We start from the raw sequence: 121,237 nt of genomic DNA on the forward strand, positions 1-121,237 counted from the left end.
GACTCGATTCTCTAAAATCTTTCAATTTTTTATATTCTCCTGATGTCTAAAATCGCAAATATCAAATATCATTAAGACCTTTTTACTCTTTGCAACTGCAAATTGAGGTTTTATTGTGATAAAATTATACCGCCTATCGGCTAGGTCCAATTCTCACTTAAATCTAGAATCATAGGTTTTTTATGCAAAACTCACAAACTCGCACAAATTTATTTGCGAATTTTTAGTGAAGCTAAAACCACCAAAATCGCAAATATTTTATGCTTTTGCATATCTTTCATTAAATCACATAAATTTATGTGTGAAACTCTACTTACCATTAAATTTGTAAATATCTTACTTTTTAGCATATACTTTTAGAAATCACATAAGTTTATCTGTAAAACTTCACTTACCACTAAATTCTCAAATATCTTACTTATTCACATATACTGCATGCTCTCATATAAAGTAATTTGTAATTTGCCTTATATCGTAAATATTGTACTTAAATATTTATATAATTATAACAAGTATGCAATATTTCTTACTTTTTATGAAATATTTTCTTGAATTATATATAAACCTGTTGTGGTCCCTAACCTGATTATTTTCGCATAATCTATAGTTTTTTTAGCCTTTTATCCCCAACAAGTGGTCCCGACCTAACCTGCTTCCTTTCTGGCAACTATTTTCGTCAATTATTTATGGCAACTATTCATAGGAGGCACGTCATTAGTGTTGAACCATCGACGACATATTTTTTCGATAAGCACAATGTTCCCTTTTGTTTAACGGCTAAATCAAACATCACTCTTTTTTTTAACAGTTGAATTAAATAATGTTTCCTTTGTTTTGTTTTGTTTTGTTTGAAATAAAATATTTTTTTAATATTTTCAGTAAGCACAATTTTCCCTTTTTCTAATTACTTTTTGAAATGCAAATAACTTGTTTTTTTTTTTTACAATGCTTGTTCAATATTTTATGTCTTGCTATTGTAAGAAAATTTGAATATGTTTATTAATACAATATGACCAACAAGAATAAGACAACGAAGGGGTCCATACCCTCATCATCTTCTATTATTGTAGTACAACAACAAAATCCAACGAAGAACTATGAACTGGGTCATCCTAATAATTTGGAAGCATGACTTAGTGTGCAAAAGTAGGTAGAGAGGGAGCCACAACCAAAGCCAAAAATATGGGTGTCCGGCGTTTTTCACAAAAAAAACATCATCGATAATCACATACAACTGCGCTCAAATAGTGAGTTGGAAGGAAAACCTGAATTGTCGTATAGTGAACAACTACAAATGTCAAAGTAACTCATATCTAAGGTAGAATGTGTAGAACAAGTTGAGCAGTTTGTAAGCACAATCTTGTCTCCCATCTTGAAAACATCTAAGGAGGGGTAGGGTGACCCATTGGTTGGCACTGAGGTTGTTGTTAACCTCAATGTACATATAAATGAAGTTGGAGATGCAACCACCTATAATGGCAGTGGTGAGAGGGTGGAAGAGGTACTTGATCAAGGGGCTGAGGTTAATGTTGACCCTCCTCAGGAAGTAGATGTAAGTGAGAGTCATGTGGCTGGATCGGATGCGAATACCATTCATGCTGCTCTTCATGCGGTGGAGAAAGTGCAAGCTTCGATAAAGAGGTCACAGTGGGGAAGAAGGTCCAGTGCTTATGGACATGTATTGCTACTATCCACGAATGCAATTGAAATTGAAATTTCTACTATACATATATACATTTAATAAATGATTTACTTAATATTGTTACTATTAATTGAAACTGACTTTGATTAATTTGTCATGTATATGTGAAACATATAGAAATTCATTAAAATTGTCTGATTTCATTGATTAAATTGATATATACACATATATATATATATTATTACTATTCATGAATGCAATTGAAATTATAATTGAAATTGCTACTATACATGTATACATTCAATCATTGATTATTTTAATGTTGCTACTATTCATTAAAATTGACTTTGATTAGTTAGTCATGTATGCATAAAACATGTAAAAATTTATTGAAATTTACTTATTTCATTGATTAAATCAGGATATATATATTGCTACTATCCATGAATGCAATTGAAATTGAAATTGAAATTGCCACTATAGATATATACATTTAATCATTGATTAATTTAATGTTGCTACTATTCATTTAAATTGACTTTGATTAGTTTGTCATGTATGTGTGAAACATGTAGAAATTCATTAAAATTGACTTATTTCATTAATTAAATTAGGATATATATTGCTACTATCTATGAATGCAATTGAAATTGAAATTGAAATTAAAATTGCTACTATACATATATACATTCAATCAATGATTAGTTTAATGTTGCTATTATTGATTGAAATTGACTTTGATTAGTTTGTCATGTATTTGTGAAACATGTAAAAATTCATTGAAATTGACTAATTTTATTGATTAAATTAGGATATATATATTGCTCCTATCCAAAATGAGTCGAAATTGAATTTGAAATTGCTATTATACATATATACATTCAATCATTGATTAATTTAATGTCGCCACTATTCATTGGAATTGACTGATTTTAGTGAAATTAATTTGGATTGCAGGATTCTCAACCAAATGATTGAGAAGAGCCAACATCCTTCATGCACCGATTCTACTAAAACCAAGCATACCAATGATTTTTAACACTAGCAGAGGAAGTGAAGGAGTTGTTGGATCAAATGTATTTTCATAAAATCTTAGAGATCACACCATAGAACATCAGTCACCCCCTCTTAGAGGCCGTTGCAGAGTTTTGAAATTCGGCAACCAATACATTCCAGTTAGGAGGTCTTGAGATGATCATCACCTTAGAGGATATAACACAAATCACCAGATTGAAGTGCCATGGGGAGCCAATTAGTGAACAACAACAAGAAGATTTTAAGTAGTTGTATGATATTTATTTGAAAGCAAATGATAATGAGTTCGAAGGCGATAAGATCGAGTTTTTATAGCTTAAGAGCTACTATGACCCCAATAAGGCAACGAAGATGAAGGAGAAACTACTGTGTGTTGGAGGGAAGGGTGTAGTAGGGTGGACAAGATAGTGAGAGCATTCTTCTTATATTTCTTTAGCTCATGCTTATTCATTGGCATTGATGGAAAGTCAGTTTATGCATCATACATTGAACTGTTGGAAGACCTGGATCACATCGATCGATATACACGGGGAGCAGCTGTACTTGCACACCTGTATGCAAGTTTGAGTAGCACAAGGAGAGAATAAAAAAACCTTGCCGGGATGTTGGTGTTGTTGGAGGTATTTATTCCTTTATTTTACCTAAACTTTTGATTTATAGTTATTCATATACTTAATATTATATTTTGATACATATTGTGTATTAATCTTTATTAATCATTATTATGCAGGTTTGGATATGAGAGCACATGTCCATTGAAAGGCCTCAGATGCGTGGCATTACCCATGAATTTTCATATGCCACAATGTGGAGTCGGTCATGTAATGAAGATGGCCGTGATCAAAGATTGGTGGGTCCTCGTATGTCACGTGTCGAATGTGTTGCATTGCTTCATATGCTGACTTGGGCAAACATAAGTATCATTATTGATATTTTGTATAATTTTTTAATAAAAACATTCATGTAGTTCTAACTATAAAGGAAATGTAGATAAATTGGTGCCCCATATAAAGTCACATTGGAGGAGGAGGAGAATGTTGATATAGTTGTGGGGGGCCAAGGACATCACGATGAAGGACATTTGATTGCACAACATGAATATAGTTGAGTGCCAAATGGCCAGCCGAGTCGTTTCACAGTTTGGGTTTGTTCAACAACTAACCAATCACCCTTGCAGAGTTAGCAAATTTTTATTGCATGCCACGAAGGATCGAACAAAGAATAACCCCACAGTATTCCTCTCCAAACTTTAAGACCAACACGAGGGCGGCAAAGACATCGACTTATCGTCCATGGCATGTGCCACCAATGACGATTTTATAGCCGCCCTGTAGGCTCCATGTTCTTAAATGACAAAGAGGGTCTTTTAGGGAAAGGAGAGAGTTGGAGAGAAGCATAAAAAAAGACTGTAAGTGGATCGAAGGAAGAATTGACTCTTGCACTTGAAGAAATCTGCTTGCGGAAAAATATGATATGTACTCAAGATGATATAATAGGTACTCATGTTGGCCTTATAGAGAACACAAATACGGTCATCAAGGAGCTACGATCGCAGCAATTATATCATCCTCAACTATAAAAATTTATTTGATTGTTTTTTATTTTATTTTTTATGTATTCGAATATCAACATTGTAACTCATTGATTTGTATATAATGTTATTTGAATGTTTTCTATGAATGAATTTTTATATAGAGTTATTCGAATGACATTAATTTGTATATAATGTCGTTAATTGAATGTTTTTTTATATAATAATTTGAATGTTTAAATTGAAAGCACTATTGAATGTTTAAATTATTTGAATGTTTAATATGTTGAATGATTTGTATATAATGTCATTGTTTTTATATTTATATATTTTTAAATTATTTGAATATTTAAATTATTTGAATGTCTATTTGCTTACATTCACTGTTATTTGAGTTGTTATATGTGAAACTCTACTTGAAAAATTGAAACCATTAAAATCTCAAATACTTTATAAATTTGCTTAAATATATGTCTATTTAAACTGAAACCACTACAATTGCATATAGCATACTTTTTTTAATATAATTCACAATTTTTCATAAATATATTTTTGAAAATCATACTGATTCACAAAAATTTGACTGTTTCGCAAAAAGCCTATTGTTTTGCAAAACAGCTAAAACAACTAAAATCACAAATAATCAATTCATTTGTGAAACATAAGGATTTATGCAAAATCATGAATTTTATGTGAAAATACAATTTCAATGGTTTTAGTTTAAGTAGAGATTTGCAAATATATTTATGCAAAATATTGATGTATATGCAAAATTGTAGGATATTTGCTATTTTGGAGGGTTTTAATTTCATTGAAAATTGACAAATAAATTTATACAAGTTTGTGAGTTCCGTATAAAAAAATCCTGTGATTCTTGATTTAAGTGGGAGTTGGACCTATCCGACAAGCGGTATAATTTCATCACAATAAGATTTTAATTCGTAGTTGTAAAGGGTAAAAGGGTCCTAATGATGTTGCATATTTGTGATTTTGGACATCGGGAGAATATCAAAAATTATAGGGTTTTTAAAGAATCAAGTCAAATTAGCCATACAATACGATCATTTTCCGAATACAGAATTCCAAACAATAGGGGTTCAACGATTCCCCAGCTCACCCCTCTGCTCTTATTTCGGGCTTCTAAAGAGAGCCTAAATGGAGTTTGGCTAAAACTATAGATCAAAACATGTTTTTTGCTTGACTTGATCTAGATCAAACAAGTGCATACCCACTAAGAACGTAAAATGATTATAGTGTGCAAAAAAATATGACCCATTTCTCGAAATGCCTTACAATTTCTGCTATTCTCTCTAAGTCTAAAATCACAAATACCCAGCTTCACCATGACCTTTTTAACCCTCACATGTGCTGAACTGGCAAAGTTTGTGCGATATATCACTTCGCTCCTTGGGTAACGCAAACTTTTACTTAAAAGGAGATGCATATTTTTTCTTGCGGACATCATGAAGGTCACATAAAATTTATGTACAAACTTCATGTTAATCTCGAACTTCAGAACATCAAACATATATCATGAAGTTTGCACATAATTTTATGCGAACCTCTTTTTACTCTCAAACTTCGTAATATCACACGTATGTCACGAAGTTCACTTAAAATTATGTGCAAACTTTGTGAATATAAAAACTGAAACACCGCAACCCATAATCTATTGGTATAATTTTTTAGGGTTATTTATGGTTTTCAACCAATAGTCCCCAACCTGCTTCCCAATCGCCGCTTTTTTGACAACTATTTCGGCGAGACTTCATCCTCAAGTATTCCATAATCTTCGACGATAATTTTTTCTGGTAAGCACATATTTAACAACTAAACCAAATAATTTTTTTAAATATAAATTTTTTGAAACACGATTTAACAGTTTGTTTTGATGATTTATATGCTTCTATTCTATGTTATAGATGTTATATGTATATATTTATTTGTATTTGGTTGTTGTTGTAGATCTTTTTTTTGTGTTTTTCTATGTTTACCATTTAGGGTTTACTATGTTTATGGTTATATATATATATATATTATGCATATAGATGTCTTTTTTCTCACATGCTAGTTTTTTAAGATAAATGATATAGATTGTGTGGTTGTTATAAGCACCTAACGATAGCCTCTTAAAGAATTAACATATACTACTGTAGCATTGATCACTATACTTGGAGATCTATAGTGGTCTCCAAAAACAATAGTCATAAAGAATTTATAGCTTTGATGTATCCTCAAATCAAATATGCGAAAGAATCAATTAGCCTCTGGTACATGGGATATGCCAAATTAGATGACCAACATTTATAGATAAAGGTCTTGGATGATTATGACATAGAATCCATGTCATTTAGTGTCGATGTTTACTTAGTTGATCACAAAATTAAAGAAAAAGTTGTTGCTTTGGAAGTTGAATAAGAAGCAATTGATGAATGAAATTATGGAGATACTTTGAAGAATGTGCATATATCTCAGACACTATATATCAAGCTTAGTCTTTTGAAAACCATGCATCTTTGAAGTGCAAGCAATGAAGAATGAACAATTGATGTTGTGTACAATAAAATGATCACTACATGAGATGGAAAACCATGTCGACAAACCAGTGACAACGATAAAGCTAGGTACATATTTTAATTTATGCTTGAGATATATGTTAGTTATTGTATTTTTTCATATATGGTTAATCTTTAACGTTGAAAATACACGAATATTGAATGCATGGATGGGTTGAAAGCAATAAATACAATGAATCTTGACTTAGTTTGTGCAATCAAAGAGTCAATTAATGGTAGTAGTGAGGATGATATCGATGATGATGACTATACCATGTCAATGAGAGAGGATGAAGACAGTAATGGCATGAGACAAATAATGACGAGTGAAAGCGATTCGTGAATGATATTTGAGAAGTTGAAGCCTTTGTATGTTGTAGAAGTTATATGAACATTTGTTGAGCATAAGAATTATTTTATGCTTTTACACTAATAAGATGTTGTTGAATAGGTTCTCATTCAATAAATTCTCATACATTGAAGATGAATTAAAAATCATTGAAATAAAGACATCTCATCTATATGAGCAATTACGTAACAAACCACTTAATGATTGTGAACAATTTCAGTGTCTAACAACAAGCTCAAACGATCGAGAAATTGCTATTGGCAAAAAGTTTAATGATCTTAGATATAATTGCGTGTTTTTTAAAAATCATGTGATAAGAAATAACCATAAAATAAAATTCTTGAAGAGATGCAATAATAGAATCATTGTCATATGCATGAGACCAAACCCATAGACTACAGTTATTTGCCTGCTAAAATAGTAGATGGAATATTTAAGGATGAAGTCCCATCAAAATAGTAGATGAAATAGTTGCCAAAAAAGTGGTCATCAGGAAGCAGGTTGGGGACCGTAAATAACCCTAAAAAATTTATGCTCATGAAGTTCGCACATAGTCTGGGTTGCAGTGTTTCAGTTTTTCTACTCACGAAGTTCACATATAATTTTATGCAAACTTCGTGACATATGATATGATCTTAGCCAACACTTGGTTTAGGAAGGGGGAGTCTCACCTAGTAATATTTAAAAGTGGGGTTAATACGAGTCAGATAGATTTTTTCCTACTTAGAAAGAGAGATAGGGGTTGTTGCATCGATTGTAAGGTTATACTGGAAGAAAGTGTAGCTACACAACATAGAGTCTTAATTTTAGATCTTAGATTTAGAAAATACCGCAAAAGGGATAGACATAGGATAGATCCTATAATTAAGTGGGGAGCACTGAAAGGAGCTTAACAAGGAATGTTTGTAGAGCAGGTAGTTAAGGAAGCTGATTGGTGTCTCGAGGAGGATTCAGAATCAATGTGAAATAAGATAGCAGGTTGCATGAGAAAGGTGGCTAAGGAGGTATTGGGTGAGTCTAAAGGCGGTGCACCGCTAGGTAAGGATACATCATGGTGGAACGAGGATGTCAAATTAGCTATTAAGGTTAAAAGAGAGTGTTATAGAAATCTAAGTAAGAGTCGTGATAATGAGAATTTGGAGAAGTATATGATAGCAAAGAAGGAAGCTAAAAAAATAGTTCGAAACGCGAGGGATAAGGTATATAAGGAGGTTTATGACAAGTTGGATACCAAAGAAGGCGAGAAGGATATTTATAGGCTTGCAAAGATGAGAGATGGGAGATCGAGGGATCTGGGTATGGTTAGATGTATCAAAGATGAAACACAAAGGGTTTTAGTCAAAGATGAGGAGATTAAGGAGAGATGAAAAGATTATTTTGATAAGCTATGTAATGGAAGTCATGCTCAGGATCTTGGAGACTTCTCCATTCCTTTTCATGAGATGAATCGTGGCTTCATGCGCAAGATTCAAAAGAAAGAAATTGCAGAGGCTTTGAAAAAAATGAAATCAAGAAAGGCAGTTGGCCCATATGGTATACCTATCGAGGCTTGAAAATGCTTGGGTGAGAAAGGTTTAGAATGGTTGACAAATCTTTTTAACAAGATTTGGCGGACAAATAAGATGCCTAATGAGTGGAGGAAGAGTACTTTGGTGCCTCTATATAAGAATAAGGGTGATATACAAGATTGCACAAACTATCGTGGTATAAAACTCATGAGTCATACTATGAGACTTTGTGAGAGGGTGATTGAGTATAGGTTGAGGAAGGTTGTCATGATATCGAAGAATCAATTTGGTTTTATGCCTAAAAGATCAACTATGAAAGCTATACATCTTCTTAGACAAGTTATTGAGACATTTAGAGAGAGGAACAAAGATTTGCATATGGTTTTTATTGATTCGGAGAAGGCATACGATAAAGTACCTAAGGATGTTCTCTGGTGGACAATGATGAAGAAAGGTGTTTCTCTCAAGTACATTAGTATAATTAAAGATATGTATGAAGGAGTAGTAACCAATGTCCGCACTTGTGGAGAGGTGACAACCAATTTTTCTATAACGGTTGGGTTACATCAAGGATCTGCATTAAACCCTTTCCTATTTTCTATAGTGATGGATGAGCTTACGAGATCAATTCAAGAAAATATGTCATTGTGTATGTTGTTTGCTGATGATATTGTTTTGATTGATGAGTCTAGAGCTGAGGTTAATGCGAAGTTATAATTATGGAGACAGACATTGGAAGGAAGAGGTTTTAAGTTGAGTAAGAGTAAGACAGAATATATGAAATGTCGGTTTAGTAAGTAACGAAGTAGTGATGAGAGTGTAGTGAAGCTTGGTGAGCAAGAAATACCGGTGGATGACTGTTTCAAATATTTGGGATCTATCATTCAAAAGGATGGAGAAATTGATGGAGATGTAAATCATAGGATAAAGGTTGAGTGGATGAAATGGAAAAGTGCAACTAGAGTGTTGTGCGATCCTAGAATGCCATTGCGATTGCAGAAAAATTTTATAGGACGACAATTAGGTCCGCTTTACTATATGGTACGGAAAGTTGGGCTGCCAAGAGACATCATATTCAAAAAATGAGTGTACCTGATATGCGTATGCTTAGATGGATGTGTGGAAATACAATAAAAGATAAGATTCGAAATGAGGAGATACGTAAGAAGGTAGGCGTTGCATTCATTGAAAATAAGATGAGAGAGAATCGTTTACGGTGGTTTGGACATATTCGGCGAAGGCCTAATGATGCTCAAGTTAGAAGGATGAAGAAATGGGAAAATATATTAGTTAAAAGAGGTCGGGGTAGGCCTAAGAAGACTTGGATGAAAATGATAGGAAAGGATATAAATGCTTTGAACCTCACCGATGACATGACTTTGGATAGAAATTATTGGAGGCGAAGGATTCATGTGGAAGACCCAGAATGATTTTCTTATTTGGTTTATATCGCCGAGCCCAATTATTTTGGGATGAAGGCGTAGTTGTTGTTCGTGACATATGTGTGATGTTCCAAAGTTTGAGAGTAAAACAAGGTTCACATAAAATTATATGTCAACTTCGTGACATACGTAAGATGTTTTGAAGTTCGAGATTAACACAAAGTTTGCACATAAATTTTATATGACCTTCGTCCGCAAGAAAAAATATGTGGATCTCCTTTTAAGAGGGAGTTTGCATTACCCAAGGAGTGGAGCGATATATCGCGCGAACTTCGCAAGTTTCGCACATGCGAGGGTAAGAAAGGTCATAGTGAAGTTGGGTATTTACAATTTTAAACATGGAGAAAATAGCAGAAATTGCAGAACATTTTTAGAAATGGGTCATATTTTATGTACCATACAATCATTTTTTGCACTAAGAATGTGTTTGAATGGTGGATTGCTAGAAATCTTCTTTGATCATTTAGTTTCACTCATATAATTCTAACCCAATCTCTATATCGAGATCATGGTCTTTGATCCAATTTTGATACCTCGTGTTGTTTTCGAAGGGGATTTCTTCTATTGTTGGTGGATAATCGTTAGGGACACCATACGATCCAAGGGAGTCTGGATTTGAATACAGATTACAGGGTGATTCATGATCATACAATCCATTATTGTTGATTGGTGCAAACAAAGGTATGATATTAACCATTCCGTGGATAGGAGGACACATGATTGACTATGTATCTTAAAATAACTGAGAATCAAGTCCTGTTCTTGGACCAGGGCCACAATTGGCCTTCTTGCATGAGATTGGTTTCCTGGATTTCTGATTCTATTCGTTGCCTACATTTTCTATTTGAGTTCCTAATTTTGATTTTTAGAATTGGTGGTGAACTTTATGAAATCTCCCAATAAATAGGAATTTGAAATTTTTTATGTTTCAGGCATAAACCTGATTGTATGGTGGTTGTGGTTTAATTCGATATGTGATGCCAATTGTTTGGTTATTTTTCAGTCATATTGAAAATTTAGGGAGCTTGAGAATCTGAGGAAACACTTGATAAATATAGGTGATATTTTGAAAATATCATTAAAAAATGTTACTTTAGCTGCTACTTTAAATTGCAAACATATTATGATATTTTATCACGATATTTGTGTTTATAGTAGCTATATATCGAGCAAAAACTCTCCTGATTTAAAAACACGTCATGTTTATTTTGGTCACATATAAGAAAATAAAGCTCAAGAAAGTATAAGCATAGTAGAAGCCGAAAAAGTAGTCACAAGGACAACCATGTTATTGAAATTTTAAGGCATAAAGAAGAAAAAATGATCACAAGTGACAATAACAATCACTACTACTTTTTCATGTTCCACTAACCTTGAGAAAGTACGGTGATTATGATTCACAATTGTAACAATTATAGGAACAAAAAATCACACGGCATTGCAAACATGTTGGGGGATAATAAAAAATACAACCAAGTTTTTTACAAAAAAAATATCATTTAAATACCAGACTTTTGCCTGTAATTTAAAAAATGAGTTTCACTTTTTAGAAATTTTACATATGGGTCATAAGTCATATAGGGATCTCATGTCAACATCTATCCTCTTAAAAAATATGATTCCTTTTGGTTATATGTATTGTCCTTTGAAATTAAAAAATGCTCATTGATCCACGTAAAAATAAAAAAGTCAACTGTTCAAAATCTTAGTGACCAAGGCCATTATTATAAATTGACATATGAACAATAAATGCAGTCCCTTGTTTGGCAATTTCCAGAAATACAATCGCAGACATTTAAAATTTGAAAAACACTAGGCCCAAATGTAAAATTAGGGGCAAAAGATTAGCTCACTAAATGATTTTTTTTTTTCTGTTTATATTGTTAAAAACACACCTAAATGTATGTTTGTTACAGAAAACACATTACCATCAATTTAACTTGAGAAGCAAAACCTGGTTTCTCTTTTTGATTAACTATGAAAATGTTTAGGTATGTTTTTAATAATCTTGAAAACTTATCTATGTACCTAATTATCGCCTAAAATTTAATTGTGTTTTTGACAAAAAAAAATCTTTGCCTTTTGCATATGTTTTTATATGTTTTGTTAATAAAAATTTATTTTATTTATTCATGCAATATTTATGCAAATGCCCCACAATAAGTTGGGGGTCGGTTTGGACACCTGTGTGAAGTTGAAGGCTCAGATCGAATCCCAGCTCATGGGGGCTGCTATTGCTTTATTACGGTTGGGGCTCGCAAAGCTAGAGTAGTGGGTGGTCATGTCCTCGACTCAAAAATTTGACATTGACACAGGATGGACATATCAAGGTGAAAAGATCAGGTGCAAAATGATTGCACAAATATTTGTGATTGAGGGCAATCTGATGCTTAATGCACAAATATTTGTGCAATCATATTGCACTCGATCCGGATTCCATATCAAGTGACCCGGTTCACGGTTAGGGTTTCCTTGGTCGTAAAAAAATGCAACTGTAATCGAATTTGAACGGATACGGGATACAAATCCGATACATTGAGATCCGTACATTCAAGGGTCCATCTCCAAGGTTAACATCCCCATGGAGATCATTTCTAGCAAGTAGGCGGGTCAAAACGGTAAATTCAGCGTCGAGAAGTGACTGCCCTTTTTTAGTGCTTGAGTGTCCTCCGGTCACTATTCGAACCCGTGACCTCTCTCTCGCTCGTCGTCTTCCCCAGTGGAGAGAGCGAGCGTGCCGCAGAAATCAAACCTCTCGAGACTCGCACGTGCCGGCCCCAAGCGGGGGAGACGACGCCTTTTATCTCTCTCTCTCTCTCTCTCTCTCTCTCTCTCGGTGGAGAATCGTCCCTACCTTTTTCCATTTTCCGGAAGAAGTCAAGAAAAATTCTCTTATTCTCTCTCTCTTTCTCTCTCGATCTTCGGTGAGGGCAGAAAATCCGGGATTTCCATCGAAGGAAAATCCCCCTTTTCCGCTGTTTTAGGGTGAGAACTCAAAACCCCTCTTTCCGCGGGTTTCCGTGGATTTCTGGAGTTAGGGCTTCGGTTTCTCCCCTCTTTTCTGTTTGTTTGACTTCATGTGTGATTCTCTCTCTCTCTCTCTCTCTCTCGGTTTGTTTGGACTTTGGAATAGCCATGCGCTGAATAAGCGGGGTGGTTGTAATCTAACTTTCTCATTTTCCCTTTTTTCTTGTTTGTTTCAAACGCAGGAAACGAGATCCGGAGTTTGGCTTTCTCGTTTCCAGGGCTTTCGGTGGATTTCTGGAATTAGGGTTTCGGTTTCCCCTCTTATTTTGTTTGATTTTATGCACGATCTGTTTTTTATTTTTGTTTTTTGATGACTGAGTTTCTGGAATCGTGCTTCCCCCCTTTCTTCCACTTTTGTTATTTCTTTCAAAGGGGGGGAAAAAGGCGTTTTGAGAACACAGTATCCAGTTTCCGTTTCTCTTTTACTAAGGAAGCATTTCCTGGAGGAAGGAATCGAGAGAAAAGCCGGTGCGATCTAAAGTCCGGCTTCGTTCCGTATGAGTTTTGTTGTATGGCTTCTCAAGGAAGCCTCTTGTTGTAAAAATGAGGTCGTTCTCATTCTCTAACACCTGCATTTTGTCTACCAATGAAATTTATCTCATTGTGTTTCACAAAGCTAAGAGGTTCTTAATCTTTGCGCTGTTTTGTTTCTTTGCTTGTATCTCTTCTATGGGAAGTTGCTTGTCATTTCTTAAACCGCTTGTCACTTCTGAAACCTAACTGGTATGCTTAGAAGCCGTTACACAAGTATTTCGGGTATTTCTAGTGCATCTCTTTGTTTTGGGTTATGATGTAGGTAAATAGGTTCTCAGTTGGTGTTTTATGAGTTTATGATGCTTGAGTGCAATTACGGCTAGAGCAAGCTGTGTTATGCTAGTGCATGTTCATCTATTTTTGATAGGATCCGTTCATATATAATTTGTTCACTACCTTGTTCAATACATGCTTGGCCCAGAATCCTTCTTACATCGCCTCATGTGTAATATCCGGTTCTTTTCCCCTTCTTTGTAAAGTTATTTTTTTCACGTTTTCCACTTTGTCTTCTTTTGGGGGATCGCCTTGTTTCCTGCACTGGCAAATCACTGTGTTCTATTATCTTGGCGGTGTTCCGTGACTTATCTATTTGTTTTCTTCTTTGATGCGCTTGTTGATTATATGTTTAGATGTATATTTTTATTTTTAATTTTCCATTGGCAATTGACTTTGTTTTTCCTGGCTGTAAAATCCATTCTCAGTGCTTGAGTTTCTCTAGTACTTGAAATTTAGAGTTGGTGAAGGAAACTTTACACTCTTTTGATATATTTGTATTCTTTATTGGTTATGACATAAATCCTTTTAACATGTGGACGTTTCCTTCTTGCAAAATTATGACATGGACTAACAAGTCTCGATTTGTGATAGATTATCTTGCTAAGCAGATTTGTGTTGGCATTATAAATTTATAATTGTCTTTAAAGAATAAGAACAGGCTTTTTACATTAGCACTTCCGTCTATTCTCCATATTTTTTTTCTTAATGTTCATGTTATGTCAAGATTTGTAACTTTGAATTTTGTTTCAAAATATCATCAGTCTATGTTTTGAGTACTAAATCCATTTCTTTGTTGATTTGAACTCCTGATTTCTAGTTTCTAATTTTCTATTTATTTACTTTTGATATTTTAAATGGAAGACGATTAAAACTATTTGATCATAGGAAACCAACCGAATCAACCCCTTTTTTGACACCTAATATAAGAAATGTATTTATCCATATCCTAACCTTGTAATGATCTATGAAATCAAGGAGGGATTGGTTATCATTGATTTTTTGATATACTTAACTTTAAATTGCTTACATGATCTTTTGGTTCTTTGATAGGTGCGAATTGCAAAATTCTTTAACAAGGAATTATGGCAAGCAAAGGAAAAATACAAGTGGCTTCAAGCTGTAGTACTAGCGGGAATGCGCATGAGCTTCACAACCAAGAAGGCCCACTTTGGAGGCATGTGAGGAAGTTGGATCTGCCAACAAGTGGAAAAAGAGGTGGGGGAAATAGGCCATGGGTGTGTAATTTTTGTGGGACTCAATATATTGGGACCTATTACAGAGTCAAAGGCCATTTGCTCAAGACTGAAGGGACTGGGATTTCAGCCTGCAAGAAAGTTGATCCAGATATGTTGAAGGTTCTACAGAAACTACAAGATGATTATGAAAACAAAAAGAAAAGTGCTACATCAAGTATCATTTTCTCCTTTTCTAATGATGATTCAAACAAGAAAAGGAAAGGAGATGTAGTTGCGCAGGGGGTGGTTAAAACTACTTCACGGGAAGAGATTGATAGGAAAATCGGGAGACTTTTCTTCTCAGCATCATTGCCATTTAATTTGGCACGAAATCCATATTGGAAAGATTTGATAACTTCTTTGGCAAATAGTAACTTGCAAAGTTATGTCCCTCCAAGTTCCGAGAAACTTCGAACAACAATTCTTAAGGAAGAAAGAAACTATGTTGACAAGTTATTAGAATATAAAAAGTTTTCTTGGGAGGAAAATGGAGTATCCATTGTTTGTGATGGATGGTTAGACAACCAACGACACTCTTTGATGAATTTCTTTGCAGTATCGATTAAAGGGCCAATTTTTTTAAAAGTGGTTGATGCCTCTGGGGAGTACAGAAATGCTACATACATTAGGAACTTATTTTCTGAGATTGTAAAAGAAGTTGGGCCTAAGAAGGTAGTGCAGTTGGTCACTGATGATGACATGGTTTACAAAACAGCTGGCTTATCATTGGAAGAAGAGTTTCCTCATATATACTGGACACCATGTGCAGCATACACATTAAGGTGGGTAGTGAAAACCATATGCAATCCACCAAATAAAGAGCAAAATGCAAAAGCTAATGAGTTGTGTGCTTGGATCGATGATCTAGAAAGGGATGCACAATTGGTAATAAATTTTGTGCTCAATCATCACCATGCACTTTCACTTTACAACAAGTATTCCAATTTAAAAATGTTAAAGATAGGTGAGACTAGACTAACATCATTGATAGTGATGATCACACACATTAAGCTGGTTCGAGATTCTCTCATTCGAATGGTCTCGGACATTGATTGGAGTTTTTACCGTTCAGAAGATGTAGAAAAAGCCCAAATGATAAAAAAATGTGTTCTTGATGATATGTGGTGGGATAAAATTGACTACTTTTTAGAGTTCACAGGACCAATATGGGAGATGCTAAGGATGGTTGACATGGATGAGCCAGTGTTGCATAGAGTCTACGAGATGTGGGATAATATGATCGAAAAGATTCAAGAGATAATTTATGAGCATGAGAAAAAGAATCCTTTAGCTGATTCCTCAGATTTCTTTGATTATGTACAATCCATCTTGGTTGATGCATGGAAGAAGAGTAACACTCCATTGCACTGCGTTGCTCATTCCTTGAATCCCATGTACTATGGAAAAAAATGGTTATCTAATAGAGCTGGTCGTGTTCCTCCACATCAAAACTCAGATTTATCAAAGCATAGATCAGAATATTTAAGCAGAGTTTATTCAGATCCTGAGCAATTTCATCAAGTTCAGGAAGAATTTGCACAGTTTGTTACTGGAGTTGGGCTTTGTGGTGGTTTAGAAGCGATAAAGGCTAGAGATGATGTTGAACCCATGACATGGTGGGTATTACATGGTTCAAGTATGCCCCTACTTCAGCGTCTTGCATTGAAACTTTTAGCACAGCCTGTCACGTTATCATCTCGTGAGAGAAATTGGAGTAAGCATTCACAAATCCAAACCATTAGGAAAAACAAACTCTCGACTAGCCGTGCAGAAGATCTAGTGTATGTTCGTCACAACCTTCGTTTAATTTCAAAAGGAGATGAGAAATGCAGGTAATAAACCATTACTTTTGAGTAATTTGATTGTATTAGTTTTCTATTTAATTAAAAAATGAATTTAAATATTGATAGGCTCTTTCTTTTTGCTAATTATTGTCTTATTGCAGAGAAGGATCATCAAAGTTTTGGGATGTGGATATAGAGGATTTTGATTTAGAGGGAGAGCATGAGATGAATGTCTTGAACATGAATGCAGATGAGTCAATAGTTCCACCATTGTTTCTGCTGGATTACAATGGAGAAAATGGTGGTAAAACCGAAGAGATTGAAGAGGCAACCTTTTGATGTGGTATTCAAGTCAACGAGAACATGTTCTTTTTGTATCATTTTTTGAGGTGGGTGCTAAATTTTATTTTTCAATTGTTTTTTCCTTTTGATAATGAATTATATAATCCATCTTTTTTTAATTTTTTTTTATTGTTCTTATAAGATAATTGACGTTGAATCTATGTACATTCCTTCGTGGTTGGATACAAGTTCCTATCCTGCTACTAGTTGCTATTGTTATAGTTTTATCATTCGATGCATTGAGCAATTCTCATTGTTATTCAGTTGATCATGTTATTATTACTCATCACTTGTCTTTTTGAATTTGCTGGTCATGTTTCTGTTCGTGATTACATTTATCTCCTAAGGTTGGCCTTTTTAGACATCTTAATTTGTTATTACCACAACTGTGTTCTTGCTGAACTCTTCATCTCATAATGTATATTGGTGCTTTAGGATTCATTTTTTATTTACACACTCATGCATGCATGCACATGCCTTTATAACATGCTAACTGTTGCCGTAGTGGAAACTCTTGTCTTTCACCATTGATGCCATGGGATATCTCCCATTTACTTAAACAACAATCTTTTGTGTGTTAAATATGGTGTGATTGTGCTTGTCAAGCCAAGCAAGAGCCTGATCAAGCCAAATGAACAAGCTTGAATGAGCTCGGCCAGGTTTGATTGTTGAGAGACTGTAACTAATTGAGCTTAAACAGCTTAGGCTGTGGTTCGGGTTGGCTCAGCTTGTGGCAGTCCTAGTCTTCAGCATATTTTGAAATACACAAATCTTTTTTTTGCATGTACTATATAGAAGTTGATAATGACTGTGGACTGCTTTCATTATTTTAACATGGCAGGTGAATCACTACATCTGTTATATATGCAGTGGGTCAGTGCTTATGTGGAGAGCTTTGCCAGTAAATATGACAATTCTGGTGTTAAAATATCCAGTCTGTAGAATTCGTCCATCAATACAGTTGCTCCATCTCTGAAGAGCGCCTCTCCATGTTCGGTAGATTCCCATCCAAAGTTTTCTATTGGAGTGCCAACTGCTTGGATTCAAAAGTCATGGGAAAGGAACATAGTGAAATTTGTTGTAAATGCTTCCAGTGTTGGAAGTGGCCATGTATCTAGAACTGAGAGAAGATTGTGTTCGTGTTTACTTATTCCACCTTCCATGGGTAGAAAGCCTCATGCCATTTTCAAGGTTGTGGGAGACTCCTTCCTTGGGTGATTCCTGAACTACATATTGGTAAGCCTCCACCATATTTTTTCCATGGTTAACCAAAACAGCACAGGCAACCCATCTCTGTGTTTGGCATGATTTTGCATTATGTAAAGATTAAATTGATCTATCAGCAAGGAAAGGCTTTCTTTTAGTTGCTTCACCCTATAATGGGACATATGGTCATGAGCAGGCTGCCATGGATATGTTGTATTCCACCAGTTTACCTTATGCTAATCTATTGCCCTCTGATGTGCTTGAGGTTTTGCTTTATTTGTTGGCTACAAGTACATTGCCTTACTCTTTCATATTTGCATGTGGGTATCCACGTTTGCATGTGTCCTGCATGAGTGTGAATGTGTGCACATGATATGCATGCATGCATATTCGTGTTTTGGGGATGTGAATGTGTGTAACTTCCTGCCCAAAATGATTTTACCTTTCAAGGAGTCTACTGTGTCTACTTTCCTTCTTCACATCTTTGTCACATAGGTGTGGGTGCGGATGCAGCACTTTAAAAAAGCTTGGGTGCAGGGGTGCGGAGAGTGTATATATATATATATATATATATATATATATATATATTTATTTATTTATTTATTTATATATTTAACAGTTTTAAGTTAACACACTACGGGTATTTGTGTGCATTTATGTATATATATATAATATAGATAAAAATGGACTTGATTAGGGTTAACTGAATATACTTTTGGATAGAAATAGACCTGTGTGGTTGACTTCACCTAACACAAAGGAAGTTGTGTCCAAGTGTCACACCCACCTGGGTGCGGATGCGACACGGGTCCAGTGCCCTGTTAGAAGAGTCTGTGTGACATAGCTTCACATTGAATTACTCCTTTTGCATCATGTTTAAATTTCAAAATATCTTGTTCCTTTTACACTACTTATCAATCTGTTATCTTTATGGTAATATGATGAGAATCAATATTTATAGTCAGCAAGTGATATATATATATATATATATATATATATATATATATATATATATATATATATATAAAATGAAGCATAATGTTGGTTTGTCGCCTAAAAATTAGGCTATTTTTTCCTGGATTTGTTACTTACAGTTACAGACTGGAAATTTATGATAATTTTTCTTTCAGCTCTTAATATTTTTATTAAACTTGCAAAGTTAGCCTTAAGAATCATTGTGTTGTGTTCCTGGCCTGCCTGGCTCTGTAGTCTGATTTTGTACTTGACTGAGCCTAGGCCTTGGTCTAACTAGGCTTGGATTCTAAGATCTCACCTAAACCCAGACTGTGCTGGACGAGAAAGCAAACCAAAACTGCATGTAGTTGGATTCTGGAATTGCCTGTATAAAACATAAGAAAAGCTGGAGGTTTAACTAGATTGTTAGTTGCTAGTTAGCTGGCTTGATATCCACTTCTGGTAATAATTAATATCCCTCTCCTAATTGACCCTCCATTATGTTTATCCAAAAGAGTCACTTGATTTATAGATCACCGTTTCATATTTTTGCTTATTTGTTAAATATGATTTTCCTTTCCTGTTTTTGTTGCTTGATTTTGATTTGGGTCAACGGAACACTCCTTCGGTTGCTTTCAGGAAGTTGTATATCTGATTGTGTCAGAGGTTTGGCTCCCTCACATTGTCTTTAGTATTTCAGAAATCTTTATTGTCCATGGACATATGTAATGGCTTTGCTGAGAAAGTAGCTATATTTAAAATAACATATGAAAGCAGATTACTGATTGTAAAGTTTTGCATAGAAAAAATTGAGGCTATGATCTCTCTTTTGTTTGGTTAATGCTGTAATAACTTGTCACAATCCAGCATCAAATGCCATCCATATCTTGAGCAGGTGATGATTGCAAATTTGGTGATTTCATCTAGGAGAATGTTATGGTTAGCGACTATCCCTATATGCATGAATCAGAAGCCGGACTTTCTTGTCATTCAATTATGCTTCTGAGAAAATGCCATTTCAGCGCATGAGGTGAACTTTGAGGTGCACAATTTATGGGTTTGTGTTGTAAATCCAACTGAACAGAGGCCTGTGTAGACTGGAGTATTTGACCTATTCTCTATGAATGTTTATTTGGTCAGATCCGGCTATTCTAACTAACAAAGTCTGGTATATGTATGAAATTTCGCCTTTTTGCATTCAGGCTTCGGATGTGACAAGGTTGAGGGGCTAATTGGATTGTAATTTGGCTCATATTGTTGGATATTAATATTCATTAGCTGACGCTTACATCCCTATTGATTTGGCAGTCACATTAACAAACAACAATTTTTTCTTGAGTAATTTCTCTTTTTCTGAAATAATCACGTTATTAAATGCATGTGCTTATTTTCTTTCTTTCATAAATGTGTTATTTGAAGATAGCAGGTCATGTGCTGGTGAACTTTTCCATGTCAATGGAGATTCGTGCATGTTAGGTACTGTGTTCTATATGTATCTATCAAAGGGAAAAGATCAAGTCATAGGCTTGCATGAGCTTCTTGTCACATATCTGTACAGTCTATTCATGGTATATTCTGTTAAGCCTGTCAGTTTATTGGTTCTTAACCTCACAACGTCCCAATCTGGACCTATCTAGTTTCAGAGGACTAAATCCTAGTGTCGTTGTTACAGGTCTAGACCAGTAATTTTTTTTCACAAGAGACAGAACCTTCTATACTGAGTACAGTAAATGGCAGATTTTGGTTTCCTGCATGAGAAAATCGTATTGAGAACCCATGAGTTGTTATTTGTTTGGTCCTGACTGAGCTGAGTCAACCGTGACTTGATTGGGTTTTGACTTGCATTCTAAAATAGTAGAAACAAACTATATAGATAGAAATAACCATATGCAATGACAAATTTCTATGACATCTAGATAATAAGTGTATATGGAAGTGATGTAACTGGTGTTTATGAATAAAAAAAATATGTAATGGTAAATAGATCGGTCATGTATATAATTTTCATAAGAAAAGTTGTCATGTTCATCAGTTGCTAAACTAGTATATCAAGGATCACAATCAATATTTATAATTTTCAAAAGAAAAATAAAGGATCACAATCAATGTTTATAATTTTCAAAAGAAAAACTTTTGTCATGTTCATGAGTTACTAAACTAGTATATCAATCATCACAGCCAACTAGTTAGTACTATATATAAACTCCGGAATCAATTGTCATCAAATGAGAACCTAGTTGTGAATAAGTTAATTAAGATTAACCATGTGAATTCAAAATAGCAAACGTTGACAAGCTAGAATTCTGTGTCATGAAAATAAACATGAGAATGGGTTCATGTACAAATAAAACAGACACAGCATTTCTATCATAATCGATACGTTATGCTGCCTGTGTATAGTTAAAACTTGAAAAAACTGAAATTGTGTGGTTACTGGCTTAACAAACTTTGGTTAATTTAGAAGGGGGTGACTCGGTTTACTCAAATGGGTCTCTAGGTCAACTTTTTATGTTTTTAAACTATGTAGAAAATTGATAAGGATATGTTGAGACCTGTCCAGCGTATGCCTGACTTGAATCTGACAGGCTAGATATATTATACGCCAGTCAACCTTGCATGTCTGGATGAGCTTTAGATACTAGGTTTCAGATTTCTGAGCTGTTAGTAGGCCTAGTTCCACCTAGTCATCATCTGTTACTGGAAAGAGATAGTCTAATGCATATAGCGAGCATATGGTTATTTGAATATTATTAGTTTTGGCCTTTTAGGCATAACACACTTTCATAAATTGAGTCACAAGGATGACCACCCACTTTTTTCTTCTCTGTTTTATTGAGATTAAGAATCCTTTTTCGGAACTAAATTGTGAAACATTCAATGAATGAAGTCCTCAAAGCTTGAGGACGTCTATGTAAATTAGCATTAACAGCTAACAAATAAACTAACAATTAATATAAAATTAGAGTCAGACTTATACCTTGAAAAGTTTTTTGCTAAGCTTATGGTGTTTGGGAATATTCTAAATTTATTTTGAAGCAGGAAAATATTAATTTACTATAAATAACTTCAGAAGGGAAGGGTTTGTTTCAAAACCTTATCAAATATGGACATCAGAGGATTTGTTCAAATTAAACACTATGCGATTGATCTACCATGCCCAATTTTTTGAAGTTCTTAAGCATTTATTTTTCAAATAAATTGGCACTTTTAAGTTTGCCCCTCTTTGTACATTTACGTTCATTGGTCATTCAATTAGCACCTATTGTAGAAGCACCCTTATCTGCGACATTGCAATGGCAAGAGCTACTTCATGTCTCTTTGGAAGCTGTGCTGAATTTCTTTCATGTAGTTTTTCTGGGTGTCACGATTGTTGATGATGACTATCATTATTCTGTGGATATTTATTTTCTGCTAAGATCCTGAATGAATATCTGGGTGGAAGGAGGGCAAAACTTGTGTCTTTTGGATGTTTTCTGAATTGGCTCTTTTGATCGTACTGTAACATGTGTGATCAAGCTGTACTGAACCATACAAGACTGGAAAAAAAATGGTGGTTTTCACCTTTTATGACAACAAATATGAAGCAATGATATGTTGGTTAATGCATGCGTTATTTTGAGGATTACAGACTTTGAACATCAATGCCATTGATTACTTTTCTTCTTTCAGAGTTCAAGCTAGTTGCACCATCTCCATCCTTTTTTTTTTGTTTTCCCTTATGTCTGTGTTTTTGCGACACCTTATGCAATGAATTCCTCCTGTAGAGAATTCATGAAGGCTCTATTTCAGTAAACTTTGTTGGTATTTCATCTAATTTGTGGTTTGGAGTTGTGTAAATGTCTTATGTTTTATTGGTAAACTAACCCTATATGTCTGAATGATATGCAGCTTAAGTTCAACTCTGATTCTGTTGATGAACTGACCTTATTAACAAATCTTGACGCTCATGTGAACATCTTAAGGGGAAGGTTGGAGAATATAATATTGAGTGGAACCATGACACCATGTGCCCAGGTGATTAAGTTTGTGCATTTTATTGTTTTAAGTTTAAAGCATAGTCACATATATCGGCGATATTTTAAAAAATATCGTGATATTATTGCTGCATTTTCAGCAAACAATGTTATAGGTAAAATCAAGGTTGTAAGTATCGGATCGTTACCTGTATCGGTTGGGCCCAAAGTAACAACGCATCGGATCGTAAACATATCATAATTTTTTAATACAAAAATTCCAAAAAAAACTAATTTTTTTTAGCATACTTTATAAAAAATCATATCACATTAAACAATGATGAATTGCACAAAATACAACCATAAATTCACATATGAAGGCAACTACATAATTTAAATTAATAACAAACCATGCAACTGGTAATTGACAATGTAAATAAAAGATAATTACATAATTTAAATTTTAAGCACAATTAAAGCCTTATATTTAACCAATAAGAGTTCATGATCACTAAAAACATTACATTTAACCAGCATCTTACATGCTTAATCTCTAAAGTTCTAAACTATAAAGATCCTAAAATAAAACTATCTTGTAGAGCCTGTTTGTCAAACATAAGGATAATATTTCCTCAGTTTTGCATCCAGCTGTCGCTCGCTGACAATGTTGTGAAAAACGTTGAGGCGTAGCGAGGCGCTCCACCAAAAACCGAGGCGAGGTGTAAGCCTCGAGGCGTAAAGCGTAAGCCTCAATTTTTTTTGAAAACTTTTTAAAAACAATAAAAAATATCTAAAAATACAAATAAATAAAGGAATGCTTTATTGATGAAATAACAACCAATAAGAAATAGAAAATCTCAAATAAGTACTAAAAAATATAAGATTAACATATAAAAGTAACTAAAAACTGATTACATAACTAAAAAATATATGAGATTAGCCTACAAAAGTTAAAATATATAGGATTAACCTATAAAAGTTAAAATATATTTGATTAACATATAAAAGTAACTAAAAAATTGATTACATAACTGGAAAATATACGAGATTAACTAACAAAAAGTAAAATATATGAGATTATTCTAAAAAATATGAGATTAACATATAAAACCTAACATCAAACCATGACAGTATATCATACACCTAACATCAAACCATGACAGTATCTGCTTATTATTTGTCGATTTTCTCTTTTGTTATTTGTGTTTGTTTTTTTATCTATCGAGTAATCGATCAAATTATCTCTTCGCTCTGATAGATCTGAGTTTTTCCATTAGATGATAGCCAAACCGAGGACTACAAGCCGGTATATTGGCACTGTGATTCGATCCATCGTGCGCAAGCGATCCTAATGATCAATTGTGCTCATTCGTTGTTATTTCCACTTCGATGACGATTTGGTTGTGCTTAGTTTTATATCTTTTTCCTGTTTGATTCTTCCACGGATGTTCTTGTTTAACTGATCCATCGGGTTTTCTTCTTCCTCTTGTTCTTCCCTTCAGATGAGCTCCTCTTCTGCACCCCTGGCACCCTCCAGTACCTGAGCGGAGTCATCCTCTTCGAGGAGACCCTCTATCAGAAGACCGCCTCCGGGAAGCCCTTCGTCGAGGTGCTTAAGCAGGGCGGTGTCCTTCCGGGCATCAAGGTCGACAAGGGCACCGTCGAGCTCGCTGGCACCAACGGCGAGACCACCACCCAGGGGCTCGATGGCCTTGGCAAGCGGTGCGCAGAATACTACAACGTCGGCGCTCGCTTTGCCAAGTGGAGGGTTGTCCTGAAGATCAGACCCAACGAGCCCTCTAAGCTCTCCATCCACGAGAATGCCAACGGGCTCGCCCACTACGCCATCATCTGCCAGGAGAACCGGCTAAAAGCCTAGAGGGAGACATACCTGTTTCGGCTCCACCACGAGAGAGGCGTGCCTGTTTCGGCTCCACCACGAGAGAAACATAGAGAGTGATGCAACTGTGAGAGCCGAGAGGGAGAGATTGTTGTGAGAAAAAAAACACAGAAAGAGAGGGGTTCGAAAAAACTAAAATCAACACATAAAGGGTCGGGGGCAGTACGTTTATGCCCTATTTTTTGGTCAAATGAAGGTTTTGACTCTCATTTGACCAAATGTTTTGAGGCGTGTATGCCTCAGTCTGAGGTGCGCCTTGCCTCGAGGCATGTTCCTCAAGGCCTATGAGGCGCACGCCTCGAGGGTTTTGCGCTTTACACATGCGCTTCAAGGCAAAAAACCTCTCGCCTTGAGGTGAGGCACGCTTTTTGCGGCTTGAGGTGCGTTTTTAATAACACTGCTCGTTGATCTTTTTATTTTGGGTCATGTTTTGACAAGTGAGTCATCATCATCATCTTGGGTCATGTTTTGGTAAGTGGGTCATCATCATCATCTTCAGAATCTGGAACAATGGTTGGAAGTCCTTTGTATTTTTGTAAAATTCTTCTTCTTCTTCTTTGAATTACTTCTATTTTAGCAATAACATCAGTACGAAAAGTTATGGAGAATCAACTTGCAATATGTTGCTTAAATCTATGTAACCCACTTCTAATAATAGCACCACAAAACAAACAACTCAACTTCAATGGTAACCCTAGTAGTGGTACATCATCAATGCTTCTGTAGGATTGCCATGCAGGGTCATCTCTAACATGACATGAATGTGAAGACGATATAGAAGGATCTAAAATAAAATAAAACCAATTAAAAAACTCAATAAGATGCAAAAAAATAAGATGCACAAAACACACATTTTCCCAAAAACACTAAATAAAAATCCAAGAATAGAGATTTTGTACCTTAACCCATTTCCTTGAATGAAAAAATGGTAGAAATGCACTCTTACCTTAGTTGTCAAAGGTGGTGCCTAGGCGCCACCTAGGCAACCTAGGTGCAGGCTCATCGCCTGGGCGACCAGGTCTGGGCAGTGGGGCCTTATATTCTGCCAAGGCACCAATTTTTCTTTAAAGCCTAGGCTTTTTTTATTTTAATTTTTTTAATGCATATCATTTGTTTTCTTTTTTGAGGAAGAGAAAAATAAGAAAGAGAAAACATATTATTTGTCTATTACTTGTATTATGTCTATTGTTGAGAAGAATAAAAGAATAAGAAGAATACAAAGATTTTATTTATTCAATTGTTAATTTATTCTTAATTTGTTTGAGCAGGTTAAGGTTACGTAATATAATTGTTTTACAGTGTTCAATGACATATTATTTGTTTATTGCTTATTATTGATTGATTTTATGTTGTATATATGTGTTTCTTATTATGTTTTTTATGTTTTAAAACTTTTTTTTGGGTACCGCCTTGGCCACCTAAGCCTTTTCGGGGGGGGGGGGGGTCACCGCCTAGGCTTTGCCTAGGCTCCACCTAGCACCTATGACAGGTAACACTCTTATTTGATAAAATCGCAAAAGCCCTCTCTCTTGCGCACGAATCGGCCCCCAAATCGATCTTATGAAACTTAAGGTGCGTGGGTTCCCTTCTAACGGACTTTAAATATATGGAGAACTCGGCCCTCAAGAGGCCTTTTAAACCCAAAATGAAAAAACTTTTGGCCTTTTTTAAGTGCGTAAAAAAATACAACTTTCGGCCTTTTTTAAGTGAGTCGACATTGTATCATATGATACATAATACAATATGACACATGAGTGTACTGTACGATACACCCGATACGAATACGATACACATTCGTATCGCAAAACACAAAAGTAAAGATACGTATCATACCGTACGGTACGATACATACAACCATTTGTAAAATATCACAATATTTTGAAAATACTGCCAATTTGATAATATCGCAATAGTGTCATGAGAATATTGTGATATTCTCGTGATACTATCATGGTATTATCAAATTTTAATACCATTTTTATTTATTTATTACATCTTAAATGTGTATTTCTTTATTTTTCATTTTTACTTAATTTTTATTATATAAACATGATATTTTCTTACTTTTTTTATGGAATAGCGCTTGGGGTTCCCCTGAATGTTTATTGAAATGAAAAGAAGCAATTACATACGATCACCCATTTCTGTTAGCCAATCCAGTGACTTATCCTTCCAAAATAAATAATCACATGAACTAAGCATAAAAAGAATACGACCCATGGACAATAAAGGCCCACGACACAACACCTGATCAACCACAAATCCATAGACAAAACACTTGCTATGGAACCAACGCCACCACCTCTAGACATGGTTTTGCACAGAGTTACCAGAAGCTTCTTAGTTAAGTGAGAAGCTTGCTTCCCAAAAGCTTGCTTCCCAAAAGCTTGCTTTGGAAGCACGATACTCCTCGCTTCCAAAACTTGATGAGAATCTCAATTCTCCTATGGTTTCCACACGCTTCATCTATTCTTATTATATGTTCTCTCACTCTACTTTCTATTTTTTATGTGCTTTATCTCACGTTCTCACTCTCTTCCAAGTGCTTTCTCTAAATTGGCAGTCATCATTTTTAGGTTTGGTTAAAAAATTAATTTTTACACTAAAAATCATGAAATAACAATGATCACTTTTATTTTAGTTTTTATTAGCATTCCATTTTGATTCCCATTCAATTCTTATATTGATTTTTTTATTCTTCGCTTCCCGCTTCCCGTATCGTTTCCTGCTTCCTAGTGTTGCAACCTTGGTTCTGCACAATCGAGCTCTATTAGAGATTACCGTCACATGCTGCCCTCTTTCTATATCTGAAAAACGTGGCTGCAATCCGCTTCAATCGGGGAACTGGATTTGGGCCTTCAAAAGCCACCAATAACATGAAACTTATCTTTAGTTTACACAACGTAAGCCACCAAATCGAAGATCCTGAATGAGGAAGAGCCAAATCTGATGATGTCTTGGTTATCATCTCCCATCCAATAGTGGTCGGCTATGATTCCACTAGCGGCAAAGAGCTGCACCGGATTAGCCCAATCAGAAGGCCAGTCCAACTCTAAAAACAAAAATGTGCACACATCCCAAACTCCCCCAAGATTTATCACCAAACTTATAATATCGCTAGAAGTAAAAGGGCACAAAAAATGCTAATTTTGGTGAAGTTTGTACAAGAAAAATAATATGTAAGCAAAAGAGCACAAAAGCCCAGAACATAACATAGTTTCTGCTAATTTTGGTGAAGTTTGGACAAAAAAATGTTTAAGCAAAAGAACAAAGATAAGTATAATAGAACAAAATTCTAGCTGGATGGACAGCAAAGACAAATTCTATGCTTGAGCATTAGGAGGTTTTACATGTTCCGCAAACTTGTCAAATAAAAAAGTAAAAAAAATCTTTAACAAGAGGATAATAGAACAAAATCAAGAATATATATAGAGTTCAAGGGGTTGGAAAACCTTCAGCAAGAAAAGCCTTCCCGAGATATAGCCTATACCAATATTTGTGACTATGGTTTAAAGTAACAAATATCACTTTTTATCCTTGGTTCATGATCACCTCCAACCAATAATGCATCTAATCAGAGGATGTAAATGATTTTCAGCAATTTCTAAAATGAGGCAAACAAGGTTTGTGGTTACTTGGAAGAAAAGGAAGTTGCTAATGCATATGTTCTGGTCAAGCTATTGCATATAACAGAGGTTTTGTTGGATTTCACTATATGAGCTATCTGAGCTGTTGTTGGATAATTCTTGTTTCTTCCATGCTTTCTTATTGGGCTATTACAACCAGTAAAATTTGGGAGATTAGTAAAACATCCTTTTGTAGGCTTCACACACGCTTCATGGATCTTTACAATTGATAAAATTAGCCTTATGACAATGTATCTCTTTCTTTGGAACCTTCTTTTATTTTTTTGAGAAGTTTATTCTAGTTATAGAAGTGCTGCAATTTTGACAAAAATTCTTGATTGCAAAATAAAATGAATGAAAATAAACACGAAAAAATGTTTATATATGGACATTGATCTTGGAGTTCATAAATTCAAGTTTGGGCATCTTCCTTTATTGTTATCTTCATCTGATGGTTCACTGGTGGTCACAATTTTAACTTGAATTGCATTGTGTTTGGAATATTTTGGAGTTCAACTGGATTATGTTCATGTCAAATCTATTATTTCAAGGGTTTGGACGAGCATGCAAGCTTAACTGTGATTTGTTTTAAAAGCCTCAGAATAACTTGTGGTTGGTTTAAGTCTTTAAGATCATTGTTCAATTTAATATAAGGTGGCTTCGAAAAGGCAGTTAGGAAAAGTAGAAAGTTGAAGAGTAAAAGAAAACAAAACTTAAAGATGAAATATGATTTGCCTCGAGCTGAGATAGTTAAAGGAGTAATAGCTGTGTTCTCCTACCTCTTTATGGTCTGAAAGCATCTTATACACTTCTTCTAAATCGATAACGAATGTTTTAGTATTTCATTTGAAGCAGCGGGTTGCCATGCCTCCTTTTCCTTAAGATTTTGAAACGGCTTTAAGTAACTTGAAAACCATTTTGATAGTTTACTTGCATTTTATGCCATTCATCCATATTGGTGTTGGATTTGATTTACAGCTATTTATGTGGCAGGTCTTAATTATTACTTCTTGCATAGCCTTCCACCATTTGAGGCTGACTTTCTCCCTATGTAACATGGACTCTTCTAGCAGGGCACCACACTCACTTCGCACCCGCACCCGCACCCGCACCCGCACCCGCACCCGCACCCGCACCCGCACCCGCACCCGCACGGGTGTGACACTTGGATACGACTTCCTTTGTGTCAGGTGAAGTCAACCACACTGAGGTCCATTTCTGTCCAGAAATAAGAACTTGTTAACCCTAACCAAGTTCAGTTTTATCTATATTATATATATAAATACATAAATGCACACACACACACACGTATCCACACCTCCGTTTATTTTTTATTGATGAGGAATATCAATTGTAGATTGTTAATTTGATTTATTGCATGAATTTATGCATGATGAATTAATGATATAATAATTGTTTTTATTTTATTAGTGTTAACTTAAAACTATATATATATACCCTACCCTACCCGCACCCTCCCACCCAAGTTTTTTTTATAGTGCCACATCCGCACCTGCACCTATGTGACATAACTTTCTCCTATGATGATTCAATGAGTTGATGTCATTCCAAATTACTATGACCTATAGAAAATTTATCTTTGCATTATTGGTAATCTTTGCTAGACAATTAGAAATTTTATTTAGAAGGCCACAGTAAATTTGAATCAAATGGTCCTGCATTAGATTGTGCAGGTGACCTGATCGGTTCAAGCCATCTCACCTGGTGTCAGTGTTGGTCACACAGTTAGCTTAGCAGTGTCTGTACTCTTGAGAATCCAGGGACTTGCTTGATCAGTGCCTGTTCTACTTGATATTTGGTTACCTCTTTGCATTGGTAAAGTCAAAACTGTTTTGCATGTAACCATCTTTCAGATGTTATCTTTTCTATCTCTGATTGCTTTGTGGTTTTAAGAAATGATTTTTAGTGCAATAGCTCTACAGCTGATGTTATCTGTGAACACGAGAGCTACCTCTATTCAATGTCACATAGGTGTGGGTGTGGATGCGGGTACTGGTGCGGATGTGGCGATGCGGCACTTTAAAAAAACTTGGGTGTGGGGAGGATATATATATATATATATATATATATATATATATATATATATATATATATATATATATATTAACAGTTTGAAGTTAACACTACGTGTATTTGTGTGCATTTATGTATTTATATATAATATAGATAAAAATGGACTTAGGGTTAATTGAATCTACTTTTGGATAGAAATCAACCTCAGTGTGGTTGACTTCACCTAACACAAAGGAAGTTGTGTCCAAGTGTTGCACGGGTACGGGTGAGACGCCGGTGCGGTGCCCTGTTAGAAGAGTCCGTGTGACAGCCTCTATTTTATTGTTTCAGATATTCTTGGGAAATGCTACAGATCTTCAAGAAATTTTGTTGTCCTTTTTTCCCCCCACTTCTAATGTCGACATTGAAAGAAGCTCATCTTAGATCATGTATGGTCTCCTAGTGCAAATAGGTTGTTTGGCCTGTTTGACTTCCAGTGGATTCTTGTCCAATACTTGTATCATTTGATGATGTTGCCATGTGAAACACTAGAAACATGTGAAGTATGTGGGCTAACTTAATAAATAATTTTTCATTGCTCAATCATTTAGGTTATTATTGAATCAATTGAAGAATACTCATTCAAATCAATATTAGAAGTTTCAATAATTGCTACTAGCTTACCTTAGTGATCCATTGGGAAATGACAATCCCCATCTTGCAAACTATGGCGTAGATCCTATGCCACAATGGATGTAGTCCTCCAAAGAAAAGGCACACTTTTTTCACCTGTGGATCAAATTGGATTGTTGCAAGAACGAGTAGCTCGTGCCTTGTAAGTGGCTATTTGTTACTGAGCCATCTTATTAGGAACTCTGAAGCTTTTGTTCTCAACCCATGACCAATATGAGCTTGAAGCGTCCTTCGTAACTCCGGTAACTTCTTTGCAGTGATTCCAACACATCATTTCATAGGGAATCTCAAAGTGATGGGGGGCTGGGATTTCCGCCGGATCTATTCTTATATTTAGATTGTGTATTAATATTTGTTGTTCCATCATTTCACCAATTTTTACTAAAACAAGCTAATGAGTTTCCTTTTTGCCATTGGACTTTCCAATCACATTCATGGTATCAAGAACATTTGAAGTCCGTCTTCAGCAACATTTTTAGGGTAAGAACCCGTACCACTCCAACTAGTCATAAATCACTTGTATTTGTACTTGGAATCTCCAAGTAAAATTAATATGTTCAGTGATCCGGTAGATGAGTTACTCCTGCCCTTATCTGTGATTTACCAATGGGAATCAATTTCATTGAAGTAATTAGTGCAATTTTCTTTCTGATATTATCATCCTTAGGATGTCAAATAAGTTGGTGAGCTGAATGCCTCAGCCTCAGCACATACACGCACAGGGATGGCTAGAATTGTATCAGTGTTTTCATGGACTGAACGGCATTTTCAGTATGAGGACTTTACCTTTCAAGGTTCATCGTTATATATTTATTTTAATGTTCATAACACATGTTCTACTATTAACAACCGAAGTGACATTGATGGGTGTGCTTATCAAGACTTCGTGTTATAGGATTCTTCTATGAACTGTTCATTGCTAAACATAAGATGCTCTAAAAACCTTGAATCAGTTTCCTTCTATTTTGTTAATGTACCTTCTACTGACTTTGTGATAGGTCCAACATATGGTAGGGAACGATGTCTGAGTCCAGCATGCTGTTTGTAATTGTAATGCAACTCACTGGTGGCGCGCATATGAATGCATCATCTGTGTTTGCAAAATTAAGGCTTCAAATGAGTAATGAGTCAAGTGTGATGGGTGAGTTGGTAAAAATTGCACCGTTCTTAATCCAAAAGTCCAGGCTTCAGATCCTAACTGGGGGCATCCTCTTGTTTTTCCCGTTAGGAGCAAGGAGTTTAATGTTGGATTCATTGGTTTGGCACTAAATCTGCTGGCTCACTGCTAGGTTCATTTTGGAATCACTACAACTTGGAAAAATATGGGTTCAGGAACAGTTGTGTTGGAGATTTGAAACGTGTGTAGGGGCACCACCAAAACTCAATGCTTACAACCGTGAAGCTGGTTCGAGCTGCTGTGTCAAGGTACTGTCAAACCCGTTGGAATGGAGATAACTAGGATACCTCTTTCTGTTGCAGTCATATTTTAAAGAGGGCCTACATGTGGTGTTGGAAAATTCTATAGTGTCACGCTTCGTAGTTGACTCCTGTCACCAGGCTGCTGGAGCCAGAATCCCATTGACATGGTGCTATCGGCCTCCAACACAAACCTTGCTCTGCCGGCCCAGGAAGCCCCTAATCAGTTGCTCCTTCAAGGATCTCTGGATGCTAGCCTGGGTCATCTACTGGACTTCTGATGGTTGACTCCCTCCCTCCCCTGCACCTCTAGTGCTGGAAAATGGTGTAACTTTGTATGCTTCGGTGCCAAAGGCAACTTGTACACATCTTTGTAACGTTCTATTGAACACAAGTTGGTTGTAACATTTGATCGTCGTTTGTTTTTTAAATTGCTAGTTTCATGTGCTCCTTTCCTTGTAGTAGTAGTTGCATTTAGTGGTTGGTTTTCTTTTATGATTGCCTAAGTTACATTTGCTATTGTGCGTGCTATTGTTGTTGATTGTTGCCCAATGCGTGAACTTGCACTATTTTGTGTTGGTTCATCATGAACGATGCCAGTTGGAGGTTTTCCAACACGAACATTGCGCTCTGTGTTGATTTCTGTTTGATCTTACCCCCTGTTTGGATCACTTTATAAATTGCTCCTTGCCATTTATACTTATTTTAAATATTATGTTTTGGTGTTTGAATCTTTTACTTTTAATTCTTTAATTATTTTTTATAAATTTCACCTTTTTTTTTCCAAAAATAAGGTGCGACCTATTTTTTTTCTTACAGTTATTTTCTTCCGTTCCAACCCTGTCATCTACCACAACTTCTCTACCGTTACTACCACCACTGTTATTACCATCACCACCATCACCACTATTATCATCACCACCGCCATTACCATAATCACTGTTGCCACCACCATCCACCACCGACACTATCATCATCATTACCCACTAATCTTCTTTTCTTTTATAATTTAAACAGTTGGTGAACCAAAAGTTCACTTAATTAAAAGCAAGATCCACATTTTTTTATATAAAATGTGCTTAAATTTATATATGTAAATAATAAATAAAAATAGATCAAAACAGGGGCATTGGTGTTTTCTCATTGATATAACAAGGTAAGTATGGTTCTAGAAAATGTATGATGACCAGCTATGATTGACAGTCGAAATCCTTAGCATTCGGGCAAGTAGCCAGAAACTGGAAACCGATGCATGGCAAGGACCAATTAGTTGGAAAAAGAAGCATTTCAGAAATGAAAGCAATATTAGATCTTATAGGTGCTTGGACACATTCTATGTCCTCCATATATCAGATCAGATGCAATCACATTGCACACTTTGAGTGTACGGCTGCACCTGGCTGCCTTCCATCTGCTGTTGAGCACACAACTGACAGGCTGTCAGTGAAGATGGAGGGTGACCAGGTGCAGCGGCACATTCAAAGTGTTCAATGTGATTGCACCTTATCCACCCTCTCATATCTCACGTCCAACCAAATGTAGGTTTATCTTTTAGTTTCTAAAGTTGGGTACCCAACACATTTAGCCAATTAACCAAACATCCTACACGTACTCTAAGCCTTCTGATGAGAGAGAGAGAGAGAGAGAGAGAGAGAGAGAGAGAGATGCGGGTATGTGGGTGTGGAGAACTTATTTTTCGGAAATAGTAAGAACCGCTCATTGTGAGATCTCTTTGGTCTGTTTGACAGTTGGAACTAATTGAAATACCCTTTAGGCATCTACCAAAACAAACCAACAAACAAAGAGCTTAGCCAAGCAAATAATATGCTCTTTGCAAATGGCTAATCGTGTGTTTGGACGAGTTTAAAACTCTCTCCCTCTGTCTCTGCCATTTCCTCATTTCTCACGCTAGAAAACCAGCAAAAACAACTAAAATCAAAGCCACCACCCCTCTTCTATCCCATTCATCGTTGCACGTTTGTGTACGCATTGGAGTAGCCGTGATCTCCCTTCTTTTCTTTGTAGAAAGCACCATAAGAAACAGATCCTCTCTTTCAGATTCTGCGTACCATAAGTTGGCTGCCTTGTGAACCAATTTCTCTGGTATGCCTCTGTTTTGCAGTGCAATTTTCTTATATTTTACAGCCCTTGTTCTATGAGTATTGTGTGATATATACTTGAACATAAATCAAAATTTGATCCCTGGCATGCACAACAGGCCGATCTCGGTTTCGTTCGCGATCAGTTATTCATTAGGAGGGAGCAAGACGTATCCATGGCTGCAAGAACAAAGGATGTTGCACCAGGAAGAAAAGTTGGTGCAGCTTCTCCCAACCGCTCTAGTCCTGCAGGCACGGCCAAGAACAATCTGAAGCCGTCACCCTCTAGAATTGGAGGCTCCCCAGATAAAGGTGCAACTACAGGGAAAGCCCATCCTCATTACCTAAGACCCACCGTCAGTTCCTGCCGTGATCTCAGCAACAATGACAAAAGGCATGGCACCTCTGAGCCACTGGCGCCCGCAAAAGTAACCCGGCCTTTGCCTAGTGCAAAATTAGCATCAACTTCACCATCTCCATCTCCAGTGCCATCATCTTCTTCGCATAGAAGACGCTATTCTTCATCAACGAGCCCGAAGGATCGATCCGGAAAGTCCTCATCTCCCTCCACTATATCCACGACTTTCGGTAGATCTGCGTCCAGCAAAACTTTGAGGCCACAAGAGAGGCATTCCACCACCGTCACCACCGCTGCGAAGCCATTGAATGCCAAGAAAAATAAGAGCGGCGGATCTTCTGATCACAGCAAATCAGTGATGGCAAACAAAGATTCTGTTTCTGCAAGTGATCAAGAGGATGCAATTGAAGAGAAAACCATGATAGTCCAGGAATTCCAAGGGTCACAGGGTACGGAGCTGAAGAGTACTCTGCCTTCAGAGGCGCTTGAAGTTTCATCCAATCAAGATACAAGGACTACTGCTGCGAATATGCCCATTGATCCGGAGATGTCAAAATTCTCCCAGAAGCAACAAGAAGAGCCAGAAAGTTGCTTCATTGAGCACGCGCCATCTGACGCATCCTTAGAATCAGAATGCAAGAAAATTGAAGAATCAGAAGACTATGATAAGAATGAAGACGCAATTGACATCAAAGTAAATGTTGATGCTGATACATACTCCGCTAATGATGCTTGCGATGTTGATCTTATCCAGAAAGAAGAGGAGGATGAGAAGGTGCATGAGTGTTCTAATAATGAGCATCCAAATGGTTTTGATAGCGAGCAGGAACAAGAAGAAGACAATGAAGGCGGAGTAGAAGCAAAACCAAGAATCCGAATCGAGGACACGCCTAGAGTGAGGGGAGGAGAAGGGCAAGGAGATACTCCTACGAAGCTTAGGTTCCGCAGAGGGACTATTCACTCTCCCAAGGCCGAAGATGACACGAACAAGCCAGTGAAGTTGAGATTCAGGCAAGCAAGAGTTATTGACAAAGACGACGGGGAGGCCAACATGGGGAGGATGAGTTTTAGGCAAAGAGAGGAAGAACAGGGTAGTCCAAAGGCAGAAGCTGAGGGTGTGGCCTTGGGGCACCAGGGAGTTCAAGAAAAGAAGGATGATGTGGTGTTCAATCAGGTGATCGAGGAGACAGCCTGCAAGCTGGTGAAGGCCAGAAAGAGCAAGGTGCTGGCACTTGTTGGTGCATTCGAGACTGTCATCTCTATACATGAGACTAATGCTCAAAGCAGCCCAAGCCATGCTCATCATCCTGCTCCTGCTCCAACTTTTGCTTCTACTCCCACTTCCACTTCTGTTCCTGCTTTAAACGCAACTCTGGCACCTGCTCCTGTCCTCGATCCTGTTCCTACATCGCCTCCGACTCCACCTCTAGATCCCACTTCTGCTCCAGAGGTAGAAGAAGAAACTATTCATTAATAACATACAGTAGTGAGGGTATTAGTGATAGGCATGAGTGATGGTTTCCACCAGTATGATTCTTACTACTGAGAATGAAGCATGCTGTGGAAAGGAAAAACCATCCTTGCAATTTCACATGCAGTTTAATATTTACTAGTACAGCACATGTTGCCCTTGTTAAGGTTATTTAATTTGTAAACCTATGGGCTGCCTCAATGTTGGACTGTTGTTCAGTGTCTGTATGCTTACATTGTAATAAAACGTGAATGTTTGTGCAAGCAAGTCAGCTTACCGACCCGGTTCCACTCATTCTCTGTCATTCCCTATCTTCATACCCCTCTGGGATCTCATTGATGTAAGTTGTTTTCATCAGATCTTAGCTCATAGCTGGATTCAGCATGATTAATTTAATAGGATCCACCTTTGGATCATGTTTTCTTTTTCGATGAAAAAACATGAATTTTTTTTTTGAAAGTCAGGGCTGGGGTTAGACAGACCCACCAGTTATTATTAAGGTACGACTGGGGTTTTGAACCTGCAAAGTCCCACCACAAGGAGACGTGCACTGACAGCTCCTACCAACCACGCGGAGCCCGGGTTGGTACAAATAAACAATACGAATTTTCAGATCACAAAAATTTTGCGCCTTTTCAACTGTTGATTTTTTAATGGTCCCTGCTAGGGATGGCAAATGACTGGGGAGGGGGACAAGGTCGCCACCCCCGCCCCATCTCAAAATCCGAACCTCCATCCCCACATGGGGATGAATTTTAACCTCCACCCCGCATCCATCCCCGGTCCAAACGGGGTGAGGCGGGGCGGGGCCCCTTAGAAGGATTGGGGATGGAGCGGGGCGGGGCGGGGCGGGGGAAAGCGTAAGTCCATCCCCACACGGGGATGGATTTTAACCTTTATACCCGCCTCCATCCCTGTTTCATGCCCTTCATCCCCAGTCCAAACAGGGTGAGACGGGGCGGGGCTCCGCTTTCTCCGGGTCCACAGCTTTCACTAAATGGGGATGCAGATAACATTTATGGAGTCTGGATCCAAAGGACTTTTCATGAATGAGATCCCAAAGAAGGGTATATGATAGAAATAACCTTGGGGACAACTAGAAATTGAATTATCAGCCCGCGATACTGTCACCTCCTTATAGATGTAAAATCTTGGGGTATCCTCCTGCCTACTGCTTACAAATTCTCATTGATTAGTCCTTCAAGAGAGATGCACCTAAGGGTGTCAACGGGTCGGGTTTGGTTTGGATCTAGGTGAAACCAGACTTAGACCAAATTTTTTGGGTATGGTATCGGGTCTGGACCCAGGTCTAATCGGGTCTACTATAAAAAAACCATACCCAAATCCAATAAGAACTATATGAACCAGATCTCGACCATACCTAGTAAAATAATATTTTTTTAATCTTTTTTACATTGAAAAATTGTGGGTCTTAATCGGAACTCGGGTCGGGCCTGAGTCTGGTATAAAGATTCACAAACTATACCCGGGTCCTTGTATTATTCGGACCTTTAGGTCCAGACCCACACTACAAGAAACTTGTGGATTAGCGACGACCTAAATCCGTCGCTAAATAGCTTAGCGACATATAGCTTCCATCGCAAATTTTTCAACACTAAGTAGCGACAAAACTTATTCATCGCTACTTTCGTCGCTAATTTGTGATGGATTAGCTATAGAAATGATCTGTCATGAGTCTGTCACTATTTTAAATTAGCGATGGATAATATCCGTCTTGAGTCCTTCACTATTTTAAATTAGCGACAGATAATATCCGTCACTAATCCGTCGCTAAATAAAAAAAAATTTGCTCTCTGTTGGGCGATATTCAGACAACAATAGGCTGGACTTGGACCGATTCATCGACGGCGGCGGAGGAGGAAGACGACCCACCATCGGATCCCAACAAGCCGTACTCCCTCGACCCCAAGATCTCCGATTGGGACCCGCAGAGGTTGAAATGGATCGCCCGTCACCCGCATTTCCCCAATTTCGTCTCCCCCGGCAAGCCCCAGGTCCTCCTCGTCATCGGCTCATTGCCGAAGCCATGCGAAAACCCGATGGGCGACCATTACCTTCTGAAATCGATCAATAACAAAATTGATTACTTCCGCCTCCACGACATCAAGATCTTCTACAACATGGCCCTCCTCGACGCCGAGATGGCTGGCTTTTGGGCGAAGCTCCCACTGATTCAGAAGCTCCTCCTCTCGCACCTGGAGGTCAAATTCCTTTGGTGGATGGACAGTGACACCATGTTTACTGACATGGTCTTCGAGCTCTCCTGGGATCGCTACAAGGACTCCAATTTGGTGATGCACGGGTGGGACAAGATGATCTACGATCAGAAGAACTGGATCAGATTCAACACCGGTAGCTTTCTCTTGCGGAATTGCCCGTGGTTGCTTGACCTCCTCGACGCCTGGACTCCGATGGGGCCGAAGGGGAAGATGAGGACGGAGGCAGGGAAATTGCTCACAAGAACGCTCGTTTGGGAACAGTTTAAATCTCACATCAGTTTAAATTTTGAACGGGGGAGAGAGGAAAAAATTCGCGCCTTAGGTGGGACGATTTAAATCGAAAAGTAGCGACAAAGTTAACGAGAGAATTTTTTCGGTGCTGATTCGTCGCTAATGAGCGACAAAATTTCCTCGCTAAATTTGTCGCTAATTAGTATTTTTTTTAGTGTTAGCGACAAATTTGGTGACGACCTACTTTCATCGTAATTCCGTCGCAAATTTACATGACCAGTTAGCAACGGAATATTTTCGTCGCTAACATCGTCGCTACGTAACGAAAGAAAAATCTCCATCGCTAAATACCGCGAGTATTCTGACAAACAAGACATCGCTAAGCCGTCGCTAATTAGCGACGAAAGTTTTTTTGTCGTTATTTTCGTAAATATTACGGATTTTAGTGACAAATTTGTTTCTCTCGTTAATCCGCCACAAAGTTGCGATAGAAAAAAATTATCTCAAACTTCCATCGCTAATGACCATTTTTCTTATAGTGTCGGTTCTTAATCGTGTCTTTTTATTTGTCACCGTAACCGGATCCCATAGGGACGCGACCCATTGACACCCACCATTGATACGAAACTCTTGACGTTCTTCAGCTTGAATGCCTTAACCAGGTGTACGAGCTTGATGAGATGACAATGATGATGAAGAACATAACATTCTTCGCCTCACTTTTTGTCTAGAGGCCGTGAGTGCATGTTTTAGCATATTCAATTCCATAAAATGAGAAGCCAGATAGGTTGGATGTGACCTGAAAGACAGTGGTATCACTAGGGATGTTTTACTATAAAAAAACCATACCCAAATCCAATAAGAACTATATGAACCAGATCTGGACCATACCTAATAAAATAATATTTTTTTAATCTTTTTTACATTGAAAAATTGTGGGTCTTAATCGGAACTCGGGTCGGGCTTGAGTCTGGTATAAAGATTCACAAACTATACTCGGGTCCTTGTATTATTCAGACCTTCAGGTCCAGACCCACACTACAAGAATCCTGTTGATTAGCGACAACCTAAATTCGTCGCTAAATAGCTTAGCGACAGATAGCTTCCATCACGAATTTTTCGATGCTAAGTAGCGACAAAACTTATTCATCGCTAATTTGCGATGGATTAGCGATAGAAATGATCCATCATGAGTCTGTTACTTTTTTAAATTAGCGATGGATAATATCCATCTCGAGTCCTTCACTATTTTAAATTAGCGACGGATAATATCCGTCACTAATCTGTCGCTAAATGTTTTTTAAAAAAAAATTGCTCTCTGTCGGGCGATATTCCGACAACAATAGGCTGGACTTGGACCGATTCATCGGCGACGGCTGAGGAGGAAGACGACCCACCATCGGATCCCAACAAGCCGTACTCCCTCGACCTCAAGATCTCTGATTGGGACTCGCAGAGGTCGAAATGGATCGCCCGCCACCCGCATTTCCCCAATTTAGTCTCCCCCGACAAGCCCCAGGACCTCCTCGTCATCGGCTCATCGCTGAAGCCATGCGAAAACCCGATGGGCGACCATTACCTTTTGAAATCGATCAAGAACAAAATCGATTACTTCCGCCTCCACGACATCGAGATCTTCTACAACATGGCCCTCCTCGATGTCGAGATGGCTGGCTTTTGGGCGAAGCTCCTGCTGATTCAGAAGCTCCTCCTCTCGCACCTGGAGGTCAAATTCCTCTAGTGGATGGACAGTGACACCATGTTTACTGACATGGTCTTCGAGCTCTCCTGGGATCACTACAAGGACTCCAATTTGGTGATGCACAAGTGGGAGGAGATGATCTACGATCAGAAGAACTGGATCAGATTGAACAGCGGTAGCTTTCTCTTGTGGAATTGCCAGTGGTCGCTTGACCTCCTCGACGCCTGGGCTCCGATGGGGCCAAAGGGGAAGATCAGGACGGAGGCAGGGAAATTGCTCACAAGAACGCTCGTTTGGGAACGGTTTAAATCTCACATTAGTTTAAATTTCGAAAGGGGGAGAGAGGAAAAATTTCCCACCTTAGGTGGGACGATTTAAATCGAAAAGTAGAGATGAAATTAACGAGAGAATTTTTTCGGTGCTAATTCGTCGCTAATGAGCGAGAAAAAAATTCCCTCACTAATTCTGTCGCTAATTAGTATTTTTATTAGTGTTAGCGACAGATTTGGTGACAACCTACTTTCGTCGTAATTCCGTCACAAATTTACATGACCAGTTAGCGACGGAATATTTTGTCGCTAATATCGTCGCTACTTAACGACAAAAATATCTCCATCGCTAAATACCGCGAGTATTCCGACAAAAATAAGCCATCGCTAAGCCGTCGCTAATTAGCGACGAAAGTTTTTTTGTCGTTATTTTCGTAAATATTACGGATTTTAGCAACAAATTTGTTTCTCTCGTTAATCCGCCGCAAAGTTGCGATAGAAAAAATTTATCTCAAACTTCCGTCGCTAATGACCATTTTTCTTATAGTGTCGGTTCTTAATCGTGTCTTCTTATTTGTCACCGTAACCGGATCCCATAGGGACGCGACCCGTTGACACCCACCACTGATAGGAAACTCTTGACGTTCTTCAGCTTGAATGCCTTAACCTGATTCTCTTAGCCAGGTGTATGAGCTTGATGAGATGACAATGATGATGAAGAACATAACATTCTTCGCCTCACTTTTTGTCTAGAGGTCGTGAGTGCATGTTTCAGCATATTCAATTCCATAAAATGAGAAGCCAGATAGGTTGGATGTGACCTGAAAGACAGTGGTATCACTAGGGATGTTTTACTATAAAAAAACCATACCCAAATCCAATAAGAACTATATGAACCAGATCTGGACCATACCTAGTAAAATAATATTTTTTTAATCTTTTTTACATTGAAAAATTATGGGTCTTAATCGGAACTCGGGTCGGGCCTGAGTCTGGTATAAAGATTCACAAACTATACCCGGGTCCTTGTATTATTCGGACCTTTAGGTCCAGACCCACACTACAAGAAACCTGTGGATTAGCGACGACCTAAATCCGTCGCTAAATAGCTTAGCGACAGATAGCTTCCATCGCAAATTTTTCAACGCTAAGTAGCGACAAAATTTATTCATCGCTACTTTCGTCGCTAATTTGTGATGGATTAGCTATAGAAATGATCTGTCATGAGTCTGTCACTATTTTAAATTAGCGATGGATAATATCCGTCTTGAGTCCTTCACTATTTTAAATTAGCGATGGATAATATCCGTCACTAATCCGTTGATAAATTTAAAAATAAAAATTTGCTCTCTGTCGGGCGATATTCCGACAACAATAGGTTGGACTTTGACCGATTCATCGACGACAACGGAGGAGAAAGACGACCCACCATCGGATCCCAACAAGTCGTACTCCCTCGACCCCAAGATCTCCGATTGGGACTCGCAGAGGTCGAAATGGATCGCCCGCCACCCGCATTTCCCAAATTTCGTCGCCCCTGACAAGTCCCAGGTCCTCCTCGTCATCGGCTCATCGCCGAAGCCATGCGAAAACCCGATGGGTGACCATTACCTTCTGAAATCGATCAAGAACAAAATCGATTACTTCCGCCTCCACGACATCGAGATCTTCTACAACATGGCCCTCCTCGACGTCGAGATGGCTGGCTTTTGAGCGAAGCTCCCTCTGATTCAGAAGCTCCTCCTCTCGCACCTGGAGGTCAAATTCCTCTGGTGGATGGACAGTGACACCATGTTTACTGACATGGTCTTCGAGCTCTCCTGAGATCGCTACAAGGACTCCAATTTGGTGATGCACGGGTGGGACGAGATGATCTACGATCAGAAGAACTGGATCAGATTGAACACCGATAGCTTTCTCTTGCGGAATCGCCAGTGGTCGATTGACCTCCTCGACGCCTGAGTTTCGATGGGGCCGAAGGGGAAGATCAGAACGGAGGCAGGGAAATTGCTCACAAGAACGCTCGTTTGGGAATGGTTTAAATCTCACATCAGTTTAAATTTCGAACGGGGGAGAGAAGAAAAATTTCGCGCCTTAGGTGGGAGGATTTAAATAAAAAAGTAGCGACAAAATTAACGAGAGAATTTTTTCGGTGCTAATTCGTCGCTAATGAGCGACAAAAAAATTCTCTTGCTAATTCTGTCGCTAATTAGTATTTTTTTTAGTGTTAGCGACAGATTTGGCGATGACCTACTTCCGTCGTAATTCCATCGCAAATTTACATGACCAGTTAGCGACAAAATATTTTCGTCGCTAACATCGTCGCTACGTAACGACAGAAAAATCTCCATCGCTAAATACCACGAGTATTCCGACAAAAACAAGTCATCGCTAAATAGCAACGAAAGTTTTTTTGTCGTTATTTTTGTAAATATTATGGATTTTAGCGACAAATTTGTTTTTCTTGTTAATCCGCCGCAAAGTTGCGATAGAAAAAATTTATCGCAAACTTCCATCGCTAATGACCATTTTTCTTATAGTGCCGGTTCTTATTCGTGTCTTCTTATTTGTCACCGTACCCGGATCCCATAGGGACGAGACCTGTTGACACCCACCACTGATATGTAACTCTTGACGTTCTTCAGCTTGAATGCCTTAACCTGATTCTCTTAGCCAAGTGTACGGGCTTGATGAGATGACAATGATGATGAAGACCATAACATTCTTAGCCTCACTTTTTGTCCAGAGGCCGTGAGTGCATGTTTCAGCATATTCAATTCCATAAAATGAGAAGCCAGATAGGTTGGATGTGACCTGAAAGACAGTAGTATCACTAGGGATGTTTTAGATACTGTTCATCAATGAGTTCCATTTCATTTGCAATGGGGTTCATGCTTTGAATGAATTGCGTTCTAATTTTATTTTTTGAATAACCCAAAACAAAATACCCCTAATCACCAACCATATATTGGCTGGCCTCCCATTGGTAAAACCCTTCAGGTCCCCGTAAACCAGCTTCAACCTTTTTTTTTTAAAGGCAAGTTGGGGTCAGAAGGACCCCACCAGCTATTCAAAGTACCACTGGGTTTTGAACTTGCAACCTCCCACTACAAGGAGATGTGTACTGACAGCTCCTACCAACCACGCGGAGACCCCATTGGTTAAACCTACTTTATTAACCTTGGTGCAAGGGACGCCATTAATTAGTTCAGTTCCATCAATTGTTGGAAGCCATTCAACATAAGGATGAACAACCATCCCGTATTACCATTTTGTGGGTCAATATTTCTCTGTTCAATGATGATGATGACTTCGTAGGGCTGGTAAACGAGCCAAACGAACCGAACAGGGCATGTTCCGCTCGTTTACTAGTGGATTTAGCATGTGACTCAGCTCATGTTGGTGTTTTGCGGAGTCGAGCTCGAGCTTGGCTCGTCCCTGAATGAGATGAGCCGAGCTGGAGCGGCTCATGTAAAAACATTCCATGTTATTTATACATAGTATATATATTTTTATATATTGTACTTGAAAATATATCTAACTTTTTATAAATTATACTCAATAGTCTATATTTTATATTTTATGTATATATTTTTCATTCATCCTAACTTTTTATATATATATTTTATGCATTCTTCCTTTTATATATTACACAAAATATATTATCCATAAATATATCTATTTTATCTATATGTCAAACTAAGCCGAGCTGAGCACCTTATGTTTGGGCTCGACTCATTTAAGCTAAACGAGCTGTTTGTGGCTTGGCTCGCCAATTATACTAATAGATCACGAACGAGTTTGTGACAAGCCAAACCGAGCCAGAGTCACGAGCTGCTCGATTCGTTTACCAGCCCTACATGTTGGTCACCTTTGTTGTAGGGAATGACAGATATGCCATTATTGTGTTTCTCAAATAAAAAAGAATTCTATTATTTGACATATGATACAGATGATCCTATGTTGATCTTAGCTATCCAATTGATGTATATGGATGGCTGGGATCAGTCCACATGCAGGTGTAAATGTGGACTAATCCTAACCGTGGGTTGGACAGTTGGGATTGAATGTTGATGGAATCTGTACCTCTCGAATGGCCTTTTGACTCCATATGCTCTCTCTCTCACACACACAATTAATAGCTTCAAGCACATATTTAAAGGGATAAATATTTGCTAATCATTTGTACATACAATCTAGTAGAAAAATACTGTTTTTTTTTTAATTTTTGTGTGGATCTAATCTTACAGATGTGATCTACATAGTTTATTTAGTAGAAAATAGGTTTTAAAACATGTATTTGCAACATGTAAGCAAGCTTCAAAAATACAGCCCATAGATGTGATCTGCATAGTTTATTTAGTAGAAAATAGGTTTTAGAACATGTATTGCAACATGTAAGTAGGTTTTACAAGATATTAAAACATTGACAGCCCACAATGTGCTAAATTTTCAAGAATAAAAAAATCATATATTTAGTCAGGAAAATATGATCCGAGGTGTGTTTTATATATAGAAAATGAAACATGCTGAACACGTGAGATCAGATTGAATGGATGCATCTTGCATTTATGATTTCACAACTAGAGTATCGTAGACAGCAACAAATATTTATCTTATTTAAAGTGCACTTAGTATGATTCCCTAGGTCAATTGTTACAGCAGGACCCACAAAGGCACACAATCACAGAGGGCTTCAAAATTGCCAAAAGTGCATGGACCATATCGGGACTATGACCAAATAGATTGCAATTATATGTTCAATGCCCATTAATGAGATCTAGAAACCAAAACTCTTCCCATTTAGCCTACAAGAATATATAGTTCTTTGTGTATATAGATTAAACTAAGTATGTGGATAATATGTGTTGAACTGGGAGGAACATATCATTAGTGCTTATTAAAGAAGAATAAGAGAGAGAACACAAGAACCAACACAGGGGATCTTCCTAGAGTCTTTCAGGCATTATATTCACGACTCTTAAGGGATCATGCCCTTATACAGCTTATGTGTATGTAGGGCTGTCAACGGGTCGGGGCAAGGTTGACCTGGACTCCCCCATATAACTAATAACAGGGTTCGGGCTTAGGTTTTGTCGAGTCACGACAATAGAATCCCAGACCCCAACACTCATAATTTTAGAAATTTATTTTTATTAAAAAATATATATAATACTCGGGTTGAGTCATGTGCCTGACAAAAAAAGCTAGGTCGGGTCGGGTACGCGGAAAAAATCATGACCCGAACCTACAACAGAGAAAAAGCACTTATAGACTCTCTATCAACTGGGCACCCTGCCCAACCTACAACAGAGAAAAGCACTAATAACATGATCGCAAGAAGATTTAACAAGAAAGCAATAATCTAATGACCATTTGAGATAACGAAGGATACTTTTCACTGCTCCCCATTGCACATCAGTTGGTTCATGCATATATTGATACGTTTGTTGACCCCAAAAAATATTTGGACGTGTCATGGTATCATATTGAAGCCCCCCACTATGTTTCTATAGAGAGTCGAGACTCCAAACTTTATCAGTGTTGGCCATCAAAGGAGTTGACGTGACCATATAGGACTCTTATTGGCTTTGCACTAACCATCCTAGCACGATTTAAAAGATCAAAAATATGTTTTCTTTGAGACAGGACCAAACCAGACCCTGAAAATTGAACTTAGATTCACAAAAAAATAATGTACTCCCTAAATCTCTCAAGGCAATATTCAAAACCAAGTTTGATATAAATTAGTCTGAATTTTCAATCACAATGATATCATCCACATATGTGAGCATATATATCAAAATTCATTTTCTTTTAAAAAAAACAAGGATATATCAGTTTTAGCACCAACAAAGCCCAAAGACTGAAGAAATTCACTCAGACATCAAAACCAAGCTCTTGGATCCTATTTTAGATCATACAAAGACCTTTACAATTTGCAAACATATATATTCTGATTTCTCAGGGTCTTCGAACCTTAGAGGTTGTTTTATATAAACTTTATGAGGCAAAAATCCATGCAAGAAAGCATTCTGGACGTCTAATTGCTTTTTCTGAAATTCACTCATACATGAAAACCAAGCTCATGGATCCTATTTTAGGCCATACAAAGACCTTTATAATTTGCAAACATATATATTTCAATTTCTCAAGATCTTCTAACCCTAGAGGTTGTTCCATATAGACTTTAGGAGGCAAAAATCCATACAAGAAAGCATCCTGAACGTCTAATTGTTTTATCTGATAGAAAGGACCAACTTTATACTTAGTTTTAATACAGGGCTAAAAGTTTGTAAGTGGTTTACTCCTTGCTGGCTGTAGCCCTTGACTACTAACCAAGTTTTGTACCTTTCTATAGACTAATTTGTCGTGTTTGATTTTAAAAAATTCACCAGAATCATCCTATGACATGCTTATCTTTTTGAGTAGGAACCAAAAATATGTGATTTTTTTGAGAAGAGCTTCAAATTCAAGTTGCATAGTAGCCCTTCACTTGGGATCTTCAAAAACCTCCTTAAAACTGACATTTTTATTATCTAGAGCTTCAATTATGGGATATTTTGGTGGTAGCTTGGCCTTTGAGTTTAAGTATACCATCTTGAAAATGAGTTATCATGTGATAAATACCAATTGATTGGACAGTTAGAGATAGGCTGAATTGGTCGAGGTTGATGGGAGATACTGGATCGAGGAGTTGAAGCTATAGAGGTGGATGGTGAGGATGATTGAAGAGAAATAGGTATTTGATGTACTAACCTCTTGCTTATTTGATGCTGTCATTGGCTTGTGTCTCTTTTTGGGTGACTATGAATTGACAAGGTCTGAACACACTCAACAGGACTCAGTAGTATGGGAAGGCTTTGGATCGACAAATCTTTAGGATCCAAGTGATGAACCACTTTTTTCTTGACTAAATGAAAAAACTCTTTTCATCAAATATTACATGCCCAGAGATAAACATTATTAGGAACATAAGATTCAAACAATAATAACCATGATGGCGAGGAACATAACCCATGAGAACACTTTTCATATTTATAATCTAATTTATGTCTTTGATATGTTCTAAGGCAAGAAAAACAAGCACAACCAAAAATCCTAAAAAAATTATATTATGGTCAAATTTTAAACAAAACCTCAAGCGACGACTTTTCACTGAACACTTTGGTAGGAGTTCTGTTTATGAGATATACGGTTGTTCCAAAAGCATATTGCCAAAATTTAGAAAGAATGTGAGCTTGTGTCATCATGGACAGACCGGTGTCCACAATATGTCAGTGTCTATATTCAGTAACATCATTCTGCACATGTGTGTGCGGGCATGATATCCAATGACTAATATCATGTTTATTAAGAAACTTGGTGAGACCCTGATATTCACCCCCCTATCAGAGTGGGGATATTTGATTTTATTCCATAATTTTCAACATGAGACTTAAAATTTTGAAATACTTAAGGACATAAATTTATGCTTAATAAAATAGATCCAAACATATTTAGAAAATCAATCAATAAAAACAATATAAGAATTGAACCAGTCAAAACTCAAAACTAGGGCATGTCCCTAGACATCAGAATAAACTACTTTTAAAGGACTTTTATGAAGATTCAATGACTATCTGCAAGGAAAATTATGACTTTTGCCCTTTTACAATCCTTGTAAACTCCAAACTCAGTCACTTTCTCAAATGACAAACCAAAACGGCCAATGATCTCTTATGGACAATACTTAAAGATGAGTGTCCCAAACACTGATGCCATTGATCAACCATCACCTTTTCTCCTACCTGGACCTCTTTAAGACCTCCAAAACTGAGCTTGTACAACTCTCTTTTACTTGTTCCTTTCGGCAGGACTTTTCCTATGATTTGATCCTTCACCCAACAGCACTACATATAAAACTCAAAAACTACATCATTATCTTTAACGAATCTTTGAACAAAAAGAAGATTTCTTGTAATATCAGGAACATACAAGTATTTATGACAAGAAATAAAAGAACCAATATGTGAAATAGGTGAACATGATCCGACTCTAAATCTCACTAAATCTTATCTCGAGTAATCTAAATGCACTGATAGATTGCTCATGTTGTTGGTGACATGATGGGTGGCTCCCATATTAGGATACCATTTTTTTTGAAAGAAAGTATAATTCATTAAAGTGTAAGAAGAATTAAGCATTACATTATTGTAACAAGTGATCAGGTATCACTTGCTACTATAGAAAAAATAGAGAGAAATAAAGAAAAACAAAATCACAATGTGTTAATTTCCATCCAGTTGCTTCAGAAAAACCTGATACCGTTCAGTTGCAATCGAAACCCAGAGAAATTCAGTTGCTACTGCAAAAAACTAGATTCAATTTAGTTGGCTATCTTGGAACCAGACTGATAAAATGGTATTGACGTGAAGAAGTTCACTGTATTCTCATTCAATTGTTGATGGTAAAAAATTGATACAAGAGGTAAATATACACTCACGATAATCAGTTACTGGTTATCTTTACATAGTTACAACAATAAATCTGGTAGTGATTATGGGAAATCACATTAAAACGTATTTGCCAATTTCACTTGACTGTTATAGTGAAATTTGGTAAGTTACCAGATTTCACAAGATTATGGTAACTTACCAGATTTCACTGTAAACGTGAAATGGTAAGTTACCAGAATCAAGGTAACTTTCAATACACCCCCTCAAGTTGGAGCATGTGGATCAATATGCTCAACTTGGCTTTCAAAATGAATAGCTGGTCGTTGCTTAATGCCTTGGTGAAGATATCCGTGAGAGTCTGTGGAGATAAATTTGGTACTGATGAGTCCACTTTGAATCTTCTCTCGGATAAGGTGACAATCCAACTCTATATGTTTGGTCTTTTCATGATAGACCAAATTGGTGACAATGTGAATTGCAGCCTGGTTGTCGCATAACAAAGTCATGGGATGGTAATGGTAAATGCCAGGATCAGCTAATAAATATTAAATCCAAGTCAGTGCCATTGACTGGTATTCATCTTTCGCAGAAGAACGAGAGACTGTTGACTGTTTCTTTATTTGCCAGGAGATTGGACTGGATCCAATCATGACATAATAACCAAAAGTGGATATTCTTGTTATTGGGCATGAGGCCCAATCGAAGTCACAGTATCCAATGACGTCTGTAGACTTGGATGGGCTCATGAGTATGCCTTGCCTCGGGGTGGTTTTGATGTACCTTATGATGTGAAGGGCTAATGAACTGGCTCAAAATATGAATTGCAAATAGGATGCCTGGCCGTGTGATGGTCAACTAAATGAGACATCCAATTAGATGTTGGTATGGGCTTGGATCCTCAAGAATGTCACCTTGTTCATTATCAAATTTGGCATGCTTCTCCATAGGGAAGGTACATGGTCCGGCTCTCAAACATCCCATGTCTTCTAATGTGTCTAAGGCATATTTTCTTTGTGAAAAACATATTCTTTTTTTGGAGCGAGCCACTTCAATGCCAAGAAAATACTTTTGTCCTAAATTCTTGAGACAAAATCTTTTGTTGAAGTCCCTCTTGAGCTCTTCGATTTATGTTAAATCATTGTCAGCTATGATAATGTCATCAATGTAGACCAAGATAAATAGTTGGCTATGTTTAACAACTCGAGAGAATAAAGAATAGTTACCTTTGGATTGTATGAAACTAATGTCCTTCAAGTATGATGATAGTTTTGCAAACCAATTTTTAGATGATTGTTTCAAATTGTATAGAGACTTGTTGAGATGATAAACTCGTTGCCCCACCTAACTAGAGAAACTGGGTGGTAGTTGCATATATACTTTTTCATGTAAGTCTTCATGGAGAAATGCCTTGTTGGTATTAGGGGCGTAGCTAGGATTCATGTGAGGGGGGGGGGGGGGGGCAAACAGGGGTGTAGAAAAAAAAATTATTTGTGTGATAGTCGGGGGTTCGGGGGCAGCGCCCCCGAATTTTTTTTTGAGATAAAATAAAAAATGGCTACAATTATTAATAAAAATCTATTTCATATGGACAAATCAAACTATTGGCTGCAGTCAGGGCTGGGCTACAAAAATGGATAAAAATCTATTTCACATGGAATCAGGGCTGGGCTAGGATTGGGCTTTTAAAAAAAAATGTTAACTGTTTCGGGAGGCAGGACTGGGCTACATCCCAGTCCTGCCCCCCCCTAGCTACGCCTTTGGTTGGCATCAATTTGGTACAAGTGCCAATTTCGAATGGCATCGATGGAAAGTAAACATTTAACTATGACAAGCTTAGTAACTAGAGCATAAGTTTCATTATAATCAAGACCTTTGACTTGAGTGTACCCTTTTGCAACCACTTTTGCTTTATAACGTTCTATGTAACCATCAGATTGATATTTGATTTTGTATACCCATTTGCAGTCAATTGGTTGCTTTCTAAATGGAAGATCCATCGTTGTCCAAGTATTATTCTTCTCAAGTGCTCATATTTCAACACTCATAGCATCATGCCAATGCTAGTGTTTTATGGCTTGATGAAATGTTTTTGTTTCATGACATTGGTTAATAGAAGCTAAGAAGGCTCAATGATGATCGAAGAACTTATTATACCCAAAATAATGATTAAGAGGATGCTTAGTAGTAGAGATTTCTTCACTCAATCATCGGATTAGAGCATTTGAGCCACTGAACAAAAGTACTTGAGATATGATGGTGAATGATGCGTCCTAGTGGATTTTTGAATCATAGGGTCTTCAAAGGAATCATTTTTAGGATTATTGATATGGGTGTTTGGATCAATTTGAATAGGTAATGTATTAGGAATGAATCCTTGGGTTTGATCGGATTCTTGGATATGAGTCTGAGGAATTGATTCTTGTGATTTAAATATGAGTATAGGCAATACCGTACCATCTTCTTTATTGAGAGTCATATGATCTTAAAAAGGAAAAATATGTTTTAAAATTTTACATCTCCAAAAACAAATATTTTATTTGATTCAAGATCATACACTTTGTACCCAATTTGGCCATAGGGATAACCGATGAACACACATTTGCTTGCCTGATTATCAAATTTGTGGGTATAATGAATGTTAAAAGCATAACATAAGCATCAAAAAACCTTTAAGTGGTCATATTTTGGTGCTTTGTTATATAAGAACTCATGTGATGTCTTATCCATCAACGACTTTGAGGGGATACGATTAATGATATATGTTGCATTGAGAATACATTTCTCCAAAATTTGATTAATAGGTTGACTTAAAATTTAAGAGCCCATACAATGTTTAATAAATCACTATGTTTACATTCAACGACTCCATTTTGTTGTGGAGTTGCCACACAACTATGCTGGTGGTTGATTCCTTTTTTGCTAAGGTATGAAGTCATATCAATGGAGAAAAATTCAGCACCATTATCCAATCTAACATTTAAAATATATTGGTGCTAAATTGATTTTGAACCAACGCAATTTTTTTTTTAACAATACCAAAAGTTTCAAATTTATACCACATAAGATAAACTCATATGCATCGAGTAAAATTGTCTATGACAGTCGAGAAATATTAGACTCCCAACACAAAGACGGTTTGGTATGCAACCCATATATCACAATGAATAAACTCAAAAGCCTTGGTTGTAGATGTAATGATGTGAGGGAATGGTAGTCGAGTTTGCTTGGATTTGTGACAAATAGAACATAGATCGTTAGACAATTTCTCATGCACTTTATTTGAATTAACAAGAGTTTGAAGTCCGAAATTAGGCAAATGTCCAAGTCTAAGAAACCAAATGGGCAAAAAAGAAGATTAAGAAGTGCTAAGAACAAGTTTGACATCAATCTTAAGAACATATAGGTTACCCTATAGCCTACCCACACCAATATTCCTCTTTGAGTGTGGGTCCTAAATAAGCAATAATCATCCTTGAATATGACTTCACATTTTAAATTATGGATCAACTTACTAATTAAAATAAGGTTAAACTTAAATTGAAGAAGACAAAATATTTTTCAAAGCAATTTATGCAGAAATTGTGATGCTCCCAATGCACGTCAAAGGGATGAAAAACCATTTGGTAGGCCAACAGGAAGAAAAGGTACTTTTATGAGAGAAGAAGGGCTATCTAAAGAATTTGTAATATGGTATGTGGTACCCGAATCGATAATCCAGGATTGAGATATAGATAAACAAACTAATGAATTATAAATGTTACCTATGAGATTGGTCATAGGAGGAAGATTTGGGTTACCTATGTTGACAAGAGCCATGATCTTGTCATATTGTTTCTAGAAATATTCCAAAGAAATTTTGGGCCGAAGTCGTTCTAACCGCAACTTATCTAATCAATAGAATGCCCTCTTCTAAATTAAAAAATGCTTCTCCCTATGAAAAGTTCTTTAAACTTTCACCCGATTTCAATCGTCTTCGTATTTTTGGTTGCAAATGCTTTGTCCTATTGCATAAAAGAGATAAGTTGTCTCAAAAAGCAATTGAATGTGTTTTTCTAGAATATAGTGAAAATCAAAAAGGGTATAGATGTTATGATTTTAAAAATGATAAACTATATGTTTCAAAAGATGTAACATTTCTAGAAGAAGATAATGGTTTTGATAAAATAGAAGAAACAAATGAAATTGATTACATATTTTTATATGATCTTATTGATGACATACAAAAAGATTTCCTTGAAAACATAGAAGATACATGTGAGGCGTCCAATCTTGATATAATACCCTCAAATGATAATAATGCAAATATGAGTGTTTACTCAAGAAGAAATCAAGAAAACCCTATTAGTGCCCTCGAAAAATACTCTCAAATTTATGAGTCTACTGAGGAACCACAAGTTAGACATTCTTCTAGAATATCAATACCCCAAAATAGGTTTGTATCCTATGATTCCTTAACGCCCAACTATCGAGCATGTTTAATAACCCTACATTCTTATTTTGAACCCGCTCACTATAATCAAGCTAAATCTATACCACATTGAGTTGAAGCAATGCAAGTTGAACTAAATGCACTAAAAAAGGCTAATACTTGGGAAATTGTTAATCTACCCCTACACAAAAAACCTATTGGGTGTCGCTGGGTCTTCAAAGTCAAAACGAAAAGCGATGGCTCTTTAGAACGATATAAAGCTAGGTTAGTCGCTAAGGGATACTCACAAGAATATGAAATTGATTATGAAGAAACATTTACTCTCATAGCTTGAATGACCAGTGTCAGGACTTTAATAGCTGTCGCATCAACCAAAAAATGGCCTATTTATCAACTTGATGTAAAAAATGCCTTTTTAAATGAAAGTTTAAGTGAAGAAGTTTACATGGATCTACCACCCAGAATTAATATTGAGCAAGGTCAAACTCTTCGGCTTTTAAAAGCATTGTATGGCCTTAAACAAGCCCCTAAGGCTAGGTATGATCGTTTTAGTGATATCATGATAAAATTAGGATTTCACTCTTGTTATACTGACACTGCTCTTTTTGTTAAAAATGCAGGTACTAGTATCGTAATATTGTTACTTTATGTTGATGATATGATTATCACTGGTAATGATCAAAATAATATTATTGATGCTAAAAATATGTTAAAAAATAATTTTGATATGTCTGATTTAGGTTTTCTTAGATACTTTCTTGGAATTGAAGTTGCATATTCTTCTCGAGAATATATTTTGTCATAGATGAAGCTTGCTGCAGATATTTGTTCTAAGTCTGGGATTTCTAATGATAAAAAAGTAGAGACTCCCGAGGTTATTAATGCCAAATTACGGTTGGAGGATGGGGTTCTTCTGGAAGATCCCACACCCTACAGACAACTCATTGGGTCTGTCACCTACTTAACCATCACCAGACCAGATATCACCCATGCGGTTCACTCAGTTAGTCAATTTCAGCACGCTCCTACAACTGTGCATATGAGTATTGTTCTCTGAATCATCCGTTACATTCGGAACACCATCAATAAAGGGTTATTTCTATCACCCTTTTCTTCCTTGAATCTTCTTGCTTATACTGATACAGATTGAGGAGGTAATCCTAATGATCGAGTCTCAACTACTGGTTTTTGTGTCTTTTTAGGAGACTCTTTGATTGCCTGGCGATGCAAGAAGCAACAGAAAGTTTTACTATTATCTACTGAAGCTGAGTATCGGGCTATAGCAACCACAACAATGGAACTTGTATGGCTTCGCAGTCTGCTTAAAGACATGGGGGTTGATATTACCGAAGCTTCAAAATTATGTTGCGACAACAAGAGTGTCATCTATATTGCAAGCAATCATACCTTCCATGAGTGTACCAAACATATCGAAATGGATTGCCACTATGTTCGTGACGAATACTTACGATGAACAATTGCTCTACCGTATGTCACTTCAGAAAATCAGTTGGCGGACTTCTTTACTAAAGCTCTTCCGGCTCCCCGCTTCATGTTTCTTCTTGGCAAACTTTTCGTCATTTTCCCGTAAAGTTTGAGGGGGTGTTAAAATGTACTATATATATTACATCAATACCCGATAGGGGTATTTTTGTAATTTCACATAGTTGTTTTAGAAAACAACTATTTTTACTTTTTGTTAAAATGTAATTTCTTTTTTTATTTTTAAAATTTTTTTTTTGTATTTTTTAGGAACCAAAAAGGGCTCCAACCATATAGTCGTTGGAGCCCCCAACGGTCACAAATGTGACTGTTGGAGGCTCTCTTTTGAGGCCCTTAGCCCTCCTTTTCTTTTCACTCCCTCTTGTATAAATAGGGGTGAACCCCTTGTATATTTGTATTCTTGAGAGCTCTCTCTCTTTTCAATAAGAAGCTTTTTATATTGTTGCCTTCTTATAGGCTTGTGCTTACATTGTCCCTTAGTGTACTTGTGATATTGTCTCTTTTATTCATTGTTGTAAGTGCTTATTGTAATAACCTCAAATTTTGTAAATTATTTATTTAAATTTATTTAAAAACAACGAGTATTTTTCTAAATTTGGGCCTCGGATCCGTTACCGGATCCATAAAAGAACGTGTAAATAACCCACCATGGGGTATTAAAACTATACTTATAATAGTTAAATAAATAATTAATAGTAGAAAAAAAAGGGAAAAAAGAAAAGAAAAAAAACTGAGTATTTAATGTTGGATCCGTGTTTGGATCCAAATGGATCCAACATATGGATCTAAGATCCATAAAATGGTCTTTATATCCATATCTATAATAAAAATAATAAAAATAAGAATAATAAGAATATATATAAATAAATTTTTTTTTATTATCCGAGGATCCACAGTTGGATCCATTCAGATCCAACTGATGGATCCATGCAGTTGGGGGTCGGGTTACGGGCCTCGGGTCCGGACCCGAGCCGCGCCCCTGTAAGTTTTTAAAAGGCAAGGGGCAACCCGATAAACCCTAACAAAACAGGAAAGAGGGGGGGGGGGTTACACAGGCGTAACCGAAACCCCACCCATCTCGACAAGAAGGGGGGGGGGGGGGGGGGGTTCGGCGATAAATGGGAGGTGGAAGAGGGGGGTCTCACCCTCTCCCCTCATCTCCCTTCCCTCATCTCTCTCTCCCTTGATCTCTCTCTCCCTCTATCGCTCTCTCTGTCGAGTTGGGTGAGAGGAGGTCGCCGGCGAGCTGCGGCAGCCCACGTCCACCATTGCCGACCTCCAGCGATCTCCCCGTCACGGCAGCAACAAGAAGCAGCCCAGCTGACCGTGCCTCCAACCTCCGACCGCCGGAAAGATCGCCGGAAAACCAGCGAACAAGGTACGGGTTCCCTTCTTGATTCTGAATGAGAAAGAGGGTGCAAAATTTGCTTTTCATGAAATATTTTGGGGAAATCATTAGAGATAGGCAAATTTGGGGGTTTGAGGTGTTAGAAACCCCAAATCGACAGTTTTGGGGATTTCGGATCGTTGATGGGTGGAGTTTCGGGTTATTGAAATACGACTCTCTGACCTTAGGGAGGAAGGTATACACTGACAGGATCCTTTTGAATAAACAACTCGATTACCGAAACTTTAAAAATTATAAAATAAAATATAATAACCAATTCAGACAGAAATTCAAATTTTCGAATTTAGCATCAACCAAGGAACGTCTGAATCTCATATAGATAGGAAATTTTTTTTTTGGTGCAGCAAGCTTAGATTTGATGAAAATGATGGTGAACATTGATTTTAGGCTTTATGTTACAATTTTAATGGTTAAGTAAATACAGCTCCTTGTTATGTGTAACTGGTGTATTAAGTTTAATAACAGTTTGTGATCTCTATGTTAAATGCATTGTCTGTTCGATTTCTTTTGAAGGATTCAGTGTTCATCCGTGTTCAGTACATAACAGAAATTTTTTCATTATGATTCAATTGCCAAACCCAAGACTCACGTGTGTACCTTGGGTATTTTCTTCGTACACACTGTTAAAATAGCAAGAGTATAGTAAGCAGCTTCTGTGTGAATCCAAGAATGAAAATCGACGACCATGGGTTCACTTTAGAAATTTTCAGGTTTAAGCAGGTTAAAACAAAAGTATACATATATTTCCTATGGTGATCCTAACTGTGAATAAACCAAGTCTCTAATATAGTCTTCTACACAAACCCTTGAAACCCAACCGTCGCCGACCCCGGTTGCTGGCTGTAGATAGGCACTACACAAGAAAAAAAAAGGGGATTAATTAGTTTTGCGAGTGGTTCGAATGGACATGTCGGGTTCTGTCAGGCCCAGTCCAGACCTCGGCTGGACTGGTGCCGGCCCTGACAGACCTGCCAAGTGGGATATATATATATATATATATATATATATATATATATATATATATATATATATATATATATATATATATATATATATATATATATATATATATATATATATGTTTCTTTGTGCGATTAAAAGTTGCAGACTTTGCAAGGTGCATGTAATTCAATACTTTTGTTCACATGTGTTAACTTATATGAATTACTTTAGCATTTTATTATTTCAGAATTTGGGTTCAAATGCATGCATAGCGAAAAAAATATATATATAGGAATGTGTATTGTCATGGGATTAAATTTTCGGATTTCGTTAAGTTTGGTTGAAATATCTTTATGCATGCAACAGAATGAAATTTGCACATGCTCGCATTTAGTATGTAATGGGTTACCCGAACTGTATGGCATAATTGGATTTTCATGAGCATGAATATAATGAAATTGATATGCTATTATATGATCATAATGGCATGAGTGTTTGTATGGGGTTGATGGGTTTACACTTGGTTTGATTCGTGCCAGAGAATGACACTGCACACATGTCTAGGTTGTTTATAACATGTATGTTCTTGGTAGTAATGCGTAGTCGTTTCTTATGTATGTAAAGACCAAAAACCATCATGCCTTGCATGTAGTCAGAGACATGATTCGTAAATAGAAGCATGCAATTAGCCTGGATATATGTGAACTCAGGCACATGCATAAATATATTATTGTTTCATGCACATCTTTAAAACTTGTCATAGATATACATCGAAAACATGTGGAAAATTATGCAGAGAGGCATGTAATTGATGATTTTTGTTTATGAATGCATTGATGGTCAATTGGATCATCAGGGGCTGGGTGAGCCTCGAGAACTAGTCGTTCTCTGAATTAGTTATTTTGATGCATTTCAACAAATCAAATGTGAGATTTGTTGTTTTACCACACTGTTCTATGTTGTCATGGGCGGTGGTCCCATGAAAAGCTTAGCATGTTGATGTGCAAGCGTATGTTATTAATTCTGCATGTAAAATTCGCAAATGTAAATGAAATGAATTAATAACTAGATAAAAGAATGTAAAGAACAGTGTAATTCACTTTCTCCTTGATGTCCCTGCTCTAGCATGGGAGTCTTGGATATTGCGGTTTAGGGGAAACCGTGAGGATACAAAAACTCCGTGTGCATTTTGTTGCCCCTGAACCCGATATTGAGGTTCTTCTCCTGGCCACGGTTTTAGGGAGAGTCTGCCACTTTACCCGGGAATGGTGTGTTAGTCACAACTGTGAGTTTGTTTTGGTATACCAAGAAAGTGGCGCCAGTGGATGCTGTTTTCCCTGATGTCCCCGACTTTGGATGCTGCTTTCCAAGGTTCCGATGGATGGTGTTGTTTCTTGATATCGGTCGAGGGCTAAGTTTGGAACCCGGTAACAAAATACAAATTGTGTGTAAAGCTACCCCGGGAACCCTACTTAACCTCGGGGTTTGTACCCGTTTGGTGTATCCGTGGGCCACTGTAATTAAAAAGAGGAACTTAAGGATGTGTGCATTTAATAGGACATGCATATGGAAAGAGGAAACTTAAATGGAAGATAATAAATGGTTCATGCATTGCACATAAATCATGCATATTCTTGCTATGCATTAGTTCATTCATGTTTACCTGTTCACTTGGTTGTTTATGTTGATTATTGTATGATGTTGAGCTCTTTTGCATTTAATTGCCTTATTGACTAAGTTGTGATCAATGTTACATATTTCGTATTCCCTCCTGTTAAATGTTTAATTATGCATGAATGGTTAATTGACTTAGTAATTGATTATAATCGTATTCCTCAAAATATTACATGGATCTTATTTATGCTTTTTTTCTTATTTGATTCATTAGGGAAACCTGTACGCAGAATTCTTCGGATTTCTGACCCTCTTATTTTATTGGTTTTTCACAGGCACAGGTGATCAGTGAAGTCGACTCGCTTCTGAGGGATACGAGGGTCACATTTGTTTTAGACGGCTTCACTTACGGACAGAGCGGCTCTACTGTTACTTTCTTTTAGTTCTTCTGATTTTCCTGCAATTTGATATTTCACTTTTGCCATGGAACATATTACTCTTATTGATTCATTAATAAAAGAATTCAGTGGATTAGTTATGATTGATAAATGTAAGTTGCTTTGTGGTGTGTGGTTATCCAACTGAAATTGGAACTGTAGGGACCCCAGGTCTCTGGGAAGTTTTCTGCGACTCTTCTTTCAAAAAAAAAAAATATTCTGCATTTTTCAAAGGTAGGAGTTGGGGTCGTTACACTTATAAGCACTCTTTATATTTCCGCAATATTTCATTACATCAATATCATTGTAATGCCTTCTTCCCTTGACAAAGGCCATGAAAATTTTAGTGTTCTTGTCTTCCTCCTGGAGCCACTAAACACAAAACTGTTGCTTCCATTGGACTTCTTCTTGAGATAGAACTTTCTCAACATCTTTCTTTAAATTAAATTCAGCCTCAATATCAGAATAAGCAGGGGTAGCACAATTCATTCTTTGCTAAACAATAGAAAGTTGATTGCATAATGAAGCGATTTTTACCTTCAAGATATCCCCCTTTAGCCTTCTTCCAATGCTAAGTTTAGTTCTAACACCATCAAGCTTGTTAAGTATGCGAATCATAGGGCAGCCATATTGCAGAGTGCTCCGACAATCGGAGATAATTTTAAGGCACTCTGGCTCTGACAACCACCAATCATAAAACTTGAATGGATGACGTTTGGAATTACCAACAACTTCTTTAGAGCCAAACAAAAGTAGGGAGTGCTCAGCCACAGAATGTGAAAATACCTTCAGCATACTACCCATTCTCAAACCACTGGTAATTGACGAAATACCTATCCAACCTGCATTGAACGTTGGATCCGTCTTTTTGATTATTAGACCAAGTGAATCTCACTCTCAAATCCTCAATTTCAAATAGGCCACTAGTGGTAATAAATTCATGAAAATCAGCTGAATAATGCACATTAGGTGGCAGCCCTGTTTTCTCTGATGAATCAAGAACACAGTTAAAAGTCCCCCATAATCACCCATGATATGACAACAACCTTCATCGTGGCTAACAACCCACTAAACTGTTGGGATCTAAGCTCATAGTGATTACTCAGCCACCATAAATCTTTTATTGCTAACCTTTTTCGATCATTGAACACCAAATATATCTATCATTAACGTGGATATCACTTCACTCCAGATGGGTCCCCAAAAACACATAATATACATCTATCCATATTACTTAAAGCATCATGAACAATTTTTAAATCAACATACCTTTGTCTGAGAGATTGGAATCTCTAAAAAGATATCATGAGCTCAATAATGAACATAATTTCAGTGGGAAACATTCTAAATTTTTTTTGAAATTCCCTATGAGCAGATGGCTTCACAAAAGCCTCTTAAATTCCATGATTTAATCTTCATAAAATACTAGATTTCTTCGAACCCCACCTCCCTTAAGCCTTAAGGTGACATTACTAGCGCCTACCAACTCACTCGCAGTCCCCTTCTTCCGCCTATCCACTTTTCTCTTGGCCTCCACTACAATCAATTGGACAGGATCCCCCTCTTCTCCAACCATACTAGGCAAACTACTATCCCCGTATGGGTGTCCGTAAGTGAAGGAACAACAAGGTCCACCTCACCACCATTCTTCATAGTAGTAATAGGATCTTCACCAACCAGAGAATCAGCCAAAATGTTGTTAGGAGCAATAGCCACCTGAGGCGGAACAAAATCAACTTCAGCATATGGATTTCTAGCATTCTTATCCAACACAACCCCAACAGACCGGCCATTCGCATTATTAACATTAACCTCCTGGTCAACCACTTCATTCAGAATATCAAACGAGTTGTGGGATTCCTTGGAAGCTTTAGGGACCCAAACTTTCGCAATTTTCTTCCTCCGTAGATGTTGCCAGCCATCAGATGATATTTTCATTTTAGAATCTATAATGGAAGCTTTCTTCGGGCAACGACCAGAACCATAAAAGCGAGACTGACATACATCACACACCTTCATCAAGGATTCCGACTCAATGCGAAGGTCACATGCAAACAGATCACCCAGCTTGATAGGCAAAGTATCGCACACCTCGCAATTAATAGGAAATTCAATAAGTCTGGCAAAGTGAAACCTCACCCTTGAAGAAGTACGATCATCCACAGCAATCAGCTTTCTGTCGAGCGTCTCAGCGATACGAATGAATCAATCCGAGTACCAAGCTGCAGGAGGAAGACTTGTGATCCGAATACAGGCAGGGACAGACCGAAGACCTTGGACGTCCCATTGCTCCATGAGGAGGGTACGACCAGCAAGCGTCCAAAGTCCCCTCCTAAGCACAGACATCATGTCCTCATGATTTCCAAACCGGACCAAGAATTCAATGTTCGGTAGCGAAAAAAATTCAAGCTTTATCTTTGAGTTTCCACATTCTGCAAAATTCGGCAATGTAGAAATCGCGTTCCATAGAACACGTATCCCACTTACACACCACTGAATATTCATAGTACTTCATCTTTTGCACATAAAAATCCGGAGGGATAGAAAGAGTTTTTTTGCCACCTATCACACACGGAGGAGGAAGACAAGAATCGCTGTAGTCCTTCTCGCAACCAACGATGCTTGCCCAAGAATGAGTTGGGATCTTGGCCACAACCGAACTAGACGAGTTAGCATCGTGAACAACATGAACAGTAACCCCATCTGCCCTACCAGCACGAACAGTATCAACTGCACCACCAACATGATCAACATGAACAACGACGTGAGCAACAGTATCATCTGCACCACTAGACGTAGAAGTGTTGCTCTCCATCTCCTCTGAACCATTCGATAAAGGAGAGATCTGCGGGGAACAAACCAACGTCTTCGAAGGAAACGATGATGCAGAAGTCATTGGAGATCCAAGTTGCACTGCAAACTCAGCATGAGTCTCCGGCGAACCTCGATCACTTTCTTGCGGACCTACCCTATGATGATCACTTTCTTGCGGATCATGCATCAAGAACCCTCTTTGCGGCATCAGATCCAATTAAAGGCACAGAAGAAAAACCATCAGGAGACGATAAGATCTGAATCTTGGGGGTTTCCAAAAACCGAAGAAATAACCGAGGGAATGAACCCCCTCGCTTCCTTAAATCCGACGGATTCTAGTTTGCCTCCAGAATCCATCGACGAAGCAAACACCTCCTCCCCCCAAAGGAGCAGGGGGGTGGGATGATCGACTCGTTTCCGGTATGGTTCCTCTAACACCCCCAGCACGCTGGTTGCAGGAGGAACCAAGACCCGGTGAGGTGAATCATGCACCAACCTTTTTTGGGTACACAAGTACCCAGGTGGGAGCAGGTCGATCACACGAACGTGCAAGAAGCAGACACATAGACCGAACGGCCAAAGGCTGGCGATCCAGTGAGCAGCCCAGGGACGAGAAGCCCTAGCAGAGCCGTGGCATTCCTTTTCCTTCTTTTCCCATCAGGAGTGAAGCAAACATCAAATCATCATGACAGAGACACAAGGTGAAGCCTTAGTTTTTCCATCACCTACTACCTTTCATATGCAAATCCTTTCGTACCTCCATTTCTTGTGAAAGCATTCTTACGAGAAGACTGACATGGCAGATTTTTTAGAAATTTGTGCCCCATGAAAGGCCTTTCCTTTCCATGAACATGAAACAAACAAGCCCTAGCCAAATGAACTCATTGAAGTATTAACTAAATGAATTCATGGATGCTCGAGAGCTGAAATCGTCACAAATCATAGTTTAGTTAAGAAAGCTATATTAACATCCTTAATACTCCTTAAATGTAACCTTTTTTGAAGAAGACTTAAATGTGTTCTTTTGGTAAGCTGAAGTATTTGATAAGAAGGGAACCCCACGTCCAAGAAACAATAGTACCCATGAATTCAATCCGACTATATGAGTTAAGTTGAAAGGTTAAACATAGATTTTTCCTTGCTCACCAGTAGGCCTGATTTTTTTATTTTTTTTGAAAGGCAAGCTGGGGTTAGGCAGACCCCTACCAGTTACACAACAATACCATTGGGTTTTGAACCTGCAACGTCCCAACACAAGGTGACATGCAGTAGCTGCTCCTACCAGACAAGCGGAGGCCCTGTTGGTACCAATAGACCTGATTTTACTTTGAACTTTTATATAATAGTACAGAAATGAAGAAAATGTTTTTTTATCTTGTACAAAAAATAATGCACCATTTGTGAAGGATTAGTAACTCCAACAGAACTCTTGAATAGAACGAGGTCAAATTTTCCCTCTTTGCTGCTCCAAATGAAGTCTTCTGCTGAGCCTTTCTATAAATAATAAAAGTAGATAGAAGACATAATGAATCACCTTGAATTAGTTTGCTACTTCCAATCCATTTACTCTTCGTTGCCCATTAATCACCACTGCAAATGATGTGGAAGGAACACACATCACGATCCTTTGAACACAATATTCATTAAAGACAAAAAACAACAATGAACATTTCAAAAAAAAAAAAACAAGCAACTTTATTACAAGCCTGAACTAAATCAGTTTAAACAAAAAGTTTTTTCTTTTAGCTATGTAATAGAGAAGGCATGAGCAATCAAGATGATTTTTTTAATATACTCTACTTACAAACAAACTCATTGATTAAGAGAGTTGATGCTCTTGAGGATCTTCATCATCTTATTTTTTGTAATTTTTGTAACAATTTTATATATAAAGCTGCATAAGCTGATATAATGCAATTCTGACATTTTGGATGCACCATCAAACTCGATAATCAATACAATATTTGTGGAATTAATTCTTATCAGCATTTTCCATATTACGATTTTTTTAATAGCAATCCCTATCACATCCAATGTGTATGAAAGAAGCTACCTCAAAAACCGTCAAAGCGGTGCACTATCCCCATCCAAATCTGAAATTGGACATAAAAAATCATTTTCCTCTCTGAGCGCTTCCAGTTTCTTAGCGCTTTCAAATACATAATTATCGGTAGAAGGGATTAGATAAATAAGTTTTAGCCTATTGCTGAGCGCCCCTAAAGTTGAAGATCTTGGAGCCATCTTCTCTCACGATAAAATGAACACTCCTTTTTGGATATTTATACTAACTTCGTCATGGAAAAATTGCAGAGGTCAGATCACCCTCTACTTGCCATTTGAATTGGGCCTTTTGGAAACATGGTTAGGTGATCAGGCCGAGAACTTTACAAAGTACTGGCCAATACAAAACACAGAAAAAAGCTATCATGTACAGTGATTCTCTGTAAAACATAAACACAGAAAATCGCTAGAGGCAGTAATTTTCTGAGCAAAACACAACAAAGAATCACTACACAGCAATTTTTTGTGTTTTGTGTGGCCCTAGTACTTTGAAAACGGCTAAGAAACAAGTCCCATAGAGACTACAAATTTGACAATGAGGCAACATGATGGGGTGCAGAGTAACATGAGAATCAGTTTTAGAACTAAAGATAAAGTGGGACAAACATAACCAGATATAGATGGAACAAGGGGCATGATGAAGCAATTTCATGCAATTTGTCAGTCCCAAGCCCATATGCAAATGCAGAATGGTCAGCATCAAGCAAGCAACCAGCTGTAAAGCCTAGATCTGGTCCTACAGAAGCAAACCTGATAAATGAAATGATGCCACATGATGCTCGCTGAAATGAAAATAACTGGAATCTTTGAGTCAAGCTTGAAAAGGATATGTAACACAATAAGGTGGGCCCTTCACTGCCCACGCATTACAAAGATCAATGTGGAAAGCAGGGGCAACTGCGATTTCACTAAGATACATATACAAGTGGGATCCAACCTGCAGAAGGGAAGATCAACTCCATTTCAGCTTCAAATTCGAAGTTTTTTTGATGTACGCACTTCATCGTAATGCTCCCCATCATCGTAACTGACACCCTTCTCTGCCATCTTCTTTGAAAGCAACTTGTTGATCTTGTGCAGCTCATTGGTAAGCTTTTGCTCCTTGTTCTGCTTTCTGGTCTTCCGACCATCCTGCATCTTCACCCCAAACTGAAAAGCAGCTTTAGGCATAGCCTCCTTCTGCTCATTGTAGGTAGCCCACTCTTCCTCTGTCTCAAAGTCCCACCGGTGAAGGCGTCCTTTGGCCTGTGATAGGAAAACCAGAGCAAGCTCAACATAAATATGAGATGCTTTCAATATACCAGAAAAAGGGAAAATAAATGGAAAGGAAGAAGATAACATAAACAGAAGCCAAAAAACATATGAAATAAAAGACAGATCTCCTCAGCAAGTCAATGGGAAAACTTGTTGCCTCATGCGGGGCATTATTTGGAGCAGAACATGTCCAGGTAACCATTCAAACCATGAAGCCCATAAAAGGGAGCTAGGGAGTGCTCAGACCAAGGTGATTGTGTATGAGAGACGCTGTCTGAAGACAGACATGATTCTGGACTCCATTCTCCACTAAGTTGGGCATGCTTCCAATGCAGGCCTTCAAACTGCCTATATAATTATAAATAAAAAGTAGAAAAGCAAAAGCAACTATCTTTTAATGGTTTTGTGATTGTTTCTGTTCAGGCATCAGTTTGTCATTCCTAATGAAAAGGATACTTCGAATTACCAGTAAATGCTACACCCTTCGATCACAAAGTTCATCTAAGCCCGTGGACATGGCCATTGCGTAAGAACAGACGATAGTTGATAACATGAAAAATAAGTATAAACTCTAGAAGCTTTTAAAGAGAGGCAGATACATGAAAAAAAAAGCTACCAGCAACCAAAAGATTTATTGTTTGACAAAGCCCCGTAATGTGGTTTTCACTTTTCACACACTAATAAAACTTTTGTTAACCATACGACATGCAAAAGATATTCCAGAGAATAAGCAATTACTCAATAGTGTGTGGAATGCAACAATAATATTTGTGAACAGGAGAAATATATCAAGATGACATGGAAAAAAATTCTGAGAACACATTATTAATATTAACCTCGGAACTTGTTAAGATATATTGCCTCCTGCACGATTAAGAAGGTACAAGGAAAAAACTTGAAGAACCTGATGCAAATTCTTATGGTTTATAGACACTAAGACCATAAAACCATGCTGATTTCAAATCAATGAGATGTAGAGACTAAGCCACTCAACCTGATCTGACGACCATAGAAACTTGGGAAACTTGAACCAAGCATGAATTGCTCCAATGACTTGATGCCAAGTGGTTTGCATCAAACCCAACAGAGACATTTCTGGCCTAGATAGGCTTTTACACCAGTTCTAACTGACAAACATGATAAGAAGCATGCAACAAAATCTTCCCAATATTTCTTTCCTTCTTTTCTGATGAAGTGAAACTTTCATTTTAAGTTCTTATTGCCCTAAACAAATACATGTAGTGACAGGAAAATCCTTACCCGTCCACCCATATCCATTTTAGACAAATCGGCCTCATCGTCGCTGTCCACAATTTCATGGTTATACTCCTGATATCCAGGGTAGCATTCTGAATAGCTTTCAGAGATGAAATTTGGATCCTTTTCTCGAGCATCTTTTTCCCTTAGTTGCTGAAGCCTCTGGTCATCACGCTTGAAGACAGACCCTAGACCACGATCCTTCTCTTCTTGTGTCATAAAATGAGGATCCTGATTTACAACTGCAGCAGCCTGTGTATCATAGCTTGGTAAAGCTTGCTGTACATAATCGTCTTGATAAGTCAACTGTTCCGCATATTGATAATCTTGCCACTCGCCCTGGTAGCCAGAGGCTAATACTGGCCCTGGCATAGCACCATAGCCATTCTGCAATATTAAATCAAAAGCCAAGTTCAACCATGAGCCTGTACAAAAGAACTGTTGAAGCAGTCAACATTTTATAAGTAACCAACATAAAGAGAGAGAGGGAAAAGAATTCCAATTAGTTTGAGGAACTTAGAACCTTAAAATAGTGACAATGACACTCCCCTAGACATTGATACTGTATCTGTAAAATGTCTTTCTTTATGAAGAAAAATTTTTAGAATAGGAACATATAACAACTGAATTTTGTGACAGTGCAGTTCGCATAAGTTGATAAACATGAAATTTCACAAATGGGCAGTCAAGTAAACATTCCTCAGACATTGGGGTAAAAAAACCGATCCAGTACGTAGACATAGAGTATGCTTCATTTAATGAAAATGATGCAGGCCCCTTAGCATGAAATCTTTAGAAAGGTCAGTCCAGCAACCACTAAATTTTTGTATCTTAAACTCTATATGCAGAACAGAATGGCATTCAGACAGATAAAATTAAGACATTTGATCAGTAAAATATTGTACACTCCATATGCTGAACAGAATGACAAAATCAACAGTTACAATACAAGGCATTTTATTCAGATAAAATATTCTACTCTATATGCTGAACAGTGACAAATTCAACAGTTACAATACACAGACATTTTCCCAGATAAAATATTCCATGCATCAAAAAAATTTTGGTCAGGAATTTATTTTGATTATTCCTTCATAGAAATACAAGAATGATGACCCATATAACAAGCTCTAAACATACTACTCACCGTCTGTTCCCAATCTTGGATAGTCTCAGGCGGAACAGGGCCATATTCAGGTCGAGTGAAGTAGGATGGCCTTTCCCGATTGCGAGGTGACTCTTCCATGTCCTCAGAGACAGGACTTTCACCAGCATCTTTGCTGGGGATTGCATAATCAGTACCTTCCCCGACAAATATATCATCCTCTTCAACTCTACTAACTGCCATAGCCTGTCTATCACCAGCACTTGCATGGTTCATACGTGGAGGTGGAGGCTGCAGTTGTAACACTTCCCTCTCAGTTTTATGCAATGAAATTCCATTTTCAGCTTGCAGTGGCTTCTCATCTTCATCTTCGTTGACATCAGCAGAGATTTTCTCTGTTTACAAGTAAACATGTCACAACATGAATATCATGTCTACCCTACCAAAAGTGAAAACACATAAGATTATAATGACATTAAGTTTTTAATGAACGTAGACTATCCCCTTTACTTTTTCCCAATAAATCAAGGGAAAATAAAAGTACAAGCTTATTGAACCATAGACCATATATTTCTCATTTTGACTTTGTAGTTTGCAAAGTACAGTACAAGAACATTCAATGAAGCATTCATCCCAATACTCTCGGCAACTCATGCCAACTTCAGAGATCCTGTAAGTTTTGATTGATTGCAATGCCAGAAAGTCCAAAAATAAATGATATGCAGCTTTACAATAGCAACATTCCAAAAGGTATTCCACAAGGTATTGGATGTCTACAACATATAACCATTTTGAAGGAAACAAAAATTGTAAATTTACATGTAAATTACAGTTTATTTTTCAAAAGTTCTATGATTTCTGATACAAACAAAGGACATTCAGATTTCTTAACAGAAACAACTACATTTTTGTCATCTGCTATATTTTTTTCAAAATGAAATGGGCATGGAATTCACAGCAACATAAGTGTGGCACTATATAGACATTAAGAGTAACATTAGCTCTTTGAACTTTCAAACCCTACATTAACCGCATCCTAGTTGAACATCAATCCCAATGGGTAACTTTAAAACCAATACACTTATACAGGACACAAGGAAAGAACAGACCCTTACCATAATGGTCCAACCATAACTTTTATAATTAAACCAGAAAAAGAAAAAGGGAAAGAAAAGAAAACATAAGATTCTGAAAAAAACACTTCACCAAGTTCACACCTTTCACTTCGGTTCTCTCCTTTTTCTTTTTCTTCAGAACCTTCCCGGATGATCCCAGCCGAAGATACGACATAATCTTAGCAATGCGCTCAAGTACAGAACCATCCACACTTACAGTAACCATTTCCTGCAACAAGGAAGAGACGTAAGCATGTCCTACAAGCAAATAGTAGTTTCAGCTAACACAGGGAAAATACAAACCTGAGAAACAGGACAGTCATCTTTACTTCGATGCAAAGTAGTAGGTATATCAGGAGAAAATTTATCCTCCTAACAAAAATTAGATAGACCATGATGAGGACTCCAGCAACACATAGCACAAGCAATATCAAGTATTATAGTATTCAAAAGAATAAAAAAGGTATGAACTGAAACTTGGGTGTATGTCTATGTAGCTTCTTCTCTATCAGTGAAAAATAAAATGCGCCTGGTCTTCTTGGTTGCCCCCCAGAAAAGGAAAAATAAAATACTGAAACATAAAGGTAAAATTATAGGAATTACCGAATTACGCCATAACAGCATGTCAAATAAAGCTGAAATCAGGTGGGATAGGAAATGCAATCAAGCTTGGTCTTCTTGGTTGGTCCCCAGAAAAGGAAAAAGTGCATTTAATTGGCCAAAGAACAACTTTCTATATGTAACAAGTACCTGTAGGACAATCTATCATCTCAATTCATTTTATCATGATTGGGATCCCCAATACAACACTCTGGCATTGTCTTATCTCTAAACCGAAAGAAATATTCACTTTTTCAAGCAATGCATTAATGCAAACAACAGTAAGAGGTCCTCTCATCTGATGAAGATGCATACAGTTAAAATATATAGTTAGATATTTATATTTATATATAACTATATTTCTTGATATATCTTGATGTAATTTAGTTTGACCACGAGGGGACTTTTTGTCATTTCATACAGGGGCATTTTGGTAATTTAGTCTGCCTAAGTGTATTTTGGTAATTTAATACAAGGGTATTTTGGTAATTTATTCTGTCCACCAGGGGCATTTTTGGGATTGTTGTCATTGCACTCATTATAGACATTGAGGCATCTCCCAACAGTCATAAATATGACCATAGGAGCTCCCCAACATCTATAATGGGAGCCCCCTTGGTCTCTCATTTGTGTATAAAATAAGGCTCAAAGGCCTTTGTACTTTTGAGCTTTTGTAAAAGCTATTCAATAAACAATATTTTTTTATGTGTTCTTGTATCTTTTGAGACTATTTAGCATTTTTGTGCTTGTGTTGGGTCATTGTGCATTATATTCTTTCTTGGTAATTGTGTGTTTGTGATTGAATCATTCTCATTGGAGGCTCCCACACGCTTCATTACATTGTATCAGAGCAAGGCATCTTGGTCTTGGTATCTTGTTTATACTTGTGCTTCGAAAGGAAGATTTAAATTGATGTACGGCTTGGACTCGAGACTCATATTTTGGTATGTAATTTTTTTGGATTCTCTACTTCAATTATTTATGGTATATATTTAAAAATGTGTTTGAAATATTGTGTCTATTTATTAAATATGTTAAAAATGAATATGATTTCAAATTAATTAAAATTAGAATTTGTGGAAATTATTGTCTTTTGATATATGTTTTTGCATAAACATGTTTGCTTGAAATATATGTTTTCATTATGAATATGTATATTTTTTGAAAAATAACGTCATGAAAATTATATTTTACAAGATAATGTGGTTTCTTAAAAATCTTAAATAATATGCTTATTCATGTTGTTTGCAAAATACTAATTTTTGGTTGTGTGTATTATCGTAATGATCATTGGTGACTTTAAGCATGTCAAAGAATGATTTTTAGGTATATTATGTGGATTTCATGTCAATAATGTATTCCTTAAGAACTTTAGATTCTTGTATGATGTATACCTTGAGTTATCATGGTTTTAAATTCTTTGGTAATACCATGAATATTTTGTATGCTCTAATATTGACATGCTCATGTCCCATATTTTTATGATTATGTCGCTTCAATGGTTAACTTTAATTTTCATAGCTTTTGTATAGCATATATGGCTATACGTTATTAGATTATCTTATTGCTTTGAGTATTCATGATTGATGGTAATTATATATGATCTTGGATTTATATATGGTTCTATGAGGATCTCTATATGTGCTTTTTCATTAATATTACATGTCATTGTTGTCTCACAGTAGACTTATTATCTAAATTGAGCTATCTTTCTATATAGCTTGCTTATATTGGTCATGATCATTCACCATTGTTATTGGTATAATCTTGATTGCCTTTGCTTGCAAAAGATATTAACTGATATCTTGTTTTGCATATGATTTATCTATCAATATTGGGTGTGATTGAGAACCTTGCTTTTTCAAATAGATTCTTATGTATGAACTCTCTTATTTGGAAATTTGTTTTCATGTGCTTATATCGATTTCTTATAGCATTTGTTTTGTCCATCACAGAATTTTATATGATGCATCATTTCTTTTTTGGCATTGTTGTTATTGGGTCGGAGTTAGCCGTTGAGGTGAGTTATGTGTGCACCTCACGTCATCTTATCAGAATTATCAAGATTATGAGTGTTGTGTTGACACTTGTCTTGGGTCTGATTGATAGTTGATTGATCCCTAGACTGTCAAAACATTGGGATCAGTCCAACCCTACAAGCACTACTTTCCAAAAGTGGGCCTTATATATTTCTTGACCAAAAATATCTAATACATTCTGCAACTTTAAATGGAGAAAACAGCATCACCCAAAAAAAAAGCGCTCCATAGAAAAATAGATATTCAATCATGGGAAACAACAAAATACAAACTTGACATACTAAAAGTAAAAACATTATAACAGGAACTTACAATGTTGAAGACAAATGACATTCGACCAGGAAGAAACATTTCATTAGCCTTTATGACACTTTGAGGCTTGACAATCCATTGATACACTGACTGAAACAAGAAAGCAGAAATAAGACCAATAAATACCTACTAACAATAGCAGAAAACTTTCTTATTGAACACAAGCTAACATGTTTCAACACTAATTCTTATGAAGAAAACTGAACCTTTGCTGTGGCAGTACGGAATGACAATGGCTGATCTTCTTTGGAACCTCTGTGAAAAGAGAAAACCAGCACCTCATCAGATGAAATAGCTATGGTAACACCAGGAAAGCGAAGTAATAAAGTTAATAGAAAAAGCAAGGCAACAAATGCACCATCCCTTGTGCAAAGACAAGTTTGATTGGACCATTGGCAGAATCCTACTTTCAAGTTTCAAAGACTTATGTGGTCAATGTCTAAAGTCCAATGACAAACCCAAGTATGCGGCAAGCAGGTTGAGTTTTGGCAGATCATGGCACCAGCAACAGGCCCATTTCACCATTAATCAGTGTATTACCAACATTTATCAGAAACAGTAAATTCACCTCTATCAACAAACATGAATTACGACAACAAGCTGACATACTTTGATCATTTTAGAGCATTAAACATACCTAGACTTTCCCTCTCCTTCACCTGTAACCTCAGGTTTCTTATCAATTTCACTCCTAACCTTGTGAAGTAATGCATAATCTAAGCCTTTCACCAAATGTGTATGCTCCACATCACCTATAGAATAACAATTAGTATAATGAAATTAATATGGAATAGTGAACATGATCAAACCCCTGTATATATATAGAGAGAGAGTCAAACCCCTGTATATATATATATATATAGAGAGAGAGAGATGAGTATATGAACACTCTGTGATATGAATCTGTCACAACTCCATCAGTATCTACATGTAAATCAAATTCAACCAAGAAACACAAAAAGTCCTCAAGGTGAACAGTTAATATTCTACTATTGTATGCTTTGTCATGTTCGAGTAGCCAAAGTGTTCTGTTGTCAAAGTATAATTTCTAAGGATGGAAATTCAAGTGAGTAGAAACCATAAATATTTAGAACTCCCAGCTTGCTAATCAAAAAAATATATAAATATTTAAGAACTCAATCCCGATATGTGAAGGATAAGCATAATCACAAAATCGGTGGGATGAATTCAGAGTTGCTCACTTGTTCTGATTCACCATATTCATGAACTCATGATCCACGCTAGAAAGCCTTGATCAATCTGACCCCACAGATATGTTAATCATGCTTTATTTGTTAGAAAATGCACTTGGATCGAGCAGTTTCAACGTAAAAACATGACTTTTTCAGTCATGAAATTGTAATGAATTGTAGAATGTTGAATTTTAGAGAAGAGATGTGCTTATACGACACAACCAAACTATCCAAAACATGTTTTTGATTAAACAATACATATTAGATCATATCCATAGTGCTTGATCCCCCCCCGACACACACACAAAAAAAGTGAAGAAACTCTGTTTCTACTAGAGAGTACAATAGAGTCGATGATGGCAATATTTTCCATATTGGAACATCAACAGCAAGCATATCACTGTCATCATGCCAGAATAGAAGATCGCTTAGAAATACATATATCGGAAGGTAAATGCAGCAATGAAGTAAATCATTAAAAAATCACATTTTAGACAACAGTACATCAAGCTTGCACATGGTAATAAAAACCCACTAGTGTCGTGTGATCATTCTGAAAATAACTGTCATAAGTGTTGATATCAACATAAAGTCTGGAACATTTTGTAAAAGACATTCACAAATGACAAGACCAACCAATTAACCATTATATCCATCACAAACCAAATATTTTCTCAAATTTTAGGATTGGAAAATACCAGTTCATATGGATGTGATAAATTTCCAATGGTCAGATAGTGCACTTACCTCCAAGATATTTACTGTTCTCAATGGATATCTTATGTGCATCAGCAGTCCTACAAAAGGTTGGCAGTCATATTACAGAGTAAAACATTGAAGAAACTTTTTAACTGAGATCAAAATTGACGACAGAGAAAATAAGAGGCACATTTTCACCTCAGGTCAACAGTGCCTGGAGGAGCAACTGAATGAAATGATCCAAGTTCAGTTGGTTCATAGTCCGGATTTTGATCCTCTCTGCGCTCCTTTGCACGATCTCGGTATTTTGGCACTTCAGGTTCATCTTGCTTCTCTTCCCTGACCATTTCAAGGGGAAAAAAAGATAAGTTTGTTAAAGAAAGCATGAAAAGAAGTGAGTCCATATAAACAAGGGAAAACCAAACAACTTGGAATGTAATAGTGAGCCAATATAAACCAGCATCTCCATGATATGGAGCTAATCTGTCATGCTTTAAGTCATACATAAAAACCAAACAGCTTGGAATTAAATTTAACACATTCATTTTCTCTATGTACAAGAATGTTTGAAATGCAACATGCAACAATATGTCATAAGACAACTGGGAATAGCTTATTTTTTACTTTAAACTCTTCTATTAATAATAATAATTTTGCAAAAAAAAAACAGCAATAGACTGAACAGCAAAACAACATGCTAGCAAATTTGATAATACTTCAGCAGATACAAATCACTTGAGCAAGTGCAAGAAAGTGTAAGCATCTAGATAGGATAGCAGAATGTAGGATTGGGAAGGAGATCAAGTATATCTAAAAATCTAGAATGAACTAGATCAGGGAGGGGGATCAAATGAAATATTTTTTCATCAAATGGCATTTGGTAAGAAGATACTGAGTATATTGTAAGTGTAGACATCCGAAGATTCAAAAATTCAAAGAAATTTCCAAAGAGCTAAAGAGAGCTTTGCAGTTTTTTTTTATGGAAGACAAATCCAACAAAGCTGTTTATACATTAGAAATAACAAGACACCGAGATCAGAGAAATACCCTATATGCTTCTTCAAGGCTTTTTTTGTCATCCCACAAAAAGGATTTGTTCAAATGACAAGAGAACTCCATCAAATTACATGTTTCACAAGGAAACAAATTGGTTCCTCTTGGTTTTATTACATAAAGAAGTGCAGGTCCTCAACATCAACAGGTTTTGTTGCCTGATTTTCATGCTTAACAATATCTGCAAGTTGCTGGCCTAGCTATTGGACAAGAGACTCGGTATGGTCTTTTTTCAATTATCAAGTTAAGCTAATGCTTTACCACAAAGTGGTATAATATTGCTAATTGCACCAACATAGCACAAAACTATATATACTTTGGGCTCATCAAATGAGCCATCTTTTACCTTATGTTTGATCTATGGAAAGCATTTGATAGTGTCAAGAGGGATTTGTTTAATCATCTTTAGAGTGACGAGATTCAAGAGGAAATGAAAGAAATGGATTGAAGCATATACAAAATCATCCTTTGTTGCTAAAAATCCGAGAGATCACTTTTAGTGATTCTTAACCAAGCAGCACACAGAATCACATTAAAAGAGTCTACTTGCATGGAATAAATGAATCTTACACACCCACTTTTGCTGAAAAATTCCTCCTTTTTGGAAGGGCCTCCCTTGAGGAAGCAACAAAGTATTGGGTCTTATAGAAAGCTTTCAGGGAATACATATTTTAGAAAAAACTTGTTAATTGTTTGCTTGTCCCTATTACATGGCTTTTAAGACATAACTATTTTATAGACAACCTTGATAAATATTTTCCACTGCACCATGGTAGACTCACTTGACAAAGTCGGACTGACTGGAAAACAAGATGACGAAACGAGTTGAAACCTGGACAGCAAAATGAAACATAAAAGAAGACAAGTTCAAGAGTGGATGAAAATCATGAGAATAACATCAGTATTGAAGATAAATTCTCGCACCAGAGATAGTGAAGTATCAAATGAAAAGTGTTAGTTGTTGAAACAACCCAGTCACCAGTTATGTTTCAATATTGGAACTCAAGGTGAAAATTTGCGAAGGGTTACACATGCAAGCAAGCATGTGCAACATGTACAAGTAATGGGAGTCACGAATGCACGTGTTTTGCCAATGATCATTCATCATACACCTTTTTGAAGTTGCTTGGCTCATGAAGCCTAACATGTTCTGCTTAGGACCAGAGAGACAATCACTCTTAGGTCTCTCCTAGAGGTGCCATGGTTGTGGTGGATCAAAACACCCGAGTGACAGACATGGCTAGAGAGAAATGAATGAATTTTTCAAGGTTGACATCTGTCTCCTGAAGAACTCATTCACTTGGCTATTCAATATAGTATAAATGAAGTAGTGGAGTTGCAGTGGAATGGGACATATACAACAGGGCTAGGGCTTGACAATGTTTAGTCAGGCCTCATTACACTACCAAGGAAACACATTGTCACCATAATGTACTGTCCAGTCTTTGCTTTTATTTATTCATCTTTCCTTCCTTGCCATGTGTTTAATTGGTTTAATTTGAATAAGTGATTTTTCTTTGCTTTTAAAAAAATGCAAATTATTGCTCTTTCTCAATGATATAAGAAGCTCACAAACCAAGGGCCTAGATGATGATATCCACAATTTCTTAGCATGTTCCTCTTTTTCCCTTCAAATTACATAAATTAGAAGCAGATTGTATAGAAAAAAATGAACTGACAATGTAAATATCCTAGCTGAGTAATTTTAGCCATTCACTGAAGAAATATTTAAAACATAAAAAAAAAATTACACAATAGCAATAATTAGCAATTTTCTCAGTAAATTTTGCATGATTTAAATAAGCAAACACAGTAAACATCACAATCTTCATATTCTGCTCTATAACAATAGAATTAATAAAAGTATTAAAAGAAACAGAAAGGAATCAATAAAATGAAATAGCATGAAGGGGAAAAGAAGAAATTAGAGAGAGTTACTTTCGACGGATGATCTTCTCCTTGTAATTTTTCCTTTTGGATGACATGTCTCAACAAATTTGTGCCTAAAATTAATGGCAAAAAGAGAAAATTTTAGGAAGAATGAAGCCCTAGGGTAAACCAAAAAAAAAAAGGGAGAAAAAGAGAGACTAAGGAGAGTGAGACCTCAAGTGGTGAGTGGTGCATGACAATTCATATGAAGTATAAAATGTAAAATATGTGAAAAGCATACGTGAAGTGGTTTGCAAAACATGTGCCCGAAATAACTAGCTAGATGCAGTAATTCTCCAAAAAATCTAAAGTCCACACATTCAAGGTATATAAACTTTTAATTAGTAGACATAAAAAGCAGCAGCATCTAAGCTTTGATATGGCATTAAAATACCTAAATTGGGCCAACAACCCTTAAAATAAATCATGTCAGATCACTCTATATGTTAGAACTTTCTGAATTAGGAGGAGCAACCTCCAGAAGACTCCTCGATAATGAATCCAACCTCCTCTCTTATTAAAATCATACCCTTTTTGATTCATAACTTTCATCCATAAGGCATCTTGGGAATAAATCCGGCACAGGGAGGAGAGAAGATCAGGTTCAAGATTCTAATGGACAGAAAAACTGTTCAACGAATCTGGATGTCATTCACCAACAAGATGAATTCAACGCTGGACATGCCTCAAAACCAAGGTTGTCAGACTAGGAAGCGGAAGCAGGAAACGATACGGGAAGCGGTGCATTTTAAAATATATAGGAAGCGAGAAGCGAGGAATAAAAAAAAGAAATATAAGAATTGAATGAGAATCAAAATGAAACACAAATAAAAACTAAAATAAAAGTGACTAATATTAATTTTCATAATTTTTTAGTGTAAGAAATAAATTTTTAACAAAATCTTAAAATGATTACTACTAATTTAGCAACAGCATATGGAAGTGAGTGAGAAGAGACAGAGAAACCACATAAAAGGCATGAAAAGTTGAGTAAGAGAATATATAATAAGAATAAATGAAGCGTGTGGAAAGCGTAGGAGAAGCGTGGGGAAATTGAGGTTCTCATCAAATTTCAGAAGTGAGGAGTATCGCGCGTCCGAAGCAAGTTTCTGGGTCCCACCTATCTAAGAAGCTTCCGATAACTCTGCTCAAAACCCTATACTTGAAAACCATTCTGGCCGTTAAATTTAAAACTACTGATGCCATTCATCTGGAGTCCCAATGGTGGAGTAAAAACTTTTGGGGCTAATCTACATGAGGAGCATTCAATCTGTTGGATTTTTTAGTTGCATTCATCTCGCTGGCGGAGAACAGCATCCAGGGTTTGTTGGATGGTCATCTGTCTGAGGAACCCTTGACGTGATCCGTGTTCAATAGGGAGCATCCTTACATCTATATCTTCAACAAAAACAGAACGACAGCGAACACGATTATTGCATATTGCATGTTTTCTTAGCTGCCACGGTTGTCCTATGCACATACACCACACTTTTTAACCAGTTCTAATTGACTTCCATTGTATTCTTCAAAGTAAAACAAATTCGGTAGATGGAGACTCCAAAACCATTCTCATATCGCTACTTAGCGAATTCCCTTGAAGGTGTGTCGGGATTTAGGGAATTTCGCGAAAACGGATTCCATTTGCACTGAATTCCCTAAATCTTTTAGCCATTTTCCAACCACAAACCCTACTTTAATACAAACAAAGAGAAAAAGAAGAAAAGTGTTTCAGTAGCCAAGCAGAATAAAAGTCACCCTCCCATCTTTGAGTTAGTATGTTTTGGACTATTGTTAGCATATGAATTTGTATCTGATTAGCTGCACAAACCCAAAGTTTGTGACAGGGGGATTTAAAATCGGGACCGTTAGGGTTGATCAAATGCGACGAGTGTGATCGAATCCGTGAGAGTATCGTTAAGGAAATTTACCAGAGGGAGCATCGATCAATCGATTATTAGTTATCACTCAAGACGGTCTTCCCATTCAGAGCTAAGGGTAAAACTTCTATGGTTCCACTTCCACGTGTTTTTGCTGACTTGTGAGCATGGAGTCACAAGTTCGAAACCCACAGGGTATCCTTGTTGCGAGTAGGGATAAAAATGGGGAGAACACTTTTGAAGTGTTTGGAGGATGTTTTGCTTTAAAAGGAAAGTTAGTCTAGAAGAGAACTCTATGACATGGTAAGGTCGCATTTTTTTGATATTTACACAGACAAATCCCACCCCCAGGATCATAGACCGAACCGTGGTCTGTCTTACTTACAATCACTGTCCTGACAGCATAAAACTCCATGGGCATACCCCTTGCCCCCAGGGAGTCGATGATGCTCATGGGATTTGAACCTAGAGATTGCTTAGTGGGATAGGTCCCATCACACTGCGCCAAACCCTTTTGGGGCTTGGTAAGGTCACATCTGAACCACGAGACAAACACTGCATGAATAGAATGCATGATGTTTGTCCCAAACGCACCAATCGGACCCCAGGGAACTGTTTGATTGTTTGTCCAAGATTGGACAAAACAGTAGAACAGAACAGACAAAACACACTGTAACATCTGTACTTCGTTCAACGTTTGTTTCGACCTAAATAGGAAATCCTATTTTTTTATATAAAAATTTTAAATATAGAAAACCATCAAACCCTAATTTGAAAAGCACTAATTCAAAATGACTAATTCAAAACCCTAAATCAAAAAGCCCTAAATTAAACCCTAAATCGAAATGTGCTAAATTAAAACCCTAATTCAAAACCCAATTCGCAAAAGCCATAATTTGAAACCCTAAATCAAAAATACCAAATTTGAAACTCTAATTCGAAAATCCCTAATTCGAGAGATTGTTTGGCTCTATCATGTTCACAAGTGCTCGATTTTTCAAACCATAATTTCATTACTCCAATCTGCACAGACACTAGCCAATACAGTCCTATGTTATCATTGCATCAATTAGGACAACTTGACAGCATAAAGATAAATGTGCATGCCACAAAATAATAAAAAGAATTAGATGATTTCAGAAAGCAAGAGCAGAACTACAAGGAACAAGTTTCATTTTTCCACAATAGAGAGAGAAGAGAGATAGAAAGTTTGAGAGAGAGACCTTACAGGGAAGAAGCTCTATGGTGGTGGTCAGTGGGCAAACGCCCAGTGGCACAGATGATGGTGGTGGGACCGCCGGGAGGGACAGCCTCGCAGGGGACTGCCGGGAGACACAGGTTGATGGCGTGTGGTAGTGATCTGGCGGGCAACGGCGATCGGAGGCGGCGAGGGGACGTCAGCGGTCGGGACGAGGCGAGGGGGAGGTCCGCCGAGGGGAGAGAGCGAAAATGGGTGGAATGGAAACTGAACACCCTAGGTCGAGTCTTCGAGAAGGGGTAAAGGGGCGGGGCGGTTCCGAAATACCCGTAAAAGGCTACCGAGCCTTATCGAGCCTACCCGAACTTATCTATCTCGAGAGGCCGATCAAGCTCGGCTCGTCCGAGCCTTAGAGCGGTGTACAAACTCGGCTCATTTACCTTACGGATGAGCCACAAGCCGAGCCCGAGACGGCTCGGTTCGTTGTGCATCCCTGACGAGAATCGGAGCATTCATTTTGAGATTGGGAAGGAAATGCACTGTATGGATGTTCAGTTGAAGCTCTAATGATTTCGAATGCAAACAGGTTGACTAGGGGTCGGGTTAGGCCTGACAAAACACTAAACCCAGATTTCAAAAATGGATCTAATTTTGAGTCCATGTCTGGCTCAAACTCTCATACCTGATCTGATATGATTGTAGTACCCGATCCACAAAAAACTGGTTTCACAGAAATAGGTAAAACGGGGCAGATGTAGATCACGCCAAAGCTTGACATGCTGAAACAGACTCTACTACAAGTCCGGTCCTAATGATTCTGAAGTGGTTACCACGAATTTGTTGAGATATCCATTTCAAAAAATAAAGCTTTTTTTGGTGTATTTGAACTCTTCATGTTGACACTTTCTGCTGTTACAAACCAAATATAACTAAGTGGTTGAAACTTGAAAAACACCATCTCAACACAAGAAGCTACTGGCCTCAAAGGTGGTTGGCATAGTGGGATGGGACCTAGGCCGCTAGGCAGGTGGTCTAGGTTCAAATATCATGGGTGTCACCCCCTTGCAAGTCGAAAAGTGGTGACTTTTTGGAGGTTCAAATATCATGGGCCGCTAGCCCACGGAATTTGACACCGACAGTAAGTATGGCAGGCAAAGCCAGCGCGGCTAGGTCTCTGATCCTGGGGCTGGTTTCTCAGTGTAAATATCAAAAAAACACAAGACACTACTGAGGAGAGGACGAGAAGCCAAGTCTAAAAACAATAACAGTGGGGGCACATTTGCATGGTTTTCTTTTCAACAAATCAGTCTTTGTTTTATTTGTTTTTGGCAAAATGGTCCTCAATGAGGGCACAATGGTTATTTTTACTCACAGTTTGCAAATTAGTCCGTCTTTCTTTCTTTGCAAAATGGTTGTTGTTAAAGAAGAATCGTCATTTTACTGATTATTTACAAATTAATCCTTACCTCGTTCATTTTTTGCAAATTAGTCCTCTCATATGGGTAGAACTGCGAATTTGCCTGCCCTTAACAGTTACCGTCACGGAAAGTAATGGCTGTTAACCTTAAGTATTGATTTGCAAAGGTTAATGAAAAGGCAAGAACCAGTTTACAAAAATGACCTAAGGAAAGGTCTATTTTGCAAATCGCCGATAAAAGCATGAATTTTTTATTTTATTTTTTTTAAAAAAACTCATTTACCCTCACTATCATCACTCCCTTAGGGCTGACTCAGGATAGTTGTTTTAGAGTTACATTTTGAAGCTCAACAAAAGCTTAAACGGGATGAATTGGATCTCTTAGATGAGAAAAGTTTTTTCATGCTCGAGCACAATAAAAAAATATTGAAGAAGAATTGAAAGATACTATGTCAAACATGTGATTGTGTGATCCTTCCGAGTCAATGAGATGATCTTAAAGTTCATTCACCATATTGGGTTGTACCCTTTGGAAAAAGTGGCACCCAAATTGAAAAGGACCTCACATTGTCAAATAAATCCTACTTGGGGACTCATACCAACTAATCAACTCTGATGAAGTTGAATTAACTGATCCAATAAATGCTATTGAAAAATGCTCTCCGTGCATTGTTAAAATGTGCCTTTAGAAAGAAGCTATGAATTAAGTCTGAAATCCTAACGAAGAGATTATCCTAAAGAAAAAAAAATGATGATGAAGCAGAATTACTTGAATTATTGCATAGCCACTAAGGATCTTTGGAAGCAAATTATAAGAGTTTATAATTGAATGTCCTAAAATGCTAGGTATAAAATTATATAGGACTTTTTCAGATGATCTACTCAATGAACTTAAGAATAAGATTGAGTCACCTCTTGCTTGACATTGCTTTTCAACCTCCTTGTGATGATCTCTAAAATTCCTAGTCATTAACCTCAGGTAAACCCATTTGGGTATCTCAACCAGTTGAGAAAGTTTGTATGAGAAAAGATTGTTCATTATAGGTGAGGGAGGTGTCATTGATTGCATATCCCCGTGCCCAGAGTCACATACATCATCTCGCCCATCCCATGAATCATTCATACCATACTTTAGTTGGTTACATCCAATCATACACAAACACATTTAAGCATTCAACTATAAAGTATAGCTAGCATAATCAATTATCAAGATTATCATCATGCATAACATGCTTTGTGCAAGAGAGAAAGCAAGGAGAACTAAACTATAGGGCGGTCCTTCTTAGATATCCTTGACAGTCTTTGGCTCCTTCCTTTGATCCGCTGATCGCACGAGGGTCCCCGCTCATTGTCCTCTGAGCTAACCAGTGCACTACAATGCCCCAAGTCGAAGACGACCCCTCCTGTCGGTTTCGTGCTGGTATTGATCACTATTCTTGTTATTTATTTTCAAAAACCAAAGGAGGGATCCACAATCCCCCTACCTGTTTCTACTGAACGCCTCACCAGACACCTCGACCTCTCGGTCTCCATGGGGCTTCTCAGTCCCATCTCCATAAAAGGATTTCATTGGCATCACTCTTTTTTTACTAACGATGTGTTGTTGTTTTATCTCTGATCACGGACACTCTCTGAAACTTTCTCGAGACTATGGAGGCCTTTGAGACAATGCCAGGCTTATAGATAAGCAAAGAAAAGTCCATCTTTGTGTCATGCAATCTCCCCTGCAACAAAGTAGACACCATAGCTCGATGGAGTGAATGGCAATCGAAAAATCTCCCCTTTACTTACCTGGGAATGCTGATGTTCAAAGGAAAACTCAAAAAGTCAATATGCAAAAATCTCATCAGCAAATTCCAAACCAGGTTGGCTTTATATATGGAGTGGCCATCTCTTATCCATGGCAGAGATGATCAGGTAAATACTGCCATCATTTTCAATTTTTTGGATAGGGTCTTTTAGCCTGCTTATGAACGTCATTTTAAGTATCGAAGCATCATATGCAAAAATAAAAAAATAAATATTTGGAATGATTCGGAAAATCATTGGCACTCGCATTTGAAGAGTTGGGATAAGATTTGCAAACCCCTTGAGGAGAGGGGATTGGGCGTACAGAACCTCAAGGAGATGAACGTAGCTTGTTTGGATAATCAACATGATACCCTGTGAACCCAGCTGGTCACCATGATTTGGACTAAGAGGCGTTTTCTACAGCTGCAATCAACCTAAGGTGGGCGCTAAAGGATCGCCTTCTCACACAGGAGAGAGTGCAGAAACTGGGTTTCCATCTCCCAAGCCGATGCTCGCTATACGAAGACTGACTCTTCGGAGGATTTGAGCCACCTTTTCTTTCATTGCCCATTTTCAGCTTTCCTATGGAGAAGGGTCTCAAACATCTACGGTGTGTGTTGGAAGCCTACATGCATGATAGTGAGGGGTCCACATTCGTGGTTCTCTATTCCTCTCAAGATTGGGAGACATCCTTTCAGATCCTCATTTGGACAATTTGGAGACTGACTAACCAACAATTTTTTTGAAAATGCTAGAAGAGCTCTAGCTCAACTTCAGAAAGAAGGCCTCTATACTAAGAGATCCCACGCATCCTCCACAACAACTTGGAGGATGTCATTGCAATTCCGTGGAGGAGCCTGTACTGATAGACACCACCAAAGGGAGGATGGACAAAATCAGCATATGTGGTCTGTTTCTGTGATGTATTGGCATAAAATGGATAGCAAAAAAGTCACTTGCCAGATGTGTATTTAGACTATTGGAGCTTCAGCGGATGCCGGTGGTCAGCATTCTCTTCAGTCTATCGATGTACATAATGAGCTCAGGCCGTCAAGTTGACGGTGAGCAAGAACCTAGACCTAAATGAGAGAAAGAGAGCACCTTGGTTAGTGAGGAGAGAGTGAGAGGTTATATACATGGTTCACATTCACAAAACCCCCCTCTCCACCGATACCTTTTATTAAGAGTTTTCTCTTGCGGCCTACTTTTTATAGTTGTCTTAAGAGTCTGTTTTACTTTGGTTGAGTCTTGATGTAAAGTGTCAAGTCACTTGTAACTTTCAACGGGCTACCCTTGCAATTTGGTTCAGGTTGATAAATACTCAGTCGGTAGATCTGAACTATAATTAGCCTGCTGGCAAATTTGTTAATGAATGCAAATGCAAAGAGCTTTCTTTTGTTCACTCTCATTGTGATTACATCTAAGTGATTGCAATTTCTCTCTCTCTCTCTATTCTATCATTTTTTTGTACTCTCAACTATCAAAGCTTTTGCAGCGGCAAATGAGCGATTGGAAGACTTGCGACAGTAAGGAAAGATCTTCGTGTCACACTGGCCTATTAAAGAAATATGCCCGTAATAAGTGATATCAAAGCTTGTTCATGAGCTAGATAAGGGACTCAGGAGTCGGTGTCAAGAGACACACCGACAAGCTGCGATTTGTGAGCAAGATATTGTGGTGTTCTGATACAACTTGCGTAGCACCAAAGTAAAGGCAGATGCCAAGACCGAGGAGATGGGTTCACCTCGAGGCCATAAGCATATGGTCGAGACTGTCAACAGACTGGTGACTAATATGACTTTGCATAAGGAAGCAATTTTACGTGCAGTTGAGTCATTCGAAGGACTGGACGATGAAGTGATAAACATGCAAGAGTCAGTAAACTTGTTGATGGAACAGGTTACTTTGCTGACTATGACAGTGACCACCCTGCATACTAAAGTTGGAGAGCTTCAGTTGACGAACCACACTCTACAACGAAAAGTTACCTTAAATGGCAAAAATGGCGATAGTCCATCAAAGATAGATATGCCAAAGCCAACTAAATTTAATGGTTCTAGAGATAGCAAGGCCATATAAAATATTTTGTTCTAAGTGGAAGACTACTTGGACATTCAGAATGTATTGGCCGAGAACCTCAGGGTGAAGACAGTAGCAGCTATACTTGACAGAGATGCTATAGCTTGGTGGAGACGGAAACGTAGTGACATGGAAAGAGGGCATTGCGTAATTGATACCTTTGAAGCCTTCAAAATTGATCTACAAAACTACTTTATGTCGATGAACATACAATGTTAAGCTTATTGGATAGTGTCAGAACTCAAACATACTGGAGCCTTGATAGACTATATTAGGATATTCCAGAAGCTCATGCTAGACGTACCCAATATGCTGGATGAATACATATTCAACTAGTTTATTGTGGGACTAAAACCTTAGGCATAATCTCAAGTGAAAAAGAGCAATCACAAGACTTTGGAAGATGTGTATGTGACGACCGAGCGACTAGTGGATACACAACGCAAGTCCTTAACTTCATTGACTAGGGCTGAAAAGAAGTCAAACCACGAAGGCAATAAGGAGGTTCGACGCGATAATAAGGGTGAGGCGTTAACCCAACACCATTCTGACAAGAGACAGAATTATAAAAAGTATAACAATAACGGCAACAAAGGGCCACTTGTGACATATCACTAGGCAATGTCCAAAGCGCTTTGTGAGGGACGATGACAAGCCAATACAGTGTAGGCAGAGAGTAGTGACGTTGAGGTCGTGCAACCGAGGATGGGAGCCATGCAGACAATCAACGCAGTTAGAAGTTGCGAAGCAAAGAGCATAATGACTAGTAAAGAAGTAATGTATCTGAAAGTCATTATGAATAAAAAGTCTACTACAACAATGGTAGACTTCGGGGCTACCCATAACTTTGTCTCATTGGAAGAGGCAGAGCAGTTGAGCTTGAAGTCTGAGGCAAAGCAGAGGACCATCAAGGTTGTGAACTCTAAAGACAAGTCAATCTTTGGTGAAGTAAGGGATATGGTTATCCAAATTGGGAGTTGAGCCGATAAAGTCAACTTCTCAATGGTGTCCTTGTATAATTTCAGAATGATTTTGGGCATATAGTTTTTTCATAGCCAGAATGTAATGTTGATGTTGAAGTTTAACTCGTTGACGATCATAGGGCCAAACTCTTCACACATAGTGCAGTGCTTTACTCTTTGAGACAAGTATTCAATGTTATCTACTATGCAATTGAAGAAGGATGTCAAGCGAAAAGAACAAATATTTCTAGTTGTCGTGCACATCGAAGAAGAGAAGGTGAAATCAGCAATGTCGCCGAACTTTACCGCACTATTGGCTGAATTTTGGAGAGTGATGCCCCTAGAACTGCTGAAACATTTGCCATCGAGAAGTGAGGTTGACCATAAGATAGAGTTGACCCCAGAGCAAAGCCCCCTACCATAGTCCCTTATCGCACGCAACAGACTGAATTAAAGAAACTGTATAGGCAGTTGGACGAGATGTTGGAGGCAGGCATTATTCATCCTTTTAAAGCACCCTTTGGCACCCATGTATTCTTTCAGGTGAAGCTTGATGGTTCTTAACAGCTATATGTGGATTATTGTGCATTGAACAAGGTCACAGTGAAGAACAAGTATTCATTGTCACTAATAGCGAACTTGTTCGACCAGCTAGGCAGTGCTCGTGTCTTTTCAAATCTTAATCTGCAATCAGGTTACTGGCAAATGAGGATTGTTGATGGCAATAAGCCCAAGATGACTTGCGTCACTCGTTAATTATGGTGCCTATGAATTCTCAATGATGCCATTCAGGTTGACTAATACACATGCTACAATCATGACGTTGATGAACAAGATCTTCTACCCTTACTTAGACAAGTTTATGATTGTCTATCTCAACGACATCGTGATTTACAACAACAACATGGAGGAACATGTCGGGCACTTGCGAACAATATTTCAGGTGTTGAATGATAATTACCTCTATGTCAAGCGAGAGAAGTGTCTCTTCAGCCAGGAAGCGATCAACTTTCTTGGCCATGTCATGGGGCATGGTTTATTGCGCGCATGGACGGACAAAAGATTAGAACCAAACATGAATGCAATTTGCCAACCAAGGTGCCAGAGTTGCGGTCATTTCTTGTCTTGACCAACTATTATCGACGATTCATCGAAGGATACTCTCTCATTGCTACGCCCCTCACAGATTTGTTAAAGAAGAATCAGATATGACTCTAGACAGGACCTTACCAAGATGCCTTTGATGGCTCGAAAAAGGCCCTGGTGAGGGAACCAGTGTTGCGGTTATCGGACCACTCAAAACCCTTAGAAGTTCACATAGACGCTTCAGACTTCGCCATCGATGAAGTTATTATGCAAGAGAGTCTGATTAGTAGCAGGATACTGGTACATCTACGCAGACTAACTAAACAAACTCGATTTTGGTCAGATATCCAACCCGAACCCAAACTATTTACATCCTAGTATGGATCTCAAAACTTGAACCCAGCGTTTCTTCGCTAATTAACAGCCCGAACACTTCACATGTACACCAAGTAATGACCTTCATCCAGTAAAAGCAAGAAGGAAATTAGAGTTTGATTTGGTGGGGCTTCTGTCAACATGAATCAAACTCTATGTTTCCTTAAAAAAAAATAAAGTTTTGTAAAAAAAAAAATCCAACTCCATGATAAGTAGTTAGGCGTAGGCAGATGTGAATCCAACCCATTTACAGCCCTAGCAATACGTTGCATAAAATAGAAAGTCTGTTCAGGTGCAATCACATGGTACAAAATTTGTGCATTAACACCTGATTGCCCTCCATCAGGCCTTGGGCCCCCTCCTCAAGATGGAGGATGATCAGGTGCTTAATGCACAAATATTTGTCCAATCATATTGCACCTCATCTTTTCATAAAAGGCCAAGTCTATTGCATCCCAATGCCTATTTCACATGATCGTCACAAATTCGAAACTCATTGGAAGACTCTCTTGCTATAAGGTGGAAGCTGTGGCAGGGGAGACCTCAAGGGGTTTTACCAACTGGAGGCTTACTAATATGTTGAGGCAGATCAGGTGCAATCATATTGTACACTGAAAGTATGCCGCTATACCTGACCACCCTCCATCTCCGGATACAACCTCTCAGTTGTGGGGCCCAATAGTAAGATGGAGGAATGTCAGGTGCAGCGGCACACTTTCGGCTGTCAGTGGTGAGACGTTGCAGGTTCAAACCCTGCTTGCCTTTCAAAAATTTAAAAAAAAAACTTTTACATAAGAATGTGATGAATTTGCAATATGTTTACAATATCATGATATATCGGCTTTTCATTTTTTTTAATGTACCATTGATTTTTTTATCCGGGTTTTTCTCATATGTTATTTTATATTATATTATTTCATTATTTAGTTATTTCTTCAAGATTTTAATAAAAACGTGGAAAATAATTTAAATTCTCTCGGGAGATTCCCAGTTTATTTTATATGCCAATACGTTCCTTGTTTGATAATCGTTTACACTGACACTGCGTGTCCAAGCATACTGCTCCCAAACGTAGTCCACGGGTCAGATTGGAACAGATTATGTTTCACCGGGGACTCAGACATGAGCTATGGAGTTTATGTGAATCCAAATCCAGATCCAATCTAGGTTTGAAAATTTTGAGTTGGACATGGCTTAAATTTACATTTTCTAGCAAAACAAAAGGTTGGGAAACGAGTTACATGTGAAAAGTAGAAATGTCTTGGATCGGATACACATTTGGACAGATCTATGTCTAACAGAGTCCTTTAGATAAGTTTGAATCTGACAAAATGGATCCTATTTTAGATCCATGCACAAGAAGATGTCGGTTCCTAGTTTGAACTTCATAAAGGTTCCATTGAAACCTTTCCATTTTGGTTCCAACTAATATTTACCCAATCGGATCTGGAGATCATTACTTCAGAACCCAAACTCATCTGGCTCCACATCCGTGATATAACCTCAGGGTGTTGGGGGCATTTGAAGGGTATCATCGTCATAATTGATAATTGTTAGGGGTTTCATTGACCTTTTGGCTTCAACCCTCAAAAGTCTGGGACGCAACGAGTCTCCCCACCACACGGGTTTGAAACTTGGAAGGTGAAAAGACTATTGCGAAACTACCAAAATGCCCCCTGAAAGGGGGTATGTTATACAAAGGTCGCGTTCAGCAGACCAAGGTTATTTGCTACAAAATGATGATAATGCCCTTATATTTCTTCTAAATGCCAAAAAATGAAAATAAAAAAGAATTTTTCCAAACATTTGGGAGTGCTAAAATAGTAAGAAAAGTCAAAGTAGGAAAGAAAATTTTGCATCTTTTCTAACCAAGAGAATTTTTGAAAAAATAGTTTTTCCTAAAAAAGTGTGACTTTAAGAAAAAATTTCTCCATATCAAAAGTTCTTTTGTGCATTAGGTGGGAGGGTGGTGTGTGCTCTCCCCGAAACACAAATTCATGTGTTCCTGTGTGTACAAAGTATTATCTTGGGACCCGCGATAATTCATATGTCAATGTTGCTCACGATGACTTTATAATAAAATAACATATAAAAAAGGTACATATGCTTTTGACGAAAAATGTCCTCTGATGAGATAGATATGTGTTGAATGAAAATGTCCTCCCGCTCACCGTAAATAGATTTGCATGTTTCACCTTTGTTTTTAGCTTGTGTTACAACACATGGCTGCCTTCTCATTCCTGCCTGATGAGTTGTAGAGCCTGATTCAAAGTTTTTGCCCTTGCAGGAAGGGAGGTCCGGGGGCTCCCCTCGGTGCGGGTCCCGTTGCGCGGTCAGCGGGCGGGGCTCTAGGGGGGGCCGCCTCTGGCGGGGGGTCGTGGGGGGCCAGAAGAATTTTTTTTGGGTGTATGTTTGAGAGTCAGTTTCTTATGGATCAGACCCAACTTGTTTAGGTTTAGGGTTGTCGCTCTTGCCTTGTATAAATTCTTTCTTTTCTTTCTCTCTTGTAACTGTTGAAAAGAGCAATAAGATTTCTATCAGAGCGACCATATTTTTTTTATTCTCTCTCTGTTGAAAAGAGTGAATTACAGTAGAAATCAGATCAAAGAGTAGCGGTTTACAGTAGAAATCAAATGAGAGAATAGCGATTTACAGTACAAATCAGATTTTTACTGTAAATTGCTATTCTCTGATTTGATTTCTATTGTAAATCGCTACTCTCTGATTTGATTTCTACTATAAATCGCTACTCTTTGATTTGATTTCTACTATAAATCGTTACTCTTTGATCTGATTTCTACTGTAAATTGTTACTATCTTATCTGATTTTTATTATAAATCGTTGCTCTCTTATTTGATTTCTACTGTAAATCGCTACTCTTTTATCTGATTTCTACTGTAAATCGCTACTCTTTGATTTGATTTCTACTATAAATCGCTACTCTCTTATCTGATTTTTACTATAAATAACTACTCTCTGATTTGATTTCTACTGTAAATTGTTACTCTTTGATCTGATTTTTACTATAAATCATTACTCTCTGATTTGATTTTTTATTATAAATCGCTACTCTCTTATTTGATTTTTACTGTAAATCATTACTCTCTTTTCTGATTTCTTTTATAAATTGTTACTCTACTCAGTTTGACGTTGTCATCATTATCTCTTTTGTAAATCGTTATTCTTTGTCTACTCAGTTTGATGTTTGTACCCTCGTATCATGATGAACAATAGACAGAATGTTGATTTTTCTGGTAGTTCAACTATTTATCATGAACAAGCGATGACAAAGGGTGCTTCGACGATAATAAATGATGATGACAAAGGGTGCTCTAGCGACAATAAACGATGGTAAAGAGTGTTCCGACGACAGCAAACGGAAACAAAGGGTGTTCTGGCGACAACAGACGACGACAAAGGGTGCGTCGTCAATCGAAGCTCCTGTTATAGTAGATGGTGCATCGTCAAAGGGTGATCCAAAACGTTTAGGACGATATATTGCGAATAACTTTTGTTAAAGCAGAGAAGTTAACTCCTTAGGGCGAAAATGATGATGATTTTAACCCTTTCTGATGGGAAGACATTTTTGTCATTTACTCAAAATATTGTTTTATGGTACTAATGACAGAAAAGGGTACTTAAGTCTTTGCAAACTCGTTAGACTCTGATGCTAAGTGATGCTGACACACACGGAGAAATAAGCTCCACGTGCTTACATACGTGACGCTCATTCAGACTCAAGAACACGCACCTGCGTGTTTTGAGGGAAAACATATAACCTGCTTTTGCATTAGGTCAACCATTCACCTACAACACTGTCTCATTTCAAGAGCTGCCACAACAAGAACTTCCTCCAGCTTCAGCTTCATCTTCCTCCCACCCACCCACCCAATGTTTTAAAGTCTCTCTTTCTTTCATCCATATGCTACGGAAACAAAACAAAAAAAATCATTTGCAAAGTTATCATATCAAAACTTTTCATAGGCAAAGTTTTTTTCTTAAGTGAAATTCTCTTGCTTTCAAACGTGCCTTTAAAGGTTTGTCAATAATCAATTATCAACGGATCTCTCATCGAAACCATGTCCAATTGTTTCTTCTTACCACCCCAAAATCAAAGAAAAATAGCAAAAAAACGAAGCTCAACAGCAAAGTGGATTCACTACACACTGACTTAAAGGTTTTGTCAGCCTTCAAAGTTGGGCCGGCTTCGTCACCTTCCCTACTACTTTTTGTTTCAAGCCAAATGCCTGATGGAGACTCTCTCCAGGGCGGCTGCTATTGCAAGTGTCCTGCGCTTGCCTTGCCCCTCTGTCTTTTCAAATGAGACAGACGCCACCAATAATTAGTAGATCAGCTAATAAGTGAGTCTCTTCCGGTGGATTCTTGGACAAAAAGATGACACGATAGCTTAGGGCACGCTTGATGATGAATTTTTTTACTAAAAAAGATGCCAAAAACTTTATTGTCTGCACGGAAAACAAATTAAAAAAAAAAATGTATCGACAGGTACTCTCTCTCTCTCTCTCTCTGTGCAACGCCCAAAAGGGCGACGGTTAAGCTGAGGGGGCCGGCAGAGGGGTGGAGACGATGCCGATAATGAGCTATCTCTCTTCCTCCCTCTTCTTCATTCTTTTCTCTCCCTCTCTCTCTCTCCCTTCTTAGTTCCTTTTCTTCTTCTTAATTAGATCTTTTTTTTTCCTTTTTTTTTAAATTTTCTTTTTCTTATTCTTTTTTTCTTCTTTGTTCTTCTTCTTTTTTTCTTCTTGATTAGGGCTTTTTTTTATTTTCTTTAATTAAGATTTTTTTTATTTTTATTAATTATGGTTTTTTTATTGATTAGAGCTTTGATTCAAATATCTTTAAATAGAGCTTTTGTTATTTAATTTTATTAAGGTTTTCCTTTGATTTGATTAGGGCTTTGAATCAAATATCTTATTACGATTTTAAATATTTAATTTATGATTTATTTTTCTTATAGTTTAAGGTTTTTTGGTTTATTTATGATTTATTTTCTTGCATTTTAGGGTTTTATGATTTTTGGTTTGTATATAAAAAAATTTAAATTCTTATTTTTTTTTTAAAGTACTCATAATTTAAACACTTTTTTCATACCTGGATCCAATTTGAGATCTATATTTTGAGCTAAAATACATAATTTTTGATAAACTTTCATAATTAGATCTAACAATACATCGATTAAATCATTTATATATAAAAAATATTAATTCTTATTTTTTTCAAATTACCCAAATTGTAAACATTTTTTAGTTTTAAGATTCAATTAGATATCTATATCCAAAGTTAAAATCCATAATAAACATGTTAAAACACTCATATGGTTGATTGGGTCATACGATAAAAAAATGAAGTAATCCTACCCATTATCTATGACTATTCAATTTGTCCTCATCGCCAAACAACCGACATTTAAAACACAGCATCCGAGTGCAGTCCAAACAAGCGTTTGATTAATTGCTACGGCAGAGTTCTATTCAGTCTTTTTTGTTCATTTCAACCAATTCTGGACAAACTATTAAACTTGCCCTTACTAAACTCTGATTAAGTTTCAGAAGTTGTTAAAGACACCTAAAAAAGCCCCATATTTTACTTGCCTTCAATCAGAGTTGCCATTATATGTGTGCTAAAATTACAATTTCTCTCTCACAGTTACATGTTTTTTTTTTAACATGCGATTAAGGACAAAATGCTTTTAAGGGTAAATCACAATTTTTGTCATATTAACTGAACTTGTGTTAATGATCACCCAAGTTAAATGGACGAAAATGTGCTTTTAATTAATGGAGCATAGTTTTAGGTGTGTTTTTAACAATACCCAAAACTGAGGAATAAAAAACACACCTAAGTTTTGGGTATTATTAAAAACACACATAAACTGATACTCCATTAATTAAAAAAGTTTTTTATTATCACCAATAATAACTTCAGGTATGTTTTTTGAAAAATTTTCAATAACAAAATACCATTCAGTGCAGCTGAGGGTTCATCCTCATTCCTATTCTGAACATTTGGGCAGTCCACTGACCAAAGTCACCAGGCTGTGACTCCTTAAATACAGCCTCTTCTATGAACACAGACACAAATATTGCTTGGATTTTGAAAATCTTGTGTTGTTTTTATTCTTTTTTAAGAGAGAAAACCTCGTGTTATTATATTATCACGAAATACTCACAAACCCCAAAGATCTACATAATATGTCACCATTTTTAAAATCTCACCTATTCTCTATAAATCGTGATGTTATCAGGATTTTTATATTATTAATGTTTTTATATATTTATTTTGTTTTTCTAAATATTATATATGTCGAAATTCATTTTTTCTTAAATTAAAGTTCCCATTTGAAAAAAAAAAACTCCAAGAACAAGAATTAGGTCTAGTTGGACTAATTTTACCTTTTGCAACATGAAACTCTATGGATATTGGCCATTTTTAGCAGATCCAATATCACAAAGGTCTCAAATTATATCCAGATCTAAGACCCCACCATGAGACCGAGTCCATTGCTGTAAGTAGGGGTGCAAACAGGTTGGACTCGGGCCAGATCTTTCCAGATCCGAATCCAAATCTGAAATGTAAACAGTAGATCCAAATCCGAATAAGATCCAAGGAGGTAAGGTTGAATCCGAATCCAAAATGCATGTTGTAATATTTGATCTGGAAAAAAATGAAAAAAAATAAGCTATTGGCATGGAAAAAAATGTAATCAGGTATGTTTTTGGATCGGAACAATTTTAGATCCGACTTAAAATGCCAATCAGAATCTTAAAATAATCTGACTGAACAGATCCGAATCTGACCCGAATGTACATTCGGATCTTACTTAAAGGTTCCATATCCGGGGAAAAACATGTTGGACTTGGATAGGGTATCCCGACCCTGAGAATTTAGGTTAGACAACTAGAATAGGACTTGGTAAGCATGCTCCTACCAGGCCAGCAAGTTTAAATAACGTTAAAAAACTTGGTGATTTTCCTCATCACAAGAGAGAGAGAGAGAATGCAACTGGCCTTAAATTTGATATATAATGAAAAGTTTTGTCCAAAATAAATTACGTTATTAAAAGGTGCCTAGAAGCCCTTAACTGTCAGAATGCAACTGGCTTTATCAACAAGTTGCAAGAATAGAGATCTACTCTACCACTAAAGGCATCTAGCTTGTTGTTAAGGGCTAAACCTCCTGTCATATTCGGACCCAATTTCTACAAAAAGGAAGCTAGCTTGCATGATCAAACCCTAAATCTAGTCCAACCAACCCTACATGTATAATCTAGATAAAAACAGCCTATTCCTATCATCTCTTGATAAAAAAAAACAAACATCTAGGATATACCTATGCAATATAATGCCTAGTGTAGGGATGGCAGTGGGGCGGGGCGGGGCGGGGGACAAGGTTTCCACCCCCGCCCCGCCTCAAAATTTTATCCTCCACCCCCGCCCCGCCTCCGCGGCGGGGATGGATTTTATCCTCCACCCCCGCCTTCATCCCCGTTTCATGTCCTCCACCCCCGCCCCGTCCCCGTCCCCGTCCCCGCCCCGTCCCCGTCCCCGTCCCCGCCCCGTCCCCGTCCCCGTCCCCGTCCCCGTCCCCATCAAATTGCATCCCTACTTACAAATCATTCACGTTAATATTCCAGTTGATGATAAATGAATTCATCCACATGGAAAACAGTCAAGATAACGCATAACCTATAAACTTGCTACAGCTCTTTCCACGAAATTCATGGTATCAAACCAACACCAACAGAGAAATCAGGCCTTAGCTCTACAATAGCAGAAACTCAACAATACCGCCAAGGGTGACAAACCCAACTTGACTAGAAAAAAACATGTTGTTAGAGTTTTTTTGGGTATCTCAGTGAAATCAGGCCATTTTGTTCACAACAAATCTAAGAAAGTTTCAACCTTCATTTACTATTTTTTAGCTTTTAATTTTTGCAATGTGCCAAAACTCCACGCAGTCATGAAAAACAAGGCAATAAATGCACCCTTTCCCCCCACCCCCAGACCAAAGCATAAGTCTCACAAATATTCATTCAAGCAAGGGAAGGTGTTTGTAAACATAATGGATCATATGTTAAAAACCAATATAACCTGTAATACCACTATTAGTTCATAGCTACCTTATTTTAGCTCAATTATTCCATATAGCAACAGAGAAAACCCAACTTTTGATCAACATATCCATTTTTCTTCTGTAATTTGCAGATGCTCACAGTCACAGGTAACACTGCACTAAGTAGATTCAAATTATTTTTGAAGCTATTGTGACAAAAAAGGCGGAAAAACTTTGGGATTGAAAAGCTACAAACAGCATAGTGACGTGCCTGAGACTTTGTCAGACCTGCTAAAACCTACACATATAATTTGTAAAAACATTGAAATTTTGATGAAAAACTTCTAAGATCTTGTGAAAAATAAAGCTCAAAAGGCTATTTTCTGCTAGAGGTCATCACTATTCACCATATGACATGCCATATCTAGCATACCAATAGTATTGGGCACTTTAAAGTTAGAAAATAATCATGCCAACCCATGTCAAGAAGTGTTGGTGTCGGTGTCAGTATCAAACATGACTGAACACAAAAGTGTCGGACTTCTAGGCGTCTCCAAATAACATTTTGGTTCAGGATCCAAGAAATGGAACTTGGCCACAATATCTAGATAGCATTGGATTTACATTAACTTGGTTAATGTAGCAACATGCCCTTATCTCAATGGTACATAAATAATCAGCAGTCTTTCTTTAGCAACTGTTATAAGTAGTCAGCATATGTGAACCAAACACTTACATATCAAAGCTATTTAGATTGGACAGAATAATCCTTGAAGATAAGTTCTAACAAGTGACCTACTTGGATTTTGTGAACTTTATCAACTATCATGGGCTATAGTAGCCAAAATTCTCTTTAATCAAGCATACAGCAGATAACCATTGAACGTCCAGCTTGGCCTACTAACGAGACTATATATCAAACTAAGGGCATCTCCTTACAAATTACATGCATGAACAGCTTAAGCATCAGCAAATCCACAGCTAGACCTATTAAGATGTTTCACTGAGATACCGCATAGGTCTGAGCACTCACCCTGGCAGAAGTAAAATTGTGTCATCTACAGGAACTTTCATGAATAAAGGCAACTCGTGTAAGTTTGTAACTCATTGAGCAGCAATCTTCCCTTTCCCCATCTTCAAGTCATTTCTTACAACCAAGACCTGTGGAATAGTCAAATGCACTATATCATTAGCTGCAATACAACATTAAGTGATTTTGTTGAACATCAAAGAATTACCATTAGCTCATTAAACTCTAAATATCATCAGCATTGATAGCATTTGTATCTTCTACTTCACTTTCCTATGAACCAAACAAAATAGATTTTGTTAACAAGTAATAGTAGCAGATAAAAGAAGTGAGTAAAAGAATAAAATTTACCACATCCATATCTTCTAAGAATGTGTAACATTGTGGATCCTTCGATGATGATGAACCTATAAATTAAAAATAATGCATTAGTTATACATTATAACATAAGCATTCACTAATTATAAAAAAATGAAATTTCATTACCTCGTGCTTCAGCCCACAACCAATTTTGAGAGCACATCAAAGCCTCTACTGTAGTTGGAAGGAGTTTACTACGATGTGGACTGATCACCCTTCCGCCTGTACTAAAAGCAGACTCTGAAGCAACTGAGGAGACAGGAATGTACAGATCCAGACAACCAGACTAGAAAATAAAAAACATGACCTTTAAGGACAAGCTATTACCAACCATGGATTAATCCTTACAACTTTAAATTAATCCCCAAGAAATGCAGTTGAAAAATGCAAAAGCATTCCAGTCAGGCTTGCATGATTATCATAGTACATTCAAGGTACAGGTCAACTTGAGCACATTTGATATCAAAGATGCATCTGGACTGGCCTAAGGGTTATGACCATGTCAAGGTGGACGATTTTGCATGTGGCAACAAAAAATAAAACAACCAAGTTTTAAGAACAAGGGAATCTTAGGGCTCGGACATTCTAGAAATAGCATTGAACCAGGTGTTTCGCAAACCAAATTATAGTTGCACTAGTAAGCATAATTGTAAGCTGCCCAGAAAATATTTCTAGCTGATTACTTTATATAATTTATCGTAATTTAATCAGGAAACATTGACAGAATGAATTTCTTGAAAAATTAGCTTGGATTCAATTGCTTTCATACATCTTCATTTAATCGAGTTAGATTTTTGTGGTCACTTGCATAAATCAGAAAATCGCCTCACATGGTGACTTATAGACTAACAAGAAGAATGGTATCCAAGCCATGAAGTAAAAGCATTAAGAAAAGGAAGCATCCTTCACGAAACCTAGGATTTTAAACTTAGGGTACATTTGGATGATAAAAAAAAAGTAAAAAAGTCACATTGTCACGGTTTTTGTCATTCCAACTATTTATGTACTACCAAATACCAACAAAAAGTTCCAGATTTTCATCAAATCTAGGGAGTGGTTACATGAAACCAAGTGTGCAAAATTTCCAAGATTCTTAACATTTCTACTAATAGAAGATTCAAAATTCCACATTTCTCAAATATCAGCTTTGGAAAATTCCTGTTTTTCTTTTTCTCGACAAGCTACCTTGCTTGCTCTCTACCATATTTTAACCCCTTTCAATTTGCAAAGTAACAAAGGCTAACGCTTGATCACCTATCCCACCCAGGCCAAGCAAGTAGTTACTCTTATCACCTGACCTACTCATGATCAAGCGGGCGCTATGCTCTAAACTATTCAAGCTAAAAGAGAACTTACGCTGCTCCGACGATGCAAGGCTACAGACGGGGAAAGGAAAAAGAAAAGAGGGAGGAGATGGTCGGCGACGGCCAACGGTGGTCGGCGACGGCCAATGGTGGTCGGCGACAGCCCGGCTCCAATGACAGTGCGGATGGGGATTGGGGAAGGGGAAGAGACGATGGCCCTGCTCGGCGGCTCCAGGGTTAGGATTAGGAAGTTAGGGTTAGTAAATAAAACAACTAAGAGTATAAGGGTTGGGGGCGAGGATGGGGCGGGGCCGGGACGGGGATGGGGCGGGGCGGGGCCGGGACGGGGATGGGCCGGGGCCGGGGCGGGGATGGGCCGGGGCGGGGATGGGGCGGGGATGGGGCGGGGCGGGGCGGGGCGGGGCGGGGGAACGTGCACGTCCATCCCCGCCTCCACCCCCGGACGGGGATGGATTTTAACCTTCGTCCCCGCCTCCATCCCCGTTTCATACCCTCCATCCCCGGTCCAAACGGGGCGAGGCGGGGCGGGGCCCCGCTTTCCCCCGGTCCACTGCCATCCCTAGCCTAGTGTGTCAATTCCAATAAAAAAGCAGCCTAATGTGTCAATTCGATCCAAAAGATCCAACTTATAATGCCTTCAAGATTCACATCCTCCCATTACGTGGATCATTGAACATATCCTTAAGGTGACCTATAAGCCTCCTCTAGCCTCATGTAAATCCACCTCATGCTCCATGCCCCTATCCATATCAAACTTAGATCAGCTGCACATGTGCTTAACCGTTAGCCCCAAAAGCCTTGTCTACCTAGACAGAACCCTATCAGAAGCACTGTAGAAGTAAGACCAGTCCTAGAGAGGATCCTAGCCTCCTAGGCTCTAGATAAGCCTCTTTCTCCTTCATTTTTCTTATTATTATTTATTTTCTTAATTTGTGTTAATTTTCTCTTATTTTTGTTTTATTAATGGAGCACTAGGTATATATTTTTTGTTTCTTGTGGTTCTCCCTAAGCAATAAGCATTGATAGTTTTATTATGTTCTTGACAGAGTTACCATCCCTTTCTGCAAGAAAAGAAAATGCCTTGACTCATGGCATTGGAATCTCTAGTCTCTTTTGCAAAACATGGTAATTTCAAATATTTTTTTTTATTTTTCAAAAAAAATTGCAAATACTTTTTGGTGATCATGATGGGATGATCCAGAGCATAACTCAAGCTTTTCTAAGGGAAAATTTTGGGTTTTCTTTTTTATGACGAAGTTCCCTGCCAATGCCAAACATACATAATTGCAAGGGTATTTGTATAGCCTAATATAAGAAATCACTCCTTTTTATTACATTTGAAAGGCACCATCTAGATTTCTACTTTGGAGTGAAATCAAAGACACATTTTAGGGTCAAATCCATCTTAGAATTCAGAACTGAAGGATAAACTCAGCCTAAATCCACTCTACATCAAGATTCAACAATTGTTGCTGCATATAACTGCCAATATTATTTTGGGTGTAGAATCCATAATCCTCCTACAAAAATAGGATACACTCTCTGTGAGAACCTTGTTTGCTTTATGGGTATTCTTTTGTTTTTGTCTCTTTTCTTGTACGACTAGAGCTCTTTCTTATGTCTCAATTTTCAAAACCCCTCCTTGTGTTTTAGTTTCAATCTACTCATATCTAGGGCTGGGAACAAGCTGGGCCTCTTATGGCTCGGTTCATAAAGAGCTCATTCAAACTCTTAAAATAAGCACAGAAAACTAAAAATGAATAATAGGTACTCAGCTCGGCTCGATCCCTATAAACTCTTTAGGTAATAATATATATATTTTAGATGTGATTGACATATTAAGTTTAGTAGAAACTTACCTTTGGATCATGTTCTTATGAGGTATATGTCAGAGTTTATGCCGGTTGAAAAATCAATGACCTACAATATAGCAAATATTTAAATCACAAAAAAATAATTTTTTTACATAAAAAAACTATGACGGAAGGGTTGTAAGTGTTAAATGAGTTTTTCAAGTTTTTTTGTTTTAGTTTTAAATTCTCACTGTACAGATGTGATCTATGTACTCGATTTTATAGGGATCAGCTCTTAAGTGTTCGAGTCCGACACATGGATCGGTTTTTATAAGGTTTGAAAAATCAATGGTTCAAAATCTTTGTAAATTTTTTATGCTTCAAATATCATTTTTTTATTGAAAACACATGATCTAGGTGTGGATTCCTCATAAATATACCATGACCAACATATTTATGGGGTCGAAATTGCAAAAAAAAATACAAAAAAAGCAAAAAAACCCATTTAACAAGTATCATTTAGCACCTACCTATTACTCTTTATATGTATATATATATATATATATATATCAGTGTTGTGAGAGGTGTATGCCTCAGTACCTGAAGCGTACGCCTCAGAGGCGAAGCGCACGCCCAAGGTACTGAGGCGTTTGAGTCTTGAAGCGTATGCTTCACATGGGTGCAGCGCACGCCTCTCATCGAGGCGCGCTTCGCCTCTAAGGCGTACGCATCATGTAAAGCAAAAAAAACCCAACTCCCGTCTCCTCCCCTTTCTCTGCAGCCGATGACCTTCACCCGCAGCATCCCTATGGCGGAAATACGACCAGAAGGCTTTGAAACATAGCCCCTTCCCGAGGTATACTCTCTCTCTCTCTCATAGGAACATGTAACCTGCTTCGCCAGACCACAGGGTGTTGCGTGTTAGGGGGGGGTTGCAACTTGCATATATAACATGCCCCAAGATTTAAGTCGTTAAAAGAGAAATAACAAGAAGAGCGACGTCTCTGGAAGCTCTCGCGGAGTGCATCATCATCTTCCCCTTTTTTCTATCGAGAACCAGAGACGATCTCTGACTCTCGGGCCATTCGAAACCCTAATCTCGTCATCCATGGCCTCCTTCATCGCCTGCCGACTCTCGCCGTCGTTCCTGTGTGGCTTCTGCTTCCCTTTCGCTCCGCCTCTCCATGGTCGGAGCTCTATGATGATCGTCTACTCGAGGCGATTCTTCTCAAGATCTCCTTTGTTGTACGCGAGTTCTAGGCTATAGAGTGAAGTCTTATGCTTCTTCTTTCGGAAGGAACCCGATCGGACGAAGGATTCCCAGGAATGTGCGGAGAGGGAGGAGGATCGCGCCCTGTTTGATCTCAACATCACCGTTCTGCTCGCTGGGTTCGCCTTTAGAATGTAAACGAGGCCGCCTGTGAGTTTTGTAGCATCCCCCCCTTCTTTCTTTTGTCCTGTGTAAACTGTAAAGCCCCCTTTTATTACTGGCCGTATTTCCACCGGCGATCAAAATATTTTATTTTATTATTTTGATCATGAAGCTTACGCTTCAACGCCTCGAGGTGTATGCCTCGCTTCATAACAGTGGCGGAGCCAAGGGTGGGCATGGGTGGGCGGCCGCCCACCCTAAAATTTGAAACTGAGTCGACTCATGACTCGGAAAACCGAGTCGAATCGGGACTCGTGAAATCGAGTCGACCGGGACCCGGGCTCTCGATGAGTCTAGAGCCTGCCAAAAGGGGCGAGGGGTAAAACCCTCGTCAGTTTTCTAAAGTTCTGTCCCTCCGTTCCCCTTCTATCACAGGCAAGGAGGCAACCCCATTCGCCGGCAACCCTTGTGCTCTGCAGTGCCACCGGCCTCCCTTCGGTGAACCCGCGGTGGCGGTGCCCCCCTCCGAGCTTCTCCCTCTCTGCTGCAATCTCCGGCGACGCGAGGCACCGGTGTCACAGTCAGTCGGACCTTCGCCCACTCCTAAAGTTTTTTTTTTTGTTTGCCTGGCTTATTAGCGATATTTATGCGAGTAACTGTGGATGAGGTTTTAGTCCACTCCACCGTTACTTGAGGTTTTATATGCCCAGCTTATCAGCGATATATATGAGAGTAACAGTGGATGAGTTACCACCGAGGTGGTATCCCATGTGGTTAGCAGGGTTCTGTGTCAAGCTGAAGGCCCGGGTATTTATTAGAGGCGGTCAAGGACAGCTGCTAATGATCCCATTTCAACATCAGTCACAAGTTCGACCGTGCATCGGGCGTTTTTGGGGGTCCGACACAAACGCACTGACACAACCTAGAGACATGGAGATTGTCATAATATTTTCAATAATTTTTTATTATACTAGAGTAGAAATTCACTTTTATATATTAAAACATAAAAAAAATTGTTTTAAAATTCTAAAAATCCATGTCCTCGTGTACTATTTTTCAAAAAAAAAAAAAAAGCTTTCATCTTCACATTCCTGTCATGGTTGCATATTGGTCTGGGATGAATATTGTACCATTAGACCGGCCCAAGCCTGAAAAGATTCACGCGGTTCGAGTTGGGTCTCATTTTCAGGCTCAATTATTTAAGGATTTCCAAAGGGAGTGTAGGAGGCTCGAAAAATATCATGTACCATTTCCTTTTGTTAAAAGTTTGGTGCACCTGACAGGGCCTGTCAGGTGTATGGAGGGCGATCGGTTTAATAAACCGGTTGACCCGCCTAACCCGTTTAATAAACGGGTCGGGTTCGTGTTAGGGGTATGCCAACCCGCCTGACCCGTTAAATAAACGGGTTAGGCGGGTGGGTCAAACCGCCAACCCGCCCACCCGACCCGTCGACCCGCCAACCCGACCCGCCAACCTGACCCGCAAACCTGAGAACCCGTTTACCCGACCCAACCCATTTATTAAATGGGTTGGCGGGTCGTGTCGGGTCACCCGTTTATTAAACGGGCCGGGTTCGTGTTTGCCACAGCCGACCCGTTTAATAAACGGGTCGGGTTCGGGATGAGCTATGCTGACCCGCCAATCCGTCGGCTCGACCCGACAACCCGACACGATTGCCACCCCTACCCAGAGGGGGGGCGGGGTGTGTGATTGTAAACGTTGGGTGATATTGTGGGTCCCCCTTTTACGGAGCTACTGCAGAGAGGAGCGGGATGTGTGGTTATGAATGCTGAATTACATTGCTAATGTCACCCAACGTTTCATAGGATATAAGGAGTCCGGATCGGGTGCAATCACATGGCGGAAATTTATGCATTAAGCACCTGATTGCCCTCCATAACCCCACAGCTGACAGGGCCTGTCCCGAAGATGAAGGGTGATCAGGTGCTTAATGCACAAATATTTGCGCAATCATATTGCACCTGATCTTTTCACCCATATAAGGGCTCCCAGTATACATAACCGTACAAGCACCAACATACACTTGCCTTCCTAAAGGTCACTTTGATACAGTAGCCCACTGCAACACACAAGGGTTATAGCATCACCTATTGCATCAACAAACCAGTCCCTGTCCCTATCTGCACACCTCTGTGTAGCCCAGTGCATGCCCAAGTCTTCCCGCACAGCCATCACACCTTTCAACAGCTCTCAGCCCAGCTCTGACCTCTGCATGAGCCTTGCTTGTGCTTCACGTTGATTGCCTGTAATCACGGGATCACTGCTGCCCATTCGCCCCAACCTATGCATACGCTTTGTTTGTGCTGCACAACCAGGCCTCCAGACTTAGCCTGTGCATGCTAGTAGCTTGCAATGCATGGCTAGCCTTTTGCCTTGGCCTATGCATGCATGTTGCTTGCAGTGCACGGTCGTCTCTATCCTTGGTTTGTGCATGCATGACCAAGTCGGGTCAAGGTGCCTGTAACCATTCCACTACAAGCCACCTGGTCTTCCCATACTTGGGTGTTACAGTAGGCCACTAAACTGTGAACCAAATCCAATTATAAAAAAAGGTTTGGTTTGATCCAATTACAAATCCATATCCTAATTTAAGACCCACATCTGAGAATAAGGTGTCAAATTAAGATGGACGGTCAAGGATTGGACTTAATCCGAACAATTTTGCATCCTCGCTATAAACGAGCCAAGTTGCTTAGAGATGTAATTCACCACAACCTTGGTTTGTGAGGCCAGTCTGCCGAATGAATTGAGCTCAAGTAATCGTGAGATTATGTCAATGATCATACAATATGAAACCCATAAGCAGAAGCAAGAAGGGTGCAATTATCTCCCTATACTTTTTTCACTCAAAGATAAGACTGTGGGAAATATGTTAAATCAAATCACTCAAATGCATGTCATTTGAGATCCCTTTTTTGTTTAAAAAAAAGTACAAATGCGGTGGTTGCCCGCGTAGCCAGTAGGGTGGTTGTAAAGATGAAGGCATCGGATCAAACCCCATTGGTGTACGAGTGTTTAGCTTTCAGAGGTGGGCCACGTAAGGCAGGGTGTTCGTGAGGCCCCACCCGGGTTTTTTCTGGCTTCGGCAAGGGTTCCTCATCATAAAAAAATGTTTTAAAAAGAGCAAAAAAAAAAAACATTGAGGAAGGGCTGTCCACTTTTTCTAATACATACATCTAGATCCTTAAACTCCATTTTTTTTGTGGATTAGAGATCTTAATGATTCTAAAGCAACCTACGGGGGTTTAAAGGCTCAATCAAATCCATATGAATTCTACAATCACGTGAACATTTTCAAGAAATTTAGGATTGTAATGAACCAATTTAACTGACTCACATTATAACACCACTGGTTAGTCGTGGTTAAGGAATAATCAAGCAACTTGGTCCTTGATCGCTTCCTAGGTCAATGTCAACCCACATGTCCTTCTGATCACCTTTTATACCGATCAAGGCATGGGTCTCTAGGTTGACTAGGTCCAGTACGGGTGGGTGGTGACCCGAGTCCAGTTGGACTTTGTCCAACCTTTCAAGCGATGGCCAATTAATAAAAAAAAACACTTAAAAATTTGACTAAGTAATAAACCTATTTGTTCAAGGCTACTATGGACTATCAGCCTACACTAATTGGTTAATTTATGTCAGTTTGGAACAGTACACGCCTCGACCTGAGGAGCTTCGAGAAAGGGGAACGAGATCCTCTGGGTTTTTGAAATGACAAAAATACCCCTACTAGCGGGCGTGGGGGTCGGGATTGGTGCTGCCGCCCTCTTTGGGACTCACACGCTCAATAATTAGGTTCCACTGTAACCACGTGGTCACTAGTGATTGGTCTGTTCAATTATTCGTTCGATTGGGCCATGTGGCACAGTGGCTGCATTACGCGGCGGCTGCCCCGCGTGGTTCACATGGTCCAGCTGTCTGTACCACGTCACCAGTGCTGTCATGACACGTGGAAGCCCATGAAAGGAATTTTATTTTTTCCCAGCTGACCACGCAAGATCTTACAGGAGGGACGACGAGTTATGAAATGACTGTGATACCCTTTGACTTATAAAATGACTCAGCCACCCTTTCTCTTTCCCATTTTTTGTTGGGTCAGTGTTAGGCCTTTCATTTGAGTTGGCTCATTTTTTTTTTGTTTGTTTTTTGTGCCAAGTAGCCCACAAGGGCTCCGCTCATCTGGTAGAGGTTACTTGTGAATGTCACCAACTTGGCAGGACCTCACAAGTTCTAAACCCACCGATGGTGTCCTTTACCGCAAGGTCGAAGCTGAGTGTACTCTCGGTGGTCAGGGGGACCTTAAGGGTTTTACCAACGGAAGACCAGCCAAGGTGCAGTGGGTGATGGGAGAGGGGTTCCCTTGAATTATCCAAAAAAAAAGTAACGTCACAGACAGGGTCAGCTGGCCTCTTTGATATTTGAGGCCACCGCCTAGGGCCTCAAATGAAAAATATATATAACGCTTATATTGTACATACATGCATTTTCAGAAGATTTCTTGTGAAGCAGAATTTTCTAAAATTTGTCGTAAGATTTTTCCAAAAATATCAAGTTTTCTGTCAAATTTTAAATGGATCCATCAACATTCCTTTTTTTTAATTAGTGTAGAGAAACCACCGCTTTGGTTTGGGGTGGTCCAGAGTTGGTGGCCATGGTTTAAAACTCCACGAGTACTCCCCCTCACACAACAGGGATAGTTCCTCATTTGGCTCAGGCCTTGCAGCCTCTATCAATCTTTTTTTTTTTTTTTACGACGAAGGAAAGCCCTCATCGAGAACTAGGTCACTTAATGGGCATGCCTTCCTCCGAGGTAAAACTCCGTGTTGAGGACACGATCACCCAGCCTTATGTCCCCCAACCGTAATAAAGCAACAGCAGGGTTCGATCCCATTTGAGCCTTATATATCTTGCAAATCAGTTACCTCTCTCTCTCTTTTCATGTGTTTTTCTTATCCGTTAAAGTCTTTTTCAACTAGTAGGCTGACCAAAAGCTTAAATTGTTTTAGCTAGAGTTGCTTAAGAATTTCTTTGGCATACAACACTAAGTTAGGACCATCTTTGAGAATAGCAACATTGCCTAAATGCAACGATGTATTTTTCTACATAATTAAGTTCCTATAAGAAAGGGAAATCATATTCTTAAGTCATGATATATAAAAAGGATATGTGAAATTTCAAGTTGATTAACAAGCACAAAATGTTTTTATCCTTTTTAATCACACTTTGACTCTCCTTGGCTTCCATAGTTTTACACCCTAAACATCAAAATCACTCTCAAAAGGGCCAAGTTTGGCATGACACCAAACATCACAAGCTCAATAACAATGACCAACATGCACAAAAGAACTCAAATGAAACTTCCCAAAGAAGAGAAACTTGCAATCTCTACTATTAAAGGAAGAGGCCTACATTTCTAGCAAGAACATGTTGCACTTCGTTAAATCTCCTATTTCCTTAAAATGTCCCAATTTGGATGCAACCAATAATTCATTCTTCTTTTGGATTGTCTAATTCTTTATAAGGATTCTTCAAAATTGAGTAGCTTAAGAAACTTCTTTTTTATAAGCATAATAAAATGCACATGAAAATTTCTACCAAATATCTAGAATTTTAGGGTGCGCTTGAGTCGAAGATCCACAGACACACGAATCAAGTCATGGGCCATTCCTTGATCCGATCCCATCTCAAATAGAGGATATTAGATTCAAGGATTTGAGATCCTCATTTTAGGCTAAAAATGCCCCAAATCCATCAATCTTAGAGCCAAGGATTCTAGGGATGAGATCTAAGGGACTCAAAACACCCTTAGGTCATATGGCTAATGGATATGGTGAATTTAATAAGGTATCCTACAGAGGTGGCTAAATGGGTATGGTGAATTTAGGTCCTTTCACAAATTATATGAACTAATGTAAAGTTTATGTAAATTTTTTTAAGAGATAAGTTTGTGTTTTCATAAAGTTCAGATATCATGCTTGTCTTCTTCAAAATTTGATGACCTATTTTTGTCCTGATGGTTTTGAATCCAAAGCTCTGATATATGCCATAATTATTCTCATTTGACGTATAGTGTGACAGGCATGAGAATTTAAATGAGTGAAAGTGATGGAGATAATTCATTCAATAATTAAGACGACACACAAGGGATAGCCATAAATGAACAGCTTGTGGATGAGCAGCTTGTGGTGGTTGTGGCTATTGATAGATAGGAGCCAAGAGACATTAGTCCCTTTTAACTTTCATAAAATATTTAAATAACAATTAAGCTAGTGGTTTGCAAAATTTCATCTTGGTGATGCATGGAAAATTAGTATCAATTAGGTGGTTTTGAGTTAAATATATGACTATTATGAATTAGAGTGATCCTCGGACTGAAGATAATGCTGCTCTATTTTTTGCTAGACCCAGAAAAACCCTATCATGAACAGCAAACCCTATCATGAATTAGAGTTCTATTGATAAAACCATAGATACTATGAAGCGAAATGGATAACGGAAGTGATGCATGAGGCCTAAGCCGAGAAACAGGTGTTAAAAAGTAGTATAAAGCAGGAAGCAAGATTCTTTTTTAGAAGTGATTGTGGAAGCATGTGAGAAGCTAAAAAGGAAAACACGATGACAAGAAATGTATGAGAAATTATGAAGAGAGAGAGAGAAAGAGAAAGAGTAAAAAACAAAAAATATAAATATTAACATAAAAAAGAAAAAAGAAAAAAACGAGAGAAAATTAGTGATAAGAATGAGTGAGAAACAAAAGAAATACTGGGAAAAAGTGAGTGAGAAGCAAATTTCCCCGTGGTGCTTCCCACTTGGAAAGCTTACTTCTCTTCCAAGGGAGGTGCTTCAGGCTGACCCAGCACAAGCAGGTCTTTGGTCTTTGTGCTGGGTGTGGTTTCTTCGAGTTATAAATTCAACAAAAAGTATACAGCTTAGGTAAAAGGCCCAGACGTTAGCTCACACAACAGATCCAGAACAAGAAATTATTGATTAGAAAGGTAAGCAATCAAAATCATGAATAAAGTAAGGGCATGCATGACTATCACTTGCTTACCATGACATGATACGGAACCCACCAATATATATATATATATATATGGTTTGATGCATAACGCGTGTTTAATTTTTGGTAATGAAAATTCTGCTTAAGACATGATCAAAATTTGTGGACATAATATAATATAAATAGTGACACTTTAGGATGGAGTCTAGTAATTAATACCTCTGACAGGGAGTCATGAATATCTTTTGATGCGCGTTGTATGTTTTTTTTTTTTTCATTTAACATGAAGAAACCACAAAGCCAACAAGTGTCATGTTAAACTGCGAAGCGGATAAAGTGAAAAATGATTGGGCATCCACACCGTCCACAAGGACCATGAGGTCATTGTGTGATGTAGCAATAGATAGTGATTTGACCGTGATACATAAAATTGTGGCTCTTAATCGGAACTCTGGTTAGGCCTTGAGTTTGGTATAAAACTTCACAAACTATACCTGGGTCCAAATAGGACCTTTGGGTCTTAACTAGGTCTTCTTATTTATAACCATACCCGGACCCTATAGGATTTGGTTGAGGTCAGGTTCGGCTCTTCTTATTAATAGTCATAACAAAAATTTATTTCATTTAAAAGCATTGCCAATGATGTTTTTTTTTTTCTTGTTCTTTTTTTGAAAAGAAAAGCTGGGGTTAGGTAGACTCCTACCAGAACAACAGCCAACATGGGATACCATCTCGGTGGTTGAGGATGGTTTTCCTACACTGACGAACATGTGGGTCATTTAGTCTTTGAAGCAAGGCTACTCCCAACCCTTCGTCACTTAAAATTACAAATATATCCTTAATTTTCCTTGGTTGTGATAAACAGTCCTCGGATTAAAAACCGAGTTTAAAAGAAAGAAAAGGGATGAAACTCCACTAGTAAGATATCCTTCCAATTCTAATTTGCATTCATTTGTGAAAAAATGTTTAAAATATGAAAAGTTATCTAAAAAGTACCTTAAAAATTAAATATAGGTTGGTTTAAATATGACAGTCACATCACTGATGTTTTGAATACACAACCTGTTGAAAATATCAAAATCATAAAAAATCTCATGAAAATATCTAATAGGTTGGGTGACACCTAATGTTTGAAAACCCAGTTAAAACACCAAAAGGAGGTTTTGACTATGTTTGAATGCTAAAGACCCAGTTTTGGCAAATCAGTTTTTCATTGGAAATCTAGTTTGTGAAAAATCTGCATGAGGTAGAGTTTTTACAAACCTAAACTGGGTTTATTTGGGGCAGGGGGGGCACTGCCCTCTCCCCACCACCCTCTTATGCAGCTCATGTAGGGTTCCATGTAGTTACCAAACATATTTTCCATATGTTTTTGTATTTTCTTGAAAACCCTAACAAAACTAATTTTATTTTATTTTTAAATCTATGAAATAATTAAATATCATAGGTAATTGCTTTGCAAATATTCTGTATCCCAAGATCAATACTTCCCCTTTTCTCCTCCGTTTAAACGGAAAGGAGGAATTCCCAATCCCTTTAATTCCCAAACTTTTCGATGCCTTCGGATAGAAAATGTAATGAAGTTAGTGGCTGTTTCGTTATTTCTGTTCACGTCTGGGAGTTTTTTGTCATTCTATGAAGGCGGCGTTATTCAGGAAAGTCCCCCATAATTTTTGTCTTTTTCTGGAGTCCCGTGTTTGCCGTCGCCTTGCCAAGAAAAGAACCCGTCACAAAAATGACAAATATATCCCTGCTTGACACTTAAAGACGAATTTACCCCTACCAAGGGAAGCAATGCTGAAAGAAAATGGACCTCGGATCCAAAAGGGTAGATCCAATAATCCAATCAGGTTGGATCTGCAGTGACTAAAGATTAGTTGGATGATGGACCCAATTTGGGTGTTATAAGCTACATATGGGTCCAACTCAAAGTACTATAAAGAATTAATGTACCGAGTTTAGGATAGTCCTTATACATCCGGACCCAAACCCCCCGTTCGGACTTGGACATGGGATGAGTGCCTAAGAATCGGATCCTGTTACAGTTCCCATCATGTGATGAATTTTATAGTAATAACAGAGCTTAGGGGTGCAGATGGATCGGGTTTGCTTGGCCATCCAATATGATTCCATTAGTTTTTTTCAATATGGATCTTAAAATAAAATCCTAACATTAATGATGTTAAACGGCTTTGGTTCAGGTCGGATATCTTAATGAATCTGGGCCCATTAGCTGCATTCAGCAAATCGATACCCAAGTTGTATATAGAATCAGACAAGGTTGTAGCATTTTTACATCCGAGTTCGAATCTGAATCCGAGTCTAAGCTGAGATGGGAACCAATTATATGTATATGTCGGATCTATTAAGGTATACAATATAATTGGATCTAATATGATTATCTTACATTTGATAATATGAAATCCCAGTCTGGTCCATTTACATCCCTACCTAACATGTATTTGGATTGGATTTGGATCCAATTTTAAATCAATGCTTTTGTCGGGACTATGTTCAAGCCATTTTATCTTTGTTTTTTACACGTTAAATGCTTGTTTTTATTCAACCAATTTTATTGACCAAGTATTACCATGTAAAATCTGGATCTGACAATACCTCATATGATTAGGGGTGTCAATGGGTTGGGTTCACCTGGACCCAACCCTATAGGGTCCAGGTATGGTGATAAATAAGAAGACCCGATTAATACCCGAGTACGGACTTGAAGGTCCGTTTAATACATGGATCCGGGTATAGTTCATGAAATTTTATATCAAACCCGGGCCCGACCCAAGTTTCGATTAAGACCCACAAATTTTCAATATAAAAATGAAAAAAAAAATATTTTACTAGGTATGGCCCATATCCGGGTATGGTTTCTCTTATTGTGGGTCTGATTAGACCCGGGTCCAGACTCTCAATACCATACCCAAAAATCGGTGCCAGGTCTGGTTCCAGCTGGGTCCAAACCAAACCTGATCCGTTGACAGTGTTCCGGATCTGGGTTCGGAACATTAGCGTCCAATCCATATGGGATCCATTTTCGCCCCTGAGATTCTGAGAACCAGGAAGGCAGACGCCACCGACAATCAGTGAGGGGGTATAATAGTCAAAATCAATTTTATAAAAAGAGACAGATCACTCGTAGAATGTGGAGGGATACGTCAGACCTTTTCCATTTTTCTTTCCTTATTTATTTTTGCCTTTTCATTAATTAACAACGTTATATTCTCGTTACAAAGTACGACTCATGTGACAGCTAATTATTATCCCTAATTATTCGATTCTTTCCTTTTTCGCCAGATAATGAAAATTAATGGACTACTTTATCCCCGTTGCTGATCATGGTTCTCATGGAGCGGACAAGCCAGGCGTCCAAGTGTCCAACAGTCCCACCGGTAGGACAGAGGTTTTGTTAAATGATGAAACTACCCTTAACCTTTGTTTTAGTTTATAAAACAGGAAACCTTCAAATCATATTTAAAACTATCTGAGATATTTTGAAAATATCGCTTTCCCATCGTGGTATTTTCGAAAACTGATATAAATCCTGGATAGATAGCCAGTTATTTTTAGCATATGGCCTGTTTAAAAAAAAAACAGTGTTTTAATTGCAAGTTGTATGCAGCAGGAAACAGTGCCCTAAAGAAAGAATGTTCACAAAATAACAACCTTTTTTTTTTTAAGGCGAGCTGGGGTTAGGCAGACCCCTGCCAGTTATATAACTGTACCATTGGGTTTTGAACCCGCAACGGCCCAACACAAGGCGACGCACACTAGTTGCTCCTAACAGAAAAGTGGAGCTCCCATTGGTACAAGATACAACAGCTTGGCAAGCAGAAACCCCTCTTCCTTAGGTTAGACTGCGTCAACACCTTATCCATCAAAACCAACCAAGCCAAGACTTTCGATCTTGGTGATGGTCCCTTCCCCAAATGAGCTCAGTTGGAAGCGAGGGTGCACCTGGCTCAATCAGAGAGTAATAACAACTTCTTCAGGCAGACTTGGAACGACGTGAACCCTATCCCTAAAGGCTTCCCAAGCCTTCATCCAAGCAGACCATATAAAGGACACGGTCTATTTGGTCCAACCATCAACCAATCATACTTACCTCTTTAAAAAGCCATCCAAAGAGACTCCTCCTCCACCACAAACAAGTAAGAGCAACGTTCATGGGCCCGAGCCTTCTAATAGCCACCCTACCACGGTTCAAAAGTTTGGTGACCGTCTTTCATCCCACAAGGAGAGGGTGGTGTATGTCCCCCCCCCCCCCCCCCCATGATTCACTGAATCCCACGTCTGTGTTTGGGGCTTTGAATGAGCACCATGTATACAAGCACATGGGGCTCGTATTCCCGTGTATGTTGACATAACTTTGCATCGGACTCTGGTGTTGTTGCAAAGACTTAAGTACCCTTTCTTGCTATTCCTCTCATAAAGTGATGGTTCGAGAAAATGACAAAAATGCCCTTTATTAAAAAAAGAAAGAACAAACAGTTCAAAAAAAGGACAAACATGTTCTCCATCCAGAAAGTCGAAGATGATGTTGACTCTTCAAAGTCTTCTTCTTCTTTCTCCGTTCAAAAAAAGGACAAACATGTCCTTCATCCAGAAAGTCGAGGATGATGTTGACTCTTCAAAGTCTTCTTCTTCTTTCTCCGTAAAATACTGTAAAACCTCCTCTCTCTCTCTCTAGAGAAGAAATCAAGGGAGGCAAAGAGTTCTCCCTCGAGAAGGCCATGAACATCAACCCTCACTCTCTCTCTCTCCCTTCCCTCTCTACTTCTGTGCACATCCAACAAACGATCCTACATTGCTCCATCAAACACCGACTGACCTGCACACTGACTGTAGCATCGTTCAACTTGAAGAGTTGATATGTATAGGAGAATACAAAGATGTTTCTCGGATTCATTGGAACCTGTTATTTCTTTTTGAATGTGCAGTTGACTCTTATCATTTTCAGTTGTTTTTTAGATTGTACTTTCAATTCTGGTGTATTTTAAATTCATCTATTTGTACATAATCAGAGCTCATTTCAATCTGATTTTTTTACTTCAAATTCATTCATATGTCTTCATACTCGCCACCAAAAATCAGATCATTCTGAGTTTGTTTGACCTACTTTAAAAATCGAGGTTCAGAACCTGTTATTTTGCACCGTCAGGATTTTAGCAGAATCAGGACCAACTTGCGGGAGTGATTTCTCCCTAACCAAAGATGATCTTTTCAATCCGTAAAAAAAGTTGTTTTATAAATTAAATCTAGTTTGTTTATACCAAATTTCAGCGATTTCTATGGTGTTTTCATACCAGTTTTGGGTCAAAGACTACAACTCTGTCACCCTATGTCATTTTAACGACTCAGATTTTGATCCATTTTGTCAGAATTTTATTTCCCTAATGAGATATCATTTTTCAATTTTGTAAAATGGATTCTCTTTGTTTATGTGTCTAGTTCATCTCTGTAAATTTTCAAAAATTTTCATGATCAATTGCTATTTTAGTTTAATTTAATACCAGAACCCTGTATCCAGATTTTGTAAATGTTCTGATTTTTGCCCCCATATCATGACTGTTGTAGCTCTCCTTCAACAAATCGCTATTTGATTGACAATATTCTTCAGCAAATTGTTGTTATAATTTTTTTGGGTCTCTAATGTATCCCTACTACGATTTGTAGTGTTTTCGGGTCTCCAACGACCCCTACAATGATTTATAATGTTGTCCGGTCTTTTAACAATGATTTGTAGTATTTTCGGGTCTTTAACGACCCCTACAACAATTTATAGTATTGTCTAGTCTTTTAACTACGATTTATAGTATTTTTGGGTCTCCAACGACTCCTACAACGATTTATAATGTTGTCCGGTCTTTTAACTACGATTTATAGTATTTTCGGATCTCCAGCGACCCCTACAACGATTTATAGTGTTGTCCGATCTTTTAACTACAATTTATAGTGTTTTCGGGTCTCTAACAAGACCCACAGTGATTTATTGTATCGTTGGACCTCTCTATAGCGATTTGTAGTGTTTTTCACTAAACACTACAACGATTTGCGATACAAATCGTTGTATATCGCTACCAAAATTAGGACCAACTTGTGAGGATCATATCTCCCTAACCAGATATCGGATTTCAAATCCGTAAAAAGTGGTGTCTTTGTTATGAAGTCTAGTTTATTCTTGTAAATTTTCAGAGATTTATATGGTAATTTGATACTCTATTTGGATAAAAAAATCAGACTTCTATCAGTTTGCCATATTTGAATGACACAATTTTTAGTTCATTTTGTAAGAGTCATATCTCCCTAACGGGAGATCATTTTCCAAATCCGTAAAAAGGGTTTTATTCCTCTATGTGTCTAGTTTATATCTAAAAAATTTCATAACTTTCAATGCTCATTTGAAATTTCAAACCTGTTAAAAACCAAGACTGGTTACAAATCGTTATAGTCGTCACGCGTAAATCGCTATTTGAATCAAGATCAACTTGTCGGGGGTGTATCTCCCTAACCGGATATCGGATTTCAAATACGTAAAAAGCGGTGTCTTTTTTATTGAGTCTAGTTTATTTCTGTCAATTTTTAGCAATTTTTATTATCATTTCATACCTATTTTTGATCAAAAACCAAGACTCTATCACACTTTATATCATTTGAGTTACTCATGTTTTTAGTTCATTTTGCAAGAGTCATATCTCCCCAACGAGAGATCATTTTTCAAATATGTAAAAAGGGTTTTTTTGCTTCATTTGTCTAGTTTATATCTGGAAATTTTTATAACTTTATATATTTATTTGATATTTCAAATATATAAAAAACCGAAACTATTTTGTTTAATCATGGTTAAATAAGATTAATTTGTAACCAGTCTTGAATTTTAACAAATTTAAAATATCAAATATTTATAAACAGTTATAAAATTTTCAGATATAAACTAGACACCTAAAAAAAGAAAACTCTTTTTACAGATTTGGAAAATGATATTTCATTGGGGAGATATGACTTTCGTAAAATGAACTAAAAATATATGCAACTTAAATAATGCAGAATAATAAGGGTCTGGTTTTTAATTAAGATGGGAAAACAAATGACCATAAAAATTACTGAAAATTGACAGAAATAAACTAGACTTAATAAGAAAGACACCGCTTTTTACGGATTTGAAATCCGATCTCTGGTTAGGGAGATACGCCCCCGACAAGTTGGTCTTGATTCAAATAGCGATTTACGCGTGATGGCTATAGCGATTAACACTACAAATCGCTATAGCCGTCACGCGTAAATCACTATTTAAATCAAGACCAACTTGTCGGGGGCGTATCTCTCTAACCGAAGATCGGATTTCAAATCCATAAAAAGCGGTGTCTTTCTTATTGAGTCTAGTTTACTTCTGTCAATTTTCAGCAATTTTTATGGTCATTTCATACCTATTTTTTGTCAAAAACCAAGACCCTATCACACTTTATATCGTTTGAGTTACTCATATTTTTAGTTCATTTTGCAATAGTCATATCTCCCCAACGAGAGATCATTTTTCAAATCTGTAAAAAAGGTTTTTTTTCTTTATTTATCTAGTTTATATCTGAAAATTTTATAACTTTATATATTTATTTGATATTTCAAATATATAAAAAACCAAAACTATTTTGTTTAATCATGGTTAAATAAGATTAATTTATAACCAGTCTTGAATTTTAACAAATTTAAAATATCAAATATGTATAAACAGTTATAAAAATTTCTAGATATAAACTAGACACCTAAAAAAAGAAAACTCTTTTTACAGATTTGGAAAATGATATTTCATTGGGGAGATATGACTCTCGTAAAATGAACTAAAAATATGTGCAACTTAAATAATGCAGAATAATAGGGGTCTGGTTTTTAATCAAAATGGGAAAACAAATGACCATAAAAATTGCTGAAAATTAACAGGAATAAACTAGACTTCATAAAAAAGACACCGCTTTTTACGAATTTGAAATCCGATCTCCGGTTAGGGAGATACGCCACCGATAAGTTGATCTTGATTCAAATAGCGATTTACGCGTGATGGCTATAGCGATTAACACTATAAAATAATGCTCCACAACTCATCAAGTTGAATGATGCTACCCACGCTGGGAGGAGCCCTCAGACCCCTTTTCTGTAAGGGTAAAAACTCTGAATCAGGCTCCACAACTCTTCAAGTTGAATGATGCTACTCACACTGGGAGGAGTCCCCAGACCCCTCTCTTGTAAGGGTAAAAACTCTGAATCAAGATCAACAACTCATTTAGTTGAATGATGCTACCCACGCTGGGAGGAGCCCCCAAACCTTCCTTCTGTAAGGGTAAAAACTCTGAATCCGGCTCCACAACAGTCAATGTGCAGGTCAGTCGGTGCTTGGTGGAGCAATGTAGGATCTTCTGTTAGATGTGCACAGAAGCAGAAAGAGAAAGGAGAGAGAGTGGGGGAGGGTTGATGTTCATGGCCTCCTCCAGGAGAGATTTTTTTCTCGGATAATCCTGCAGTGTAGAGACTGGGTCTTAAATAATCATCTTCGGGGCACTTAAGTCTTTACAATCACTCCTTTTCTACAATCATTATTTTTTTTGGCACCAATGGAGGAGAGGGTAATTAAGTCTTCGCAATAGCATCAAACTCCAATGATAATTAATGTTGACAAACATGGGGATACGAGATGCACAGGCTTAAATATGTGGTGCTTTTTGGGACCCCCGAGCATGAGATGCCATGTTCGGGGGGGGGGGGGACATATAACCTGCTTTGTCCCACAAGGTGAGGCCTCATTTCCTCACTTGTCCCTTCTCACAAAAAAGAGTCATCATAATCCTTTCCAACCATCCTTGACAGGTAGAATATAGACAAAGTAAAAGGAAAATGACCGTAGCTATAAAATGACTTTTTCACCTTTCGCACATGCTAATTTTTTCTAAATATGCTAACTTCTCTCTCAAATATTCAAATATGCAAATTTCTCCCGTGTTTGTGATTTTTTTCCTACATATTTGGGAATGTCCTTCGTGCCTGCTTTCACATTTGAGAATATATTGACTTTTAGACACCTAGTGCTCCTGATGCAATTTTTAGTAAAAGGAGTTAAAAAAAAACAATACTTCAAAAGCGTGATGGGCCTTTAGCAATACCTTAGAAGTGTCACTAAAGCTTTTAGCAATACTTTAAAAGCATCACTAAAGCCTTTAACGATGCTTTTGCCTTTAGCAATGCTTTAAAAGCATGATGGGCCTTTAGCGACACTTTAGAAGCATTGCTAAAGTCATTAGCGACACTTCAAAAGCTTATATTTGAGAAAAATGCAAAATACAATACAACATTCACATATTTTTTTTAGAAAATAGCATATTTGGAAGGACATTCACATATTCTCATATTTTGAGCGAAAATTCTCAAATGTGCCGGAGGGAATTCTCAAATACATGAAAAAAATCACAAATATTTTTATGCAAACTTCTTGAAGTATATGCATATTAAGTACGATATTTATGAGATAATGAGGTTCACTTTAGCATAAGGTTTACATATTTATTTACATGAATTTTGTATTATATATGTGAACTTAGTCAAGTATTTACAAAGTTTTGAGGTTTGAGTTTAACAAGATGTTCGCAAATATGATTACGCGAACTTCATGATGTTTGCAAAAGAAAAAAAAATCATGCGGATCTCCTTTTAAGTAGGAGTTTTTGATACCTGATGAGCGAAACGATATATCATGCGAACTTCATGAGTTTCACAAATGCAAAGGGTAAAAAAATCCTAACAAAATTGATTGTTTGCAGTTTTGTACATCGAACAAATTTTCAAAATTATAGGGTTTTTTTCTTTCAAAAACATGTCATTTTTTAGATCATTTTATGTAAAGTAAACTGAAATAGAGCACAACACATATCTTACCTTGGTAGCTCGACCCATAAGCGATAAGTAGCAGCTGCATATTGAAGGAGACAGACCCATTGACAATGCACCGTAACCGGCAAGCCAACCAACGTTGATTTCCTAAATACATAAAAACCATTGAAGATCATGAACTTGGTCACCGTCTTATACTATGCCCAAATGCATCCAAGGAATCACATAGTATATCATAGGTCACTCAAATTAATTTGGTAAGGTTACTATGTTTCTCTCTTGTGGATACTTACCATATTTGTCTCTCATTATTACGATCCATTCAGGTTGAAAGTTTGTTTCGAACCCAACCACAAGATCCAAATCAAATTTCAAATATAATAAAACCTTAAAAATCTGAAAATATTGCACTTTTATCCCAATGTTTAATAATCATTGATAAACTTATATTATCCATATTTTTTTTATATTTTTATGTATGACATTTTTTCCAAAATTTCATCAAGAAAAAATAGATTTGCACTAGGCAAGCGGTCTAGGTTCAAATCTCATGGGTGTCGCCCCTTGTGCAAGTCGAAGCATGGTGACTCCTTGGGGGCAAGGCGTAAACCCATAGAGTTTTATGCTGCCAGGACGCGACTAGGTCTTTGTTCCTGAGTGCAGTTTCTCCATGTAAATTATTTTTTTTCTAGGCCAAGGAAAAGATTGTACTGCACAACAAAAATGACATGTTTCTTCCAAAAGCTCACAATTTGCCAAAATTCGACCGATGACCAAAACCTCAAATGTTGGGTGTTAAAATAATCATTTTAACCTCCGCATATGTGGACCTCCAGAGGATATGTGAATTTTCTTTGCGACAAATTTTATTACTGATTTTCAATATAAGAATTAAAAGATTTCGAAGAAACACATAACATAACAAAGAAACTAAACATAAATATCTTTCTAACAACATATGAATCATTAGTCAATGACGAATGGACGTTGAGATATAACCCTGATAGCGTTCCAAGAAAAGAAGATAAACAGGCACAGTTGCACCTAGCCTGGTTATTTTATGTAATTTTTTGGTCATCTGCATAAAAAAATTAGGAAAAACAATAAAAAAGATACACAGATCAACATGTTAGCTTTCCAAAGCCACCAAGATTGCCTTGATATGATCAATGATTTGGGAGAAATGTTGTTTGGAAGCTAGACTTTGTGATTATATTGCACAATCTAACTAAAAGGTAAATCCACACTATCTTTTTTGTGGACCTTACGAAGTTTGAATAAAGTATAGGCAAAAAAAGATCAATATTTATGAGGATGAGGAAGTATGCATAAAATATAGGTGAGGATGAGGAAGTTCGCATATATTTTATGCGAGGATGAAGAAGTTCACATATATTTATGAGGATTTCATGAGGTTTTCTTTATAAAATATCTGCGAACTTCCTCAATTACGTATAAAATATTTGTATACTTCCTCATCCTCGCATAAAATATATGCGAACTTCCTCATCCTTCTATAAAATATATGCGGAATTTTTCATCAACGCATAAAATATATGCAGATTTCTTCATCCTCTCATAATATATATATGTGAACTTTCTCATTCTTGCAAATATTAGTCATTTTTTGTCTATATTTTATGCGAGCTTTCTCATCCTTGCATATATTTTATGTGGATTTGATGAGGATGCGATACTGTCAAATAGTTTATTTTCTAGATGACGTTTATCTTAAACCACTCATTCGATCAAGGTGATGTTGGAAAGCTAACGTGAATATCTGCCTATCTTTTTTTTATTATTTTTATGGATTTTAGTGCAGGTGATTGAAAAATAGCATAGAATAATCGGGCTTGGCGCACTGCGGTTGCTCATCTTTTTTTGAAACATTATCAGGTTGTATCTTAGTGCCCTTTCATTGTTTTTCAATGATTTAGATCTCGTTGGAAATGTATTTCTATCTAGTTTTTTTATTCTTTTATGTTTATTTGAAATCCTTAG

General features: G+C 37.7%; 2 protein-coding genes across 10 annotated transcripts; one reads left to right on the forward strand and one right to left on the reverse strand.

Moving 5' to 3' along the window:
* Positions 1 to 12,789: 12,789 nt before the first annotated feature.
* Positions 12,790 to 33,452, forward strand: LOC149827503 (fructose-bisphosphate aldolase, cytoplasmic isozyme-like). Of its 8 annotated transcripts, XM_090019406.1 has the most exons (7): positions 12,790 to 13,047; positions 14,950 to 16,966; positions 17,080 to 17,307; positions 18,102 to 18,496; positions 23,309 to 23,434; positions 32,604 to 32,746; positions 32,834 to 33,452. In XM_090019406.1, the coding sequence occupies exons 2-3, from the start codon at positions 14,982 to 14,984 to the stop codon at positions 17,255 to 17,257; spliced, it is 2,163 nt and encodes a 720-aa protein (XP_089875532.1). In that variant the 5' UTR covers positions 12,790 to 13,047; positions 14,950 to 14,981; the 3' UTR covers positions 17,258 to 17,307; positions 18,102 to 18,496; positions 23,309 to 23,434; positions 32,604 to 32,746; positions 32,834 to 33,452. The 8 variants fall into 8 exon arrangements, with proteins under 8 accessions (XP_089875532.1, XP_089875531.1, XP_089875534.1 ...); XM_090019405.1 differs by having other exon boundaries at positions 32,604 to 33,452; XM_090019408.1 differs by lacking the exon at positions 32,604 to 32,746.
* Positions 33,453 to 65,792: 32,340 nt separating this feature from the next.
* On the reverse strand, positions 65,793 to 80,931 carry LOC149827504 (suppressor of mec-8 and unc-52 protein homolog 2-like). 2 transcript variants are annotated; one of them, XM_090019413.1, is made up of 12 exons: positions 80,694 to 80,931; positions 77,603 to 77,667; positions 74,810 to 74,950; positions 74,660 to 74,709; positions 73,357 to 73,471; positions 72,926 to 72,974; positions 72,720 to 72,809; positions 70,072 to 70,140; positions 69,871 to 69,997; positions 68,696 to 69,048; positions 67,552 to 67,935; positions 65,793 to 66,282 (listed from the first exon to the last, which is right to left on the reverse strand). In XM_090019413.1, exons 2-12 carry the CDS (start codon positions 77,647 to 77,649, stop codon positions 66,007 to 66,009), a joined length of 1,701 nt encoding a protein of 566 aa, XP_089875539.1. In that variant the 5' UTR covers positions 77,650 to 77,667; positions 80,694 to 80,931; the 3' UTR covers positions 65,793 to 66,006. The 2 variants fall into 2 exon arrangements, with proteins under 2 accessions (XP_089875539.1, XP_089875540.1); XM_090019414.1 differs by having other exon boundaries at positions 80,699 to 80,930.
* Positions 80,932 to 121,237: the final 40,306 nt, after the last annotated feature.

The sequence above is a fragment of the Nuphar pumila genome, chromosome 10 (genome assembly GCF_984573655.1).
Source record: "Nuphar pumila chromosome 10, dmNupPumi1.hap1.1, whole genome shotgun sequence".
Taxonomy (NCBI): domain Eukaryota; kingdom Viridiplantae; phylum Streptophyta; class Magnoliopsida; order Nymphaeales; family Nymphaeaceae; genus Nuphar; species Nuphar pumila.

Excerpts from the sequence above, each read along its gene's own strand:
- LOC149827504 (XM_090019413.1), bottom strand. The coding sequence starts at position 77,649 with ATGTCATCCAAAAGGAAAAATTACAAGGAGAAGATCATCCGTCGAAA. Across the intron at positions 72,810-72,925 it reads TCCGTACTGCCACAGCAAAG|TCAGTGTATCAATGGATTGT; the intron begins GTTCAGTTTTCT and ends TTCTTGTTTCAG. Across the intron at positions 66,283-67,551 it reads AAATGGATATGGGTGGACGG|GCCAAAGGACGCCTTCACCG; the intron begins GTAAGGATTTTC and ends TTCCTATCACAG.
- LOC149827503 (XM_090019405.1), top strand. The coding sequence starts at position 14,982 with ATGGCAAGCAAAGGAAAAATACAAGTGGCTTCAAGCTGTAGTACTAGC. Across the intron at positions 16,967-17,079 it reads AAAGGAGATGAGAAATGCAG|AGAAGGATCATCAAAGTTTT; the intron begins GTAATAAACCAT and ends GTCTTATTGCAG.